The 121,896-nt window shown below is 42.7% G+C and overlaps 2 protein-coding genes across 21 annotated transcripts; one reads left to right on the top strand and one right to left on the bottom strand.

Annotated features, from left to right (window-relative positions):
- Positions 1-1,581: 1,581 nt before the first annotated feature.
- On the bottom strand, positions 1,582-71,095 carry LOC125645067 (uncharacterized). Of its 17 annotated transcripts, XR_012664404.1 has the most exons (7): positions 70,721-70,991; positions 35,225-36,422; positions 19,272-19,376; positions 17,843-17,917; positions 5,083-5,402; positions 4,605-4,821; positions 1,582-4,153 (listed from the first exon to the last, which is right to left on the bottom strand). XR_012664404.1 is itself a non-coding variant. In XM_048869998.2 (5 exons), the coding sequence occupies exon 5, from the start codon at positions 15,704-15,706 to the stop codon at positions 14,417-14,419; it is 1,290 nt and encodes a 429-aa protein (XP_048725955.2). In that variant the 5' UTR covers positions 15,707-15,737; positions 17,843-17,917; positions 19,272-19,376; positions 35,225-36,422; positions 70,721-70,991; the 3' UTR covers positions 13,955-14,416. The 17 variants fall into 17 exon arrangements, 6 of the variants coding, with proteins under 6 accessions (XP_048725955.2, XP_048725957.2, XP_048725956.2 ...); XR_012664403.1 differs by lacking the exon at positions 19,272-19,376; XR_012664405.1 differs by lacking the exons at positions 5,083-5,402; positions 19,272-19,376 and having other exon boundaries at positions 4,605-4,842.
- Positions 71,096-71,212: 117 nt separating this feature from the next.
- SLC40A1 (solute carrier family 40 member 1) lies at positions 71,213-91,598 on the top strand. Of its 4 annotated transcripts, XM_048869991.2 has the most exons (8): positions 71,214-71,522; positions 73,227-73,294; positions 79,085-79,244; positions 80,213-80,328; positions 80,757-80,883; positions 84,007-84,252; positions 86,124-86,780; positions 89,119-91,598. In XM_048869991.2, the coding sequence occupies exons 1-8, from the start codon at positions 71,477-71,479 to the stop codon at positions 89,436-89,438; spliced, it is 1,740 nt and encodes a 579-aa protein (XP_048725948.2). In that variant the 5' UTR covers positions 71,214-71,476; the 3' UTR covers positions 89,439-91,598. The 4 variants fall into 4 exon arrangements, with proteins under 4 accessions (XP_048725952.2, XP_048725948.2, XP_048725950.2 ...); XM_048869993.2 differs by lacking the exon at positions 73,227-73,294; XM_048869995.2 differs by lacking the exons at positions 73,227-73,294; positions 80,213-80,328 and having other exon boundaries at positions 71,213-71,522.
- The last annotated feature ends 30,298 nt before the right edge of the window (positions 91,599-121,896 follow it).

Raw genomic sequence — 121,896 nt, 5'->3', positions numbered from 1 at the left:
AATTACACTGGAATTTTTGTTAAGGCTCTGTATACTGTCTAGAGCCTCTAAAGCATGCACTCTGTTCAGTTTACATATGCTGTAAGCACCATTAAAAGTGTATGCTTACGACATAATATGAACCTCTCCCACAGTGCTTAGAATAGGAAATACCACGAACAGTACAGTAAATTCCAGTACTGTGTATAATAAATGTCCAGTTTTTAATCATGCACATGATATGGAATATTTTAAAATAATGAATGATCAGTAAATTTCTGTTGTCAGAATTCAGATTCTGAAGCATCACGGTTGTCATTTGTGTACTGAAAAATTGGAGTCCACTTAATTTCTAGTTGTGAATATGCTATGCAGCTTCATAAGTGGAAAGTGGCTTTCCCATAAACTATCTTCTTCAGATATTTATTGGGAGAAGCCTCTCAGAGCACTGGGGGATAGGCAGAATGCAAAACATGATTCTAGAGCCACCATTCCCTCCCCCACCCCAAGATAATCTCGTCTGAGTCCTCACTGGATGCTTCTGACATTACCACTCCATCAGATGATAAACTAGAGGATTCTACCTTCCCCACGAGACCAAGCACATTACTTGTGACAGACTGGCTCTTTACTATTTCAAGGAGTGTGTGGTCCAAACGTTGTAGGTTTAAACCAAACCCTCCATCAGGTTCATGGAACTGGATTTCAACATCAAGCCAACTGCTCCTCAAGTGATTGCCGCTAGAGAACAGCCATGGCCATGCAGGCTGAGCAGTGTTCCAGTGGTGGTCAAAGTCAGAATGAAGCCTGGGGGTTATAGCAGCTGGAGCTATCTGGGGAGACTGCAGAAGGGAAGGTTGGTAGGGGAAAGGACCGCAACAGTTAAATTAGGCATTTGCATTTATGTATTATTTAAAAAGAAAAGGAGGACTTGTGGCACCTTAGAGACTAACCAATTTATTTGAGCATAAGCTTTCGTGAGCTTATGCTCAAATAAATTGGTTAGTCTCTAAGGTGCCACAAGTACTCCTTTTCTTTTTGCGAATACAGACTAACACGGCTATTACTCTGAAACCTGTATTATTTAAAAAAATTAAATGGAACATTTTACTCTCCAACCCAGGGGTTATAATTTATTGGGGGTTCTTGTGAAATCAAAAGCCAGGAGAGTAAAGCTGGAAATAGAAATACAGCCCCTACATTCATCTACCTGTTTCTTCATTCCATATTTTAAACAATTTAATTATTCACACCAGCTCAGTAACAGCTGGGGGCCAGATCCTCAGCAGGAGTAAATCGGTTTGTCTCCATATACTTCCCTTTATTAATCTGACTGGATGATTGAGATTTCAAAGGAGCTATGTCAATTTACACCAGTTGACGCTCTGGCTCTGAATATCTAAGCTATGTAAACATAGGCTTCTATTTGTTTTCTTGGCTTCAAGGTTGATGAACAATTGCACACATACCAATTCCTCTACTTCATTCTCACACCTGATAATTAAATATAAAATCCACATTTATATGGGTTAATGAAAAAGATAAACATTTTTCAATCTCACTTCAAATGTAAAAGAAAAATGAAACAAAAAGACAGACAAATTTCACAAGCAGAGAACTGTAATTTTGACAAACAACAACAACAAAATGTTTTCTTTGTAAAACATTGACTTTTCTGCCAAGGTCAAATGTACACAACTCTTGATTTTTCCAACAGGGCAGAATTTCATCATTTTCTTGTGGAAGGCTGTTGAGCCACTGGTGAAAAATGGTTAAAATTTCACACAGGATCAAATCTGTGACTACTTCTGGCATCAGAAGTTTTATCTTCTTATTACTCCTTTTTATCAAGCAGCCCAGTTTCAGGTGTTTCCAAGACAGCCTTTCATTCTGCCAACATTCAGAAAAGAGCAGGTTTGTATTAAACAACTTTAGACGTAGTTAATACATCATTTCCTATGGGTATTTCTGCTGGAATTCAATCCAACACACCAACATTTAAAATGGCTTCCACACCTTCCCACTCCAAATGCACTTTAGCTAAAGGCACACTGGTTTTACAGCTTCCCAATGCCAGGAGCTCTACACTTTCTCCCTGCAGCCTGTCAGTCTTCCTGACCATGCCCTCGCTAACCAGAGAGATCTGGGCACCAATGTCTCTCCACTCTCGGCATTCTTTGCCATTCACTGTGACGACTTTAATAAACTCAGCAGCAACCTCCAAAGGGCCGGACCTTACAAAGTTTATCAGGAATGTTTCAGGCACCTCTGTGGGTCCTGTGTTTACAACAGCTGCATTAATCTGGGCTGTGGCTGGATGGTTGTAGGCTGAGATTCCCTTTGTTTAGGGCAATTGTCCCTCAGATGCTTGGTGGAATTACATGTGAAATACTTTCTGGGTCCGTCCTCCTATGACATAGGTCTGCAAATGTGATTTCCAGGAGGGCATTGGTTCTGTGGAGGTGAATGCCTGGGCTCAACCCTCCCACTTTCCTCCCTCTGCCCTTCACTTGGAGGCTTGTGCTCACTGGAATCTCTGTCTTGTGCATAGGAATCAGCCAGATCAGCAGCCTCTTGCACAGACATTAGCGATTTATCTCAAAGAGCAGCTCTGATTTCATCAGAGCATACATACACTTAGAAAATGCTCTTATGCAAAAAGTTCAAATAACTGGTCGTAATTCTCTGCCCCTTTTCCTTCTGCCCATTTCCTCATCAAATCATACATATATTCTCTACAACTCATATTAACATCCTTTTTGAGTTTCTGAATCTCACCCTGTACACTTCAAGGGTGATTTGAAACCTTTGCAATACAGCCTTTTCAAATTCATTGTATTTCAAACCTATTCAATTGGCATTTCATTAAATACAATCAATGCTTTATCCAAAAGTCTTTTCACCAGCGTGGGGAATTTCTTGTCTTCTGGGACCTTATGCAACACATAGAATCTTTCAAAAGTTGTAAGGTATTCCTCAATTCAATCTGATTTTTTGTATGCAGAGCATAGCTTGTCCCATCAGGCTATTCCTGAGGAAGAGAGAGTACTTGTGGGTTGTGTCCATATTTATCCATCATATCCAGGTTATACAGTCTCTCTCTCTCCCCCTTTCTTGGGCTTCTTTCTCTTTTTAGTTCCATGGTTCACTGGTGTGCTTCCTCCTGTTGTTGCTTTTCTGCCTCCCTCTCCTCGTCTCTCAGGTCAGCTTTATTGGCTCTCTGGTTGGCTTCTCTTACTTGGTTTTGTTTATCTTGCTGTTTGGCTTCCCATTTTTGGTGATCATGAGCTGCTTTTGCAGCTTCGCATTCTTTCTCTGTCTGATCGGCCTCCAATCTGTCTAGTTCTAACTTTGTGGTTATTTTGCTGCTGCTCATTTTAAAATGCCTTTTGTTCTAGTTCCTTGCCCAAAATAAACAAACAAAAAACAATTAATCTGTAAACTTTCTTTGACTCCACTCAGCCTTCTCACTTGAAAAATCGCTTAAAAATCTAGTAAATCAGTGGTTTGAGTCAGACATGCCAAACCCACGAAAAAAATTGCAGAAATTGGGCTTGTTTTTGGTTTAATTGGCTTGTGAGTTTCTTGTTGGCTAGTTTTTGGCTTGTTGCAGCTTGCTGCTTCTTTTTTTTGATCCGCTCCGAGCAAGCAGAGACAAGGGGCAAGCAGGGGCAAGAGGGGGAAGAGAGTCAGGGGTGCACAGCAGGCCCACTACAGTCCCAGACTGTGGGGGGGGGGGGATCTAGTCACATAGAGTGCTGGGGTTCTTAGGGATTGGCTTGCTTTGGCCTTGTTTTGAAATGGTATTAGCTTGATTTTTGGCTTATTGTGAAAGTTGGGGTGCTTATTTACCACATGAAAGTTGGCAACTGTGGTTTGAGTGTGAGCCAAATAGCAAGTAGTAAACAGTAAATCCTGTTGGACTATGCCAATGTGACACTTTGGGACTTCACCACTGCCTGCCCTGTAACCCAGAGTGCTTCTACGCTGTGCAGCTTTGGCTCAGAGCCCTGATGCAAGTAGCTTTCATCAGCATAATGGCCTCATCCTAGGTTCCCCCAGCCTGGTTACTCCTTGCAGGATGACACCAACAGCTCTTCCAGTCCTGAGTCTCCCCCAAACCATCTCCCTCTGCAGTTTCCAGTCCCTCTCACAGAAGTTATCAAGTTTTCTGCTGCCAAAGAGACAGAGCATACACCAGCCTGTTAGTTTAGCTGAACACTTCACCCTTCCATTTAATACACAGCACTACTTCTGGGGGAATTCTGGGCCAAAAAATTAAAAATTCTGCAAAATTCTGCATATTTTATTTGTCAGAATAACACTATAGATTCACGTCAGTTTTAATTAGTTTGGTAATTTATTTCAAAATAACTGTCAGCAACTATATCTGTAACAATGCAGACACACAAAAAATTCCCCCAGGTGTAGAGAGTTAAAGAAACCGCTACAACAACCCAGTTCCTGTTTCTCTGCCCTCTCCCCTCCAGAGCCCAGCTGTGGAGTCAGACACCCACACCCCCTCCCCCAGAGCCCAACTGCATGGCGCTCCCAAGCCCAGACACCCCTACCTCCCAGAGCCCAGCTGCTGGGTCCCCGGCAGCCCAAACACCCACACCCCCTACCTGCTAGAGCTCAGGGATTCAGAGGGACAAACAGCCTGATGCTTGGTCCTGGGCTTGTGTGGAGTTTCCTGCTTGCCACCTCCTTCCTTCAGGGCATGCCAGGAGTTGCAACTGCCCAGAATCCTCCAGCTCTGTCCCCCTTCTCTTCACAGTGTCTTCTATTTTGGAGCTCGGCTCTGCCAAATCTAGTGGCAGCCAGCAGCTCAGCAGCCCATTTCTGTGGGGGGAAAAGGAAATTCTGTACAGAACATTAATTTCTGTGCAAACTCTGCATTGCGCAGAATTCCCCCAAGAGTAACAGCAATGAGATGGTTTTGCAGTCAAACAAGAATAAGTTTATTAACAAAGAACAGAGTATAAGAGATAATAAGAAAGAAGACATAGATATGGCTACAGGTAAAACAAAAACAATTACACTTTCTAGTGACTAAAACTTAACTTCAGCAAGTTACAACCTTAATCTAAGCAATTTTCTCACCTACAGTCAGTTCCAGCTACTCTTGGTTTTCAGGCTAGGAGGATTCATTTTTCATGAACTCAAAGGGTGTTGCTCTCCCTTTATCCCCTAGTGATGCATACCAAATGGCTTTCTGCTTCTGCTTATATTTCCCAAAGTCTACTGTCTCTGTTTCAAAAGCCAGGAAGACTTCCTGGGAAGTGCAGACTCCATCCCCTGTCATGATAGTTAAATGGTCTTCCCTCCACGCTCAGCCCCGCTCATTTAGCTTGATGGATTTGTTTCCCTTGTATGTAGATGTACTTTTCATTGTTCAGAGGTGTTACCTGGCTCAATTTACACTAGAGACACAGAAAAACAGGTGAAACAACGTTCCTTTGTCTAAGACAAGTTGGGGTTGTGCATTGCTTGCAAAACACCTTTTGAGAACATAGTTCCAGCAACACATCTAAAACCGTTTATACATCATCTTTATATACAGCATACAATAATATTACTGACCAGTGTGTTACTGGCTAGCAGATGATACCTTACATAGCACATTTTGGATACAGATAATGGCAACAGTGTGTTGGGAAAATGAGTGTCAGGCCTGAAGTGAGTTACGGTATGATGTGCCCTCTGCCAGTTGGTATTGAGTGACTCCCTGGGTTGCAGATGAGTAAATAATATTATCTTCATTTTAAATAAGGGGAAACTGAGCCACAGAGTGGTTAAGTGACTTGGCTAAGATCCCACAGGCATTCATAGCTGAACTGAGAGTAGAACCCAAGTCTTCTGGCTCCCTGCCCATGCCCCATTCACTAGTCCACACTGACTTTAATGGATGAGACTTATTTTTGCTTTATTCATTTATGACCATCATCAGGAAACTACTGAGCCTGAATAAGTTCCCTTCACGGAACAGGAACAGCAAGATAAGCTGTTGCCCAACCAATGTTTTATCTAATTTTAGTTTTCACTCCCAATCTTTTTAAATGTCTAGTCAGCACTGAAGAGTCCGCCTGTTTTTCCCCTCATTCTTATCTCCTCCCTCACTTAGCTCATGGATCTTCTCCAAAATATTTTGATATGTAAGAAATATTAGTTCATTATTATGGCTATCAGTGCCTTGTAAATAATCAAGTCCTATGACCAGTGATGATGGTTCCAGCAGCAGTAAAGAAAATATTCAGAGTAAGCACTTGAGGGAGGACAGCAAGGGGTTCCACAGCAAGTAAGATGCTGAGTACAAGAGACCACACAGAGTGTGCACTGAGAGTTGGTCCGACACAGGATAAAAAATCTAGTATTTTTTGCCCTGTCACCAACCCAGCAAAATAGCAAAATTCATTATATTTTTCTCTATTCACTACTAGTATTATCTTCTTGTTTTAAACCTATTCAGAAAGCCTTCACTGATTTCCAGTGCTGCCCTTTTGTGACACATTGTCAGTATGACGAAGTTCTAATCATACTTGGCCAACTTTTACTACAACTTTTGGAGCCAACTACACTGATTTAGAGTGACAGCTAAGGAGGAACATACTAGTAGAAATAATGGAAGGCTAAAAGCATTGTATATGATTTGGGTAGTATCCCTTTAAATAATCTGGGAGCCCTCTAATGAGCCTCTGTGTGACCTCTTCTATGGCAGAAGCCACTAGAACCTAACACAGCAGCAGTGTATAGAAGTAGCTGTGTTTTCTATGTTTTATACAGATAGCAAACATGGTTATTTGGAATCTAATTGTGTCACATACTTTCCACATATTCTTAATGTTGTGTAAAGAGCAAAGACAACACACACCCAGAAGGAAGAGAAATGGTTTATTATATAATTCCTATCATGTAATTTAGTACAGAGTTATTTAGCAAAACAGCTACGATCTCTGAGACAGAAAGGATGAAATTAGGAAATAGAAAACTTAATCTGAATAGAAGGGAGACTGGAAAAGGGCAAATATAGTGCCCATCTATAAAAAGGGAAATAAGGACAACCTGGGGAATTACAGACCAGTTATCTTAACTTTTGTACCCGGAAAGATAATGGAGCAAATAATTAAGCAATCAATTTGCAAACATCTAGAAGATAATAAGGTCATAAGTAACAGTCAGCATGGATTTGTCAAGAACAAATCATGTCAAACCCAGTTGATAGCTTTCTTTGACAGGGTCACAAGCTTTGTGGATAGCAGGAAAGCGACAGATGTGGTATATCTTGACTTTAGTAAAGCTTTTGATACGGTCTCGCATGACCTTTTCATAAACAAACTAGGGAAATGCAACCTAGACGGAACTAGGTGGGTGCATAACTGGTTGGAAAACCATTCCTAGAGAGCATGGGTGGCAGATATCAAAGGCCAGGGCAAGCTAAGCCTCCCCTGACCCAGGCTGTGGCCTTGCCCATGTTCCACCCCCAGGCCCCTCCTCCCTTCCCTGAAGCCAGTGGAGGCTCAGCTCCAGCCGGTTGCCTGGGGAGCTCAGGGAGGCCCGGTGAGGTGCTGCAGCTGGCCTGGGGGTTGGGCCAGAGTCTTGGACAGGCCTGGTGCTGGGGCTGGCTGGAGTGGGCCAACTGGCAGCTTAGGGTGGCTAGGGTGGGTGGGCCGGGGCTCCTCCATCCGTAGGGGAAGGGGGGAACCTCAGGGCTCGGGCAGAAGGGGCAGGGTCGGCGGGTTACCCTCCCCAAAGGGGGAGTTCATCCACCACCCATGCCGGAGAGTAGTTAACAGTGGTTCACTGTCAAGCTGGAAGGGCATAACGAGTGGGATCCTGCAGGGATCAGTTCTGGGTCCGGTTCTGTTCAATATCTTCATCAGTGATTTAGATAATGGCATAGAGAGTACACTTATAAAGTTTGTGGACGATACTGAGCTGGGAGGCATTGCAAGTACTTTGGAGGATAGGATTATAATTCAAAACAATCTCAACAAACTGGAGAAATGGTCTGAAGTAAACAGGATGAAATTCAATAAGGACAAATGCAAAGTAGTCCACTTAGGAAGTAACAATCAGTGGCACACATACAAAATGGGAAATGACTGCCTAGAAAGGAGTACTGTGGAAAGGGATCTGGGAGTCACAGTAGACCACAAGCTAAATATGAGCCAACAGTGTAACACTGTTGCAAAAAAAGCGAACATCATTCTGGGATGTATTAGCAGGAGAATTGTAAGCAAGACATGAGACGTAATTCTTCCGCTCTACTCCATGCTGCTTAGGCCTCAGCTGGAGTATTGTGTCCAGTTCTGGGCATCACATTTCAGGAAAGATGTGGACAAATTGGAAAAAGTCCAGAGAAGAGCAACAAAAAATGATTAAAGGTCTAGAAAACATGACCTCTGAGGGAAGATTGAAAAAATTGGGTTTGTTTAGTCTGGAAAAGAGAAGACTGAGAAGGGACATGATAACATTTTTCAAATACATAAGAGGTTGTTACAAGGAGGAGGGAGAAAAATTGTCCTTCTTAACTGCTGAGGATAGGACTAGAAGCAATGGGCTTAAATTGCAGCAAGGGAGGTGTAGGTTGGACATTAGGAAAAACTTCCTAAGTGTCAGAGTAGTTAAGCACTGGAATAAATTGCCTAGGGAGGTTGTGGAATCTCCATCCTTGGAGATTTTTAACAGCAGGTTGGACAAACACCTGTCAGGGACATGGTCCTGCCTTGAGTACAGGGGACTGGACTAGATGACCTCTCGAGGTCCCTTCCAGTCCTATGATTCTATGATTCTGTGATTCTTGACAGTGAGGTCCTTCAGAAGATTATTCCATATGCTATGTGAGTGATAGAGGCCTCATCACTTTGCAACATTCAAAATTAGACGGAACAGCAAACCACTTGTACATATTACTTTCATGAGAGCCCCTGTGTGCTCAGCACCTTTGAAAGTCAGGCCACTTATTTAGGTGCCTAAATAACAAAGATGCCTAAAATTAGGCTCCTATATGCTTAAAATCTCACTTTGTACATATTATGAGCTTAATTAGGACAGTCAGGCCACACTTGTTGTTGTTTAAAGAGTACTAAGATATCCATATAACTTGGTTGATAGAGATATTTAGCAGCAGTGGCCTGATTCTCCCATTCACCAGTGGAAGTAACACCACCTAAGTTACACTGGCATAAAGCTGTTCTAAGTAGAAGAAGAATCAATCTGACTATGCCACATTCTGTTCACGGTGCTGTAAAAATGAAATAATGCCAATGATTTCAATGGTGTTACTCTCCCAATTTACACCAGTGTCAATGAAAGAAGAATTTATCCAAGTATTAACCCAGCATGTAGAACTAAGCTACAGACTGTGACCTGCTGGTAAAACATAGAACAACTATTGTAGGGAGTTGAGAAACATGTGATGGAATTTGCTCTTCGCTGTACCAGCCCAGAGAACAGACATGGGAAACAAACTGTGATGGTGAGCAGAAATCTCTAGCATTATTCCATTTCAAAGGGGCACCAAGATCTCTCAAAAGAAGGCTGTGTTTGTATTAAAAGTGCTTGCCATATATGGCAGCTGTGTTTCTGCACCTCTATATCAATATCTCTCAGCAAATTCTGTCATGAATTTCTCAACTCTCTACAACAGCTGTTCTGTGTTTTACCACCAGAAGGTCACAGTCCATAGCTTCGTCCTACATGCTTGGTCATTACTGGGTGAAATTTTGCTTTTATTTACACTGCTGTAAGTTTGGAGTAACATCACTGAAATTATTCCATTTTGACAATCACTGATGTAAATGGGAGTTACTTTCAACACTTATTTGGGAATCTGGGAGAGGTTTTTATTTGTCAAATGTGGCAGGATTTTCTAGTGTAGGTCACATTGTAGTAGTCCTAGAGCCTCCTTACACTTCCAACAAAAAGCAATCCATAATGGTGTTATCTCCATCACAAAACTATCTCAGTTAAATTTATAACTGAATTACCATACCATAAAATTCTGGTGACTCTAGTACACTTCACATGAAGAACAGAAATAAGTGTCCCTGTAATAGCAAACAAGAAGAATAAGCAAAATATTTTGTGTTTTTAAATGCTCAGGTATTTACCAAAATGTCTAAATATGACACGTGCTTTTTAACTTTGAAATCCCATTGGTTTCTTTAACAAGCTAGAGTGTTTTTTGTTTGTTTAGGTCATCATGTTGGCTACTGTTTTCCAGCTGCTGATAAAGAAGGAGGTGGGTGTGTACTTTTTTTCAGAGTGGAGAGTGCAAGTGTTGTTTGGAATCTGCCTTTGGAAGTTGTTTCATGATTGTTACAAGCAGACAAGATGCACAGGAGAGGTTTTTTCTCAGGCATAACTGTTGCTTTAGTTTTATCCAGGTACTCCTGAACAAGAAATGCTAGTGTTTAATTTTAACTTGGCCCTTCTTATTATCATTAATTTAGTATTGCTGCAATTCTGTAACCCCAAAACATGCCAGAAAGGAAGCCACACTTTCCACTCAATACTTCCCTCAAGAGTTCAGTTATGCAATGTAAAAAAGGTTCTTTTTGGAGGAAGTTCACCACTAATATTAATAATATGTATAGCACATTATATCTTCAGAGCATGGAATAAACTTTAACTAATTAACTCTCAGAACACCCCTGAGAGGCATGTAATTTAGTACTGTCCCCATTTTATAGATGCTTAAACACAGACACAGAGTGGTTAACTGATTTGCACAAGGGCATATTGTTAATGCCAGAGCCAGGATTGGATATTGGCAGTTTCTAACTCCAAATCTAATGATCAGTCCACAAGACAATGCTGCTTCCCCTTCAAGAATGCTATATTCCCTGCTCAAACTTTGGGTGCTGTGGGTTGCAATACAGGACAAATAACCCTTCTTGATAGTTGCCAGCCTGGTGGCAACCATACATTTCAAACAATCCCTGGAAGTGGTGTGAAGGCAAATGAAGGGTAAGGTGAAGTTGGCATATTGACCCTGAACTTCAGTGAACTTCAGGCTCACTATCTGAAATGTCCAGTGATGTTTCAAATATCAGCTTCAGCCTCTGAGGATTCTCTAGCTATTTGTCACAGACAAAAACAAACATACCCAAACTGCAAAAGAGCACAGTCACTGACTCAGGGGTTTATTGGTGAACAGAATTACAGTAAAAAATGTGTCATGCTCCTTCTTGAAGAAACTGAAGAGCATACAATAGGATTAATGGGAAAAATAACCACATCTGACAAACAAATACCTCATGATATGTCTTGTGTTTGAAACAAACAGAAAGGACAAAAAAAACCCACAGCTATTGTTAACACAGCTATTAGTGAACAATTACTGCAGAAACTGCATAGAAGAGTATGATTTTAGAAATAAATATCTTAAACAGAGGGCTTAATGATCCTTTCAAAGTTCAAGTGGTGATGATCATTAACAAGTGGACTTTTATTGCAACTCAATTCATTGATCTCCAAAGTATTTTAAGTATCACAATATTCCATAAGCATATATTTATATGTGGATCATCCACTACCGAAATGCATCCACTTCTGTGGTGGAGTGCAACAGCTATTTAACAATAGCCAGCAATATTAAAAATAGTTTAGGATAAGAAGTGAAGAAGAATACGATATCCAATTTGTGCTGTATGTAACCTGTGCCTATTGACTTGTCTTGTGTAGGATACCTTTAAATGGAGTGAAATCCCCTGCCTTGCTGCAGAGTCATTTAGTGTATGTAGATGTAGTCTGCTAGACAAGAAACTCACACACTGTGTATTCTCTCTTGGAGGTCTTACTTTTGTTCTTTTACTACAAAAGAAAAGGTAATATAAAAAGTGTATCTGTGTATGGTTGCTCTTTGTGTATGGAAAAAACATAACATACTCGGGAGAATTTAGGAAGGCAGAATGTAATCTCCTGAATTGGTATTTGGCCAGAATACCATGGTTAACACTCCTACACTTGCACAAAGAGTCATGGAAACTTTATTGACTACAACTGAAGAGGAGTTTGATTTTATGTCTTATCCACCCCCGAAATCCAATTACCACAATAACGTATTGTAAGTGGTATTAGAATGATTTCAGCACTTCTCTGAGAGGATGTTTTATCGTTAGGAACTTATCATTGTGATTTATAGAAAGAAGGGAAATATGGAGTGGCAGCTTTCACACAGGCAAGTGCTTATCCTGCATTCAAATATACAGAAACTTCAGAGGTGTCTAATCGTGATGTATAGGAGGTAAGGACTGCTAGGCAAATGAACATGAATTTGAGAGAAAGCCCTGGTCTACAGTAGGACTTTAGGTCGAATTTAGCAGCGTTAAATCGATTTAAACCTGCACCCGTCCACACAATGAAGCCCTTTATTTCGACTTAAAGGGCTCTTAAAATCGATTTCCTTACTCCACCCCTGACAAGTGGATTAGCGCTTAAATCGACGTTGCCAGCTCGAATTTGGGGTACTGTGGACACAATTCGATGGTATTGGCCTCCGGGAGCTATCCCAGAGTGCTCCATTCTGACCGCTCTGGACAGCACTCTCAACTCAGATGCACTGGCCAGGTAGACAGGAAAAGAACCGCGAACTTTTGAATCTCATTTCCTGTTTGGCCAGCGTGGCAAGCTGCAGGTGACCATGCAGAGCTCATCAGCACAGGTGACCATGATGGAGTCCCAGAATCGCAAAAGAGCTCCAGCATGGACCGAACCGGAGGTACGGGATCTGATCGCTGTTTGGGGAGAGGAATCCGTGCTATCAGAACTCCGTTCCAGTTTTCGAAATGCCAAAACCTTTCTGAAAATCTCCCAGGGCATGAAGGACAGAGGCCATAACAGGGACCCGAAGCAGTGCCGCGTGAAACTGAAGGAGCTGAGGCAAGCCTACCAGAAAACCAGAGAGGCGAACAGCCGCTCTGGGTCAGAACCCCAAACATGCCGCTTCTATGATGAGCTGCATGCCATTTTAGGGGGTTCAGCCACCACTACCCCAGCCGTGTTGTTTGACTCCTTCAATGGAGATGGAGGCAATACGGAAGTAGGTTTTGGGGATGAAGAAGATGATGATGAGGAGGAGGTTGTAGATAGCTCACAGCAAGCAAGCGGAGAAACCGGTTTTCCCGACAGCCAGGAACTGTTTCTCACCCTAGACCTGGAGCCAGTACCCCCCGAACCCACCCAAGGCTGCCTCCTGGACCCAGCAGGCGGAGAAGGGACCTCTGGTGAGTGTACCTTTTAAAATGCTATACGTGGTTTAAAAGCAAGCATGTGAAAGGATTACTTTGCCCTGGCATTTGCGGTTCTCCTAGATGTAGTCCTAAAGCCTTTGCAAAAGGTTTCTGGGGAGGGCAGCCTTATTGCGTCCTTCATGGTAGGACACTTTACCACTCCAGGCCAGTAACACGTACTCGGGAATCACTGTAGAACAAAGCATTGCAGTGTATGTTTGCTGGCATTCAACCAAAATCCGTTCACGCGATGGGAGGAGGCAAAATGCGACCTTGTAACGAAAGCACATGTGCTATGTATGTAATGTTAACAGCAAGGTTTACCCTGAAAGAGTGTAGCGACTGTTTTATAAAATGTGTCTTTTTAAATACCGCTGTCCCTTTTTTTTTCTCCACCAGCTGCATGTGTTTCAATGATCACAGGATCTTCTCCTTCCCAGAGGCTAGTGAAGCTTAGAAAGAAAAAAAAACGCACTCGCAATGAAATGTTCTCCGAGCTCATGCTGTCCTCCCACACTGACAGAGCACAGACGAATGCGTGGAGGCAAATAATGTCAGAGTGCAGGAAAGCACAAAATGACCGGGAGGAGAGGTGGAGGGCTGAAGAGAGTAAGTGGCGGGCTGAAGAGAGTAAGTGGCGGGCTGAAGACAGGGCTGAAGCTCAAATGTGGCGGCAGTATGATGAGAGGAGGCAGGATTCAATGCTGAGGCTGCTGCAGGACCAAACCAGTATGCTCCAGTGTATGGTTGAGCTGCAGCAAAGGCAGCTGGAGCACAGACTGCCACTGCTGCCCCTCTGTAACCAACCGCCCTCCTCCCCAAGTTCCATAGTCTCCACACCCAGACGCCCAAGAACGCGGTGGGGGGGCCTCCGGCCAACCAGCCACTCCACCACAGAGGATTGCCCCAAAAAAAGAAGGCTGTCATTCAATAAATTTTAAAGTTGTAAACTTTTAAAGTGCTGTGCTTAAAGTGCTGTGTGGCATTTTCCTTCCCTCCTCCACCACCCCTCCTGGGATACCTTGGTAGTCATCTCCCTATTTGTGTGATGAATGAATAACGAATGCATGACTGTGAAGCAGCAATGACTTTATTGCCTCTGCAAGCAATGATTAAAGGGAGGAGGGGAGGGTGGTTAGCTTACCGGGAAGTAGAGTGAACCAAGGGGCGGGGGGTTCATCAAGGAGAAACAAACAGAACTTTCACACCGTAGCCTGGCCAGTCATGAAACTGGTTTTCAAAGCTTCTCTGATGCGTACCGCGCCCTCCTGTGCTCTTCTAACCGCCCTGGTGTCTCGCTGCGCGTAACCAGCAGCTAGGCGATTTGCCTCAACCTCCCACCCCGCCATAAACGTCTCCCCTTTACTCTCACAGATATTGTGGAGCACACAGCAAGCAGTAATAACAGTGGGAATATTGGTTTCGCTGAGGTCTAAGCGAGTCAGTAAACTGCGCCAGCGCGCCTTTAAACGTCCAAATGCACATTCTACCACCATTCTGCACTTGCTCAGCCTGTAGTTGAACAGCTCCTGACTACTGTCCAGGCTGCCTGTGTACGGCTTTATGAGCCATGGCATTAAGGGGTAGGCTGGGTCCCCAAGGATACATATAGGCATTTCAACATCCCCAACAGTTATTTTCTGGTCTGGGAATAAAGTCCCTTCCTGCAGCTTTTGAAACAGACCAGAGTTCCTGAAGATGCGATCATCATGCACCTTTCCCGGCCATCCCACGTTGATGTTGGTGAAACGTCCCTTGTGATCCACCAGAGCTTGCAGCACTATTGAAAAGTACCCCTTGCGGTTTATGTACTCGCTGGCTTGGTGCTCCGGTGCCAAGATAGCGATATGGGTTCCATCTATGGCCCCAGCACAGTTAGGGAATCCCATTGCAGCAAAGCCATCCACTATGACCTGCACATTTCCCAGGGTCACTACCCTTGATATCAGCAGATCTTTGATTGCGTGGGCTACTTGCATCACAGCAACCCCCACAGTAGATTTGCCCACTCCAAATTGATTCCCAACTGACCGGTAGCTGTCTGGCGTTGCAAGCTTCCACAGGGCTATCGCCACTCGCTTCTCAACTGTGAGGGCTGCTCTCATCTTGGTATTCATGCGCTTCAGGGCAGGGGAAAGCAAGTCACAAAGTTCCATGAAAGTGCCCCTACGCATGCGAAAGTTTCGCAGCCACTGGGAATCGTCCCAGACCTGCAACACTATGCGGTCCCACCAGTCTGTGCTTGTTTCCCGAGCCCAGAATCGGCGTTCCACAGCATGAACCTGCCCCATTAGCACCATGATGCATGCATTGTCAGGGCCCATGCTTTCAGAGAAATCTGTGTCCATGTCCTGATCACTCACGGGACCGCGCTGACGTCGCCTCCTCGCCCGGTATCGCGTTGCCATGTTCTGGTGCTGCATATACTGCTGGATAATGCGTGTGGTGGTTAATGTGCTCCTAATTGCCAAAGTGAGCTGAGCGGGCTCCATGCTTGCCGTGGTATGGCGTCTGCACAGGTAACTCAGGAAAAAAGGCGCGAAATGATTGTCTGCCCTTGCTTTCACGGGGGGGGAGGGAGGGAACGGGGGGCTGACGATATGTACCCAGAACCACCCGCGACAATGTTTTAGCCCCATCAGGCATTGGGATCTCAACCCAGAATTCCAATGGGCAGCGGAGACTGCGGGAACTGTGGGATAGCTACCCACAGTGCAACGCTCCGGAAGTCGACGCTTGCCTCGGTACTGTGGAAGCGCTCCGCCGAGTTAATGCACTTAATGCACTTAGAGCATTTTCTGTGGGGACACACACACTCGAATATATAAAACCGATTTCTAAAAAACCGACTTCTATAAATTCGACCTAATTTCGTAGTGTAGACATACCCAAAAAAGACACTACATACATGTATGATAGCTTGACACTGGAGTAATGATAATCCATTTCTGAAACTGGAATTAAAAAGTAAGGCCTAGGTAGGGCATGCTTTTCAAAAGTGTCTAGTAATTTTGGGTGCCTCATTTTTGGGTGTCCGAGTTGATACCCCTTAAAGTGGCTTGATTCTCAGTGGGTGGATGCTCAGTTCTTTCTGAAAAAATCAGTCCCCTTTAAGGGGTCTCAAGTTGGACACCCAAAAATGAGGTACTCAAAATTAGTAGGCACTTTTGCAAGTCTTCACTATCTGTATTCAGAAAAAACCCTTGGAAATGAAATTGGTCTGGATTATTTAGCTTCAGAGAGCAATTGACATAAAGTACAATATATTATTATAAAGCAATTCAAATCTAAGAATTAATCTTTCAGACATCTTGAAACTTCAGTTTATGCCTAAGGAACCAGTATTCCATTTTCCTATGAGATTTTTCTTGGTGTTAACTATGGGCCAGATTTTGAGAACCCTTACTCATCTGAGTAGTCCCATTGACTTCAGCAGGTCTGTTGAATAAACAAGGACAGCAGCTGTCTTTGCTGTTTTGCCAGGCAGGGCAGAAAAAGGTTTTCACGCTCCCGCCCCCATGAGCAACTGGGAGTGGGGGAAGGCTGGCCAATCAGCAGAGCAAAAATGGCCACCTGATCAGAGCAGTGCAACAAACAAACTGAGAAGTGCAGCAATATGGCACCCCACAGAAGCGGGCACCCATGGCCACTGCCGTGCTCACCCATTCCTAAAATTGGCCCTGTGTAAGGGCTACTCACATGAATCAGAGTTTGCAGGATCATGCTCTAACTGAGAATCTAAATCACAGTTTGTGTTCATTAGTTCTTTGGAAGCTCTGAAGGGGAGTGGACAAAATTAGTTTCAATGGCTGATTTAGAACAGTAGAGAAACATCTGTCAGATTCATAAGAAACTTGCTGGCTGAGTTTGGAGTTGGCAGCAGACCCTCTGCAGTTTTGGTATATTAGTTCACAGTTAATAAAAGCTAAACACTTTAATGAACAACTGCACTTATTTTGCTCATACCAGAATTGTGAAAATTAAGACACTTCCCTGAATGTACTGAGAAATCAGTTTTATTTATCATTTGAAATCACATTTGGTATTTCTGAGCATAGTGGAAGCTGCTGCCTTCTTGTAAATTAAGGTCATTTGCAAGGCTAGCAATACAGTACAAGAGCTCAGTGAGACCCTGGAAATCAATGTCCCATTTGCTTTGCTAATGATTAATAATCATCAGGGTCCAAATTCTGCTATCCTTACTCATGCCAGTAATCCCATTGAAGTGTCTTTGGTGACTACTGCTTACAAGAGCAAAGTGATTAAGATTTAGCTCTGAATTAACTTTTTGGTTTTAATGTATGATTTCCATAAGGATCATAGAGAGCCCCATCCTGCAAGCCTCATGCAGGCAGAACTCCTGATAGTTTCAACAGAATATAAGGGCAACTGTGGATCCCTGTTTTAGAACATAGTGCTGTATTCTACAGTAATTGTCCCAGACCCTGCAGTAATACTATTTGAAGCTGTAGCATTTTGGATCTTTGTTGCAGAATACAGTGGAGTGGGGGTTTTGTTTGTTATAGATTCAGGTGAGGAATCCACAGTTAAACTCTAAAGAAACAAGATCCATTTCCAGGTTAATATCACTCATACTAGTAAAGAGAAACACAGAGGAAGATAAATACCAGATATGTAGACTGCAGTGTTTCTCAGTAGGTTGTTTTTCAATCTTTTTCACAAGGCATCAACTGTTGTTTAACCTTACAGGGAAGCAGAAAAACAGGAATGAATTAGGGCTGAGCTCTGGTTTAGATGTATTCATTTTCCTTAAATCACTTGGGTGTTCCACCCTATGAAATCATTAACGAACATCTAGCAGCAAGGACAACACAGAACACTGCACATTAAAGTGATGGAAGATAATGTGGGAGTTGTAAATTGTGCAATAAAATTATACATTAAGAAGAGCCCAGGAGAATCGTTAGGAACTAAAATATAGCTGATTATGTGATAGAGATACTGAGCTTGATTGTAGGGCAACATCTCTATTGTGACAAAGTTCCTCCTCTGCCTTGGTGGGTCCTGCACTTATTGGCGGATTTTCTCACCTCAGAGGTTCACAACAGCCCTCAGTTTGGCCACATTCGTGGCTCAAGTCTGCTGTTCACCCAGTTAGCCTCATCACTGGCCAGCATGGGGAAAGGAAGAAGAACAATCCCCACAGTCTCTGCTGATCCACCTAGTGGATTGGAGAACAGGCCAGAGACCTTCCCCTCTGGTGGAACCCACAGTCCAGTTCAACTCCTCCAGTATCAAGTAGGGAGTTGGGGGGATGGAGGGAACTCGGGCCCGCCCTGTACTCCGGGTTCCAGCCCAGGGGCCTGTGGATTGCAGCTGTCTACAGTGGCTCCTGTAACAGCTGCATGACAGCTACAACTCCCTGGATTACTTCCCCATGGCCTCCTCCCAACATCTTTATTCTCACAACAGGACCTTCCTCCTGATGTCTGATAATGCTTGTACTTCTCAGTCTTCCAGTAGCACGCCTTCTCAATCTCAGATTCTTGAGCCTCTTGCTCCCAGCTCCTCACACGCACACCACAAACTGAAGTGAGCTCCTTTTTAAACACAGGTGCCCTGATTAGCCTGCCTTAATTGATTCTAGCAGCTTCTTGATTGGCTGCAGGTGTTCTAATCAGCCTGTCTTCCTTAATTGTTTCCAGAAAATTCCTGATTGTTCTGGAACCTTCCCTGTTATCTTACCCAGGAAAAAGGGACCTACTTAACCTGGGGCTAATTTATCTGACTTCGATCACTCTCCTCTAGCCATCTGGCCTGACCCTGCCACACTATTTACGTAATATTTAGATTAAGGATGGACAAACCTGCTCAGATAAAAATCAGAACAGATTAGAATCTCTGTTTCAAACTCAACCCTATTCCAAACCTTTTGTGCTTTCAGTTAGGTCCTGATCCAGAGCAGTCAATAGAAATACACCTTCTGACTTGAATGGGCTGTGGTTCAAACCCTAACTAAATCTGTATTTGATATGAGGGTATTTTTACTTGAGTATGGAGATTCCTAACTATATTTAGCTACATTGTAAAACCTACCTTCCATATTGCCATGAGACCCACAAGTTTTCTGATGCACAGAAGAGCACTTTAAAAGAATCTTGTTTCATCACCTGGGACTGGTGGATTGAGAAGTTCTGACTCCTGGGTTTCAAGGAAATCTTTAAACAATGCTGTATTTTGTGCTAATAGCTTAATAAAGAGATTACTGCAAAAAGGTAGATGTTTTAAGCAATGTTATCAGCCCCAAAACATATGAGGAACCACCCCATGTGATAGCTTTGTTTCTCTTCCCATTCTCCCTGCAACACTGAAACAACATAAAGTAATGCAAGGCTGTGTACACTTTTGCATTAACAGTACAGTACATTGAAGTCATTGGGGTTCTGTCTATGTGATGCTCCTTGCAGTATCAGGTCCTAATGATAAGAAACCAAAGTTGTTAATAGTTGGTCTTCAGAGTGAAGAATCTAGAAGTTATTTATGAAATAAGCCTGAGGTTGGTATTTAGACCAATATTATATAAAATATTTAATAATGATTTAAAGGAGAAAAGTTGCAAAATCTGCAGATGATTCTATGGGTGCATCTACATCGCAGGGTTTTTTTTTTGGCAGCACATATCATGCATACACAAATTGCCCCCCAGGATGGGTATAAGTAGCAGAGAAGATGGTAAGGCATGGATTAAAAATATATAAGCTAATTAATTTTATAAGCATTATCAACATTTTTTCATACTGTAGAGTAAAATAAGGGTAAAAGAATCTAATGCTTCATGATACAGTATAAGTTGATCAGCTGTGGGGGTCAAGAAGGAATTTTTTAGTACCCTGGTCCTCCCTCTGCACAGATACATGCATGTAAAAATATTGAATTTCACAGTTGGCACTAACAGAAGCTTCCATCTGCTTCTGGAGCATCAGCTATTGATCAGTTCTGGAGCCTGGATGCCAGACTCTATGGACATGTGTTTTGATCCAGTATGACAAATCCTATGCTCCAGTAGCTAATGTTTCTTAAAAGGACAAAAAGTAAAGGAAACAGAAGGGGACAATCCTATATTGTGCCTTGTGGACTTGGGCTGGACCTACATACAGCTAATTCTTAAGTAAATACAATGACATTTTTTAATGACAGTTGTTTCTTTTCACATAAAAAGATTGGCACTTGTTGGCAACACTATTTTTAATTCATAGTTAATTCTGAGGTTGTCAGTGCACTGTACAGAGTGATTCAAAATAACTGGATTCAAATCAGTGTTCTTTTGCAATCCCATTTTGAGGTTAAAGAGTTTGCTTGTTTCTTTTCTTTTTTGTTACTGAAATATTTAATGTGCACTGTTTAGCAACAGAGATATTAAAAATGAAGCCTGGAGGAGTTTTAATCACTCACATTTCTAATAAATCCCTCACTTATTCATATTCAGAAATAAGATTCTATCATACTGTACACAATAGTTCAATTTTCAAATTAGCAATGGAGTGCAGTTTGCTACTTAATTTCTGGTGTTTGGAATAGCTATAAAGCTGGCTTGAAACGGCATTTACCTTATTTCATGCATGGAAAGGTGATCTGGAAAGAAAAGTGATTCACTGATATTTTATTCTATAATTTTTACATTTTTTCATCCAGACAGTCATTTTTTTGTTAATGAAATCATTGCTTACTCATCAGCCTGTATGGTAAATGAATGATTCCATGAGCCAGGTTCATCTTTAGTGTAACTCTATTGAAAATGGTTGAACTCAGTGGTTGAATTTAATTGGATGTTATAACAGGGTTGAATTTTGGTCTGTTGTATTAAAGTTATTTTATATTATATTGCATTTTTAAAAATATTTTTCATATATTAAGCAGGCTTCTTATTTTTTGATATTGGAGTTACTGCTCTACATTATTAAGTTGTGAAATAAAACCTCACCCCAGAGAATTAAATGGAAAATTTAATCTAGCACTGCATCTCTTATGTAGGAATCTTCATTTCCTGGCCTAAACTATTGTGTAGTATTGATGTGCACTGTTGAACAGCTGGTACATTCCATCCCAGAAAGGTTGCATTTTGCTCGTGGATGAAGTGATTCCTATATGCAGATAGATCTAAATTCTGTCCTGAGGTACACCGCCCTGGAGGAGAGGAAGGTGATCAGGAACAATCAACATGGATTCACCAAGGGCAAGTCATGCCTGACCAATCTGATTGCCTTCTATAAGGAGGGAGTGATGGTGGCCAAGAAAGATGTTCACATGCCTAAACACCCAGAGCTGGCAGACAAGAATGTGCTCAACCTCTATGTCATGAAAGCCAGGCAGTCACTGAAATCGCGTGGCTACGTGAAGGAGCAGTTTGCTTGGAGGGGCACTTTTACTGGTATCTGACCAATGAGGGTATCCAATATTTGCGTGATTATCTTCATCTACCCCCTGAGATTGTGCCTGCCACCCTACGCCGTAGCCGCCCTGAGTCTGGCAGACTGTGGCCCAAAGGTCTGGAAGGTGAATGCCCTGCTTGTCTTACTCGGGGAGAGGCTGACAGAGATATCTACAGACACAGTACCGCTCCACTTGGTGCTGACAAAAAGGCTGAGGCTGGTGCTGGAGCAGCTACTGAATTCCAGTTTAGAGTTTGATTCGGTTGTGGACGTGGTCAGCCTCTTCAGTAGAATTCTCTGGTCATGTTTTTGTGTATAATAAAATAGGTGAAAATCTCAAAAAAAAAAAAAGATGAGATAACTGGCTGTGTGGATATGGGGAAAGCGGTGGACGTGCTATAACTTGACTTTACTCAACGGGTAGTGATCAATGGCTCAATGTCTAGTTGGCAGCCGGTATCAAGCAGAGTGCCCCAAGGATCGGTCCTGGGGCTGGTTTTGTTTAACATCTACATTAATGATCTGGATGATGGGATGGATTGCACCCTCAGCAAGTTCAAAGATGACACTAAGCTGTGGGGGACAGGTAGATATGCTGGAGGGTAGGGATAGGATCCAGAGTGACCAGGATAAATTGGAGGATTGGGCTAAAAGAAATCTTATGGGGTTCAAAAAGGACAAGTGCAGAGTCCTGACTTAGGACGGAAGAATCCCATGCACTGCTACAAGCTGGCGACTGAATGGTTAAGCGGCAGTTCTGCAGAAAAGGACCTGGGGATTACAGTGGACAAGAAGCTGGATGTGAGTCAACAGTGTGCCCTTGTTGCCAAGAAGGCTAATGGCATATGGGGCTGCATTAGTAGGAGCATTGTCAGCAGATCGAGGGAAGTGATTATTCCCCTGTATTTGGGACTGGTGAGGCCACATCTGGAGTACTGCGTCCAGTTTTGGGTCCCCCACTAGAGAAAGGATGTGGACAAACTGGAGAAAGTCCAGTGGAGGGCAACGAAAATGATTAGGGGGCTGGGGCACATGACTTACGAGGAGAGGTTGAAGGAACCGGGGTTATTTAGTCTGCAGAAGAGAAGAGTTAGGGGGGATTTGACAGCAACCTTCAACTACCTGAAGGGGAGGTTCAAAAGAGGATGGAGCTCGGCTGTTCTCAGTGGTGGCAGATGACAGAACAAGGAGCAATATTCTCAAGTTGCAATGAGGGATGTCTAGGTTGGATATTAGGAAAAACTATTTCACTAGGAGAGTGGTGAAACACTGGAATGGGTTACCTAGGGAAGTGGTGGAATCTCCATCCTTAGAGGTTTTTAAGGCCCAGCTTGACAAAGCCCTGGCTGGGATGATTTAATTGGTACTGCTTTGAGCAGGAAGTTGGACTAGATGACCTCCTGAGGTCTCTTCTAACCCTAATCTTCTATGGGTATGTCTACACTACGAAATTAGATCGAATTTATAGATGTCGATTTTTTAGAAAGCGATTGTGTGTGTCCCCACTAAGCGCACTAAGTCGACAGAGTGCGTCCACAGTACCATGGCTAGCATCGACTTTCAGAGCATTGCACTGTGGGTAGCTATCCCACAGTCTCTGCCACCCATTGGAATTCTGGGTTAAACTCTCAAAGCCTGATGGGGCAAAAACATTGTTGCAGGTGGTTTTGGGTACATGTCGTCAGTCGCCCCTCCCTCCGTGAAAGCAACGGCAGACAATCATTTCACGCCTTTTTTCCATGTGGACGCCATACTGCTTTCAGCAGATGGTGCAGAAGGACTGCTAACCATTGTCATCGAACCACCGCTTCCGCTGCAACTTTGCTCTCCTGCTCTTGCCTTGATAGCGAATTTCTCCATGTTGGCTGTCATGGGCTCCCACTTCCGCTGCAACTCTGCTCTCATGAATCCACCTCGCAGGTCCTCTCGTTGTTCTCTATAAATATCTATTCTTGTGGTATCCATCATCAGCCACTGCTTCCGCTGCAACTCTGCTCTCCTGCAGATGCCATACCACAGCAAGCATGGAGCCCGTTCAGATCACCGCAGCAGTTATGAGCATTGTAAACACCTCGTGTATTATCCTGCAGTATGTTCAGAACCAGAACCTGCAAAATCAGGCGAGGAGGCGACGGCAGCGCGGTGACAAGAGTGATGAGGACATGGACACAGACTTCTCTCAAAGCACGGGCCCCGACAATTTGGACATCCTGGTAGCAATGGGGCAGGCTCACGCTGTGGAATGCTGATTCTGGGCCCGGAAAACAAGCACAGACTGGTGGGACCGCAGAGTGTTCCAGGTCTGGGATGAATCCCTGTGGCTGCGAAACCTTTGCATGCATAAGGGCACTTTCATGGAACTTTGTGACTTGCTTTCCCCTGCCCTGAAGCGCAGGAATACCAAGATGAGAGCAGCCCTCACAGTTCACAACCGACTGGCGATAGCCCTCTGGGAACTTGCAATGCCAGACAGCTACCGGTCAGTCGGAAATCAATTTGGAGTGGGCAAATCTACTGTGGGGGCTGCTGTGATCCAAGTAGCCAACACAATCACTGAGCTGCTGCTTTGAAGGGTAGTGACTCTGGGAAATGTGCACGTCATAGTGGATGGCTTTGCTGCAATGGGATTCCCTAACTGTGGTGGGGAGATAGACGGAATGCATATCCCTATCTTGGGACCGGACCACCAAGGCAGCAAGTACATAAACCGAAAGGGGCACTTTTCAATGGTGCTGCAAGCACTGGTGGATCACAAGGGACGTTTCACCAACATCAGTGTGGGATAGCTGGGAAAAGTACATGATGCTCGCATCTTCAGGAACTCTGGTCTGTTTGAACAGTTGCAGGAAAGGTACTTTCCAGACCAGAAAATAACCATTGGGGATGTTGAAATGCCTATAGTTATCTTTGGGGACCCAGCCTACCCCTTAATGCCATGGCTCATGAAGCCATAGACAGGCAGCCTGGACAGTAGTCAAGAGCTGTTCAACTACAGGCTGAGCAAGTGCAGAATGGTGGTAGAATGTGCATTTGGATATTTAAAAGGACGCTGGCGCAGTTTACTGACTTGGTTAGACCTCAGCGAAACCAATATTCCTATTGTTATTACTGCTTGCGGTGTGCTCCACAATATCTGTGAGAGTAAGGGAGAGACGTTTATAGCGGGGTGGGAGGTTGAAGCAAATCGCCTGGCCACTGATTACACACAGCCAGACACCAGGGCAGTTAGAAGAGCACAGCAGGGTGTGCTGTGCATCAGAGAAGCTTTGAAAACCAGTTTCATGACTGGCCAGGGTACCGTGTGACATTTCTGTTTGTTTCTCCTTGATGAAAACTTGGTTCACTCTACTTCCCTGTAAGCCATCCAACCTCCCCTCCCCTCTTCGATCACCACTTGCAGAGGCAATAAAGTCATTGTTGTTTCAAACTTATGCATTCTTTATTAATTCATCACACAAATAGGGAGATAACTGCCAAGGTGGCCCAGGAGGGGTGGGGGAGGAGGGAAGCACCAGGTGGGGTGGTGGAGGAGGGGAAGACAAAGCCACACTGTACTTCAAAACTAACTGAATGCCAGCCTTCTGTTGCTTGGGCAGTCCTCTGGGGTGGAGTGGTTGGGTGCCCGAAGCTGCCACCCCGCCCTCCGCTGCCACATTCTTAAACATCTGGGCGAGGAGGCTATAGAACTTGGGGAGGAGGGTGGTTGGTTACATAGGGGCTACAGTGGCGGTCTGTGCTCCTGCTGCCTTTCCTACAGCACAACCATACGCCGGAGCATATCACTTTGATCCTTCAGTAGCCTCCGCATTGCATCCTGCCTTCTCTCATCACGCTGCCGCCACCTATCATCTTGATCCCACCACCTCTCCTCTTGCTCTTGCCACCTCTCCTCTAGTGCCTCGTGTTCATTTTGTGCTTTCCTGGATTCTGACATTGCTTGCCTCCATGCATTCTGCTGAGCTCTTTCAGTGCAGGAGGACTGCATGAGCTCAGAGAACATTTCATCATGAGTGCATCTTTTTCACCTTCTTATCTGTGCTAGCCTCTGGAACAGAGATGATAGGGGAAGCGTTGAAACGTTTGCAGCTGTGGGAGGAAAAAAAGGGAGAGTAGTATTTAAAAAGACACATTTTAGAGAACAATGGGTAGACTCTTTCACAGTGAACCAAGCTGTTAACATTACATAGCACATGTACTTTCGGTACAAGTTTGCGCCCCCCCAATTCTCTGGGATGATCGCTTCACCCCTCCCCCCACTGTGTGGCTAACAGCGGGGATGATTTCTTTTCAGCCACAGGCAAACAGCCCAGCAGGAATGGCCACCTCTGAATGTCCCCTGAATAAAATTCCCCTATTTCAACCAGGTGACCATGAATGATATCACTCTCCTGAGGATAATACAGAGAGATAAAGAACGGATGTTGCTTGAATGCCAGCAAACACTTGGACCATTCGCTGCCATGCTTTGTTATGCAATGATTCCAGACTACGTGCTACTGGCCTGGCCTGGTGAAGTGTCCTACCATGGAGGATGGAATAAGGCTGCCCTCCCCAGAAACCTTTTGCAAAGGCTTTGGGAGTACCTCCAGGAGAGCTTAATTGAGATGTCCCTGGAGGATTTCCACTCCATCCCCAGGCACGTTAACAGACTTTTCCAATAGTTGTACTGGCTGCGAATGCATCCCAAGTCTTCAGGGCAAATTAATCATTAAACATGCTTGCTTTTAAAACATGTATTATATTTACAAAGGTACACTCACCAGAGGTGTCTTCTCCGCTTTCAAGGTCCGGGAGCCCACCTTGGGAGGGTTGGGAGGGTATTGGCTCCAGGGTGATAAACAGTTCCTGGCTGTCGGGGAGAACGGTTTCATCCTCCTCCTCATCATCTTCCTTGTCCCCCAAATCCTCATCCCTGTTGCGTGAGACTCCTCCCCACGTATAGGGGTGGGGTAGTGGTAGGGGCACCACCTAGAATTGCATGCAGCTCGTCATAGAAGCGGCATGTCTGGGGGTCTGACCCGGAGCGGCCGTTTGCCTCTTTTGATTTTTGGAAGGTTTGCCTGAGCTCCTTAAGTTTCACACGGCACTGCTGTGGGTCTCTGTTCTAGCCTCTGTCCTTCATGCCCTTGGAGATTTTTTCAAATATTTTGGCATTTCATCTTTTGGAACAGAGTTCTGATAGCACGGATTCATCTCCCCATACAGCGATCAGATCCAGTACCTCCCATTCGGTCCATGCTGGAGCTCTTTTGCGATTCTGGGACTGCATGGTCACCTGTGCCCATGAGCTCTGCATGGTGACCTCTGCTGATGACCTCGCCACGTTGGCCAAACAGGAAATTAAATTCAAAAGTTCCCAGTACTTTCCTGTGTACCTGGCTAGTGCATCTGAGTTGAAAGTGCTGTCCAGAGCGGTCACAATGGAGCACTCTGGGATAGCTCCTGGAGGCCAATACTGTCGAATTGCATCCACACTACTCCAAATTCGACCCGGCGATGTCGATTTCAGCACTAATCCCCTCGTCAGGGAGGAGTACAGAAATCGATTTTAAGAGCCCTTTAAGTTGACAAAAATGGCTTCGTTGTGTGGACAGGTGCAGGGTTAAATTGATCTAACACCGCTAAGTTTGACCTAAACTCATAGCCCTGGTCTACACTAGGACTTTAGGTCGAATTTAGCAGCGTTAAATCGATGTAAACCTGCACCCGTCCACACAATGAAGCCCTTTATTTCGACTTAAAGGGCTCTTAAAATCAATTTCCTTACTCCACCCCTGACAAGTGGAAAGCGCTTAAATGGGCCTTGCCGGGTCGAATTTGGGGTACTGTGGACACAATTCAACGATATTGGCCTCCGGGAGCTATCCCAGAGTGCTCCATTGTGACCGCTCTGGACAGCACTCTCAACTCAGATGCACTGACCAGGTAGACAGGAAAAGAACCGCGAACTGAATCTCATTTCCTGTTTGGCCAGCGTGGCAAACTGCAGGTGACCATGCAGAGCTCATCAGCAGAGGTGACCATGATGGAGGCCCAGAATCGCAAAAGAGCTCCAGCATGGACTGAACGGGAGGTACGGGATCTGATCGCTGTATGGGGAGAGGAATCTGTGCTATCAGAACTCCGTTCCAGTTTTCGAAATGCCAAAACCTTTGTCAAAATCTCCCAGGGCATGAAGGACAGAGGCCATAACAGGGATCCGAAGCAGTGCCGCGTGAAACTTAAGGAGCTGAGGCAAGCCTACCAGAAAACCAGAGAGGCGAACGGCCGCTCCGGGTCAGAGCCCCAAACATGCCGCTTCTATGATGAGCTGCATGCCATTTTAGGGGGTTCAGCCACCACTACCCCAGCCGTGTTGTTTGACTCCTTCAATGGAGATGGAGGCAACACGGAAGCAGGTTTTGGGGACGAAGAAGATGATGATGATGATGAGGTTGTAGATAGCTCACAGCAAGCAAGCGGAGAAACCAGTTTTCCCGACAGCCAGGAACTGTTTCTCACCCTGGACCTGGAGCCAGTACCCCCCGAACCCACCCAAGGCTGCCTCCTGGACCCGCCAGGTGGAGAAGGGACCTCCGGTGAGTGTACCTTTTAAAATACTATACATGGTTTAAAAGCAAGCATGTTAAAGGATTAATTTGCCCTGGCATTCGCGGCTCTCCTGGATGTACTCCCAAAGCCTTTGCAAAAGGTATCTGGGGAGGGCAGCCTTATTGCGTTCTTCATGGTAGGACACTTTACCACTCAGGCCAGTAACACGTACTCGGGAATCATTGTACAACAAAGCATTGCAGTGTATATTTGCTGGTGTTCAAACAACATCCGTTCTTTATCTCTCTGCGTTATCCTCAGGAGAGTGAGATATCATTCATGGTCACCTGATTGAAATAGGGTGCTTTTCTTCAGGGGACACTCAGAGGAGCCCGTTCCTGCTGGGCTGTTCGCCTGTGGCTGAACAGAAATGTTCCCTGCTGTTAGTCACGGGGAGGAGGGAGGGTTGAGGGGGTAGCCACGCGGTGGGGGGAGGCAAAATGCGACCTTGTAACGAAAGCACATGTGCTATGTATATAATGTTAACAGCAAGGTTTACCCTGAAAGAGTGTAGCCACTGTTTTATAAAATGTGTCTTTTTAAATACCGCTGTCCCTTTATTTTTCTCCACCAGCTGCATGTGTTTCAATGATCACAGGATCTTCTCCTTCCCAGAGGCTAGTGAAGATTAGAAAGAAAAAAAAACGCACTCGTGATGAAATGTTCTCTGAGCTCATGCTGTCCTCCCACACTGACAGAGCACAGACGAATGCATGGAGGCAAATAATGTCAGAGTGCAGAAAAGCACAAAATGACCAGGAGGAGAGGTGGCAGGTTGAAGAGAGTAAGTGGCAGCCTGAAGACAGGGCTGAAGCTCAAATGTGGCGGCAGCGTGATGAGAGGAGGCAGGATTCAATGCTGAGGCTGCTGGAGGATCAAACCAGTATGCTCCAGTGTATGGTTGAGCTGCAGCAAAGGCAGCTGGAGCACAGACTGCCACTACAGCCCCTCTGTAACCAACCGCCTTCCTCCCCAAGTTCCATAGCCTCCACACCCAGACGCCCAAGAACGCGGTGGGGGGGGGCACAGGCCAACCAGCCACTCCGCCACAGAGGACTGCCCAAAAAAAAGAAGGCTGGCATTTAATAAATTTTAAAGTTGTAAACTTTTAAAGTGCTGTGTGGCATTTTCCTTCCCTCCTCCACCACCCCTCCTGGGCTACTTGGTAATCATCCCCCTATTTGTGTGATGAATGAATAAAGAATGCATGAATGTGAAGCAACAATGACTTTATTGCCTCTGCAAGCGGTGATCGAAGGGAGGAGGGGAGGGTGGTTAGCTTACAGGGAAGTAGAGTGAACCAAGGGGCGGGGGGTTTCATCAAGGAGAAACAAAGAGAACTTTCACACCGTAGCCTGGCCAGTCATGAAACTGGTTTTCAAAGCTTCTCTGATGCGCACCGCGCCCTCCTGTGCTCTTCTAACCGCACTGGTGTCTGGCTGCGCGTAACCAGCAGCCAGGCGATTTGCCTCAACCTCCCACCCTGCCATAAATGTCTCCCGCTTACTCTCACAGATATTGTGGAGCACACAGCAAGCAGTAGTAACAGTGGGAATATTGGTTTCGCTGAGGTCTAAGCAAGTCAGTAAACTGAGCCAGCGCGCCTTTAAACGTCCAAATGCACATTCTACCACCATTCTGCACTTGCTCAGCCTGCAGTTGAACAGCTCCTGACTACTGTCCAGGCTGCCTGTGTACGGCTTCATGAGCCATGGCATTAAGGGGTAGGCTGGGTCCCCAAGGATACATATAGGCATTTCAACATCCCCAACAGTTATTTTCTGGTCTGGGAATAAAGTCCCTTCCTGCAGCTTTTGAAACAAACCAGAGTTCCTGAAGACGCAAGCATCATGTACCTCTTCCAGCCATCCGACGTTGATGTTGGTGAAACGTCCCTTGTGATCCACCAGAGCTTGCAGCACTATTGAAAAGTACCCCTTGCGGTTTATGTACTCGCGGGCTTGGTGCTCCGGTGCCAAGATAGGGATATGGGTTCCGTCTATGGCCCCACCACAGTTAGGGAATCCCATTGCAGCAAAGCCATCCACTATGACCTGCACATTTCCCAGGGTCACTACCCTTGATATCAGCAGATCTTTGATTGCGTGGGCTACTTGCATCACAGCAGCCCCCACAGTAGATTTGCCCACTCCAAATTGATTCCCAACTGACCGGTAGCTGTCTGGCGTTGCAAGCTTCCACAGGGCTATCGCCACTCGCTTCTCAACTGTGAGGGCTGCTCTCATCTTGGTATTCCTGCGCTTCAGGGCAGGGGAAAGCAAGTCACAAAGTTCCATGAAAGTGCCATTACGCATGCGAAAGTTTTGCAGCCACTGGGAATCGTCCCAGACCTGCCACACTATGCGGTCCCACCACTCTGTGCTTGTTTCCCTAGCCCAGCATCAGCGTTCCACAGCATGAACCTGCCCCATTAGCACCATGATGCATGCATTGTCAGGGCCCATGCTTTCAGAGAAATCTGTGTCCATGTCCTGATCACTCACGTGACGGCGCTGATGTCGCCTCTTCGCCCGGTATCGCTCTGCCAGGTTCTGGTGCTGCATATAGTGCTGGATAATGCGTGTGGTGTTTAATGTGCTCCTAATTGCCAAAGTGAGCTGAGCGGCCTCCATGCTTGCCTCGGTATGGCGTCTGCACAGAAAAAAGGCGCGGAACGATTGTCTGCCGTTGCTCTGATGGAGGGAGGGGTGGCTGACGACACTGCTTACAGGGTTGGCTTAAAGGGAATTAAAATCAACAAAGAGGGTGGCTTTACATCAAGGAGTATTTCAGGCAGGACTTCATGGAGGGTTCCAATAAGAAATGATGCACCTAAGTAATTGTTCTTATTGGAACAAGCAGGTTGGTCTAGCCTCTGATTGATACATGGCTAGATTTACCTCGCTGCACCTTCTCTGTGAGTGACTGCAGTGTGACCTAGAGGAATGAGTCCCCTAGACGGCGGAGAGGGGAAGCAAATGAGTACAAAACAAATCTGGTCTATTTCTTGTTTTGATACACGCCATCTATCTTTTACATCTTTGGCTGGCAGCAGAGGGTGCAGAAGGACTGCATGCCATCCGCATCTCATGGCTGCTCAGCAGAAGACGGTGCAGTAGGACTGCTAGCCATCCTCATCTCTTGCCTGCCTGGCAGAAGATGGTACAGTACGACTGCTAGCAATCCGTATCGCCTGCCTGCTCACCATAAGATGGTTCAATAGGACTGACTGCAGGACTAAAGAGAATGACCTGGTCAAGTCACTCCAAATTTAGTCTCTGCGCCCATGTCTGCCCAGGCGCTCCTGGCCGACGTGGCCAGGAGCAACTCGGACATGATGATGACGGCTACCAGTTGTATTGTACCGTCTGCTGCCACAAGGCAATGGGTTGCTGCTACTGTGTAGCAATGCAGTACCACGTCTGCCAGCACCCAGGAGACATACGGTGACGGTTACCTGAGCGGGCTCCATGCTTGCCATGGTATGGCGTCTGCACAGGTAACTCAGGAAAAAAGGTGCGAAATGATTGTCTGCCCTTGCTTTCACGGAGGGAGGGAGGGAACGGGGGCCTGACGATATGTACCCAGAACCACCCGCGACAATGTTTTAGCCCCATCAGAGTGCTCCATTGAGACTGCTCTGGACAGCATTCTCAACTCAGATGCACGATTGTTTGCCATTGCTCTGACGCAGGGAGGGGTGACTGACAGCGCGGCTTACAGGGTTGGCTTCAGGGAGCTAAGATCAACAAAGGGGGTGGCTTTACATCAAGGAGTATTTCAGGCAGGACTTCACAGAGGGTTCCAGTAAGAAATGGTGCACCTAAATTATTGTTCTTATTGGAACAAGGAGGTTAGTCTGGCCTCTGATTGATACATGGCTAGACTTACCTCGCTGCACCTTCTCTGTGAGTGACTGCAGTGTGACCTAGAGGAATGAGTCCCCTAGACGGGGTGGGGGGGGGGGAAAGCAAATGAGTACAAAACAAATCTGGTCTATTTCTTGTTTTGATACACGCCATCTATCTTTTACATCTTTGGCTGGCAGCAGAGGGTGCAGAAGGACTGCATGCCATCCACATCTCATGGCTGCTCGGCAGAAGATGGTGCAGTAGGACTGCTAGCCATCCTCATCTCTTGCCTGCCCGGCAGAAGATGATGCAATAGGACTGCTAGCAATCCATATCGCCTGCCTGCTCACCATAAGATGGTTCAATAGGACTGACTGCAGGACTAAAGAGAATGACTTGATCAAGTCACTTCAAATTTAGTCCCTGCACCCATGTCTGCCCAGGCGCTCCTGGCCGACGTGGCCAGGAGCACCTCGGACATGACGATGACGGCTACCAGTCCTATTGCACCGTCTGCTGCCACAAAGCAATGGGTTGCTGCTACTGTGTAGCAATGCCGTACTGTGTCTGCCAGCACCCAGGAGACACACGGTGACAGTGAGCTGAGCGGGCTCCATGCTTGCCGTGGTATGGCGTCTGCACAGGTAACTCAGGAAAAAAGGCGCAAAACGATTGTCTGCCCTTGCTTTCACGGAGGGAGGGAGGGAACGGGGGCCTGACGATATGTACCCAGAACCACCCGCGACAATGTTTTAGCCCCATCAGGCACTGGGATCTCAACCCAGAATTCCAATGGGCAGCGGAGACTGCGGGAACTGTGGGATAGCTACCCACAGTGCAATGCTCCGGAAGTCGACTCTAGCCTCGGTACTGTGGAAGCACTCCGCCGCGTTAATGCACTTAGAGCATTTTGTGTGGGGACACACACACTCGAATATATAAAACCGATTTCTAAAAAACCGACTTCTATAAATTCGACCTAATTTCGTAGTGTGGACATACCCATAGTGTAGACCAGGGCTAAGATTCTATACCCATCCAATCACATACCTCTACAAAAGGTGCCCAAACAAGCGTAACTCCAAACAGCTCAGATGATTCAGTTGAGGAAATATTCTGGTTCAAAAAGCTAGATTTAGATCATTTGCTAAAATCTAAAGAGCTGTTGCTGTACAAAACTGTTTCACACAATCAAGTGGCACTACTACCAATATGGGCCTGGTGAAGAGCCAGACCGCCTAATGCAAGAGAGTAGGCAAAGAAGAAAAGTCTATCATCAGTTGGCATAATATTGCACTTTTCTTGGCATTCTGGTTGAAAAGTATGATCTAATTTCCTGGGATTACTCTGGTCTGTTCCAACTGCATGGAGTTTGTTGGAGTATTTTTAATTCCATAGGCAAAACATGCTAGAAGATGCCTTCTCTTACAAGCTTATGCTCAAATAAATTGTTTAGTCTCTAAGGTGCCACAAGTACTCCTCGTTCTTTTTTCTCTTCCAAGTGTAAATTATGAAATTAAGCAACAATTAATTGATCTTGTGGTATAAGAGTAATCAAATTTCTGCTTAGTAAGATGATACTCCACCCTTATTCAAAGAAGTAGGATATGTTTATTTCAGGCTGTATCACTCACAGCATTATGCTCAATGAAGTGCAGGACTCCCCCCATGTGGTATCGCTACTCATATATGGGAGGACATAGCCATGGACGAGTTTGTCATTAGAAATTTTTTGTTATAAGATTTATGATCTTCTATCAATGGCTCTGTTATGAGTCAGTCTTTCTATGGTGATTCTGACAATTCAAAATATTTAGTCACATATTTTCTATTGATTTCCATAAAGCTGCAGTTTTCTTGAGCTAGTGCTTCTGTGTAACTTCAATATGCGTATGCCTTGAGTTAATAGAATAAGAGGATAGCAGAGGTAAGTCATTCCAAGAATGTTTGGCTTAATGAGGTTGGTCATATAGCTGGTTAAAATTTTTCAAAACAAAGTCTTTTTAATCTCCAAACCTGCATAAGGCAGTGGTCCTGTGGTCATATAATTAAAAAACTATCATAACGCATATGAAGAAAGGGACTGAATTATGGTTGCACAGGCAACCTGAATTCTGACTTTTCCTAACTTTTGAGTGCTTGATTTTGCAATCTTAATAATGTTTGTTTAGCGCAGTGGTTTTGGATATAATATATAATATTGTAGACAGGTGCATATGAAAAATAGGTGTATAGCATATAGTACATATTTATTAATTCTATTAGTTCTTTTACCTATGGTATTATGTTCTCTTTAGTATCCTAGTAGCTGTGAAATTATTGCCAAGAATAACTTAGATTGAAAGATCTTTCTTAGTAAACGTGGTCACATGGCAATCAGTATTAGCTGAAACACAATGTACTGTACATACTTTTAAGCCCTAAGTAATAAAAATTCTTGAAGGAGCCAACCAAAGTCCTTAAGATTGACTTCCATGCCCTGATATCAGCATCATTAAGTGTTGGTAAAACAGGACCATCCTTTTTCCTGACTCTTTTGATGGAGTTGGAATTAGAGCACGGTAATTTCTTAAAAATGAAAAACAAACAACATTTCTATCAAAGTGTGTGTTTTCAGAGTCTTCCTTTCAGTGGCCAGGCTTGCTACAGGAAAGGCTCCTTGTTTTCTGTTGTCCCCTCTGGTTGAACAAATGAGGGTACCTACTGAATTTAAACACGATTTGGTGGGTTTTTCCTGAGCACAACTTCCTTGTGGTGGCTTCCACCTCAAGATAGGTGTGAAGGCAAGAAAGAAGGATGTGGACTGTCTGCCTTCAATACTCTTTTCTATTCACTGAAGGAGAACATATCTTGATGGCTGTCTTTGCTGAGTCCATCTACCTTCATACTATTTAAACCATTGGCAGAAGAGGGGGACAGCATGAATCTGCCTTTTTTGAACAGGACATACTCTGAAACTGCATTGAGAGCTCCTCTAAAATCAGTCATCCTCAGATCTAGTAATGCGGTATAATACAATGGTATGATATGATTATCATTCTCTTGCAGCTAATCTTACATTCTAAAATGGTACCACAGCATTGCACCAAGATAGTATGTACCACTTCCAATATGTCCTGCCCGAGAGCTTGAAATCCTGGAAAAAGCAGTAAAAGTGAGTGTCACGGGGTCCACTCACCGCAGGTGGCACCTCCTCCTGGTCGGTCTGGGAATCAGCTCTCTTCAGTTCCAACGCCCCCTTCTGCTTCTTGCTGTATGCTTTATTGCCGCTCTCTCTCACAGCAACTCCATCTTCGTGCCTTGGCCCTCCAGCCAGGTCATTCTACATGCTTCCTCCATCTGGGGTATCAAAATCTTTCCTCACTATCAGTTTCTGGCCATCTTCCCATTTACTGCCCCCATGCCACTCCCTCAGTTGTTGGCAGGGGAACCCAGGCCCACCCTCTACTCCAGGTTTCAGCTCAGGGACCCTTTTGTCAGCAGCCAACATGTGTTCACTCCTTGACTTTACTACCTTTCCCTGAGCCCTTTCCTTACCTTCTAGCTCTCCCCCTACCTCTGGGTTTGCCAGCCTCACAACTCCCTCTTCCCAGGGAGTAATTGTAAGCTGGTGGTTCTCAACCAGTAGTATATGTAACCCTGGGAATATGCAGAGGTCTTCCAGGGGGGTACATCAGTTCATCTAGATATTAGCCTAGTTTTACAACAAGCTACATAAAAAGCATTAGCAAAGTCAGTACAAACTAAAATTTCATACAACGATTTGTTTATACTGCTCTATATACTATACACTGAAATGTAAGTACAATATTTATATTCCAATTGATTTATTTTATAATTATATGGTAAAATTGAGAAAAAAAGCAATTTTTCAGTAGTAGAGTGCTGTGACACTTTTGTATTTTTATGTCTGATTTTGTAAGCAAGTAGTTTTTAAGGGAGGTGAAACTTGGGGGTACGCAAGACAAATCAGACTCCTGAAAAGGTTGAGAGCCGCTGCCCTAAGCTATTTTTTCTGTAGCCCCAACCACACCTCCCTTCTCCCAGGGAGTGACTACAGCCTTTCTTCCAGCAGCTCTCAGCTACCAGGCTTTATATAGGCCCCCCCTTCTGAATCCTGTCCATCTGAGCCTCATTTAATTTATCCCTGCTCCCTGGCTCCTCCTCCATGTGCACCCTGAGGAGTTAATTGGCTCAGCTAGCCACCTTAACCCCTTCAGGGCTTGTGTTGGGTGGATACCCCAACACAGTGAGCAATGGTGGCTGTACTAAATGTTTCCCCAAAGGGAAGATGGGGAGATTTAGGAGGAATGTGTTAGTGTTAAGGTCACCACTAAGTAAGTTGCTCGGTCTTTGTGTTCACCCTGTTGCATTACCTGCAAACAAACAGACCCTCAGTTAGTTGAAAGGTCACAAATTTGAAATTGATAAAAATAAATATTTTAATGCAATGTGCAACTCACTGATACATAAGATTATGGAGGCTAATAACTCAAAAAGACTAGATGGTACTCAAGTCTGACCCATTATGGCACTCCTTTGTTTCCTGCACTGGGTCTTTTATATGTGTTGCTGTGAAGAGAACCAACACAGAGCACCATTTCTTTGCATTCAGGGGTGTAGAGTCCTCCATGAGGCTTTTCCATGGCCTGTCATCTTTTCCAACACAGCAGAACTGCTGTGTCTATACTGTGTAACCCTTCTGCCAGGCCGAGTTGATAGCGGCAAGGGCCGGGTTCAGTACACAGGGGTTCCCTCTCATCAAAGCAAATGCAAAACTGGCTCAAGCCCCCACCCAATGACCTGAGAAAATCTTACACACACCCCTGGGCACCTCGAAGAGGCAATACTTCCCCTCTCGCAAGCACAGAGTCTCGGTGTAGCAGAGAATCTTTAATTAAAGATGAGGTAAACAACATCAGCATTAAATTGGGAGAACACCACAACTAGGGTTCATCAACCAAACCATGAGCAAAGCCCCACCCCAGCAAATTGGGCCATGTCCTTTCCCTCGGGTTCTTGGGTCCCACAACCCAAACGCCTCTTGAGTCCAGCGATCCAAAAATCACCCGAAGTCCAAAAAGTCCAACATCCCAAAGTCCAGCCCCAGAGTTCAAAAGTTCATCTGCAGAGTGTTACTCCTCAGTCTGGGTGAAAATGTATGTGTGTGGGGAGGGGGTTGGGGGGGGAAGAGGTAAGGGGCACCTTATGTGATCTGAAGCTGACTGCCCCACAGCTCCATAGGGCTTCATTCTGCTCCGCTCCACCAGCCGTCCCATGAACTGCTCCGCATCCCACAAGCAGCTCCCGCTGTCCCATGAACTGCTCCACCAGCCAGTCCACAAACTGCTCCACTCCGCTCTAGATCTTCAGGCTCCCCACTACTTAACACAGTGCTCAGCTCTTAGTAATTTTAGCTCTTTAGTGATTTCAGCTTGTAGTAGTGGGAGCCTCAGTGCTGGCGCACCATAAGGCCAAAGGGAATTCAGCTCAGCATCTGTAGCTAGACTCCTAATAGACCCAAAATTAGCTCTGATGTTCCACAGCGGAGAGAGACAGAGGTGCAGTTGATGTTTCAGGCCCTCACAAAGGGGCCCACACCACCAGGTACTAATACCTGTCTCCAGCCTCTCTCCAGTCACAGAGTTTTGGAACCCATATAGCTTGCCTAGCAAGTGCTACTTAGTTGATGGTGAGTCCCTCCATCATAACAAAAGGCCAAGTACAGTTCCACTGTCCTTGATTCCCATAATCAGGGTAATAACAATTTATTCTTCCTGCCCCAATAACAGAGACACTGGGGATCCCACAGAAGCCAAAGTGACCATTTGGGCAGCTATGGCCTCATTCTAGGTGGGGTGGGTGTGCCTATGCAAATGAGATCGGCCCATGAAGTTCTTTTCCACAACTTGCCACACCTCACCACCAAATGTCAGGGTGGAGCTCATCCTGACTCTGTTTACAACTTTACCTAAACCTTGCACATCTGGGCAAGGATATTAGCTTGGCAGGATTTCCCTCTCACTATATAAGAACAGCATCTGCCATTACTAGTCTTTCTAGAAAACAAATGACAAAGTTTTTGATTCTACACAGTGCTGAGCATTCTGGCCACAATTGAGAAAATACTTGGGCAGTTTTTAACTTTAAGCATTTGAGTTATTTCATTAAAGGCTATGTAAATTATACTATGGGGAAAAGTTTGTCTACATTTAATTAAAATACACATGGTATAGTACCTTATAGTCCTTATATATTTTCCCAACTCTTTCCCCAGCTGCTGTTCCTGTTTTATTCAGTTTCTCCTGCTGCTCAGAAAGCAAAATGCATGACTGTAGGCGCGTTCGGCCAGGGGTCATCACTCTCCGGGGCGGCGGGGAACCAGACCACCTCACTACTTCTGTCAGGTATGTCGGGGAATTAGCCTGCCTGAGCAAAGAGTTCAATAGCAAGGCCCTGGCTCCTGGCTCCGAGCAGCCTGGGAGAGGGGGAGACTGCCACCCGCGAGATGGGTGGCAGAGGGGACGCAGGCCCACCCACTCCACTGCATCTCAGCCTGGGGCCCTAGCAGCGACAGAAGACCCACTGCTGTGTCAGTGGGGTTCCTGGCCTCAACACACTGACATTGGCTCTGGCAGTGTTGCAGCCTGACTAGGGCCAGCTGCCCCTGGGCTACTTCCTACCTCCCCCTCTAGAGGTACATGAGTCCGGCCAGCGTCCTCCAAGGGGTTACACACCATGGGCTCCTCAGGGTAACTGGTGCTTGGTTGGCTTGGTGGCTCCTTGGGGTAACTGGCGAACGACAAGCTTGGCAGCATCTCTAGGCTCAGGCTAGCATCAGGCATTGGCTGGTCTGGCCAGTCCTCGGGTCGGCCGCCGATTGCCACAGTCTCCCATCTGGGAGCTCTGCCACATGCATCTGGCCTCTCCAATAGCTGTGTTTCAACTGAGCCCTGGGGTCAGGCTTTTATACTTCTGGTCCTGTGCCTTGACCTCTGAGGGGCGGGTGCAGGGTTCGCTGGCTCCGCCCACTTTGGCATCCAGAGAGGCTCCTCACTCTCTGGGATGGCGGGGAATCAGACCGCCTCGCTACAATGACATAAAAACCTAAGAATGGCCATACTAGGTCAGACCAACGGTTCATCTAGCCCAGTATCCTGTCTTCCAACAGTGACCAGTGCCAGGTGCTTCAGAGTGAATAAACATAACAGATAATCAAGTGATCCACCCCCTGTTGCACAATCCCAACTTCTGGCAACAGAGGCTAAGGACACTTCAGAGCATGGTTTTGCATCCCTGCCATCCTGGCTAATAGCCAATGATGGACCTATCCTCCATGAACTTATCTAGTTCTTTTTGAACCCTGTTATAGTCTTGGCCTTCACAACATCCTCTGGCAAAGAGTTCCACAGGTTAACTGTGTGAAGAAATACTTCCTTTGGTTTATTTTAAACCTGCTGCCTATTAATTTCATTTGGTGACCCCTAGTTCTTGTGTTATGAGGAATAATAACACTTCCTATTTACTTTTGCCACACAAGTCATAATTTTATAGACCTCTGTCAATCCCCCCTTAGTCGTCTCTTTTCCAAGCTGAAAAGTCCCAGTCTTATTAAGCTCTCCTCATATGGAAGCTGCTCCATACCCCTAATCATTTTTGTTGCCCTTTTCTGTACCCTTTCCAATTCCAATATATCTTTTTTGAGATGGGGCGATCAGAATCTGCATGCAGTATTCAAGATGTGGGCATACCATGGATTTATAGAGAGGCAATATGATATTTGCTCTCATATTCCCTTTCTTAATGATCCCCAACATTCTGTTCACTTTTTTGACTGCCGCTGCCCACTGAGTGGATGTTTTCCGAGAGCTATCCACAATGACTCCAAGATCTCTTTCTTGAGTGGTAACAGTTAATTTAGACCCCACCATTTTATATATGTAGTTGAGATTATGTTTTCCAATGTGTGTTACTTTACATAACCTCTTATTCCAGAGTTCCTGTTAATGCTTATTATTCTGGCAGGAATGCCCTCACAACTGCTTCCCCTTCTTCCATCAAATGACCCTGGAGACCAAAGTACTGATTCTTTAAGGGGATCAGAATACTTTTGATTCCTACTAAGTGGAGTCAGGGGGAGCTGAGGGTGATGAGCTCAACCCCCACCCAGGTGACTGGTAGTCAAGAAACCTAAAGAGTCATGTACACCACAGAAATAGTTTAGCTTTGTGGGACAGCAGTATCATATGCTATTGCTTTACAATTTCAAGAACAAAGGTTTTTAAAAGTCACTTTAAAATGGTGCTGCTTCATACTTTCATTTTGTTCTTATTATGTGTCACATTGCTATATCCCATACCATCTATCACATGCAGAATTTGAACACTCAGCCAATCTCAGCCAATTATAGCCCACTGACAGGACAGAAAAGCAAGCACAGGCTACTAACATGACTGTGAGTGGGTGGAGGAGCAGACATTGCCACAGGCTTCCAAGTTAAAAAAATGATTACTCACCTTCTCATAACTGTTGTTCTTCGAGATGTGTTGTTCATATCCATTCCAATTAGGTGTGTGAGTGCCGCGTGCACAGTCATCAGAATGTTTTTCCCTTAGCAGCATCCATTAGGTCAGCTGTGGAGCCCCCTGGAGTGGCGCCTCCATGGCAGTGAATATAGGTACCTGCCAACCCGCTGCCTCCCCCAGTTCCTTCTTGCCGGCTACTCCAACAGAGGGGAAGGTGGGGATTTGGAATAGATATGAGTGACACATCTCGAAGAACAGCAGTTACGAGAAGGTGAGTAACCAGTTTTTCTTCTTTGAGTGTTTGCTCATATCGATTTCAGTTAGGTGACTCCCAAGCCCTACCCCAGAGGTGGGGTCGGAGTTATGGAATCGCTGACTGAAGCACCGCTCTGCCGAATGCTGCATCATCTCCAGCATGCTGAGTGATGGTGTAATGAGAGGTGAATGAATGAACCAAGGACCATGTCGCCGTCCTTCAGATCTCTTGAATAGGGACCTAGGCAAGGAATGCTGCCAATGAGGCCTGCACCCTTGTGGAATGCACCGTTAGTGCCAGGGCTGGAACCTGGGCTAACTCGTAACAAGTCTGGATCCAGGCCCTCCTGTCCTTCCAGCTCTCTGGTGTCATCCTGAGATCCTCTGTGATGAGGCCGGGAGTCCTTTCATCCAGTCTGCCACTGCTACGAACAGCTGGTTTGACTTCCAAAATGGTTTCGTGTGCTTGATGTAAAAAGCCAGCGCTCAATGAACATCCTGTGTGTGGAGCCTCTGTTCTAGGCTACTGTTGTGAGGCTTAGGATAGAATACTGGTAGAAAAATGTCCTGTGTGGTGTGGAATTGGGACACCACCTTTGGAAGAAAGGCCAGATGAGGTCTGAATTGCACCTTGTCCTTAAAGAAAACCATGTGGGGGGTGTCGGAGGTGAGAGCCTTTAGCTCAGACACCTTCCTTGCTGAGGTAATGGCAACCAGGAAATCTAACTTCCATGATAGGTAGAGGAGCAAACAAGTTGCCACAGGTTCAAATGGGGGCCCCATTAGTCTGGAGAGGAGCAGGTTAAGGTCCCATGCTGGAACCGGTTGTCTAACTTGCGGGTACAGACGTTCCAGACCCTTAAGGAGATGGCCGACCATGGGGTTGGCGAAGGAATGCCCAGCTGCTCCTGGGTGGAAGGCCAAAATGGCTGCCAGGTGCATGTTGATGGATGACGGTGCTAGACCCTGCTATTTCAGGTGCTCCAGTATGAGCAGTATGGGCATCTGTATTGGGGGTGTGCGGCCCTGAGTACACCAGAATGTAAACCTCTTCCACTTAGCCAGGTAGGTAGCCCTAGTGGAGGGTTTTCTGCTACAAAGTAAGACCTCCCTCACTGACTCCAAGCACATGAGCTCTATGGGGTTTAGCCATGAAGCTTCCAGGCTGTGAGATGGAAGAACTGGAGGTTGGGGTGGTGAAGGCGATCAAGTCCGGGAACAGTGGCAATGTGATCACGGCATCCACTGACAGGTCCAGGAGCATGGTGTACCAGTGTTGGCGAGGCCGCACTGGTACCACCAGTATAGCAGCTGCCTTGTCTCTGCAAATCTTGAGCAGGACCTTGTGTATGAGTGGGAATGGTGGGAATGCACACAGAAGACATCCCATCCAGGGGAGGAGGAACGTGTCCGCAAACGAGCAAGGGTTGTGCTTCTGAAAGGAGCAGAATTACAGGCACTTTCTGTTGCCTCGTATGGTGAATAGATCAGCCTAGGGAGTTCCCCACCTCTGGAAAACATTGTGTATGATGTCCAGGCAGATAGACAATTCATGGTTGTGGAAGAATCTGCTGAGATAGTCCACTAGCTCGTTCTGGGCACCTGGGAGGTAGGATACTTCCAGGTGAATGGAGTGGGCAATGCAGAACTCCCACAACAGGAGGGCTTCCCAGCATAGGGGAGAGGAATGGGCACCACCCTGCTTGTTGATGTAAAACACTGCAGTTGTAGTGTCTGTCATAACTGCCACACACTGGCCTTGAAGCTGGGCCTGGAAGGTTTGGCACACTAATCGGACCGCCCTCAACTCTTTGATGTTGATATGAAGCGAGGGACTGTCCTGAGACGAGAGGCCTATATCTGAATGTCTCCCAGGTGTGAGCCCTATCCCAGCACTGATGCGTCCATTACCAGGGACAAAGAGTGCTGGGGTCAGTTGAAGGGGACTCCCTGGTACACCTTTTGAGGGTCGAGCCACCATCGGAGGAACTCGAGGACTTGCACCGGAATGGTGACCACAGAGTCTAGGCTGTCGCACCTCGGATGGTAGACCAATGTAAGGCAAGCTTGGAGAGGTCTGAGCCTCAGTCTGGCATGCTGTACCGCGTACATGCATGCTGCCATGTGACTGAGAAGACTCAGGTACCCCCTTGTTGTAGTAGTAGGGTATTGTCTGAGGCCTTGTATGATGTCAGTCATTGCTGGAAGCGAGCTTCCAGCAGGAACGCCCCAGCCCAGATCAAGTCCAACACCGTACCGATAAACTTTATTCTTTGGGTCAGTAGCAGGGTTGACTTGTTCACATTGAGCAGGAGACCCAACCTGTTGAAGGTGGATCTGACGAAGGATAGCTAAGACTCCACCTCTTCCTTGGTATACCCCCTGAGCAGCCAGTCATACTTGCGCCTGCCATTCCTTCCCTGCTTTCTGTAGGAATCCTGGCTCAGATGAGGGGGACAGGAGCACTGTTGCAGCTGGGGCTTAAAATGTTTACGTTGGGTTGCCAGTGTGTGCATGCCCAATGACTTCATAGTAGCCCGGGAGTCTGTAAGGCTGTGCAGTCTGGAGTCCATTTGCTCCATGAAAAGGCCTGTACTGTCAAACAGCAGGTCCCGTAGTGTCTGCTGCACTGCCGGGGGAAGCCCAGATGCCTGAAGCCATGAGCTTCTTCTCATAGTGATGCCTGAGGACAGGGTTTGCGCGGACTCAGTGAGGCCTATAAAGAGGTACATGCCACTGCCTTGCCTTCTTCCACTATTGCCACAAACTCTGCTCTCGAGTCCAGTGATACCAATTCTTTAAACTTCAACATGGAGGTCCATGAATTGAAGTTGTACCTGCTGAGGATAGTTTGCTGGTTAGCTATCCTCAACTGCAGCCTCCCAATCGAATGGACCTTTTGGCCAAAAAGGTCCATCTTTTTCGACTCCTTAGACTTTGGAGTCAGTCTATGTTTCCCTGGTCTCTCCTTCTCGTTCACCACAGACACAACCAATGAGCAGGCCTGGTGCGAGAAGAGGTACTCGTACCCCTTTGAGGGTACAAAGTATTTCCTCCCCACCCCCTTGACTGTCGGGGGAATGGATGCAGAGGTTTACCACAGAGTTTTAATGTTATTTTTGATTGTATTTATGATGGGCAGAGCAGCCCTGGATGGCCCTTCTGGTGTCAAAATGTTGACCATGGGGTCCTCAGACTCAACCACCTCCCCTGCCTCCAACCCCATGTTGCGGGCAATCCTGCATAGCAGGTCCTGATGGGCCCTGCTATCAATGTGGGGTGGTCCCAAGGATGAAGCCCTTGCCAGGGCTTCATCTGGCGACGAAGCCGACGAAGCCAGAGGTGGCGCCGGGCCCTCCTGTCATTCCAGCTCTCTGGTGTCATCCTCTTTGGCACTGTGGCTCTCGGTGCCAATCCTCTTAGCAGGTGCTGGGGATGAGTGCTGTTCGGCCGGTGCTGGGGACCGGTGCCGCTCAGCCGGAGCCGGTGCCACTCTATCTGTGCTGGGAACCAGTGTCTCGGTGCCAGTGATGGGGAGCAATGCCTAAATAGAACTGAGGAACCCCATCTGGAAACTGATGCCGGAGAACAGTGCCACGATGGTGGTGTCAAACAGCAGTGCCATGGGGGGGTGGTGCTGTGTTGGTGAAGGTCACTGCCTCATCATGGCAGGTTTTCTTCTAGACGGTGCTGCTCACTGTGGCACCGGAGGCCTGTCTCTGCCAGCCAGAGACTGAGGAGCCGTCATGGCAATCAGATCCCTCATGGCCTCAAAAATATCTGGGGTGGAGAGGAGCTCCAATTCCTCCACCTGGCACTCCCAGTCAGGAGAGTCTATGGGCACCGGACTCCTTTGAGGGACCAAAGTCCACAGTGCCATCTCCTGTAACTCTGGCACTGGGTGCTCCTGCATTGGACGCACTCCGGTCACACCAGCTGGCACTGCTGTCTTTGGCACAGGGGAGCGGCCCCTGTCCGTCTTCCTGTGCCGCTTGTGCAGCACTGGGGAGTGGAAGCGGTGCTAAGTTGCCTCCATGGACTTTGGTGCTGGGGAGCATCGGTGTCGAGGGTCTCTTTGGCTATAGGCCTTCCTTGGCACTGTGTTACACATGGAGGCTGGAGCATTCCGCATGGATGTGCTCAGGGCCGGAGGCTGTCGGCCTGGGGCTGTCTGAGGATGAAGAGCTGCCTCCATCAGGTTCTGCTTGAGCCTGAAGTCTTGCTCTTTCTTCATCGTTGGGTGGAACACCCTGCAAACTTTGCACCTCTCTGTCTGGTGCGCCTCTTCCAGACACTTAAGGCAAGAGTTGTGGGGGTCACCTGTTGGCATGGGCTTGTGGCAGATTCCGCGGGACTTAAACCCGTGGGACTGAGGCATGCCCCAGAGCCCAGGGGAAGGGCATGGGGTGGGGGGTACACAACACTCCAACTATTCCTATCACTAACTAACTTAACTAACTAGTTAACAACTATAAACTAAGAACTATGAGCTATAACAAGTAACAAGCTAAGGGAAGCACTTGTAAAGCAAGCAACCACAGTTCCAACGACCGCCACTGGCGGTAAGAAGGAACTGAGGAGGTGGCAGGTCAGCAGGGACCTATATTCACCACCATGGAGGCGCCACTCCAGGGGGCTCCACAGCTGACCCGATGGGTGCTGCTAAGGGAAAACTTTCCGACAACTGTGCACGAGGCACGCACACACCTAATTGGTATGGATATGAGCAAACACTTGAGGAAGAACACGCACTTATTTGCAGGTGAGACAGATGAAGAAACAGCATGGCTAATACTGCTCAGCGCTGCTCTTGACTGTGACCTTTCTGGAAGTTTAGTGTAGGGAAACTCACACACATCAAATATTAACACAACTGAGACCATTATACTTTTGTTTTGGTTGGCAGATGGAGATGATGGGGGTTGTTAGATGGGTCAGCTCTCAGTTTTTTTCTAGCACATTGGAAGGCTTGATTCTGCAAGGTTAAATGGGATTTGAGTGTACCCTGCACCTCACAGGAGATGCTCAGAACCTGCTAGGATCTGGCCCAGAACTTCACCTGGCTGATTCACCTGAAACATAACTCTATGGAGTCCCTGGATTACCCCCTGCCTCCTGCAGGACTGCTCAATCCCCACAATGCCCTGTGGAATCTCTGCCCTACCTCCCACTCTGATCTGAATACTGTATGAATCACACTCCACCCACAGGATATGTCTTTATGTTTTCCAAATTTACCCAAGGATCTGTACAAAGTTAAATGTAGGGGTTTTTTTATGTGTTTCCATTACGTTTTACTCTTAGTGTTCTTGTGTGTTGCCCATTATTGAATCTAGCCTCCTATCACATCATTCCTTCCCACTCCAGTCTGATAATTATGCCATGAAACCTCGTTTGTCCGCTTCTCCCACAGTCATGGCCGTGCTTTTGTCCATGCTTTCCCCTCTGGATTGCTCTCTCTAAGTTGGTCTGCCTGGACCTTTTAAATTCAAACCTTTCCTTATTGCTCACACTTGTCTGTTAGAAATGAGTCAGTGATGACATTTCAATCTTTATTCATGCTAATCCTCCCCTCCTCCACACACACACTTTTTGTTTCCTGGTGATCCGCACTAATCTTTGCTGAGTAACCATGTAATCTTATTGTTTTCACTCTGTCCTTCCTCTTGCAACTCTTCCCTTCAGTTTTGTAATTCCCTATCTTGTGTCATGTCTGAAATTAGATTGCAGCAAGCTCCTTGGAGAACACACCATGACTCGTTTATACTGTGAGCTCTCTGGTGCTGAAAAATAATAAATAGCCATTAGAAATGTTGGTACTTAAATACCCAATATTAATAAATATTTCTGAATAGCTTAGGCTAAATATAGAGGGCCAGATATTCCACACCCAACCTAGATACTTTGTGCATAGGATAGCTCCCTGTTCTATGGGCAGTGTGTAAACAGCAATGTTAGTAGCTCTGCTCTATAAGGGACAAAGCATGAGAGTGTGCACCGGTTTAGATGGGGACTTTAAAAAGAGCTCAGCCTTTGCCTGACTCTGCTCCTATTGAAATCAACAGTAAAACTCCTTTTGACATAAATGGGGACAAAGTTAAGCCAACATTGAACACAAGAACGGCCATACTGGGTCAGACCAAAGGTCCATCTAGCCCAGTAGCCTGTCTTCCGATAGTGGCCAATGCAAGGTGCCCGAGAGGGAATGAACAGAACAGGTAATCATCAAGTGATCCATCCCATTGCCCATTCCCAGCTACTGGCAAACAGAAGCTAGGGACACCATCCCTGTCCAACATTGAGCACTTCAAAATTCTCAGGCTTAGCACACTCCATTTTTAAGCAGAACTGCCCATTGACCTGGATGGGGAATTCTCAAACAAACACAGGCAAACAAAGAGACAACAACCTTAACAACCTAATGGCACAATCTGCCTTTTAATTAGGAAAGGGTACCAAGTGACTGTATCTCTCGGAGCTTATGCTGAAAGTAAACATTTGAACTAGCCCAGAATCTAACCTCATTTTAACATCCCTGGTTTATAGACACCGTTTACACAGTATTCTATGATGCAGAGTTTCAACTGTTGATCTATTTGGTTATTACACTTGTGCCTGGTTATGATGCTGTTGTTCTAACATCTCTCATGGATACAATAACATCATTATTTTCCTTTTTCCTTCTGTTTTGTGGCCACCCTTTACAAATGAGCTTTATGTGACAGGCATGTGATAAAATTAATCATAAATCATTCTCTGCATATTTATAGTGCCTGCCTTCCCAGGGTCTCAAAGCACTTTACAGACATTAATTAATCTAACCTCTGAAAAGCCCTGTAGTTACTCACAAGTAATTATTATTCCCATTTTACAGATGAGAACACTGAAATAAATATATGTAAGCAGAGTCAGGATGAGCTCTACCCTGACATCTGGTGGCGAGTCATGGTGGGTTGTAGAAAAGAACTTCAGGGGCTGATCTCATTTGCATAGGCACACCCACCCTGCCTAGATGGTCACTTTGGCTGCTGTAGAAGCCCGAGTTTCTCTGTTATTGGGGCAGGAATAAACTGTTATTATTCTGATTATGTGAATCAAGGACAGTGGAACTGTATTTGGACTTTTGTTATGATGGAGGGACTCACCATCAACTAAGCAGCACTCGCTAGGCAAGGGTCATGGGTTCCAAAACCCAGTGAAGGGAGAGAGGCTGGGGATAGGTATTAATACATGGTGTTATGGCCTTACATGCTAATTACACTTCCTCCTCTCTCCACTATGGAATATCAGAGCTAATTTTGATTCTATTAGGAATCTAGTTACAGACTGCTAAGCTGAATTCACTTTGGACCAATGGTGCATTAGCACTGAGGCTCCTCTACTACAAGCTGAAATCACAAAAGAGCTAAATTTACTAAGAGCTGACATCACTGAGTGTTGTGTTAAGTAGTGGGGGAGCCTGAAGATAGTTTGCAGGATAGCTGGCAGAGCGGCTGGTGGAGCGGAGCAGTTTGTGAGATGCCTGGAGCAGCTCGTGGGGGCAGCTGGCAGAGCGGAGTGATTCGTGGGACGGCTGGTGGAGCGGAGCGGAGCAGAGCAGAGCCCCATGAAGAGGTGGGGCAATTGGCTTTGGACCATGTAAGGTGCCCCTTAGGCCCCCCATCTCCACCCAGGTTGGGAGGTAAAACTCTGCAGATAAACTTTTGAACTCTGGGGCTGCACTGACCAGGGACAGAGACTTTTGGGGTGTTTGACTTTTGGGACTTTGGGTGATTTTGGGGTTGCTGGACTCAAGAACCAAAGGGAAAGGACACACCCCAATTTGCTTGGAGTGGGTTTTTTGCTCATGGATTGTGTTAGGAATCCTGTTGGTGGTGTTTCCCCAACATAATGCCACATTGTTTCTCTCTGTTATTAAAAGGCTTTGCCTCACGCAGACTCTGTGCTTGCGAGAGGGGAAGTATTGCCTCTTGGAGGTGCCCAGCAGGGGTGGTATATATTTGTCCCAGGTCACTGGGTGGGGGCTCGAGCCGGTTTTGCATTGTGTTATTGGAATGGAACCCTTAGATACTGAGCCTGGCACTTGTTGCTGCCAACTCTGACGGGCAGAAGGGTTACATATAAATAATACTAATGACTATAAAACGACAATAATACTGTGAACACACTTTACATGACACTTCTCACTTGCAGATTTTAAAAGGCATAAAAAGTCAATATCTGCCTGTTACAGAGAGAGAAACTGAGGCACACAGGTTCAGTGACTTGCTCAAGATCACACAAAAATGTGCAGCAGAGCCAAAAATAGATTTCAGGTATCCAGATTTCCAGTCCAGCATGATCCAGTGAATCAAAGGTGCTTATGAAACACAGAAGGTAAAGTAACATAGGAGTGTCAGTGGCAGAACCAGGGGCAAAGCCCAGGACTCTTAAGTACCAAACTACTAAACTCTAAATCACCCTCCCTTTTGGCATCCATGAGGCAGAAAGAAAGAGGGAATTATCAGCAGCCACAATTCAAAATTCAAACCATGAAAACCAGCAAAATGTTATTTTATTTTGTCAAATATATAAAAATAAAACAGCAGTGCATAAACAGAAAAGGGTTTTTGTTTAAGAAAACAAGTTCTGAAAATTAAAATAATTTGCAATATGCCATCCTTTTGTAAGAACTGTGTACATTCTGTGCGAAGAAAAAATCACTCAGTTGTTTACTTCCTGGCTTGGAAATGGGCTCAATAAATCCAGGTATGCTTTCCGATTGGTCAGCCTCTTGGCCATATTTAATAATGCTCACCACAGGCCTCTCGGCTTGTAGAGACGGGCAAGCTGTTTTCTTTCAGAACAAAACAAATCTTGGTTCTTTGCATTCGCTAATATTTTTGGTCTTTAATTATGGCCATTCTAGATGCTATGATTCATAAGGTAGTGTTGTTTGTTTTCCCTTGAAATGAAAATTAATTAGATGGAGAGGCTAAAAGAAGCAGAAATTAGGCTAATTCTTTGAAGACTACTGTAGCATGTTGGATTATTAATAAATTCATAGGTGATATAGCTCACCAAATCAATTCCCTGCCATTTCAAAGGCTATGCGGGCACTGGTGCACCTCATTTGCTTCTGTTCTCTGCTTGTGGCACACAATTGTTTAGTCTCCTGAGGGCTGTAATATTTTCATCTAATCTGGGTTACTGGGCTCAGTACAAGGATAACTGTGTGGAGTGGAGTGTCCTGTAATGTGCAGGAGGTGATCTTGTTGTCCCATCTGGACTTAAACTCTAAGATTCTGTGATTTTATGTATACAAGCATATTTTATTGACTATCAGAGCTTGTGAAATTATTAACCCTTTTTTCTCTTCGTCTACAAACAGTTCATAGCTTTTACAAACTTGTTTGCTATTCAGAGTTTTTTGCCAAGGGGATTGTGAACAAATTTTAGCCTACAGACAACTGTGAACTGCTTGCAGTGAGTACTGTATTTATTCAGCTATTCAGAATTATGGACTCGCTATCAAGTTGTATGATTGCTCAGTTATATGGGTAAATCCTGACATATCGAGATGAGAATATGCTCTTACAATTAGTGGTCTTGTTAAACTGGGTGTAACCCAAGGCTGACGTCCTCTAGCTATCTACAGGACACAGATGGTGTAGCTAACTACACTATTTTGCCTTCCTGAATTACCTCCGCCTAGAATAGAAGCATCAGAAGGGAAGATAATTCCATACTAGTTCAACTCTGGCCTAATTCTAAGCAAGTAAACAACACTGCCATACTGTGCCACAATGCACGAGGCTTCTGATATGATCTAAAATAATAAATGCGTAAGTACAAAAACATTATAAATAAAATAGTAATAATAACAATAATACTGCAGTACCACATAAAAGTCCCAGTCATTAAGCAGGACCTCACTTTACCGTGCAAACACAGAAGAAAAAGATGGTCCATGTCCCAAAGAGTTTACAACAAAATACATTTATATAGCACTTTCTTACTCATTCATTCACTCAATCACTCACTCATTATTATTCGTATTAGAGTAATGTGTAGAAGCTCCAACCAAGAGGAGGCTCCATTTTTTAAAGCTCTGTACAGACATACAGTAAACAATTATATCTTCTCCATAGAGTTTACCATCTTAGGTCTGATCATACAGACAGTTATGCATGTGATTAACTTTAAGCATATAAATAATCTTATATACATAAGTATGAGCAGGATTGGGGCTTAGTTAAAGACAAGACATGAAGGTGAAACAAGGCAGTGGAGAAAAGGGATAATAGTAATAGGACCATGTTTTGACATAGATTAGTTGTGTGTACATTTTATAAGTATATAGTATTTATTGTTTGATGGACAGAAATAAGCAAATCTACTTGGCACCTGCCTAGACATTATCATGAAATTAGTCCATCTTCAAAGCACTTAGCAAATATTAATTAATATTTACAACACCCTATGAGATTGAGAAACTGAGGGAGAGAGATTAAATGATTTGCTCAAGGCTACACAGTGAGTCAGTGACAGATCTAGCCTTAGAATTCAAGACTGCCTGACTCCCAGCTCTCTGCTAAGTCACTAAACCACACCTCTTTCTCAGAAGTGTTGTGGTGATTAGATGTTGCTTGTAATTATTAGAATTGGGAACACTGGCTGTTGGGTGTCTGAAAGGACAGGAAACAGGAAGGACGGGGGAAGAGTTGAAGAGGCTGAGGGAGAGCTACTGAGGGTATAGCAGCAGCTTGGAAAAGAGGTTTCCACTTTAAAAAATAAAGTCCTGTTGAAGTTTGTTAGTACCTTGCCTGGCTACTACAACAAGTGTCTTAACTTTCTCTTCTCCAACTCCCTCCTCATTTCCTTCCAATTCGATTTCTGCCTACTCCACTCTACTGAAATCGCCCTGGCAAAAACTTCTAATTGTATCTTCCTTCCCAGATATAAAGGTCTTGTCTCCGTGTTCATTCTCTGTTTTTCTACTGCCTTTGCGACCATAAACATTATCACTTCTCATTGAGACTGTATGTTCCTTGAGGGTTCTGTGACTCTAACTTTGCTGATCACTCCTTAAACATTTTCTTCCTTCTCCTCTTCCAGGTTTCTGCTCCCCATGGTTCTGTCCTTGGCCAGTGTATTTCAGTATTAGTAATAAATCAACTGTAATGCGTAATGTATTGTTTATGTTGCTATATCAGAGTATAATTAAATGATTTACTAATTAAACTGAAGTTCTTGACCAAACACACAGAAGACTGAATTCAACAACATGAATTAGTGAGTGAAACACTCAAAACACTTTCCTTTTTGAGATTCAGAGTGTTACACCAAGCAAACCAATTGTGAAACAACTGAATCCCTTTCAACCCAGACTTAGAATGTCTTGCACAGCCTCATGTGCTCTTGGGCAAGTCACTTAATTCCTCTGAACCTCAATTTCCCCACCTGCAGCATAGGTATAATGCCTAGCTCAAAAGTGTGTTGTGAAGCTTAGAATACTAATGTTTGCAAAGTGCTCTGAGGTTCTTGGGTAATGGTGCTATAGAAACACAACCCTACATATTAAATATGTAGTGACATATAACAACTTTATCTGTAAAATATAAGAGATATTTCTTTAACAGACTCTGTATGATTTGCAGCCACTAAGCAACATACTGAAAACATCATTTTGAAATCAGTGATAGGTAGTGGAGTAAACTAAATATTTCTTTCAAGACAGCAGGTACAGAATCCATCACTGATGGTAATAAACCTGATGGAACTGGAAGAGAAAGTGGGAATTGATGAATAATAAAGTTTCATTCCTCACAGTGGGTTTTAGTAGTCTTTAAATAGGAATTAAATTTAAGAGAATCAGTTGTGTAAATATTTTCCTTTATAATTATATGTTGCTTTGAACCTTTAGTTTGCTTGAGGTTAAATACCTCTCAACAATGCCTGTGACCTGTCTGACATATCTGGTTGCAATTTTATCTGATAAACATTCTGTACTTGTTTATCCTATATAATGTCACATTTTTTGGCTTTCCCACATCTATTTAGCATAGGCATAGACTCTGAGCCTGCAAACACTTGGGCACACACACATAATTTCAACACAAGACTATTCCCAATGTAAAATTATACATGTGCAAAAGTGTTTGCAGGATTAGAACCATAATTACTAAACAGCCCATAGACGTAGAGTAGTCTTTATTTTAAAAACTCATTCAAAAAAGCAACAGAAATAAATTACACTTACAGCAAAGCAAGGTCCTGCTTCAGCCCCAATTAAAGTCAGTAGCAAAGCAACCATTGATTTTAATAAGAGCAGGACTGGGTCTCAATGTAAAGTCCATTGACCTGATTCTGATCTTACACCAGGGTAGAACCAGGGATGCATTCTGTAAGAATGTTACTAATACACATCTACTCATTCCAACTTGTGTGTGACACAGAACCCTTAGAATTTTAGATCATATGATTTTCCTCCTATATCATACTAGGCAAGACGTTACAAGTAAAAATGTTGCTGATATTTCCTCACACTGACAACATAGGATTCTCCAGAAATAAACAAACAAATGTAACTTGTCATCTGTATCTGGACTTTTGCCCAGATTTTTAAAGGTATTTATTGTGTTGCTTTGCTCAGCATTGCAACATTTATGTAATCTAGATGGCTAAATCCCGTTTTCAAAAGGTCTTCAGAATGGCCTAAATCTCATTGATTTATCCATCTCATTAAATGCTAAGTCTCTCAGAACACATTGTCATACTAGCTTGGGAAGTTTCACGAAAATCCAGGACCAAAGAAAAGAATTCAGGTATTCTGATTGACAAAACTAGCTATTTTAATCCCTGGGCCATGTGCCAATTCAAAAATCCAGCTCACTGAGGAGTGAAAGTGGCCAGGCCATTTTTAAAGGATGGTCCAGGAAATATTCCAACCCTGATACTCTATGATGATCTATGGTATGTCTACACTACAAAATTAGGTCAAATTTATAGAAGTCGTTTTTTTAGAAATTGTTTTTATATAGTTGATTGTGTGTGTCCCCACACAAAATGCTCTAAGTGCATTAACTCGGCGGAGTGCTTCCACAGTATCAAGGCTAGAATCAACTTCCAGAGTGTTGCACTGTGGGTAGCTATTCCACAGTTCTTGCAGTCTCCGCTGCCCATTGGAATTCTGGGTTGAGATCCCAATGCCTGATGGGGCAAAAAACATTGTCACGGGTGGTTCTGGGTACATGTCATCAGGCCCTCCTTCCCTCCCTCTCTCTGTGAAAGCAATGGCAGACAATCGTTTCGCGCCTTTTTTCCTCAGTTACCTGTGCAGACGCCATACCACGGCAAGCATGGAGCTCGCTCAGCTCACTGTCACCGTATGTCTCCTGGGTGCTGGCAGACGTGGTACTGCATTGCTACACAGCAGCAGCAACCTATTGTCTTGTGGCAGCAGATGGTATAATAGGACTGGTAGCCATCATCGTCATGTCCGAGGTGCTCCTGGCCGCGTCGGTCAGGAGTGCCTGGGCAGACATGGGTGCAGGGACTAAATTAGGAGTGACTTGACCAGGTCATTCTCTTTAGTCCTTCAGGCAGTCCTATTGTACCATCTTATGGTGAGTAGGCAGGAAATATGGATGGCTAGCAGTCCTATTGTACCATCTTCTGCCGCGCAGCCAAGAGATGTGGATGGCTTGCAGTCCTTCTGCACTATCTGCTGGCAGCCAAAGATGTAAAAGATAGATGGAGTGGATCAAAACAAGAAATAGACCAGATTTGTTTTGTATTCATTTGCTCCCCCCTCCCTCCATGAAGTCCTGCCTGAAATGAGAGGGAGGTATAGCTTAGTGGGTTGAGCATTGGCCTGCTAAACCCAGGGTTTTTAGTTCAATCCTTGAGGGGGCCATTCTGTGTGACAGTTGTTTTTGTTTCTCCTTGATGTAAAGCCACCCCCTTTGTTGATTTTAATTCCCTTTAAGCCAGCCATGTCGTCAGTCGCCGCCCCTCCATCAGAGCAACAGCAGACAATCGTTCTGCGCCTTTTTTCTGTGTAGACGCCACACCACAGCAAGCATGGAGCCCGCTCAGATCACTTTGGCAATTAGGAGCACATTAAACACCACATGCATTATCCAGCACCACAACCTGGCAAAGCGAAACCAGGTGAGTAGGCGACGTCAGCGTGGTGACGAGAGTGATGAGGACATGGACACAGACTTCTCTCAAAGCATGGGTCCTGGCAATGCAGGCATCACGGTGCTAATGGGGCAGGTTCAAGCCATGGAACGCCGATTCTGGGCCCGGGAAGCAAGCACAGAGTGGTGGGACCACATAGTGTAGTGGGTCTGGGACGATTCCCAGTGGCTGCAAAACTTTCGCATGCATAAGGGCACTTTCATGGAACTTTGACTTGCTTGCCCCTGCCCTGAAGCGCAGGAATACCAAGATGAGAGCAGCCCTCACAGTTGAGAAGCGAGTGGCAATAGCCCCGTGGAAGCTTGCAATGCCAGACAGCTACCGGTCAGTCAGGAATCAATTTGGAGTGGGGAAATCTACTGTGTGGGCTGCTGTGATCCAAGTAGCCAACGCAATCAAAGATCTGCTGCTATCAAGGGTAGTGACCTTGGGAAATGTGCAGGTCATAGTGGATGGCTTTGCTGCAATGGGATTCCCTAACTGTGGTGGGGCCATAGACGGAACCCATATCCCTATCTTGGCACTGGAGCACCAAGCCAGCGAGTACATAAACAGCAAGGGCTACTTTTCAATAGTGCTGCAAGCACTGGTGGATCACAAGGGACGTTTCACCAACATCAACGTGGGATGGCCGGGAAAGGTACATGACGCTCGCATCTTCAGGAACTCTGGTCTGTTTCAAAAGCTGCAGGAAGGGACTTTATTCCCTGACAAGAAATTAACTGTTGGGGATGTTGAAATGCCTATAGTTATCTTTGGGGACCCAGCCTACCCCTTAATGCCATGGCTCATGAAGCCATACACAGGCAGCCTGGACAGTAGTCAGGATCTGTTCAAATATAGGCTGAGCAAGTGCAGAATGGTGGTAGAATGTGCATTTGGACATTTAAAAGCACGCTGGCGCAGTTTACTGACTCGGTTAGACCACAGCAACACCAATATTCCCACTGTTACTACTGCTTGCTGTGCGCTCCACAATATCTGTGAGAGTAAGGGGGAGACATTTATGGCTGGGTGGGAGGTTGAGGGAAATCGCCTCACCACTGGTTACGCGCAGCCAGACACCAGGACGGTTAGAAGAGCACAGGAGGGCGTGGTGCGCATCAGAGAAGCTTTGAAGACCAGTTTCATGACTGGCCAGGCTACGGTGTGAAAGTTCTGTTTGTTTCTCCTTTATGAAACCCCCCGCTCCTTGGTTCACTCTACTTCCCTGTAAGCTAAGCATCCTCCCTTCGATCACCACTTGCAGAGGCAATAAAGTCATTGTTGTTTCAAATTAATGCATTCTTTATTAATTCATCACACAAACAGGGAGATAACTGCCAAGGTAGCCTGGGAGGGGTGGTGGAGGAGAGAAGCACTGGGAGGGGTGATGGAGGAGGGAAGGACAAGGACACGGACACACAGCACTTTAAAAGTTTAAAACTTATTGAATGCCAGCTTTTTGTTGCTTGGGCAATCCTCTGGGGTGGAGTGGCTGAGTGGCCGGAGGACCCCCAATGCGTTCTTGGGCGTCTGGGTGAGGAGGCTATGGAAGTTGGGGAGGAGGGCAGTTGGTTACACAGGGGTTGTAGCGGCGGTCTGTGCTCCTGCTGCCTTTCCTGCAGCTCAACCATACACTGGAGTGCATAAGTTTGATCTTCCAGCAGCCTCAGCATTGAATCCTGCCTCCTTTCATCACGCTGCCGCCACCTTTCAGCTTCAGCCCTTTCTTCAGCCCGCCACTTACTCTCCTCAGCCCACCACCTCTCCTCCTGGTCATTTTGTGCTTTCCTGCACTCTGACATCGTCTGCCTCTATGCATTCGTCTGTGCTCTGTCAGTGTGAGAGGACAGCATGAGCTCAAAGAACATTTGATCACGAGTGTGTTTTTTTCGCCTTCTAATCTTCACTAGTCTCTGGGAAGGAGAAGATCCTATGATCCTTGAAACACATGCAGCTGGTGGAGGAAAAAAAAAGGAACAGTGGTATTTAAAAAGACACATTTTATAGAACGTGTACACTCTTTCACGGTAAACCTTGCTGTTAACATTACATACACAGCATATGTGCTTTCGTTCCAAGGTCACATTTTGCCTCCCCCCACCACATAGCTAGCCCCTCACCCCTCTGTGTGGCTAACAGCGGGGAACATTTCTGTTCAGCCACAGGCAAACAGCCCAGCAGGAATGGGCACCTCTGAATGTCCCCTTAAGAAAAGCACCCTATTTCATGACCATGAATGATATCACTCTCCTGAGGATAACACAGAGAGATAAAGAACAGATGTTGTTTGAATGCCAGCAAACATACACTGCAATGCTTTGTTCTACAATGATTCCTGAGTACGTGCTACTGGCCTGGTGTGGTAAAGTGTCCTACCATGGGGGATGGAATAAGGCTGCCCTCCCCAGAAACCTTTTGCAAAGGCTTTGAGAGTACATCCAGGAGAGCCGCAAATTCCAGGGCAAATTAATCATTAAACATGCTTGCTTTTAAACCATGTATAGCATTTTAAAAGGTACACTCACCAGAGGTCCCTTCTCCGCCTGGTGGGTCCAGGAGGCAGCCTTGGGTGGGTTCGGGGGGTACTGGCTCCAGGTCCAGGGTGAGAAACAGTTCCTGGCTGTCAGGAAAACCGGTTTCTCCGCTTGCTTGCTGTGAGCTCTCTACAACTTCTTCTTCATCATCATCATCATCTTCCTCGTCCCCAAAACCTGCTTCTGTGTTACCTCCATCTCCATTGAAGGAGTCAAACAACACGGCTGGGGTAGTGGTGGCTGAACCCCCTAAAATGGCTCATCATAGAAGCGGCATGTTTGGGACTCTGACCTGGAGCAGCTGTTTGCCTCTCTGGTTTTCTGGTAGGCTTGCCTCAGCTCCTTAAGTTTCACGTGGCACTGCTTCGGTCCCTGTTATGGCCTCTGTCCTTCATGCCCTGAGAGGTTTTGACAAATGTTTTGGCATTTCGAAAACTGGAACGGAGTTCTGATAGCACGGATTCCTCTGCCCATACAGTGAGCAGATCCCATACCTCCCGTTCGGTCCATGCTGGAGCTCTTTTGCGATTCTGGGACTCCATCATGGTCACCTCTGCTGATGAGCTCTGGCCAGCATGGCAAGCTGCAGGTGACCATGCAAACAGGAAATTGAAATTCAAAAGTTTGCGGGCCTTTTCCTGTCTACCTGGTCAGTGCATCTGAGTTGAGAGTGCTGTCCAGAGCGGTCATAATAGAACACTCTGGGATAGCTCCCGGAGGCCAATACCGTCTAATTGCGTCCACAGTACCCCAAATTCGACCCAGCAAGGCCGATTTCAGGGATAATCCCTTTGTTGGGGTTGGAGTAAGGAAATCGATTTTAAGAGCCCTTTAAGTGGAAAAAAGGGGCTTCATCGTGTGGACGGGTGCAGGGTTAAATCGATTTAACGCTGCTAAATTCAACCTCAACTCCTAGTGTAGACCAGGGCTAAGATATTAAATCAGCCTTGTCCATCTTCCAAGTCTCTACATCAGGACTAGATAATTTGCTAGATTTTCTTTTGCAAGACTATCTAGCCTATAACCATAAAACACTGCAAACAGGTGCTTTTTCATTGTATGGCCCTCTCCATGAAAGAATGATAATTATCATAGACCATTTCCTCTTCAAACACCCCTATTCTTTACTGAGTGGCTCTCAAAACCATTTTGCAGCTCACCAGGAAGGGCTGGTCCCTAGACCACAGATTAAGAAAGATCCAGTGCTATAAATTACAAAGCTCTCACTGTCACCTCTTCTTTTGGAATCCTTGGTGGGTACTTGTGATTAAATGAAGTCTTTCTAAATGAATGATTAAACAGCATCACATACATTAATTATTCCATCAAAAGTTTTCTTGTTTAGCTATTCAGGTTAGGATCACAGCTCAGGCCTCCTATTTGCCTTTACCCTAATGACAGGGTGGATAAGTATTATGGCAAGGAAGCAGAAAGCCATTAGTCATATTTGTAGTTTCTTGGACTATAGCTAGTGAGTAGGTTTGTACATAATACATTGAATCACTGAAAACTATAAGCCAGATTCTCTATTTTGCAGAGCTGCGCTTGGCACAGTGCTGAAGGGGAAAGCAAATGTGGCGTTAGGCCACCTTTGCGACTCCCTGATTTTTAGCCAGCAAGGCTGATCTCCTGGTACAGAACGGAGCGGCTCAGAGGCGGGTCTAAATTATGGCAGCTGCCAAAAGACTCTAGAGGCCATTCTGGCAGCTGGAGATCACCAGCACACAGGGACACTCCAGCCAACTCCCCAGGATGCCTCTGCTATGCACTGCCTTTTAATATGGACTGTCTTCATGGCACTATCTAGGCCACAGATGTCACTAACTGACAAGTAATTAGAATGGGAAAGGAATGGCCATAGCTTCCCTCTTTACAGTAATTTTATTATTCTTTTTTTAGATTAATTGCAATAGTAACACAAAAGTATTAACTTGCATTCTTTTGTAGAAGAAGCTTATAAACAAAAGCTCCTTCCTAAATATACAACCTATTAGTTATCTTCCTAAATCTAATGAAAACAGCCTAAAGACAGACAACATATTTGATAGCAGCAGTATTGATCATTTCCATGGTATTTTTTATTTTTAAGAGTGAGAAATTCAAAGTCAGAGAGGTAAAGACTAAAACAACAAATAGTCATTTATCATCTGCTAGCTTTAATGAAGTCAGCCACATTCAGAGCGGGAAGAGTGGCAGGCAGATACAGATGTGCAAAACTGTAAAGTGCTCTTTGAAGACTCAGGCAGCTAAGTATGAGAACTGAGAACTCAGTAATATAGGGAAAGAGCTAATGAGTAGATTGACTATATTTGTGGAACCATCCCTGTCTTTAAAGGATAACAAATAATGATGCCCCAAGCGAAGGAAGGAGTGGAGTGTGGGGAGGGGGTTTGTTAATTCTTGAGATGACATGACTGACTAGACCCTAGAAAAAAGCAAGCAGAGATAACATGACTGAGCAGACCTGAAGCAAGACTGACAGCCACAGCCCAGTCCAGAGGAAGATGAGAAGCTGTACAGTACAGATGATCACCAGGCACCATCGAATACAGAACATGGTCTGGTCTCCTACAAAGTCAGAGACTAGAAAGAGACTATTTCTGACACACTCACACACATAAACTAACATAACATCAAGCAGCTCCAGAACCTGCCTTGCTGAAGTTGTATACTGTGAAGACCTGAAGCCTTGATCTTGCAAGCTGCACTTCTGGGGAGCCCCATCACCTTCAGTGGGGCTCTGCATGAACACAAGGGTTCATCCACACTGAGCAGCTTGCAAAATCAGTGAAAATGGTACTAGCACTGAAGCTGCTGTTGTCTGATTCCTGTGAGAGAATCCTCCCAGCAAAATGAGGTTAACATTGTTACCTTCACAGGCACAGAAAGTGATTTCTTAGTTTAAATTAAGATGAATATTTGCTGACATATCATTGTTTCCTTTAGTAATTCTATACAAGCTTATTTACTTCTCTGCTGCTTTATGCTGTGCTTGAATCATTGGTGAAATGTTTTACTGCTCCTGATTAAACCTGTAAAAAGGGATGTGACTGGTTACCATGGAATGCAGGGTATGGAGCTGCTATTCAACCACAAACATTAATGATGGGTTATGTGTTATCTCTCACTATTTAGCTAGTACTAAGAAAAAGGAAAATGGTTTACAAACGGCACTTGTGAAATCAAGTTCTTTTTCATAAAAGTGCACGAGTACAAATTGGCTTTAAACAGTAGCAGATTTAGAGTTAGTAGGGCCCTATGTTCAGCTTCATTTCGGGGGCCCCTCCTTGGGACCCAGCCAAGAAAAAGAAGAACATTCTCTCTTATTTCCCCCCAGCCCCGTTTTTCATTCTTTTTTTTTCTTCATCCTCCTCCTATAAGTAATAGGAAGTAAATAAATAAAGTGAGGTACCTTGATTGTTTTTGTAGTCTAACTTATTTTTTCACCGACCACTTGAAAATCGCTGAGGGTTTCGGCAGACCACTTAATGATCTTTCCAAATATTGTTAGTACCGTTACTTAACTATTGTAAGGCGCTTTGGATAAGAGAGCTTTATTAAAAAAAACGTAAAAACACTTTGGAGTGCAGGGTCTGGCCAGGACTTAGGGTGTCGGAGGGGGCTCAGGGTTGGGGCAGGAGGTTGGGGTGTGGAGCGCTTACCTGGGACAGCTCCCATCTAGTGTGAGGGGTGCAGGTGGAGATGTGGGGGGGATGCAGGAGCTCCTATTTGGTGCTTAGGATGGGGATGAGGATGTGTGGGGGTGCAGGAGCCAGGGAGGGCTGGGTGTGTGTGTGTGTGGGGGGGGGTGCAGGAGTCAGGGCAGGGGACTGGGGGTGTGGGCTGGGGTCATGAGGGTGCTCCCAGCCCCACCCCGGCCCCCTGCCCTGAGTAGCTCACAGTAGGGGGTTGGGGGGGTATGTGTAGGGGGAGTGCGGGGGTCCCGCCCTTGCTCCGCCCTTCCCCGATTCCACCCCCTTCCCCAAGGCCACACCCCTGCCTTTTCTCCGCCTCCTCCCCCGATTGCGTTGTGGCCTTGCTCCTCCCCCTCCCTCCTTCCTGGAGCAACCTGAGCACCGGCAAACAGCTGTTTGGAGGTGGGGGGAAGCGCTGGGAGGGAGGGGCAAGGGAGGGGGGAGCTTGGCTGCCAGTGGCTGTGGAGCTTGCAGCAGGAGCCCCAGGAGCTGGCAGGACCAAGCTTCTGCCCCCGCAGCTGCCTGGCCCTGGGGCCCCCTGTCATTGGGGGGGCCCCATGCCAGGGGAGCCTGTGTTTTACTGTAAATCTGCCTCTGGCTTTAAATGTAGCGAGACAGTCTTCTGAGAAATTCCTTTAAAATTTTATTTAATTTAAATTTATTGGACTTTCAGTCCCTAAATCAACCTTCTAGATAAAAAGCATGCCTTGAATTAGACCCAGAAACAAACTGATAGCCAGTGCGGTCTAAAGACTACAGCTGAATTATGCCCCAAACAGGAGCCACCTCTAAAGGCTAGATTTTACTCCATTGTTCCTGTTGAGTAATCCCTTACAGTACAAGAAGTTCCACTCAAACCAATGGGGCTAAGTACAGAGGCCCCAAATCAGCAGTCTCTCTCTATTCAGAAAAACCCTTTAGCACGTGCTTAACTTCAGGCATGTGCCTAAGCCGCAATGAAGTCAGTGGGATTTATCATGAGCCTAAAGTTAAGAACATCCTTTAGTGTTTTCCTGAATCAAGGTAAGAATAAATTGGTTAGTCTCTAAGGTGCCACAAGTACTCCTTTTCTTTTTGGTAAGAATAAGGTAATACTGGAGGTTAAATGGGAACATCAGAATCTAGCTGAGTAAGCAGGGAGCCATGATCTGCACCAGTTTAAACTTCTGAGTGATCTTCAAGCATGTAGAATGCATTATTTGCAAGAAAGGCATTTTCCAAAAGCGATAAAAACCTTGTCTGGTTTGTACTTGTACTTGATGTTATCATTTGCAGTAAAAAAAAAAAAAAAAGGCAGGGGGAGGGGAGGGGAAAATTGTGGGGAGAAAATGAGTGATAAATCCCAATCTTTTCTTTTTGCAGATCAAAATATAGCCAGCCAATAAAATCCTGATCATTAAACATTTTGCATTGCTTAGTCATAGAGAACAGTGATGCCCTGGAGGGGACAAATTGCTGTAAGCTGTAATGAGGAAAACTTTAAAAAATGAGCTTGAATTACAGCTAGTCTGTCATCAAATGCTCAAGAGAGATTTTAGTTGCTTCTTCCAGACATAGTGTTCCAATTCAAACAATCACTTCCAGACTCTGGAGAGTAAATGTTTACAGTGTGATGTGGAGCTGTTTACAGACATATCGTCGTTGTTTGAATGTATGGCACGTCCACTCATTATTGTTAACAAAATGTGACATTTTACTTTCTTTGTAATCGCTCGTTTACACTTGGTACAAGAGTCTTAAATTGCAGCTGTTTAATGCACAGTGTCTTCTTTTTTTATGACTGAATATATGGTCAGTAGTCAAATTGCAACCAAATACTTTTTCCTGCAATAATTTTATCCTCAGAGAAGCATCTCCATTGTCACACGCTGTCATGGACACAGATTTATGTCACTGATGCCACCATTTGTATATACCATTTTTTAATTTTGTGAAATTTCAAAGAAAAACCTTGTTCATTACATTATACTGTTCACACTAGTGTGTTCTTTTTATTCACAATGTGTATTTTAAAATTAATAAGCAGTATCTTATATGCTTTATATCATTCCAGAATATTCTGTACCTTCTATTTTTTTGTACCATCTGCTACTTCCGTCCCTTCTGTTATTTATTTCTTTTCATGGTTTCTAGAGCCTGTTGCCAGCACAACTAGTCACTTATTTACAACATTTTCAAACACATTAACTAAAGCTACTCATGGTGGTAGCATTCACATAAACCACTGCTTCAACAGTCAGAATAGTAGCAACCATATTTTAATGGAAAGGAAAATCAACCCAAAGCTATACCAGATAAATGCAACTTGCCTGATATTCAGAAGACTGCTAGTACTGTGCTCTGGCAGACTACCAAAGGGAGTGAATTCCAAGTCGAAGATTTTTAACTGAGAAAGCCCTGCTGGAGAAGCTGGAAGGTACAGTATCCAGAGCTGACAGCAAGAGCCTTCCAGCTGATACGAACAGCCACAAAGAGTATAGGGCTTAGAGACAGTCTCAGGTAATCAAATTTCACACTAATCTGAGTATTAAACACTTTTCACCCACCAACACCTTGAACTGCACACAGAAGCAAACAGGGAGCCAGTGCAGACACATGAGTACAGGTGCTTGGAGAGGTCTACTCAATTCAGGCAAACCATTGTATTTTGCACTGGTTGGAGCTTCTGAATGGTCTTCCTATTGAGTGTATCACAGTAATCTATCTTGGTGGTGATAAACTTGAATATGCCCATTATAAGGTCTGTTTTAGACAGGAATAATTGCAGCCTACGATCTAACTACAAATGAAAGGTCCTATGGGTCATCACTGCCATCTGAGAATCCAGGAGGAGCAACAGATCCAGTAAGAACACACAGTTTTGACTAATTGTAGAAAAAGGTGGGAATATACCATGGGTGGCCAAACTTATTGACCCTCTGAGCCGCATATGATAATCTTCAGAAGTTCGAGGGCCGGGGCACAGCTGCCAGGGCTCGGGGCTTCTGACCCACAGGAGGCACTTGCTGGGGCTCGGGGCTTCTTCAGTCCCACTCCTAATGAAGCCCCAAGCTGTGGCAGAAACGCCTGGTGGGGATGAAGCCCTGAGAGCCCCTGTCCCTGCTGGGCAGAAGCCCCTGCCCCCGCCTGCTGCAAGGGAACGGGGCCGGATGTGGGGGGCTCAGCAAGCCACACTTTAACTGTAAAATAACCGCATATGGCTCACAAGCCACAGTTTGGCCACCCCTGGAATATATGCTCAGCTGATGGTACAAGCATTACCTCTACTAATCTTATTGCTGGATTCTAATTTAATTCTGCAACTGAATCCATGTGAGTCTGTACCTGCACAGAGCCCCATTGATTTCAGTGGAGATTTGCACAGGTTTAGGGGTCTACCCATGCCGTCAGCTGCAGGGTCAGAGTCTTGATGACACATAAGCAAAGTCTGGGGGGAAATGGATGCAAGAGAGTGAGTGAGCTGTGAATTTATCATGCATCTTGCTAGTTCCATGATTTCAGAGTTTTGTTTCTTTGTTTTTCACTCAACCCCTGTTACCTCTATTGTTAACACTTCTTTGAGGAGGGTCCTAAGGTGTTTGGCAGAAGTGTGTTTCAAGGAGGAAAAGATAGAGACATAGTGACCTCAGTCAGAGATGGGGCTCCAGGGATAAGGGCTGAATGGAATAAAACCCATTGGTAAGATGGGGAGAAGGATATGAAGAAGGTAGATGGAGGGACGTGAGACATGAAAAGAGGTAAGAACAGAGAGGTGTGCAGATTATGTTCTAGAGAGCAACAGTTTATAAGAAGAATGTGCCTGGCCTCTCAATAAGCACATTGGGCAGGAGGCTTAGTGAGCATGAGGAACTTTTCCACCCTTTGTTCCCCTGTACAGGGGCTAGACATATTCTTGGTCCTCATGCTCCAGGTGTCAGTGGACTAGGAGACTTAGTGCTGATAGCTAATATCCATAAAGTTTGACAAGGACAGAGCCATAGCACTACTGCCTCCGCACACGGGTCAGCACAGTAAGGAGTTTGATTGCTCCCCAGCACTACTAAGCTCTGTCTACAGTCGCGTATTTCACAGAAAAACTCACATTAGAATGGGAGCCCTAATACAGAAAGGGTTCCAGCAGCCTCTGGTGCTTTTTACCATCATGTTAATTAAACTTACTAAAATCTTTAAGTAATCTGGATAGAGTATCTTATTCTACGTGAAGTCTCATGCTGACACCAGCACTTCTGAATCAGTGGTAGAACTGGTGGGAATTATTTTGTAAAATTTCCTAGCATAGATAGGGCTCTGGTTGCAGCATCTCTGCTACAGCCTCAGTGCCTCTAGATACTGCCACTGATGTGGGCAATGGCTTAAAGGCACATACTATCCCCAAATACTTTTTATGTCAGTATTTTTTCTGGAAATATATTTCAATATCCCTTTAATCCAGTTTATGTCACAATTACACACATACTAATAATTAAAACACTTCCTGCTGTTGCACCTTTGCAATGTTATTGTTACAACTGTCTCTGTTAGTCAGAGACAGTTTGGATATGCCACATTTTTCCTGTTTTATATCATCTGCTCTTTCTGGTCTGTCTCATTAAAGAAGTCCTTTCTATCTTGTGTGAACTGCAAATCGTTTTAGTTATTAATCTGTTATTTAAAAATCCAAAACCACTTCAACAGTTGTATTTCTTCACCTAGGCTATAATTGAAAACTACTTTAACTAAAGAAAACAACTTTATCTGTTTGTTAAATAAAGCCTGAGAGCTTTTAGAACTGTTGATCCAATAAACAATTTGTCTAGGAAGATTATAATGTATCTACAGTGTATTTGTATTTATTCCTGTGCCTGTTCAGAGATAGCTTTGTAGAATTAAGAGAGCTTGAAAAACAAAGGACAGCATTTTAATTTTTCCCCTGCATAGTCTACATGTGGATATTAAGCAGAGACTCCAAAGGATTTTTTTTTTATGTGAAGAAATATCTACATGATGATATCGGTTTTGGTTTAATTAAAAAGAAAGGCCTTGATCAACCCTTCCTATGTGAAAACACACATGATGGAGTAAAGGGGAGGAAGTATCTGGATTATTATCTTGGAGGGTGGAGTTTGTCCATAAATATACATATCCCAGGTGATCTGTGGGAGGCCACGGCCATCTGCAAGGATGCCCCATATCTCTGCACTGGCTCTGGGCCCCAGGTAAACACATACACATGATCCAGGGCTCCTGCAGCCACTGTTTGCCTTCACTATGGAGGGTGTCCACAAATTCTATTGAAGTCTCTTTAATAGCTTTGAAAATCCCAGCTACTATTATTTAGGAGTCTAAATACAGGTTTAGAAGCCTAACTTTAAGCACCCAGACACAGTCAAAAGATGGGTCCTTGGATCCAAGAGGGCCTTCAAAATCTCCCTCTTTCTCAATGAAGGTGCAGGTTTTAGGGTCCCAGGCTCAGATTCAAAGCTATACCTTTAAGCTGCCTCTACTGCTGTAGCATCCCCAAAATTGTGTAAGTTATTACTGCAAGATTGCACAGCCTGGTCTAAGTCAAGTCGAACAGGGATCTCCTCTCATACAACTTCCAGCCATTAAGCTCTTCCAAAGATCCAGTTAAAACTTGTAAATATTGTGATGTAAAGATTCCAATGAACTAATGTCCCAGAATGAGACTCCATCCTTAGAAACATTCATGATGTCTTAGCAGCGCAATTCAGTTTAAAATTATTCATTGGCTGTATTGGATACCTTAATATTAATTATTTGAACTTATATAGTACCTTTTATACAAAGATCTTAAAGCACTTAAACTAATTTATTAGGACTCACAACAATCCTCTAAAGAAAATATTGTTATCCCATTTTAAAGACGAGGAAACTGAGACACAGAGTGGTTAATAAGTGTCTTGGCAAAGACCCTAAAATCAGTGGCAAAACCAGGAACAGAAACTAGTCTTTCGGAATCCAAATTTCATACTCTAACCACCACAAAATTGGGCAGAGGGGTCATTTGTGTAGTAAAGGTGCAGAAGAAACAATGAGGACATTGTTTTCAATCTTACAATATAATGTACCATTTGTAATGTGTATGGAGTCATTCCAGTTGTTATTTGTATTCTTTATATTGTATTTTGTATTTTTATTGTATTTGTGTTTTTGTATTTTAACACATCCAGCTTTCATCATGGGAAGCTCAGAAAAGAAAAAGCATGACCAAAACTCTGGTTTAGTAGTGTTTTCCTGACATGGTTCGTTGGCATCAAATGTATTTGAAGGATCATAGCAATTTAATAGAAAACTATTTCCGGCCCAGTTCTGCCTCTCAAACACAGAAACATTGAAATTGACATACTGGATCAGAACCACTCTCCTTTGAGGCCAGTATCCTCTCTCGGACAGTGGTCAGAACTAGAAGCTGCAGAGGAGGGAATGTTAGAAACCAGATGTGGGATAACCTGCCTTTCACACAGGTCTTACCTGGCGTCTTATAGCTAGAGATTGGTTTAAACACTGAAGCATAAGGTTTAAAATCCTTTGAGTAATGTCATACTCCACAGGTACTCCCCATGAAATCAATGGGACTACTCAAAGAGTAAAGTACTATTCTTTGTGAGTAAATGAAGCAGAATCAAGCCTTTAGTAAATAGGTCTAATAATCAACTAAATATTCGTTAATTTTTATATAAAATATGATATTTATTTAATGTCATAATAGTAACTGTTTGCTACTAGGAAAAAGGTCAAGTGCTATACACAGAAATTTTACCTGCTGATGAGGTACAGTACAATGAAGGCACTTAGGCTTTGTAATATGGCCATTCCCAAAACTTCCTCTCCCTTTGATCCCAACCTGAGAGAAAGAACTGGTGCATTTTCTAGTTAATATACACTATGGAAAAACCACTAAACTAATTTCAGGATATACGATCTCCCCATAAAAATAGTAATTGTAGTCCTCCTTTTTTATGTACAGGTGTATTACTTTTTCCAAGGGTAGGGTTCTTTTTATACAAAGAATAAACTGTGATTCATTGATAAAAAACATAGCCACCTCTTTAATAGAGAAATACTTTGAAAAGGATCACAGGAGTGACCATACCAGAATGGATTACTGGACCATAGAGGTTGGTATCCTGCCTCCAGCAATGACCTATATACGTACTATTTCTGGGGAAGAAAATCCTCTCCCATAAATTCACCAGGCCAATTTTGCAATGCACAGGGGTTCTCAAACTTCATTGCACCACCACCCCATTCTGATGACAAAAATTACTACACATCCCCAGGATGGCGGACCAAAGCCTGAACCTGCCCGAACCCGCTGAGCCCTGCAGCTCAGGTGGGGGGGGGGGGGGAGACAAAGCCAAAGCCTGAGCCCCTCCGCCAGCCCTGCTGCCCTGGGCAGGGGAAAGCCGAAGCCAAAGAGCGTCAGCGCCACGAGGGGCCTGAGCCCCGCCACCTAGGGCTCAAGCCCAAGCCTGAGCTCTGCTACCCAGGGCTAAAGACAAAGCTTGAGCCCACAGCCTAGTGGTGCTTGGGCTTCGGCCCTGGGCCCCAGCAAGTCTAACACAGCTCTGGCAACCCCAATAAAATGGGGTCGTGACCCACTTTGGGGTCCCAAACCATAGTTTGAGAACTGCTGCTCTACAATGGGAAGATAAGTCTCCCACATGGCGCCATCAGGAGCAATCATTGTGAACTGTGAAGCACAAGATTTGATATTCCTTAAAACATCTGCATGACATCCTAGCTAGAAAATCTGTATATTGGAAATGTTCATTTAAATATCTACCATTTAAAAATTCTACAGAATTATTTGTTTCTGTAATTTCTGCTCACAGTGAATGCTGCAGGTTACCCATATGGTGTGGAAAGAAGTATAGTGAAACCTGTAGTAGAGACCACCTTTACTGGGCTAGCTCAGATCTTAAAAGATCACCCTAAACCAGCATTTTTCAAAGTTGGGGTTGGGTTGTGGAATGTAAGACACTGGGTTGCTCTGGTCAGCACGGCTGACTGGGACGTTAAAAGTCCTGTCAGTGGTGCTGCTCAGCGAAGGCAGGCTACTGCCTATCTGCTCCAACACTGAGCTGCACCCCAGAAGTAGCCAGCAGCGGATCCGGCTTCTAGGCAGGGGGGCCAAAGGACTCTGCACTCCCATTGGCCAGTTCCCGGCCAATGGGAGCTGGGGAGGGGGGCGGTGCCTGCGGGCGAGAGCCGTGCAGAGCTGCTTGCGCACCTCCACCTAGGAGCTGTACCTGCTGCTGGCCGCTTCAGGCGCAGCACGGGCCGCAGTGCCAGGACAAGTGGGAAGCCTGCCTCTGCACCCCAGCTGTGCCGCTGACCAGGAGCCACCAGAGGTAAATCCGCACCCCAATTCCCTGCTGCAGCCCTGAGCCCCCGCAAACCCGGAGCCCCTCCTGCACTCCAAACCCCACATCCCTTGGCCCCACCCCAAAGCCTGCACCCCCATCCCAGAGCCCTGACCCCCTCCTGCACCCCAATCCCCTGCCACAGCCAAAAGCCCCCTCCCACACCCTGAAACCTTAATTCCCAGCACCACCCCATAGCTGTCACCCCTGTACCCCAATCCTCTGCCCCAGCTCCAAGTCCCTCCCACACCCCAAACCCCTCATCCTCAGCTCCGTTGGGTCACGGGCATCAACAACTTTCTTCAACTGGGTCCCCAGAAAAACAGTTTGAAAACCACTGCCCTGTGAATGTACTATTTATTAGGCAATTATGGCAACTTTGTTAAGCAACCAATTTTTTGTTGGTCCCTTGCTTCATACTCCAAAGGAGCTTTGACTATATATGCACTTTGAAAGCTATGACTCACACTACTGCCAACCCTTGTGATTTTAGCATGGCTCTTACATTTGGTGTTTTCTCTGAAGACTCAATTTCTTGAGTCATTTGATTAGGCAAGAATCTCAGCTTGATTTTTAAAGTAAATTTCTAGACCTCATGGTTCAGAAAAGCTTGAGAACCCTAAAGGCTTAAAACCCAAAAGGAAAATAGGAAGAACCCAACATTTATTTTTTTTAATCAATGATTTTTGTAAACCAATCTCATGATTGGGGTTGGCAATACTGGACTCATGAGATCTGACTTAATATGTTTCTATTTTCTTCTTGTCCTAGTGGATCATAAGATGACATATCTATCTATAGATATAGATGAAATACACACACACACCAGTGTACTAGCAGAACGTTTTCCTTGTTCTCTTCCTTTCCCTTATTACTTAATATTAGAGTCCCCTCTTAATAAACGTGAGTTACAGCGAAGGCTTCCTAACCTCAAACGCCAGTGGGTTTTCCAGCGGGGGAATCCAGCAATCAATACATGAAACAGGTTGTTAAAAGTACTGCCTGCTTACACCCTTCAGGAGTCGAGGCGAGGGACAGGGACAAAGCGTTCAGCCTGACCTGTGCTGAGACCCTGGTGCCACCTACTTCATTAACACGCTTCATGCTCAGGATGGGGTTTGACTTACTCTGCCACGGCGAAGCAGGGTTACAACGTTTTAAGGCGTGAAGGTTTGCCCCTCGGGCGGGGACACAGGTCCAGGAGCCTACGGGGCGCGCCACCCGCTCTCCACACCTGGCCTGCTCCTCCTCTTCCATCCTGCGCGCGCCCCGCTGCCGCCGGCTCAACTCCCGTCCCCGCCGCGTCGCTCCTTTATCCCTCCGCGACCCCCACGCCATAGGCAGGGCGGGGCTTGGTGAGGCTTTCTTTCGCCCCTTGCTCAGACCCTGGCCTGCCCCCTCCGCCAATCTAACCCCTCTAAAAAAGTACCAGCAGAATCTTCCGCTCGTACGGGCAGGGTGAAGGGCAGTGGCTTCGGCAGCTGTTCCTGAGCATGCTGAGCTCGTGGGCGTGTGCTAAATATAGCATATTCCCAGAGGGAATGCCTCCGGGAAATATGCAGATCAGCTGGACGCTGATAGGCCGCTCCTTCGGCCCAGCCAGGCTATAAAGGGCGGCGAGCCCCTTGCGCTGCCGTAGGAGCGGCCGCGGGAGCTGGGCGCCTGGCTGGGACCCGTCGGCGGTGGAGCGCAGGCCCTCCAGCCGCTGCGCATAAGGCTATCGCTCCCCGACTTCAGCTACAGTGCTAGCTAAGTTGGGGAAGACCAACATTCGGAGAAGCCGTGCCCCCTCCTCTCCCCGCGCGTCTCCCCCGCTGTGCCCGCGGCTGGGGTACGGGACTGGCAGCGCAGAAGAGCGAGCGGGAGTCGGGGCGCAAGCTGACATGGCTCGGGCAGCGGAGCAGACAGGCGGCGGCGGAGGCTGCTGTGGTCAGTATCCTGCGGGGAGGACCAGGCTGCGCGGTGGGGCTGCTGGCCGAAGGCGGCTGCTAGAGAAGGGACGCAGCACGTTTGTGGGGTGCGCTGCTTGGGAAGGAGTGCGAGTGGGTGCGGGGGTGGCACTTCACCCCATGCCGCTCACATGCGGGGGTTACAGGGGAAGGGGGCATGGCATTGTGCGGCTCAGCTGCGGTGGGCAATACAGAGATATTGAGGCCAGAAAGGTTCCTATTGATCATGTAGTGCAGCGGTTCTCAAGCTGTGGGTTGGGACCCCAAAGTGAGTTTGGACCCCATTTTAACGGGGTTGCCAGGGCTGGCTTAGACTTGTTGGCCCCTGTGACCAGAGCCCAGTGGCTTCAGACCTGGGCATCGGGACTTAGGTGACAGGCCCCCTGCCTGAGGCTGAAGCCCTTGGGCTTTGGCCACCTACCCACTGGGGGCTTGGGCAGGCTCAGGTTTCAGTCCTTCCCCCTTCTCCCCCCTGGGGTTGCATAGTAATTTTTATTGCCCAAAGGGGGTTGCGGTGCAACGAAGTTTGAGATCCCCTGGTGTAGTGTGAGCTCCTGCCCTACTTTTCTGTGATTCTGTAACACAGGCCATAGAATTACATTCTGTAATTCTTACATCAAGTCTAGTGACTTGAGGTTGAACTACAGCCTAACATGTATGCGTGCTGTGTATAGAGTGCAGTGTGGAAAGGGTGCACACATAAGTGGTGTAGTGCAGTGTTTCTCAACCTTTTTGATACCAGGGACCAGCTTGCTGCCTTCCTAAACTCTGTGCCTTGCATAATGATGGGTTTCAGAGTAGCAACCGTGTTAGTCTGTATCCACAAAAAGAACAGGAGTACTTGTGGCACCTTAGAGACTAACAAATTTACTTGAGCATAAGCTTTTGTGGGCTACAGCTCACTTCATCGGATGCATGGAGTGGAAAATACAGTAGGACGATTTTATATACACAGGGAACATGAAACAATGGGTGTTACCATACGTTGCAAATAGTTCTTCCAGAATTAGTTCCATAGGTTACAGTCCAATATCAGAGTGATCCAGTCTGGAGCTGAAGACCTCAGTCTTGAGATTCAAATTTCCCCTGATGAAACTTAAACTTGAACTATTTGCAACGTATGGTAATACCCATTGTTTCATGTTCTCTATGTATATAAAATCATCATACTGTATTTTCCACTCCATGCATCCAATGAAGTGGGCTGTAGCCCACAAAAGCTTATGCTCAAGTAAATTTGTTAGTCTCTAAGTTGCCACAAGTACTCCTGTTCTTTTTCCTAAACTCTGTCAGAGAGATCTCAGGGATTGGTGCTGGTCTGCAACACTGGTCATTGAGAAACACTGGTATTGCATGTTGGATGGGGTGCAATCAGGTGGCACAATGTAAATACACTCCAAACTTTGTGTATATTTAGCTAGTAAGACCTGTTGAAATATTCAGTGTTTCTTCATTTAGTATAATGGCTTTTTCTCTTGCACAATTGCTATGCTGTAGCTATTCCAGTGTGTGGAATTAAAACATGTATAGCAAACATCTTAGCTTATTTTTTCAATAAAAGACTTTTGCAGTGTAGAGATTGCTGACTTTAAAATGAATAAAACTTAGTAGCAACCAAGGAAGATGCCAAATAGGCAAATGCATCTGAATCCTCTTTAGCATTTATCTCTCACTTTATTTTTAGGATCCTGTGTCAGTTATTTTACATCTGCAAAGTTTCTTCTTTATCTTGGACATTCACTGTCCACTTGGGTAAGTGGAAAAAAATATTTAGTTACATCGCGCAGTGGAACCGCCTTAATCTGCTTTTGACTGATCTGCACTGCATGCTATAATTCATGTAGCAAAGGTGGTCTTTGGCAAAGACTTAATTGCAAAAGTGCTGTGGTGAGCTCTCACTAAGTCTTCATAATCTTCACATGATATGGTACAGTATATTTGCTAATATTCTAATAAATAAAAGTGCAGTGCTCACAATTGTGTAAGGGCCTGATTCACTACCCTTACGCACACAGAGTAATACCTTACTCCTTGAGGAACGTCATTGAAACCAGTAAGGCTTGTTAAACAGTAAATACTACTCAAAGTGGGTGGAGGATAACAAAATTGAGCCCTATCAAAGTATATTTTGTACTGCTTTGTCCTTGACTTTTATAATTTGAAGGGTTTGTATACCTGTCCAGCAATGTAAATTACTGAATGTTGTACGATGGATTTCCTTGTCGTCTGTGCTTATTAACAAACCTCTGTTTTTCTGAAACAGTAACATCCTTACCGGTAGCAAAGTGCCTATTTACTGAAACACTTTCTCCTGTATCTAAACCAACTTCATTAGCAATTTACAGTGCTTCAAAGTGAACGAAGTAGATCTAGAAATTGATTTGGATGAAATGATCTCCCAGTTCATTAAAATACTATGGAGTGGCAAAATCTAGCCTGAGAAATGCTACATTGTTTAATATCATCTTAATCCAGTATCTTGCAAGTGAATGACAAGTATTAATTAAGATGAGTAAAAGCACTTTTTTTTTAAAGTAACTCATTCTTGTCTTTCTATGTCTGTTCTAATTTGTAAAATCTCTGAGGCAGGGACTGGCTTGGTATGTACTTTGTACAGCACTGAACACTCTGTTCTAGGACTACAAGGTTGTATGCCTCACTTTCATTAATGTAAACAATCGCAGTTGTGTTCCCCCTAAGAAGGCCTGGAGAGAGAATAAACTTTAGGTTTAAACAGGTGCTATATAGCAATGAATTATTTTAGTCCAACGACTTCGTTGGTGCTGCTGCTATGAGAAGTAGTGTGCGTTTTGTTGACTGAACATATCTTAACTAGCAGCACATTGAGCCTGATTCTGCTATTGCTACTAACATTGAGTGGCACCTTATGTGAATGGTCCCACTGAAATCCATCAATGGGGATACTGCAGATTAAGGTAAGGCATCATTCAACATGAATAAGGGTGACTGAATCAGAATTTAGGATAATAATCTGGACTACTGCAAACGGTTGAGTGAAAAAGATGTTTGTTTAACAAAAATGTCAGTTTTTAGAAATATTAAACACTAATACACCTTTATTGATTTCAAAAACCCAATTGAGGGTCTGAATCCGCTGTCCCAAATCAGGAAAACTCCTATTTCAGCAACAGAAGTTTAGTCTAACTTTTAAGGCTCAGTCCTGCACTTGTCTAGACAGTTCTTTAACCCACAATAATTCCTCTTTGGAGCCTAAAATAAGACCTTCAATAATAGAGAGAGGGGGGAGGAGGAAAGAAGGGGAAAGTTATTTTTGGTTTTCGTTTGGTTTTTCTCTGCCCCTCAAGATGGAAACACCTCAACCCAGACCTTTGAAATGGCTTTTGTATAGTTTTCATTCTGAAATATCAGTGATCTGTATTCAAAATACATAATTTTATATAGATAAACCTCTCTTACTCTAGTTGGGGAAAATCTATATCAACTTAAGCACCTGTTCTTAAATACAGGAAGAAACTGTAACTGATTAAACATACTTGCCTCTTATCTCTACGATCGGTCAGAGACCTGAAGGAGGCCCTGAATAAGGCTATTAAGTCCCAGTTAAGCACGCATTTAAGTGCTTTGCTAAAGTATGGCAGAAGCCAAGGACAAGCTACGTGCTTTACTGAGCTGGTGCCTTAGGCCCAGTTCCACAGATACCTTCAAATCAGTGGAAGTTAGGAGCCTAAATACCTCTGGGGATCTGGGCCTTAAACCTTATTTTATCAACTATATACAGTACTAGTATAATACAGTGCTAAAATCATCGAACTGCTGTTAAGAGGAATGGTTAGGATAATAGTTTTCATTCATACAGAAATACGGTTTAATATCCATGTTATGAATGATAAGAAAGATCTCAAGTATAGCAGGATTAAGCATGTTATGTAGTTCTGCCTTTTCATTAAGGCATAGGTCCTGGAACTAGAGGTGTGGGGTGTGCTGCAGCACTCCCGGACGTGCAGTGGTTTGCATTATAAATGCATAACTGGGTAGTTACTTTCTGTTTGTGCTGCTTACTTTTTAATTCACTGTTGTTCTGTGCCATTAATTGATGATCTCTGACTTTTTTTTTTAAAGTTTATTTTAAAAATCAAAAACCAGTGTGCTTCCCCTGTTAAAAAAAGCTAGCTTTGGAGAAGTTGAGGCGATGTGGAATAGTATGAAAGTACTGTGGGTGAACACAATGGATGAAATTGTTCAGTTGATGAACTCCTCAACTGATTCTGTAGCAGTAGCTTTGAGCACTATCAGTCTAAATAAGACAAAACTGCTTTTTAAAATTTTTTGCATTAATAAAAGCTAGAGTACTGTCCATGTTCATACAATGTAGTACAGGCATAGGGAACCAAGAGAAGGCTACACTTAATATGTATTTGGGTTCTTAGTCTCCAGTAGCAAGATCTTGGCCTGCAGATACTGAGGGAGAAATCTTGAGTGCATTTAAATCAATTGGAGTTTGCCATTGACTTCAGTGAGACCAGGATTTTACCTTGAGAGTAACAGCTGTCACAGTGCATCATTTTCCAATATTTAAAAAGGTGTATGCGGGCAGGGGTTCCATAAAGCTCCTTTTTTATTTAATCAATTTCAACAACTAAAACTTTGATGCAGGAATAGAAGTATATCAGGCCTGCATCATTATGAAAGTAGTGCTTTCTCCTGAATTAACTTTCTACCTGAATGAACAATCAAATAGGTTAGGCAGAATTTAGGGTTCCGTGACCACCTACATATATTTGTAAGTGAAAGTTGAATAAGTAGCTTGAATCATACTGAATTCTCTTGATTCAGAAAGACACTTAAGTTCCATTTATGAAAATTAAATTATGCATACTTTTACACCCTTCTCACAAATAAGGAATGTAAGCATAGCATGTTAGAGGGAAATTTTTTTTGTCCTTACACATGGAGAAGTCAAGTCAATTGTTGGGGGTCTGCCTGTCTGCATGGTCCCAAGCCTGTGGAATTTGAGTGAACGGTGTTGTGACCTGGAGCATATAGTCACAACACTACTTATGTTTGTCCCAGCTGCGTCCCCATTACGGTGGGGGTGGCCAGACCAAATTTGAGTGGTGGTGTGATTCTGTGCAAAAGGTTGCAATGCCAGGAGTGAGTGGGCCCAGGTCCCCAGAACAACATGTACCGCTACAATGTGAATGTGGGGTAGACTTGCTCTCCAACCCTCCCTCCACAGGGGCCTCAGTTTCAGATTTTGTCTTGAGCCCCAGTAATTCATGTGGCCCTGCTTCTGACAGCTATCACAGGCACTTGCATAAATGATAGCTTTTAAATTTGTGAGCGTTTGGAGCAACTCATCTCCAGAAGAGCCTCAGTGCGTGTATTCTAAAGAATCCCAAAAGCCGAATTCATCACTGGGGTATACCACTGCTACTCCCCTGGACTTTCAGCAACAATGAATTTGGTCCCAAATGAAGTGACACTTTGGAGGCCTTTTCCTTTATTGTCATCTTGTTCAACTTGTTACAGATTACTCTGTTTCTGGTCTTGCAACAAAAAAAATTTTTTTTAACAAACTTGGAACACTACATTTCAAAGTCCTTTGTACCGCACGGAAAATGATTACTGAGCCTTTGAAGAGGCAGATAACTGAAGAATGTATATTCTATAATAGATTAACATTAGGGACTCTCCTTAACCAAACTGTCTGCCATAGTACACAACTTCTGCAATGCATTTGTTGCAATATATTTCTAAAGTAAATTGGGCTAATGACCTAAATTATGTGGCCTAAATAAATAAAGTAAACATAAAATATTCAATGACCAGCTGTGGATATGTGTATTGCACAGCATTGTTAGTGAATCATAATAATGGAAACTTTTTTAAAATTTAAGAATGGCTGCCTTTACATAGATCCTTGAATATCTTTAACACTTAGTTGTTTTTAAACTATTGCAATTGCTATCATAAGTTCTGCATCATCTTGTTGGTACTACAATACAGGAAGGATACATTATTTCTAAATACCACTCTTCTGTTGGAAACTTAAGGATGCTTAATTTGAAATCTAGTCAATTTCAAAAACTGAATTAAAATCTGGTTTCATATTCAACACCTGCCCCCTGTCTCCCTACTAATTTGTGGTTTTCCAGTCATGTTTTCCTAAGTAGAAGCTCTGTACAAATGCCAAAGGAATCTGACTCTTCACAGTGGAAACAATACAAAAGAAATGGTAAAACTGACTACCTAGGAAATCAGTTTCTCTGCTCTTTCAGTTAGCAGTTACAACAGGGGCAGGCAAACTTTTCAGCCTGAGGGCCACATCGGGCTCCGGAAATAGTATGGAGGGCCGGTTAGGGGAGGCTGTGCCTCCCCAAACAGCCAGGCATGGTCCAGCCCCTGCACCAGATCTCTCTTCTCTTCCCCCCCCTCCCCCCCCTTGCTTCTTGCCTCCTGAGGCCATGCCCCTGGAACCCCGCCCCCTGACTGTCCCCCGTTCCCCCCACCACATCCAACCATCCCTTCTCCCTGTCCCCTGACTGCCTCCTGCCACCCCATCCAACCCCTCTTTTTTCCTTCCTGATTTCCCCCTTTGCCCCCTGACAGCCCCCGTGGGACCTGTTCCCCACCCTCTGACCACCCCGACCTCTGTCCATGCCTGCCCCCCCAAACTCCCCTGCCTTCTATCCAACTCCCTGCCCCCTTACTGTGCTGCCTGGAACACTGGTGGCTGGAGCCAGCTACGCACAGCGCAGCTCAGAGCACCTGATCAGGCCAGGCTCTGCAACTGTGCTGCCCCAGGAGCTCGCCACCCTGAGCATTGCACCAGCAGCGCAGCAAGGTGAGGCTGTGGGGGCGGGGGAACAGCAGGAGAGGGGCTGGGGGACAGCCTCCTGGGCTAGGAGCTCAGGGGCTGGGCAGGAGGGTCCTGTGGGCCAGATGTAGCCCGCAGGCAGTAGTTTGCCCACCTCTGTCTTAGAAGGTATTTTGTAGGTGAAATGTATTCAGACAGAAGTGCTGATTAAAGTTGGCAGTGTCCTTTTAAACTTTTACAGCTAGAATAGATGACAGAGTTGCTTAGTTCCACCCTTTGAAACTTTAGTTTCACATGGACAAAGTTACATTTTCTAAAAGAGCACTGATGATAGTAAGCTTAAACAAATACGTTTGTAGCTGTTGGAGACATCTGAGATGAAGAATCTTCATAAAAATTCGTCTTTCTCTGGCTTCTTGGTTGTAACTAAGGTCAGAATTTTGGCTCGTAATACTACCATAGAAAGCCTTTGGTACTATGATGTATTGGGGATAACCAACATTAATTGGGGCCAATAATAGTATTGATTTGGACCTCGGCTCCCGCTGACGTTGAAGGGTGCACCATGCACAGAATGGCAGATAGGGCTTATATTGGGAGCAGGAGGGATGGACAGGGAGGTAGTAACAAAGTTCTTAAATGCAATGTTCACATAGGTATTCTTTGTGGAGCTATTAAAACATGGAAATCAGCTACCATCTAGCAAAATGCAAATACTGATACAATTTTTTTTCTTATTTAAGGGAGATCGGATGTGGCACTTTGCAGTATCTGTCTTTCTGGTTGAACTTTATGGAAACAGCCTACTCTTGACTGCTGTCTATGGACTGGTTGTGGCAGGATCAGTTCTCCTTTTGGGAGCCATTATCGGAGATTGGGTGGACAAGAACTCAAGGCTTAAAGGTTAGCAACCTTAGTGGAAGCTGTTACTTATTGTGGGGTGACTCAAGCTATTGTGGGGTGACTCAAGCTATTGTGGGGTGACTCAAGCTATTGTGGGGTGACTCAAGCTATTGTGGGGTGACTCAAATTAGAGTTGGAAGAGGAAGCCATCTAAAGCAGCTGTCCACATAATGGCATGCTAAAAAGATCCGCTGGTTAAATATGAAAACCAGGCTTAATTTACTAACCATCTAGAAATATGAAACTATTCAGAATAATAATGGACTAAATAATTCTGTATGGATAACCTCAAAGATAAGAGAACACCAATTTTAGGCTCTGATCTATTCCTTATTCATGCAAAACTCTTAATTGTAGCTAGAGAGAGAGGGTGAAATCCATGTGAATTTTGCCTAAAGGATTGCAGAATCGGTTTCCTGGACTCCAGTAGTCTGACAACATAATTTAACACTTCCTTGCTGACTTCCTTCTGTCTGGAAATATTCCACACTGTATATTAGAACTGCCTTTGTAATCTGTTGCTCTTGTATGTTCTCTTCAGTCACCTCTTATGTAGTTACATTAATTGAAAACCCTGTTCTGTAAAATGAAAATTAATTTTAAAGCATTTACACAATAGCACTCACTTTTTTTAAAAACAGTGTTTGGAAGTCTTGCTGAATGGAGGAAAATGCCTATTTTTTCTCATTGTATTATACTACTAGGTCAGTGGAACTACACTAAGAATGAATTTGATTCTGTGTATAGACTGTAAAACGGTGGTTGATTCAAAGTTAAAATGAGATCCCTTCACACTATAAAAACAGCTTACCTTTATAAATAAACTTTAATTTTTAAAAGAGAAAATGGGGTGGGGGGAGGACTTGAAGAATATAGCTTGTATAGAAAAAAAATTATTAAATAATTCCAAACATGAAGATGGGGAATATCCACAGATTCTATGTATATATTTTTTTAACCTGAAACAGTGGCTCAGACTTCCTTGGTTGTACAGAATGCATCTGTCATCCTGTGTGGTATCATCCTGATGATTGTCTTCTTGTTTAAGACCCAACTTTTGACCTTATACTCTGGATGGCTTCTTGTAAGTACTCAAATTTAAGACTTCTTATGTGTCACTAGTAAAGGAAAGTAACTTGTTAGTTTGACACCAATTGAGCTCTTACAACTGAGGATCTGCCCCACTGAGTCTCTTCCTGTACTCATGGACATCAATGGAGGCTTTGTCATTGGCTTCAATGATGCAGGATCAGGCCATTAAATCCTACTTACTGTTTTTAGCTTTGTTGCAAAAGGGCACAGGGGAACATACCTCTTTGTTAATAAATAAAATAATTGTTTTTAAATCTTCATATTATCATTGTACCGTCTGAAAAGTAACATTTATATGAAATGGTTTAAAATACAGAACTATAATTTTCGTTGTCCAAGAAAGTCTGTGTATTTTTAGTCATTAACTTTGTCCATCATTTTACTCATGTTTAACACTTCTTTCCTTTCCTGTTCCTCCAGACCATGTGCTATATCCTGGTTATCACAATAGCAAATATTGCAAATTTGGCCAGCACTGCCACAGCAATCACAATTCAGAGAGACTGGATTGTTGTGGTTGCAGGTGAAGACAGAAGCAAATTGGCAGGTGAAATACATTATTTCCACTATCTAAAAGTGTCTTAACATGTGGGCTTGATTTTTAACAGACTGCAGTTTTACCCTGAAGTCAGCACATTCTTCTCTCACAGCTCCTGGAACATAGAACAACAGTTTAAAAGGGCAGCTTTCCCCCTACCATATTCCTCACTATATCTACAAAGATTAGTAATGACTGTTGTAAAACTCTGATCACAGCATAGTTACCTAGCCATAAAACTATCTACTTCTTGTTTTAATCCAACTCTAACACTATCAAGGGAGATCAGTTTTATTTCTGCAAACCAAATATAGAATTTCATCAAATCACCTGTGTTTAATTCTCAATAGTAAATACATTGACTAACAGGATTTGATTAAGATTTATCAACATCTATTACCATCAAGGGAATCCCATATTCTGAACATTAGAGAGATTAACCCTCTTATTAGGTAAAGTGCACAACTTGTAACCTTTTCTGATTTTTTTAAAATTTTTATTTATCAAATTACAAACTCCCTCTTTGTCCCCTATTTTGACCTTGCAGTAGTTTCTTAGCAATTACCTTCTGTAGACCAGTAGTGTCTTAATTTTCTTCAAACACACACCAGTTGTTGATGGAAGTTCCCTTGCAGAGCCTTAATGTTAATGGTTCTCATTAATCTTTCTTGTTTGTATTTAGCAAATCACATCCCATCTCTGCTTCAAACAAGAGGTGCAAGTCACCCCGGGGGAGAGCTATCATGTAATAGGTCTAATGTAATAGACAGTATTGCCTTTTTTTGTCCTTCCTCAATTCTGACAGATTAATGCAGCATCATATGACCATTTCTGTTCTGTATGATTGAGGTATCTATTTCCCAGGCACAGAGAAAACCTGTTCCATTTCATAGACTTCTCCCAAGGAGGTTTTTGTGTCTGGTGTGGTGGTGGTGTGGGTTTTTTATTAGTTATAACAGTATCTAAAACAAAATGAGGATTATATTGTGAGGAATATCTGTAAAATATTTACCTTGATTGTGAAATATGCAGAATGACTAAAGGCCAAAAGAACCGATTTCTCTTCATACTCTTTTCACAAAGAAGGCACACTGCTATGTAATTTAGCAGAACAGGCAGATAAAAGCTACTGTGTTCTCTCCTCACTTATCCCGGATGGTTCTCTCCATCTACCTTGATTCCCATATGGCTTCCCTTCTAACTCATGGTGGGGGAGTAATGCTATTCTCCCAATCTCCTAGAATCATAGAATATCAGGGTTGGAAGGGACCTCAAGAGGTCATCTAGTCCAACCCCCTGCTCAAAGTAGGACCAATCCCCCACTAAATCATCCCCGCGAGGGCTTTGTCAAGCCTGACCTTAAAAACCTCAAAGGTTCTCTCTCAGTAGATCATGCAGGTCTTCATAACTCTGTCTTGTGTGCTTTGATCAGTAGTGAATTGGCTATTAATACTGACACTTAATTTATCTTTAGATTTCAGAGTTAATTCCTTGAAAGGAATTAGCAATTTCAGGCTCTCTGCAGACTCCGGGAAAATACCAGTATATTGGTTTACCCTTGGTTCATCTTTTTACAGAAACCTTAGCCCAAGATTTTTCCAGAATAGGACTCATAAAATTAGACTCCTATATCTATATTTAAGCACCTACATGTGTGGCCTGTTGGGGGGCGGGGGGGGGGAAGAGCTGAGCATACAGTGGCTTCTGTCGGCCACAACAGTCAGAAATGTAGGGCCGAAAGGGACCTCGAGAGGTCAAGTCTAGCCCCCTTCACTGAGGCAGGACCAAGTTCAATCTAGACCATCCCTGACAAGTTTGTCCAACCTGTTCTTAAAAGCCTCCAGTTATGGGGATTCCACTGCCTCCCTTTTTAGTTAAAGATGGAAGCCTCTTCCAGAGCTTTTAGTTATAAAGTTATTCCTAATGGCACCAGTTCATTGCAAATAAAGGTTAGTCACTGCTATATGCACAGCAACTTGCTGGGAAAAGTAAGGCAAAAGTTTATAGGGTCGGGGGAAGGAAAAGGGAGGACTCTTTCCATTATTGGAATGGAACTATGAGCTATATATTAATGTCAAAACCCAAGGGGACCGCACCTAACTGTGCGTGACTGGAACAGAAGGGGGAGAGAGAACTTTGCTCTCTGAAACTGCAGAATGATTGATGACCACTGTGTGCCCCAGTAAGGCAATTTAGTTATATCAAAGGTCTGCTCTCCTAGATATTGAGGTCAAAAGGGACAATTATGATCTAGTTTGACCTGCATAATGCAGGCCACAGAATCTCACCCACCCACTCCTGCAATAAACCTCTCACCTATGTCTGAGCTATTGAAGTCCTCAAATTGTGGTTTAAAGACTTCAAGGTGCAGAGAATCCTCCAGCAAGTGACCCATGCCCTATGCCGCAGACGAAGGTGAAAAACCCCAAGGGCCTCTTCCAATCTGCCATATTTGGAGTCGGGAAGGAATTTTCCTCCAGGGCAATCAGCTGAACCCTGAGCATGTGGGCAAGAGTCACCAGCCAGATACCCAGGAAAGAATTCTCTGTAGTAACTCAGATCCCACCCCCTCTAACATCCCATCATATGGTCATTTGTAATTAGAGGTGAACTGAGGAAGCCAATAAATAAATGTTTCAGTATTGTACAGATAGTTTAAGAAATGTCTGTCATCCATTACAGAAATATTTTTTTCATAGGTCATGATCCATTCTGTATTTGGCGTTCCCACTAACTTCAAGAGAGTTGCTTCAGAATCAGGCCAGGAATGCATAGTGATCTTTGATGAAAGGGGAATCATTTGAGTATTATTCTGAAGACATTTGATAATTTGTCATCCCTCTTACTTTAATCCAAGTATGCTCAATCATGAACATCTCACTCAGACAAAACTCTGTGACCACAATGGGAGCTGAGTTTGATTAGCTCAATACAATTAAACTAATTTTCATCAGACACAGAAGTATTATACATAAGGGCTAAATCCTGGTCCCAATGAAGTCAAGAGAAGGTTTGCTATTGGTTTTTGTAGGGACTGGGATTTGGCTCATGTATATGTAATATAATAGAAGATTAAAATGAATACATCTTCTGTAAGTTTTCATTAATATTTTCCTTATCAAATTATAATAGATATGAATGCTACAGTACGAAGAATTGATCAGCTGACCAATATCTTGGCCCCAATGGCAGTTGGCCAAATAATGACCTTTGGCTCACCAGTGATTGGCTGTGGCTTCATTTCTGGCTGGAACCTGTTGTCTATGTGTCTGGAATATCTGCTGCTCTGGAAAGTCTACCAGAAAACCCCTGCTCTGGCTCTCAAAGCTACTTCAAAAATTGAGGAGTCAGAGCTGAAACAACTGAATGTACAGAAAGGTATCAATGATATCTTAAAAATTTATTATATACACTACATCAATCATACCAAAACTGGAAACCATTCATTTTTCCATTTTATTCTCCTATAGACCATTTTGGTTCTTTTGCTTAACAATACTTTTCAGGATTTTACTCTTTACTGTTAGAGCAACTTGTTTTAGTGTTGGGTGGTGTTACCAATGAACTTAGTTTTGAGTAACAATATTTGAGGTTGCAGATGGCTGGAATACCCCATAAACAGCAGCCAAAGAATGGACATTTTTGGTACACTCTCTCTCCTTGAATTGGTCTCTTAACCTCACAAGTTAGAATCCTTCCAGAAACTAGCCAGTTTCACTTATAGAATGTATCCAAAATGTGGCACATGTTGGAATATGAAGTCTAAAGAATATTTTTCCCTTTGAAAAAGGGAGATGTCTAGCAGGGAAATACCACTCAACGCACCTAGGAAACAGAGCTTCCAAACATCCTTACCAACGATATTGAATTTGTTGCGGTTGCTGGAAAAAGATACTCTAAACATGAGGTACCACTAAATGAGGACTGCCCTTTTGAATACTTAGGGTTTGATTAGGGCTCTTCAGGAGGGACCAGAGTAGTTCCTGGGGGATGTATGGGGGGGCCATTGTAAGACTAAATACATTCTTTGTAAATTCTAGGATGACTTATAATAGCCTCTTAGAGTAAAAAGATGTGAAGGATGAGGCTATCTTAGTAGTCTACTGCTAGTACTATTAATTACAGTTTAGGAGGTCCTAGTTAGTAACATTCGCTGAGTGCTTTTCTTCCTGAGAACACATTTAGCCTCTATGGGGGAGAGTGCCCTGCAGTTAACCCTAGGATTAATGCTGGAGCAGTGGTGATGTGCTCCAGAAAGAGCCATTGTCATCAATCTCTCAGCATAGGAGAGGTGATGGGGTGAAGTGAAGAGGCTAAAAGGTGAGTACAGCTCCTTGGAGGTCTGAATGGGGCTTCTTCAAGCTCCTTAAGACTAAAGACAAGTAGCAACTGGCAATGTTTAGAAAACCTGTCTCATTACCACTATTAATTTGACTTTGGTTTAAAGCTAGACTTGTTAGGGCTGTAAATATGCCTCACACAGGCCTTCAAGTTTGCAGGGATTTGTGCAAAGCTTCATGTTCAAATAAACTCCAGAATACACACTGAATTTCAGTGATGGCTTCCACTCTAGCTGAAAGGCCTTTTTCAGTCTTTGCCAACTCTCTCCTGACTCTAGGTTTGCAAAAAAATGAGAACCTGGCATGGTGTGTGTGTTGGGGGGGGGGGGGGGCGGGTGTCTAGGATTGGAAATCAAGAATGACTGTATTAGAATCCCAGCTCTCACACAGACTCCCTAAGTGGCCTTCAGCAAGTCACTTTATTTCTCTATGTTGATTTACCCACCAATAAGATGGGGAATATTTGCTTACTACCCCTTGGGGTGTTGAGAACGTTTTTAATGTTTGTACAGTGCTTTGAACACTAAAAGCTCTATATAAGTGCCTAGTGGTGTCATTAAGCAAATTATTTTGCACAAGCCATTGCTTAGTGTTCACATCTCACAAGAAACCTAGTGTGAGAAGAACTGTCTCTTCACCAATGTAACACAACAAGCTGCTTTTTAAATCAATGAAAATTAGTTTTATTTTTGGTTCCCCTATTCCTTTCTGGATTTAAGGGCATGGGTAGAATGTGAAATATAATAATTTTAACAAAGCTGTTTTTGTAACCTAATTAACCAGAATATAGTTAAAATGACAAACCTCCCTAAAAAGGAAGCACCTTTATTAAATACATACAGCATAATGAGTTATACTCCACAGTTCTTTTGCAGGAAAGCACTTAATAGTTATGTTTCTGTTTTACAGATAGCGAATTGAAGCCCACTGAAGGAGTCCAGTTAATTGAGAAAGATGTAACAGTGTCTGAGCCCCAGCAGGAGAAGGAAATCAGCTGTAGTGCCTGGATTGCTGAACCTTTCATCACATTTCGTGATGGATGGGTTGCATACTACAAGCAACCTGTGTTTCTTGCAGGTCTGGGTCTTGCATTCCTCTATATGACTGTTCTGGGCTTTGATTGCATTACTACAGGTTATGCATACACTCAGGGTTTGAGTGGTTCTGTGCTAAGCCTTCTGATGGGGGCCTCGGCCATAACTGGAATCATGGGAACAGTAGCCTTTACCTGGCTCCGTCGCAAATGTGGCCTAGTTCGCACAGGCTTCATCTCTGGAATAGCCCAGTTTGCCTGCTTGGTCTCATGTGTGATTTCTGTGTTCATGCCTGGAAGTCCTTTGGATTTGACTGTTTCCCCATTTGCTGACATCCGTACCAGGTTATTGGAAGGACAACCATTGCCTACTGCACGTCCAACTGATATGTCTGAAATATCCTTTACAACTGGAACGCACAACTGGTTAAATAGATCTAGCTCTGTTAACAGTGACCTAGAGATGAGTTCTGACTCTGTGCCTTTAATCTCTGTTAGTCTTCTGTTTGCAGGAGTTATTACTGCTAGAGTTGGTAAGTAATGCCTGTCTATTAAAATCTCTATTAAAATCTCTAATCTATGATTATTTTTAATTCTGTTAGTTGTAGATCCTTTTTGTTAAACTCAGATTTTAATAAAGAACCCACAATTGACTGCATTACTCTTACTCATTACTCTTACTCTTACGGGTAGTGATCAATGGCTCCCTGTCTAGTTGGCAGCTGGTGTCAAGTGGATTGCCCCAGGGGTCGGTCCTGGGGCCAGTTTTGTTCAGTATCTTCATAAATGATCTGGAGGGTGGTGTGGATTGCACTCTCAGCAAATTTGCGGATGATACTAAACTGAGAGGAGTGGTAGATACGCTGGAGGGCAGGGATAGGATACAGAGGGACCTAGACAAATTGGAGGATTGGGCCAAAAGAAATCTGATGAGGTTGAATAAGGATAAGTGCAGGGTCCTGCACTTAGGACGGAAGAACCCAATGCACAGCTACAGACTAGGGACCAAATGGCTAGGCAGCAATTCTGCGGAAAAGGACCTAGGGGTGACAGTGGACGAGAAGCTGGATATGAGTCAGCAGTGTGCCCTTGTTGCCAAGAAGGCCAATGGCATTTTGGGATGTATAAGTAGGGGCATAGCGAGCAGATCGAGGGACGTGATCATCCCCTTCTATTAGACATTGGTGAGGCCTCATCTGGAGTACTGTGTCCAGTTTTGGGCCCCACACTACAAGAAGAATGTGGATAAATTGGAAAGAGTCCAGCGAAGGGCAACAAAAATGATTAGGGGTCTGGAACACATGACTTGTGAGGAGAGGCTGAGGGAACTGGGATTGTTTAGCCTGCAGAAGAGAAGAATGAGGGGGGATTTGATAGCTGCTTTCAACTACCTGAGAGGTGGTTCCAGAGAGGAAGGTTCTAGACTATTCTCAGTGGTAGAAGAGGACAGGACAAGGAGTAATGGTCTCAAGTTGCAGTGGGGGAGGTTTAGGTTGGATATTAGGAAAAACTTTTTCGCTAGGAGGGTGGTGAAACACTGGAATGCGTTGCCTAGCGAGGTGGTGGAATCTCCTTCCTTAGAAGTTTTTAAGGTCAGGCTTGACAAAGCCCTGGCTGGGATGATTTAATTGGGGATTGGTCCTGCTTTTGAGCAGGGGGTTGGACTAGATGACCTCCTGAGGTCCCTTCCAACCCTGATATTCTATGATTCATAACAAGCCTAAAACTTGTGGTATTTGATCTTGCAGTAGTCTGGTCTATGTAGTTACTGTAGCCCTAGTTTCTTGTGTATTATATTGCACAATGCCTTCTTTAATTCATAATTTTCTTTACTCAGTACCATATGTAAAAATATGTAGTATATTCTCTTATGAGAAGGAGTTAAGTATTTGCAGATGTTTAATTAAAATTGCTATATATTTGACAATATTTAATTAAAGCTTTGTGGATTTGCTAGATAGCCTAGTATTAACATCTCAACAGAATCAAAGAGCATAACAATTTAATTGCATGAATGAAACAATGTATAACTATCATTTTGTAGTTCTGCTCTTACTCTTATGGCTTCTCTATAATTTTGTTTTGGGAGGAGGAAGTACTTGGCTTGCATGCATTTAGGGTTACTTGCAAAGAAAATTTTAAATCCTAACTAAACAGATTAATCGGGCACAGGAGCTACTACAATGAGTTTCTCCTTGAAATCAAACTTTCCTGCAGTGTTTACAGTTGAAAACATGCACTCCCCCACCCCCCCAACACAGTAATCTCTCCACAGGACAGAACTATTATTTATTAGTCACAAACCTTAAATGGAGATGACAACTGGAATGAAATTCTTTAAACAATAAGTAGACTTTAGTTATAGTCTACATGATGTGCTCTAAATTTCTTTAATTTTACATTGGAAAAAAATTAATTTTACTGTATCTGTACATTTTCTCTTTTGCACATGGAGAATTTAAACTAGTTAAAGAAATTTAATGTTTATTACAATATTTACCTTACTTAGTTTTAGTATGAGTGTCAGATAATCCAGATTTTTTCACAATCCTAGAGTATTTCCATTCTCTCATCAATAAGGATTGTTGTATAAAGCATTGTTTGACAGGCATACTTGGTTCAGTGTTGCACCAGTTCTCTCTCCATAAGAAATAGCAGCAAAGGGCCAAATTCTGCCCTTAGTTACACTGGTGGGAAATCTGCTCAAGTCAGATGAGAGCACAGCTTGACCCAGATGTTTGACTTCAAATCAATGCTCCTCATAATGAAGATTGGGTTGGTAAAGAAATAACTGTAGAATGAGATTCCTTTGGAAATCTAACCTTTCCATATAGATAATTAAGGTTTTTCCTCTTTGGTTTTTCCCAATAGGCCTCTGGTCCTTTGATTTGACTGTCACACAGTTGCTCCAAGAAAATGTGATAGAGTCTGAAAGAGGCATTATAAATGGTGTCCAGAACTCCATGAATTACCTTCTTGATCTGCTGCATTTCATCATGGTCATCCTGGCCCCCAACCCTGAAGCTTTCGGCTTACTGGTGCTTATTTCTGTGTCCTTTGTTGCAATGGGCCACATAATGTACTTCCGATTTGCTCAAAAAACCTTGGGGAATCAGCTCTTTGCTTGCTGTGGTCTTAAATCCAAAGCAGTCTCTAATGATTCGCCACCTTGTAATTCATCCACTGTTTAGGGGGTCTCAAACTATTGCCACCTCCTCTTTAATTATAAGACAAGTATGCAGTTAGATGCTTCAAAGTAGCCATAAAGGGCAAAGTAAGGTGTTTCTCTACAGTTTAACACAGTCACTTCATACTCACTTCAAGTAACACACTCATTTCAAGGGAGCCCTCCAAACCAGCTAAGAAACTTGGCCAAATTATCCATATGTTTCAAGTTTGGGTTAAAAGGAAATTACTCAGATGCTAAATTTAGGGTTTAAACTGATCACCAAAATATGTATTATAGGAATGCAACAATATTTTATCATTTTAATTTTGAATATCTTCCCTTTTAACCATGATGAAGACTATGGCCTCACTGGCATAAATACATACTCTTTAGCTGATATACATGTGTAGTCTTCACCTGAACTCAGAGCAGTTATTTGCCCATTGAGTAATATAGTTCATGTTTATTAGCTTGAGTAAAACTTGTCTTATGTTTATATTTTATTGGGTTTTTCCCCTCTACATAAATGTTGTGGTTTCTGCCTGTATGCTGCTCCAGTTAAGAGAACTGGATTCTTTTTCTAAACTGTCTGAAATGTTATGCTGTTAACATGTGAAATGTTAAACAAGTTGTATGTACTGTGTCTTTTTTAAGTTCTGATGTTTGTCTAAAATCTGACGTTTGTCCAAAATATATCTGTGCCTTTGTCTGTGTTTTTGATGAACTTTAGAGAAACACCTTTGCAGTTTTATCTTATACTATTCTAGTTCATGAATAAATAAGTACAAAATATTGTATTACATGTATGTAGCACTTCATAAAATTAAGTACAGTATAACCAAGTAAGCCGAAGCTATAAATGTAATGTAGCATTGTAAAGCAAAGCTTTTCTATTAAAGCACACCAAATGTGCTAAAGAAGGTTTGACAGAGCAGATTGTGTAAAGGATAATGAGTTTGGATATACAGAGATAGGCTAAGGGCTAAATCTGCTGGTCACCTTTCTGAAAATTATCAGAATATGAGCAGCTTCAGTTTCATTTTAATCTAATGCCATTGCTTTAAGAAACCCCAACATCAGCCTGGTGTATTAGAAAATTATTACAAATCCAGGCTAAACTAAATGTAAAGGAAAACTTAAAATATTTTATAAACATTGATGCATCTTTTTTTAATTCTTTTGTAAAACATTGTACACTTTTTAAATTACTAGAAACATGTATTTTTAAACATCTGTAAAACAAGCCTGTGACCGTTTGACCCTTTTTAAAGCAATTTTGGGAAGAACAGTGGACAGTGACCTTTTTTTTTTTTAAAGGAGAAGGTCATTTTTCAATGTGCAGGTATGGGCAGAGCTCTTTACATTAACCATTTATGCACTTTTGTGGAAACTGCAGTAATGTTGCTTTAGTATTCTGAGTTTCCTATGGTAGGACTTTTAAACAATGTTAGGAAGTCTTTGTAAAATGTTGCAAAAAATATTATTTTTTTCACTTTGACTTTTTTGTACTATCTTTCAAACAGCCTTGTGTTAGCCAACTTCAACCTTGGTGCAAGCAGGCACAGCTCCATTGAAACTATTGGTGTTTACACCATGGCTGAATCTGGGTCACTTTCCTCAACTGTGATAACTTCTATTTCTATTTAAAATAGAATGTAAAAAAATTTAGTATTTGTTTGACCAAGATTTTGTGAAAAAATCTGAAGTGAATGCATGAGGATCCCATATCAAATCTAAACTTTAAATGAAGTAGTAGCCCTCAAAATTCAGTAAGTGCTTGTAACAGTCCCTTTTTTTCCTCTAAAGGATCAACGTTAATCACTGATTCTTTACCAAATGGCACTCAGGAACTTTCCTTAGATTTATAATTGTTTCTACTTTCCAACGAAGAATCTGGTTTTGCACTGTAATAATGTCACATGTATAAACACATTTTTTAAACAAAATTAGTGGTTCAATCCTGGGGCATAACTCCTGAAGGAAATTTGAGTTTTGCCATCAACAGAACTTTAAGTCAGGAAAGACATTAAATCAGGTTTTGTTTGTGTGGACTGTTTAATCATGTTTTATAGAATGGTTACCTATAATGTTAGACATTGAAGACTATGGAGTTATACTAAAGACTAATGTCCACTTGGGGCAGTGGACTAAACAATAAAATCTAGATCTCTGAATTGCTAAATGTGTTACTTTATTTCTGATTATCTGTAATCTCAGTTGAGACCACATTCTAATATTGAATGTGAATAAAGATTACTCACTCTACTAGTGGGCTCATTAAAGTCAATGGGACTATTTGTGGCATAAAATGCTACTCCTACATAAGAACTTAACTTTACTTTGTATCATTAGGGAGCCTGATATTTCATATTTTGCACACACCAAATGCCCACTGATTTGAATGAGAGTTTAGGGTATACAAGCAATGGGTGCAACTGGGTACCAAGAGAGAATCCTAAAGAATAACCCTTCTTACTCCCATTTATTTCATAAGACTAGAATGCTTTGGACCTAGCCTAAACATATCAGGAAACACACGTACTGTTTAAGTACATGTGTATGTGTGCCATTTGCGCTTTGAAGCACTGTGGGCCCTGAAGTAGTCTGTCTTTATGGGAGTTTTGCTGAGTAAGCACTTTAGGAAGAAGCCTGTTATCTTTTCTTTTAATTAAACATGCCCAAATTAGATGGGAGAGGGGAACCTCTTAATGTGCATAGTAAAACAAATATTACTATTCCTATGTTACACTTTTATGTAGGTTATAGTAGTTTCTCATAAATAAAACTTGTGAATAAATCTGGATGAGCAGCTTTAGTTCTGTTTGGTTTTATTCTGTGTATATAGGTGGGTATATTTGATGGATCAGAATCTGCCACATTTTAGACTGTTTTATAATCGGAATACTTTGGCCTGTTCCTCAATTTAAAGCTTGATAGATACTATCAGGAAGTGCAAACAAATGGGGTAAAACAGGTAACAAAAGGTACCAAGGTCTGTCTGGTGGAGTAACATCATGGTCCCATTGAAGTCATTGGCAAAACTCTCTACCTCAATGGGGCCAAAAATTCATCCCTGCATGGAGACCAAAAACATCTCCAGACTTCAGATATTTTTGTTTAGTGTGTGTGGTATTGCTTTGGAGCACTTATTCTTAAAACTACACAAATTTAATACAGAGCATGAATGTTTTATGCAAGGCCTCTTCTCTTTTATTAAATGTTCTATTCATTTTAAAAAAATAGAAGGCCAGAAAGGACTACTGTGCTCAAGTCTGACTGCTGATATAACACAGGTTATAGGGCTTTTCTGAATTAATTCTTATTTGAGCTAGAGCCTATATTTTAGAAAAATAGCCAATGGCTGGTCTTCCTAAGTTATGTCATGCTATGGTCTATAAGTCAATTATGCCACATGAGAATTGGAATACTATAAATTTAAAGTAGAGTTGTTGCACAATTAAAATATGAATAGAAGAAATCAACATCTATACCATAAAGAACAATCTAACAGACTCTTATTTAGGAATTAAATTTATATTACAAAGTCAAATTACATTTAGTTACTTCAATTCTGTGGTGGTGGTGGTGAAGATAATCTCACCTCTTAGAAAATACTGGAATACTAAATATGCTGTGCTTCACCTGTGCAGAGTACACATAATGTATACAATGTAAAATTATTTATATGTGGATTTTTTTCTTCACCTAAGTGATGATCATGAGGCCTAAGCTTGAGAGTTGTTGAGTTCCCTAAAATCCCTTGGAATTCAATACATATTGCTGTAGATCCTCTTAAGTGGCATCAAAATATATACTGATCCTGATAAAGCTAAGCAGCCCCTAAGCAATAAACTCTCCTGCAAGAATACCACCATATTCCATAGTTGATCATTTTGAGCATGGGAACTGTTTGATACATTTTCTTTTCAAAACTTAAAAATGAGTGTTTTCTACATGGGATCATTCTAATGTGGGTTTTAAAACTGAACTGTGGTAAAAAGCAAAGGACATAGCAAACTTGTTCCCTTCCTCTCCAGCTACTCTTTGCCTATGGTTCAAGGAAAATGTCTATTACTATTCAGAAATTTAAGAGTAAATAAAGCTGCTGGGTACAAGCTCACTTAACATCCTGTAACTGCAGCATTTTGTTCTATAGAATGTACAGTGTAATTCCCTGGTTTCTAAAAAGCACTTGTTTCAGTATTATTTTGGCCACATTCCCATCAGTACCTTCTGCATTCTCCCCCCTCTAAGCCCTAATCATCCCCAGTCACAGTATTCACCATTACATTCCCACCATGTGGAAGACTGGAGAGAACTCCTTTGAGACCAACACTTAGCCATTGTTGGACCAGCGTGAAGCCCTTCCACCCCACTGGGGGCAGAGTGTGCTCCAGGTACTAAGGAGCATTCACAGACCCTGCTGCTGTCTTCATCTTCAGCTATCTGTCACACCAAGCAAGTTACCTAAAGGCAAACAGAGTAATGGAAATAGGCAACTTGAGTGTTGCTTTTTCCTCTCGGGTGGTTCAAACAATTAGTGAATTTCAATGCTTTTAAAACTGAAAGATTGATGGACATCATTGACTGGTAGCTGCCAGGAAGACTAGATCCTGCACAGCCCTGAAACAGTGCTTCACAGCTGCAAGCAAGTGAGGTTTATTTTATCCTATGCTTACTTGAGGCTAAGTTTCTGGTAGAGAAAAGTCAAACTAGCACAACCAACTTCTCTGTAATCTGTCCCCTGACTTCACTATGGGTGGATCATTCTGGATCTGTTCCTGTTCCCTTTAAATCAATGGGAGTTTTGACATTGACTTCAAATGGTAGTGTGATTGGACCCTCCGTTTCTACCTTAAATTAGGTAGACTTAGTGTTTAAAGTGTGGAGGACAGAAAACTGAACAAGTATGTTTACTTAAAGACATGCAAACTGTGAGGACAAAGTGCATGCAGTTCTGTAATGCTTTATACAAATACTTCAACCTGCCCTACATTTCATTGTAGTTAAACTTTTCCTTTATTGCATTTTGGCAGAAGAAAAGTACACAACAAAGTGCAGAGAGCAATCCTATTCCAAATACATGTAATAAAGTGGATATCCACAGTAAAGTGGATGTTACACATGCAAGCATAGAGTTCTAACTCTGTTACAAGGCAAGTATCTTTCTCTATGTTTATACTTAAAGGGCCTATTTCTGATCCCACAGCAGCTGAGGGGATGAGTGTGAAATTGTAACAAACATTGCTATTTGAGGTTTATTGATCACTATGCTGCACCAAACATCCCTTAGTCTATCTGCAACATAAAAGAAAAAAGACATACTCAATAGAATTAACAAATAGCCAATTATGAGAGTTCTATGGAACCATAAATGAAATGTTTCAGTATATGCAGCTAGTAATACAGGTACAGCCAGTGTCTATTATTTCTAAGAGGGAAAGATGGATTATAGAATATTGCTACCATCTAGCCAACATATACTGTCACAGAGTCTGAAGAAAATTTGGTATATATAATAGATCTATAAAAAGCCTATAGTCTATTGCTAAAACTGCAAAGTGTAGCATAGTTTCATAGTCTGTTTAACCCAATTTTATCCTCCACAACCACTGTACAGCCTGTGACCCAATTCAGGTATTGACTTTTGATGCTTGGTAACCACCAGTCAATTATTTTCCAGGGTTCTGTCTAATAGATGGCTTGCCCTATTCATAGCTCCAATAAATGTAGCTTTTGTTTCCATTTAAGATCCTGAATTTAGCTGGCAGTCTATAGTCAGCCTGTGAAACTTGCTATTACAGGCTGTTCTGCATGGACATTAAAGATTTCAGGAAACACTTTATAAGAGTTGAGGTTTGCCTTGATATCCTTAGTCAAAGCCACCTCCCCATTGCAGTGTGCCTTGGTCAAATTTCCCACAGCAGGGATGCAGCAGACCCTTGTTCTAAAACACCAGGTAATAGCCACTGCCTCACTGTGCACGTGAGCTGAGGTTAGAAAATAATGCATGATATAAAGGTCCTCATATGTAGGACCTTTAATGTAGGTCAAGCCACTTCAGAGATTTTATCTTGAGCCCAAGGAATCAGAATGATGCCTTCTGACTAATGTCCTTATGTATCCTTTTCATGGGAAACCTGCAAACATTCTCTAAATAAATGGGATCTGTCTCATTATTGCTTAGCATAAGGGCATACCTTTGTTAGCAGAGACACAAACATCATTGTCCTACATCTATTGACTGACCTTCAGAAAGTATTTCACAATATGCTTTGCTTTTAAGTGCCATAAATATCATTGCAGAGGACCTTAGACTATGTATGTTATATGTCTACATACACAATATTTTAAGGTATCCTCTAGAGATGCTTCAGGCAAGGTACATCTTTGGTCTTAAGGAGATTATAAGTGTCCCTTTAACATACAAAAATAATACTTAGATTTTCGCCCTCTTATTACTGGCAGTTCATTTCCTGAAGCTGACCATGCTAGACATAAGCAGTGACTGAAAAAGGCAGGCAGAAGCAGGAAGGGGGCAATTTGCCAATGTTAGAAATATTTGTTCAGCTGTTCCTGGAGTGAGGCCAGTCAAAGTTACTGATTATAGTACAAAATGCCCTGCACTCCAGTTTTCCACAGAGGGGTAAAGTGGGGAAAAAACAAAACACTAAAATACAGAAATCATTGTTATGGTATAACTTTGACTAAAGATTCAAAGGGAGAAAACTGAGCAAATCCATACTGAAAAAATTGTTTTTAATTCACTGTGTATGCATGTTTTGTTTTATATATTAATATAAAATATATATATATATATATATATATAGTGTGACCAAAAAAAAATAGGAGTCAAGTCAGCAGTAACTCTGCATTACCAGATGCAAACCTCCACTGCTAGAGCGTTGGAGGAGCTAGCAACATGGTCCACATGGCACCTAATTTCAGGTTGATTTGGGGAGGGAGCTAAATTACGGAGTTTGGCAGAAGCCCTGTGGAAATCTTAGGATGCACCACAAATATGGGCATCAGCGGGTTGAGAGGATGGAACCTAATGCTAGTTCTGTGAGGAGTGGGAAACATCCCATCTTCATTATTAGGACAACCAGGAGGATCTCTGAGTGGAAACCCATAAAAAAAAAATCATGCTTGGAGTAGCATATGCCTAGGACTCGAACTTAGACACACATAAGAAAATAAAAATGGCCCTACTGTGTCAGAGATCCATCTAGCCCAGTATCCTGTCTTCTGATAGTGGCCAGTGCCAGGTACCCCAGAGGGAATGAACAGAACAGGTAATCATCAAGTAATCCATCCCCTGTCGCCCGTTCCCATCTTCTGGCAAACAGAGGCTAGGGACACCATTCCTTCCCATCCTGCCTAATAGCTATTGATGGACCTATCTTCCACGAATCTATCTAGTTCTTTTTTGAACCCTGTTACGGTCTTGGCCTTCACAACATCCTCCAGCAACGAGTTCCACCAGGTTGACTGTGCGTTGTGTGAAGAAATACTTCCTTTTATTTGTTTTAAACCTGCTGCCTATTAATTTCATTTGGTGACCTCTAGTTCTTGTGTTATGAAAAGTAGTAAACAACACTTCCTTATCTACTTTCTCTACTCCAGTCATGATTTTATAGACCTCAATCATATCTCCCTTTAGCCATCTCTTTTCCAAGCTGAAAAGTCCCAGTCTTATTAATCTCTCCCCATAAAGAAGCTGTTCCATACCCCTAATCATTTTTGTTTCCATTTTCTGAACCTTTTCCAATTCCAATATATCTTTTTTGAGATGGGGCGACCACATCTGCACACACTATTCACGATGTGGGCGTACCAAGAATTTATATAGAGGCAACATGATATTTTCTGTCCTATTATCTATCCCTTTCTTAATTATTCCCAGCGTTCTGTTCGCTTTTTTGACTGCCGCTGCACATTGAGTGGATGTTTTCAGAGAACTATCCACAATGTCTCCAAAATCTCTTTCTTGAGTGGTAACAGCTAATTTAGACCCCATCATTTTATATGTATAGTTGGGATTATGCTTTCCAATGTGCATTACTTTGCATTTATCAACATTAATTTTCCTCTGCCATTTTGTTGCCCAGTCACCAAGTTTTGAGAGATCCTTTTGTAGCTCTTCACAGTCTGCCTGGGTCTTAACTATCTTTAGTAATTTTGTAACATCTGAAAATTTTGCCACCTCACTGTTTACCCCTTTTTCCAGATCATTTATGAATATGTTGAACAGGACTGGTCCCAGAACAGACCCCTGGGGGACACCACTATTTACCTCTCTGCATTCTGAAAACTGATCATTTATACCTACCTTTTGTTTCCTATCTTTTAACCAGTTACCAGTCCATGAGAGCACCTTCCCTCTTATCCTGTGGAAGCTTACTTTGCGTAAGAGCCTTTGGTGAGGGACCTTGTGAAAGGCTTTCTGAAAATCTAAGTACACTAAATCCACTGGATCCCTTGGTCCATATGCTTGTTGACCCCCTCAAAGAATTCTAGTATATTGGTGAGGCATGATTTCCCTTTACTAAAACCATGTTGACTCTTTCTCAACAAATTATGTTCATCTACATGTCTGACAATATTGTTCTTTATTATAGTTTCAACCAGTTTGCCCAGTACTGAAGTCAGTACTCCTCTAATGATACCTCAATCTGGGACAGTTCCTCAGATCTGTCACCTAAAAAGAATGGCTCAGGTTTGGGAATCCTCCTCACATCCTCAGCCGTGAAGACCGATGCAAAGAATTCATTTAGTTTCTCTGCAATGGCCTTATCGTCCTTGAATGCTCCTTTAGCACCTGGATCATCTAGTGGCCCCATTGGTTGTTTAGCAGGCTTCCTGCTTTAGAGGTACTTAAAAAAACGCTATTACTTTTGACTCTTTGGCTAACTGTTCCTCAAATTCTTTTTTGTCCTTCCAAATTGTATTTTTACACTTCATTTGCCAGTGTTTATGCTCCTTACTTTTTTCCTCACTAGGATTTAACTTCCACTTTTTAAAGGATGCCTTTTTGCCTCTTACTGCTTCTTTTACTTTGTTGTTTAGCCACGGTGGCTCCTTTTTGGTTCTCTTACTATGTTTTATAATTTGGGGTATACATTTAAGTTGAGCCTCTATCATGGTGTCTTAAAAAGTTTCCACACAGTTTGCAGGGATTTCACTTTTGGCACTGTACCCTTTAATTTCTGTTTAACTAACCTCCTCATTTTGTGTAGTTCCCCTTTTTGAAATTAAATGCTACAATGTTGGGCTGCTGTGGTGTTTTTCCTGCCACAGGGATATGAAATTTAATTATATTATGGTCACTATTACCAAGCGGTCCAGCTATATTCACCTCTTGGACCAGATCCTGTGCTCCATTTAGGACTAAATCAAGAATTGCCTCATTTCTGGTGGGTTTCAGGACCAACTGCTCCAAGCAGCAGTCATTTAAGGTGTCTAGAAACTTTATCTCTGCATCCCGTCCTGAGGTAACATGTACCCAGTAATGCCTAAGGGCTCCTTTCAGGGGAAGAGATATGTAGTTCTTTTGTACACAGAACCTCTAGAAGTTTTGCAACAAGCTTCCTTGCCCATTTGAAATATCTAACAAATGCATCTGTGTCATGAAGCTATTTTTTTAAACCATAACTTTTCTCTTCACTCCGTACAAGGCATTAATATGATAATTTATAAGCTATAAATGACCTTGTGCAAAAACAGCAGTTATTTTGTACATACAGAGTTTATGGAACTCTGTGCTGGACTAGTTATAGCATTTTTATTATTAATTATTTCCAGTAATACCTGGAAGCCCCAACTGAAATGAGAACCATATTGTGTTAAGTGCTATTTATACACATAATAAGAGACAGCCGCTACCCCAAAGAACGTAAAGTATCCCCTTAACCACATGCACAAAACCCAGGATGAGCTGCTGTGACAGTCTGTATCCTTAAGCTCACCCTTTTTGAAAAACTATAATGGATTTTTTATACAAGTATGCCTTGTGAGGGATCCTTTGAAAACTCATAATTTGCTGATAATTATTGTCCTGGTAAAACATGTGTGGCAACATTGTATGCAAAGTTATAAAATTTTACTGTATAACATTACTGAGACATGTTCAAAGTTTAAAAAAAAAGCAGGCACAAACCAGTTCCTTAGACAAAAGGCAAACTCATGAGACAAAAGGCAAACTCATGCCTCAGCCAAGTATCAACAAAATCAAATGGACTATCATCTGGTCAAGCAGCCATTCTTTGATAGGAAAAAGGATGTGAGCGAGAAATTTGGCAACTTCTTGGCAAACTTCTTGGCAAAAATCAGCTGGAGGTTCCCGTCTCCCAAGACTTTCTGTCTCCTGAACCCCAGCTGGAAAGGATTCTCAAAGAATAGGAAAAGGATCAAAATGAGGAACAGAGGCCCCAAATCATCTTTCCCTTCATGTCTACTCACGGCACCAACAACAGTTGAAGGACAAAAAAAGCATCATTGGACTGGTAAGAGATGCTGGCTGAAAGGATTACAGAGCGTGTGGTGAGAGAAACTTTTGCTTGAAATCACTTAGCTTGTTCAGTTAGGTTTAGTTTGTGGTTAACCTTTTATTTCTTTGTAACCAATTCTGATTTTTATGCCTCATTACTTGTAATCACTTAAAATCTATCTTTCTCTTAATAAACCTGTTTTATTGTTTTATCTAAACCAGTGTGTGTTTGGATTGAAGTGTTTGGAAAACTCCATTTGAGATAAGATTTGTGCATATCATTTTCTATTAATGAAATGACAGACTTCATATAAGATCTTGTTGTCCAGGAGGGCGCTGGGCAGTACAAGACAGACATTTCTGGGGGGAAAGTCTGGGAGTGGGAGTCTGCTAGTATTACCCTGCAATGTAATTCATAAGTGGCTGGCTAGAGCACTCATGCATATAGCTGGGAGTGATTTACATGCTGGAGGCTGTGTGTAAGCAGGCCGAGGAGTGGTTACTCTCACAGTGAAGCAGTGTAAAAGGCACCCCAGGTGAGAACTGAGGGGACACAGCTGACCCTAAGATTGTACCCTGGGGAATGCCACAGTTGTCATTTACCCCCCTCTTGCCCTTTGTTGAAAAAAATGCTTACACATGACTGTGCTTAAGTATTAGAGGTAAAGTGTCTGTTCACAAGAAGAACTGGCCATTTTATTAAGGCATAGCTGACAAATATGAAATATGAATTTAGCTTTACAGTTTATATATTACTGTAAGTACAAGTGCAAGTCCCATGTTTTTCCAAGAAATTCCTTTTGTTAAGGCAAAGACAAAGTGATGCTGTATTGGTCTTATATCTGATCGTAGCTACAGTACTGACACTTGAAAGCAGAACAAAGGCAGACTTGAAATTCACATGTCCATGGGGCTTGCGGTAGGAGCCTGACAATAAAATCATATGTCTATTTATGCAGTGGTAAAGGTTTTTCCTTTTTCTTTTCCAAAACCTCAAATGTTTGTATTAGTGGGAGTACACTGGTGAATAGCACCAACCTCACAGCACTGGACCCTGAAGTCCTCTATATTTCTACAGAATAGCTCCAGATAAAACATTTGGTAACCTTTGGTTCTGTCCTTCGACTCAGTGTTACCAGGCTCAGGTCCAGCCAAAAGAAAAGAAAGGGATATTGTTCTTGTGCTGGATTTCTTTCCTTGAATGTGATGTTTTGTGAGCTTGTGGGGCTACAGTCATCCTGGATATAAGTATTGTGAAATCAGTGGAAGAATTTGGCCAGTGATGTCTGCCCTTTGGATTTACAAGAAAGAGCAGCCAGCCCAAACAAGAAGATGGAGTTTAATTGTAGAAACAAATGGAAGGGTCCCTAATTGTCCAGGCTGTGTCTGTCAGGCAGTGGCCACTCCAGCGAGGACAAATAGAACAAGAAGGAGTAGGCAGAAGAGACAAAGGCCAACATCTGGGTGGTCAACAAAAACATATGTATTCTGTACTTTACACTGATTCTGCATCCCTTTCTCTCATGGTGTCTAATGTCCAGTTGATGTTTCCCCATTCAACCACAGAGGTTGTGTTTCAGAGCCACAAAGGGGGGAAGCAGTAGAAGATTATGCTAATTGTAAATCCCCTAGGTCTGAGGGAAGATATTGCAATAGATACCAGCTTTCTCCCAGCCAGAATCCTCCAGGCCAACAGAGCCCCAAACTCATGGAGGTAGCTTCTATGTAGTCAGGATGGATGATGCCATTAAGGATTAGCCACTCCAACCTCTGACAAAAATTGCTCCTTATTTGTAAGTTTTCTAAACATCTCCTATCCTGTGTGAGATTTTTATGCATTGTCCATTTTAATCCTTTGTCAGCTTTATTTTATGGTGATTCCCATTGTGTTCTCCAAAATGTGGGAAAGGGGGGCAGCTGCTTGTGTCTAGAAAGAGCATTGTTGCCATGGCGCCAGGGAGTTGGGAGGAGGCATTGCTCCCCCATGGAAATTCACTAGCCCTTTATGGATGACATCAGTGGGTTTGGTGGACTAATCCTTAGGGTGCAAACGTGAACTATTTCCTCCACCCACCCACCCCAACAAAATGATCCCATGTCAACTGCATGAGCTGAAACTTTCAGTTTCCTGGAGTTGTGTGTATGTGGCTTTACTGTGGAGGTGATTATTGACCCTGTGTGCATCCCTTTCATTATAAAAATTCTAATACAATGAACTCTGAAAAGCATGAAAAGCAACTATTTTTAGAAATCATTGATGTAGATGCTATATACACTAAAGAAACAGATTTCTTGGTGACCTTTTTGGTCTTTTGTCTTCAGTGTGAGACATAAATTCATTAAACAGCTTTTACATTTCTAATCCTCTTGGTAAAACAGTTTAAAAAAGGACAATCCTATGTTATCCTGGCTGCTATAATAATGGCTGAGTATATATTTAATTTTTTTAAATGTTTCCAAGAATGCACAAGAATACAAAGAAAAGTTTGCATGTCATGTACTTTTAAAAAATAAAACAGATGTGAACAATTCATTTGGCTACACTGTATTATAGAATTTGCTTTGGTTTCCACAATACACTTGCACATGACCAGCTTTGCTTAAGTGTTTGAAGGACATTGTTAAAAGAGGAAAAAGTTGTTATGCAAGTCAGGAAGTGATACAATATGTATTATTGGCTGTAGCTAGAAGTGACTCAGCAATTCTCATTTTACAGGATCCAGCTAACTGATTATTACAACAAGCTTGGTTATCAGGGCTGGCTCTAGGCACCAGCTGAGGAAGCTGGTGCCTGGGGTGTCAAATCAGAAGGGGCAGCACTGTGGCCATTCTGGGGCGGCACTCCTCCCTTGGCGGCCCTTCGGCAGCACCACTTTGGTTTATTTTTTCTTCTTTGGCTTTTTTTTTTTTTTTTGCTTCACTGCTTGGGGTGGCCAAAAAGGTAGAGCCGGCCCTGTTGTTTATCACCACAAAAATGGTATGAGGAAGATGAACACAGTTGGCAAGCCTGTCATTTATAAAAAAATGTGCATTTTTAAAAAGCTGATGCTAAGATTATGAAGCTGAAAAGCAAACTGCCTGGTAGCTACAGTCACAGTAAATACTCCCTAAATGAAAGTTTATATTCAGGCTACAGCACATATATATTCTGTTCAGGTTCTTATCCTGCACTCATCACTGTAAATCAGCTAAATAAATAACCTGACAACTAAAAAGCTACATCCATGGTAACTGTTTGGATAGCTTCCTTTAACTTCTCAATCTATGAAGTCTGTGCTTGTGTCTTGGCAAGAATTTTAAAGGAATATCTATTCAAGTAAACAGAACGCCAGGTTGTGTCTTATCTGTAGTGAACACCACTGTATCCTGATGTGTCCTCTGTCACTGGACAAGTATGAAGAAATGACATAGGAGGACACATCTGGGCTCACAGTAGAATGAGGAAAGCATAGAAACTTGTGTAATGATGCAGTGCCAAGCTGAACTATGGTAGTGTACAAGTGGCATTCCTTAGGGGTGAATTAAAAGCCAGAATCATGTGATCTGGGCTCCGTGGTCTGAGGACACCTAATACAGCAGTGAGGCACTGAAAAACCAAGAGTCTGTCTGGGGTTGGACAGCAAGATCAGGGAATCCAGGAATCAGTAATGGGAGAAGTTGGGGGAATAACCTGAAAGAAGAGGGCTAAGAGGAAAAATCCACTAAGGAGTTTTGGGACAAAGAGCTAAATACGGAGCCTGGGGAGTATATAAAAGCCAGGTTGTGGGAAGAAGTGCTAAAGTGTTCACCTGAATGGGGTCAAGGAGCTGGGGGTAAACCCAAGTGCAGAACTCTAGTAAGTGCAATTCCACAATGGAAAAAGGATGGAGATGGGGATTTAGAGTGGTACAAAGCAGCTGCAACTTCCTCTACCTTGAAGGCCTACAGGAGGCAAGTGCTACCCAAACAGTGGACAACAGTGGCTGGGTAAGAGGCCAATACTGCTGGGGAATATGCTGATTCAGCACATCGCTTAAGCAAATTCCACATCAGACTCTAATTATAATTTCAAGCTGCCCTTCACTGGTGAAAAAGTTTACCAGTATTACTCTCTGCTCTCTCACAGAATGAACCCCCATCCTCTGGGGCAGAAGGAGCCAGGCTGGCCACACTTTTCAACTTGTGCTTTGATGAATCTAACTTTCAAAAATAGATTTTATCTGGAAGAAAAGTGACACTGATTGTATGTGAAACTATGTGTAAAATTCATACAACAGTGATGCCGGACACCTACAAATGGTTCTCATTGCAGCTACCCTTCCTACCCCCAAGTAATGTAAAGTGCTTAAGAAAGTTGTAAAGGTGTGGGTCATCTCTGCCCACCCATTTGTGGCCAGGTGTGGTATTTCAGGTGAGCCCCACCTTATTTTTCCCTGACTGGGCACAATAATATCACTTTAACAGATCCAGCCAAGGAGAAGTCAATACAAACTGACCAAATAGCATGTCCCCTTTAATAAGATTTCAGGAAAAGTGCAATTACAACAAACAGTTGGTGAGGTCCTCACTTCAGGACCGTGGTTCTGGATCCAGAAAGACATCACCATCTCTTGTCATCTAGATGGCTTGTTGTCCCCTCTACTAGGTCTCTCTGGCTTTACAGGTTTTCTCAGGCCTGTTAGGGTTCACTGACCTTTTCAAAGGCCTCTGGAGCTTTACAGGCTTCCCCAGGGAACTCCTTTCCATCATACCTACTCCCCTCTAAGCTTCTTAATCCCTAAAGACAGCATGACCATATCCCCTCAGTAGTGTTTGACCAGTGCTGAGGGGGTAGGGAGGTAGTTGAGTCCAAAGTAATATTCCCTCCTTGGTCAAGCAGGGGGCCCAGCATCAGCCATTCTCACCCCCCCCCCCAGGTTTTCCTCCCTGTGTTTTTCTGTCTCTTTTTAGGACACAACACTAGCAGTAACGGTGCTGCAATGTGCAGGATCAAGGCAATGGTGTATATCCCCAGAGAAAAAGTTTTTAATGTACATTTCAGCCCTTCTGTGCAATGGGAGGAAGTCAATGAGAGCTCTGCAGGCAGAGGGACTGCAGAATCAGTTTAGAAAATAAGACGAGCATGTAGCAGAGAGGGTGTACAGAATGGAACACGTTGTACCTGAACATGTTGTACCATGTCTACTTTTTATGGACTTTGCCAAGCTTTCATCTGCTCTACTGATAAATACAGAACTTCAGTCTCCATCTTCAGTAGAACACAAAGGTGTGGAGGGTAGAAGAAGAATACAGGAGGAGGTAATTAGGTGCCAAGAGTAACTCAAGAATCTCAGGTAACAGTTCTGGTCTCTCTTCTCCAGCCTTTTGGATCTCAGAATAGTTGGGAATGTTCCCAAATTGAAAACTGTTTAATTCTAGCTGTGAATGTGTTAGCTCAACTTTTTAAAATCTTACCCCCTTCTGCATGGCATCAGGCAGACCTATTGTCAAGACCTAAGGAGACTGCTTTCCCATCCGTCTCACTCAAATAATACCCATATTTTTCAGGACTTAAAAATATTACAGTGTGCATCGAGAACAATGACATTATACCAGGGATGAGTTTGGGCCAAAGTTACCACAGACATGGAGCCATGTACAGCAGTCATTGGGTCTGCACATATGAAAAGGCAAGCAGGATTTGCCATTAAATCAAGTACTGAAAATATTCTGAGTATTTTCTTACTTTTACCATTAAAAATCAACAAGATCACATAAAAGGGAATAAATCTAACCCTGCCAGCTCTCCATATTGTCCACTTTCCATCTTGAAAGTAGTAAAGTTCGGGGGAGGAGGGAAGGAGGGAGAAGGAAATCCTTTTTAATCAGCAACAGTTCAGCAGTCTTTAAATAGCATTCAGTTTCCAGCTATTAGTAATTAGAGTGAATAGCTTTTTTGCACTTGCCAGGTCAAACACGGTTTTCATTAAGAGCCTAAGTACATGACTCAGCAGTTTTCTTATCCAAACTTATCCTTGCCTCTGAGCATATGGTAAATTCATCAATTAGTGTGTCATTCATTAATAAACAACAGTAGGAGTATTAGATTATACAATACTGTCCTAATAACATTGCCTGCTAAATAAATAATTTATTGACGAGTCACCATTCCTGAATCTGTGCAGTGTACAACAGTGAGATGATGATATCCGTGTTGTGTCAGATAGAGGTGGTAAGATTGAGGTGAGCAGAGAAGCCACATCCAAAGAATTTCATACAATTTAACTACTTAAATCAGCAGGGTCATTCTTTGGCACAAGTAATCTAACCAGAAAGGGCCTCTGAATTTTTTGGTGCTCCTAAGCTGACTCAGCAACTCACAGGCTGTTGGTCCCTCCATTAGGCAACAGGACTGGAGGGTGAGGCATCTCACATCCTAAATTTCCCCTCCGCTGCTTCTGGCAATAGGGGGCTGATTCTGCTAGTCAGCATGCAGAAAAAAAGTGTTTAAAAAGAGAAGGGATTTTGAAAAAAGCTGTACTAAGACCAGTTTCATGTTCCAGGAAAAAACCCGTCTGCAGCAATATTAACCTGTATCTTAAAAGTAAAGCTTTTCTCTAGGCTCCCTGAGATTTTACATTTTCAGTAAGTATGGCCTGAATGAAAGCATTACAGATATTGAGACTCCTGAGCTACAGTGTAAAGCAAAGTTCAGCTCCATGTTTCTCTCTCTTCCACACACTCTTGATAGGTACCATGAGGTTTTCATCCCACCACAAATGGAATTTTGCCAAGTAGTCTATTTCAAATACTAAAAATACTGAAATTAGTCAAAGTACCAAACAACACATGAAACTGAGGTCTCTAATAAGAGATGAGCGCTTCAGTATATTGTGCAATTCTTTAAACAGAAATCAGTGACAATCCAGAGCATTGTCAAGGAAATGAGAGACAATTAAAAGAGTATAACAATATCTTGCTCTTACTCTTATTACCTTTTAGCTGAAGTACTCTGTTGACTTGGGGCTGATTTATACCAGCTGAAGATCTGGCCCAGTATCATTGAGCACTGAGGATTTGACCCTTTATATAGATTGGGATCACATATTCTCTACTGAAATGCATCCACCTCTGGATGCCTATGTAAATGTTATGATTTTATTACTGAGTACTTCACTAGAAATTTCTAGGAGTTTGCTGTCTATGCCCTCTTTTCCCCCTCCCCAAGTTCACATACAGTCTATTATGGACACACACTGTGCTTTCTCGTGGAGAGTTCACTTTCATTCTCCTTAATATAAAATAAAATATTCATCAGCAAGTGTGTGCAGTCTGCTCTTCGTATCTGGCAAAACATAAAACATCTTGCAAAATCAGGCCATGAAATCAGTTAACCTGAATAACATTGTTTAAGTTGAAACATTCACTGAGAGCAATCTGCATGTGATCTTTCCATAAGTTCAAAAGATGAAACAATTTTTCCTTCACCTAATGTTTTCTTTCTCAAGCTATGAAAATGGCTGTTAATAAAAGGAGAGTGACATAAACATAGTATAAAGGCTGGATCGTGCAACACTTATGAGACTAGCCTTATCTGTTCTGGGCCCAAACCTTCAAAGTTCTGAGCATACCCGGGATTTAGTTATTCTCCATTAACTTGATGTCAATTTCCATTTCAAACTTTTAAAATTAGCTGCAAACATTTCAGATAATTCAGAAACGGATTTAGCACTGTCTTATTAATGAAAAAAACCAGCAAATAAATCAGTTACTTTATGAGTAAGAGTTTTCATAATCACAAATACAATTCATTGTAGAAATACTGCAATTTTAACTTTCTACTTTTAAAGGCCATATGCTTCTTGATCCTTACTGCTGCCAATGGGAGTTCTGTTCTCAGGTCAAGGGATGTATTTAGTCCATTGTTAGTGCAGGTTCATGACTACATATTAGTTTTTAAAATCACATTCAACCACAAACCTTAGTTTTTATTGCAAATTTCCCAAAGTTGCTACATAAAACAATCACATAACCTTATGTAATATCTGAGGATTTTCCACTTTCAGCTCAAACAATACTAAACCAAAGTCTAGACTTTTTAAACTATTTTTACAAGTGGATGCTAATGTACATAATTTCTCAAATATAGAGCAGATATAAACAGCTTTTCAGTTCTCCAGGTTGCTTAATTAGTTTCCCTGGACTATTGATCAACCCCAACTAGTTTATTATGAAGCCACTCATATAATGTAACTATCCACAAAAGTGTTGAGGGGTGATGTTTCACATATCCTAGTTGTGGGACATGTTGCCACATCTTGAAACCTATTGCTAACAAGCACCATCACCAGCCCTTATTATTAATAAATATCAGTCTAAGTAAAAGGTTTTAACATGTATGAATCAGTGAAATAATTCACAGCTTCACATGCTTAATTACGCTCAAACACACTGAGTTATTTCACCCTTTGATTATTACATTAGATTATTAGGTTTTTCCCCCCAACTCCTTGATTATTTAAATAGAATCTGAAAGAACTGTTTAGTTGCCTCGATTAAACTTTAAAAGGTGAGAAATTTGTAAATGTGTATAGAGCAAGGCATTTTTGAAAATTTAAGTGAGCTATGCCCAGATCCTCAAAAATGCTTAACTCCCATTAACTTTACTGAGAGTTGGGCCCCTACATTTGAAGATCTGGACCTTAGGACCCTCTGTCCCATAGACTGTCAATGACACTTAGGAGCAGGCACTGCAAGGTTAATAGTAATGTAAGCTTCCCCATACCATCCCACCTATCTGAAATCATCAACCCATCTCACATAGGCATAGGCGCTGGAAACAGGGATCCCGGGGGTGCTGCTGCACCCCTTGGCTTGAAGTGGTTTTCATCATATACTGGGTTTACAGTTTGGTTCAACGGCTCTCTGCACTCCCACTATACAAATTGTCCGAGCACCACTGCACATAGGCCACAACTGCCATCAGATGATTATGACTTTTGTTTAATACTGACATGTCATAATAGACCAGCTAGTGTTCTATAGGGATGGAATTTCAGATCTGCTGAGCTCTCTGTGTGATCATGCCATTCTTGAGTCACTGATACACACTGAATATAAGTTCTAATAATATTCTTGCTTTGCACACGTTTTAAGGCCTTAAAGGTCTTGAGTTCTAAGCATACAGCCACAATGTGCAGTGTAGCTGACAACAGAAGTCTATATAACCAAGGAATCATTAAATTAGAAGAGACTCAAACAATGACCTAGAGGTAAATTGCTCTGTATCAATTTATTAATCCAACAAGTCATCCAGTCCACCTCAAAAGAACATTTTAGAGTTGAATATTGCTCCAATGATAGTCAATGGCAAAACTTCCACTGGCTTCATTAGGAACAGCAGTGAGCTCTTAGTATAACAGAACACTGATAGTCATCAACTGAGTGAACATATTAATTTGGTTTGCAGCATGGCTACAGTGCATAGCATTTCTTCTATACGTATGTCAAGCTGGGTGAAGTGGCAGATTATTATGTTAAACCAGGCAAAGATATATCACAATAAAACACAATATTTTCTGTATTCATTAGCCACTCCTCTTGTCTCTTCTACTTACATATGTGAAATGAGTTTGTTGTAATCAACATTTCTCTTGTAGAAAAATACTCTATTATTTTATTAAGGAAATGTATTAAATATATGAAGCACAAAAGAAAATTGTGAAGGTTCTAGACATTCCACCAAGATTAATCTGAAATTTTCCAACAACATATACATTGGGACAAGACTGTGGAATATAAAGTGGGGCCCATCTTAAAAGGGGTGTAAAGATTCAGTGACCAAGGCAAAATACCACTGGGGTTGCTGGCTAAAACATTTCTTGTTGCATTCTTTTAAAAGGTGCAGCATGGACTCTCCTCCTTGCTGTCCCAGCTCAGCTGGACAATGTAGTGGGAGACACAGCCAAGGCCTGCCCTCACAGACCCTTCTTTAAACTGACTACCACTACTGTCAGTGCTAGCCAAACTGAGACCCTAATCCAATGAAGCACTAAAACTTGTGCGTAAGAACATGAATAGTCTTCTTGTTGAATCCGAAGTCAGAGTCAATGGGAGAACTTATGTACATAAAGTTATGCTTGTGCTTAAGTACTTTGCTGGATTCGTCGCCACAAGGTCTGATACAAAACCAGCTGAAGTCAATGTGAGTTTTTCATTGACTTCCGGGGGGAGTGGATCAGGTTCATAATCCTTTCATTTGGGAAGTTGAAGTTATAACTAGGCCTTGCTCCAGAGCACAAAGATGTTGGTGTGGAGTTTTTTTTAACCCTCTACCCACTTCTCATGTAGAAGCTATTTACATTCTAGCTTGTAATTACCTGAAGTGTCTCTTTGAGAATTTCAGTTTTTAAATAAAAACTCACGTTTCTTGGAACAGATATAATAACTATAATCACATGACAGGTTTCAGAGTAACAGCCGTGTTAGTCTGTATTCGCAAAAAGAAAAGGAGTACTTGTGGCACCTTAGAGACTAACCAATTTATTTGAGCATGAGCTTTTGTGAGCTACAGCTCACTTCATCGGAGCTGGCTACAGCTCACTTCATCCGATGAAATGAGCTGTAGCTCACGAAAGCTCATGCTCAAATAAATTGGTTAGTCTCTAAGGTGCCACAAGTACTCCTTTTCTTTTTATAATCACATGGATACTTGCAAACATGTAGTTTCATTTCCTTGAAGTTATTCCTTGTTTCTTCTATGCTTGAAAAAGCAGAAATGCAACTGAGAAGTTGAACATCAGAGGCTGGCTTCCATAAGTTATTTATGAACAGTGGGCACGTTCTTCACATGATCTTTATTTTTTCCTTGAAAACATGTTGTTCACTTCCTTTGTCTTTTCTATGGCCTGGATTTAACTTTGGTAGGTTAAAGCTCAGAGAGAGATAAGTAACTTTTGGCAAATACAAATCTAAGAATCAATAATGAAACAAAATGAAACTTGAAACTGAAGTTGGATGTGTTTTGTGTTATTTTGCTGTGTGTAATTCTTCTGATCAATGTTTTAATTGGTCCTAACCTCGTGATCTACCCCATTGGATCCTGGAGCTGCTGGGGGAAACAGTGAAAAATCCCATCACACCCTGGTCAATCTGGCAGAAAGGGAAAAATTCCCTTCTAGTTCCAAATGGATGATTAGTGCATTTGCCCACAACAGATCACAAAACCCCAGCCTACTCTGATGCCATGGGTGAGAGCTGCTGATCTGGGAGTGAGAGTGCAGACAGTCAATGGCTTACCTGAGCCCTTTCGCCAGGTTCTAAATCAACTGATGCCTCCCTCCTCTTTGTCCCGCATCATTTTTCCCTTGAAGGAGGGGGAAATCCTTTCTTTGTATTTGACCAAAAAGCTCAGGTCTTTGAGGTTGCAGGGGTTGCAGTAGCTGAGAAATCTGGCCTTTTTTTGAAGACAGGGAAATGTAAGACATCCAAAGGTGATCAGACACCTTGGTAATGGGCACAGAATGAAAAATGCAAGTAGAATGGGATAGAACCATTAGAGTATTGATAGAAGAACATAAGAATGGTCATACTGGAGTAAACCAATGGTCCATCTAGCCCAGTATTCTGTCTTCTAACAGTGGCCAGTACTGGATGCTTCAGAGGGAATGTACAGAGCAGAGCAATTTCGAGTGATCCATCCCATGTTGTCCAGTCCCAGTGTCTGGCAGTTTGAGGTTAAAGGACACTCAGAGCATGGGGTTGCATCTCTGACCATATTGGCTAATAGATAAGTTTCATGGAGGATAGATCCATGAATTGCTAATTCTTTTTTGAACCCAGTTATACTTGTGGTCTTTGCAACACCCATGGCAATAAGTTCCACTGGTTGAATGTACACGGTGTGAAGAAGTATTTCCTTTTGTTTGTTTTAAATCTGCTCCCTTTTGCTTTCATTGGCTGACCCCTAATTCTTGTGCTATATGAAGGGGTAAATAACACTTCACTATTCACTTTCTCCAAATATTTCATGATTTTATAGATCTCTATCATATCCCCCCTTAGCCATCTTTTTTCTAAAATCAACAGTCCCAGTTTTTATAATCTCTCTTTGTATAGAAGCTATTGCATAACCCTAATCATTTTGGTGTCCTTCTCTGTACGTTTTCCAATTCTAATACATCTTTTTTGAAATGGGGTGACCAGAACTGCATAGAGTATTCAAAGTATGGTGTACCATGTATTTATATAGTGGCATTATGATAATGCCTTTCCTAATGGTTCCTAACTTTTTTGACTGCTGCTGCATATTGAGGAGATGTTTTCAGAGAACTAACCACAATGACACCAAACGTCTCTTTCTTGAGTGGTAACAGCTAATTTAGACCCCATCATATTGTATGTATAGTTGGGATTTTTTCCCCCAATGTGCATTAGTTCGCACTTATCAACATTGAATTTCATCTGCTATTTTGTTGACCAGTCAGCCAGCTTAGTGAGATCCCTTTGTAACTCATTGCAATCAGATTTGGATTTAACTATTTTGAATAATTTTATATCATCTTCAAATTTTGCCACCTGACTGTTCACCAGATCATTTATGAATATGTTGAACAGAACAGACCCCAGTACAGATCCTTGGGGGACCCTGCTATTTACCTCTCTCCATTGGGAAAACTGACCATTTATTCTTACCCTTTATTTCTTATCTTTTAACCAATTACTGGTTCATGAGAGGACCTTCCCTATTGTCCCATGACAGCTTAGTTTGCTTAAGAGCCTTTGCTGAGGGACCTTGACAAAGGCTTTCTGAAAGTCCAACTACACTAAATCCATTGAATCATTCTTGTCCACATGCTTGTTGTCTCCCTCAAAGAATTCTAATAGATTGGTGAGACATTATTTCCCTTTACAAAAACTGTGTTGATTCTTTCTCAACAAATTGTGTTCTTCTGTGTGTCAGATAATTCTATTCTTTACTATCGTTACAACCAGTTCTCCTGGTAATGAAGTTAGACTTATCAGCCTGCAATTGCCAGGCTTGCCTCTGGAGCCTTTTTAAAAATTGGTATTACATTAGGTACCCTCCAATCATCTGTTACGAAGGCTGATTTAAGCAATATTTTATATATATGGAAGGAATGGGTTAGCCTGTTTTTCTGCAAAGCTGTGATTAAGTGCATCTTTTTTTACCATCACCTGGAGAGCTTTGCACAGATCTTGTCCCCTCTTATTGGTGGATCATTTTTACTATTTATTATGGTTATTCAGTACATTGGAAGTGCAAATTCCTTACATTTTTGAAAATACTTTGGCTTCTACAAATGAAAAGGGTTGAGCCATCAAGCAGCTTTTTTACTTGTTTTCCACAGGTAAACTGTATAATCTGTTATTCTCTTGAATGTTTATTCAGTGGCAATTCATACCATTTGATCAGAAAACTGATCACCTGATTTTTGGCCTCCCATGATTCTGTCTCACCCTTTTAAATTAATACGATTTTGTTGACTAATACTGTTCTTGGCTTGATCCTGCCTTCATATAAGCAGAACTTGTGTTAGGTACATCAGTTTTTTTAGTACATTATAATACTGTACCATATGCATGATAAGATGGAGACTTTAGAGGGAAAATTTCTTTAAAGGATTAGCTCTGGTTATTGTATTTCAAAAGATCATTTCTGACTTTAGGGATTTGCTTCTGGAATAATAGCTACACACTGTGGTTTGTCACTGAAGGCAATAATTATCATTGTACACCAACATGCACAAATGCAGGAAATAATACCTACGATTACAGTTTGAAAGGCTGTAAACCTTTGTTTAATAGATATAGGAGTAGATTTCTATGCAGCTATATGGGTGCTGGGGATTCAGAAATTTGTGACTTCACTCCCTCTACAGACAAGGCAGTTCCATCTTTAAAGCATCAAAACAGCTTGTGCTTCAGACAAGACTACTGTCTACTTCATATGACAGGTTTCAGAGTAACAGCCGTGTTAGTCTGTATTCGCAAAAAGAAAAGGAGTACTTGTGGCACCTTAGAGACTAACCAATTTATTTGAGCATGAGCTTTCGTGAGCTACAGCTCACTTCATCGGATAAAGTCACATGTGCTTTTAAATACAACCTAGGGTTCAAGGAGTATAAAAAGGCTGAAATATAGTTTAAAAATAATGCAGGTCAGTGTGATACATGTTTGCTAATATAAAATAATACATTTCCAGAGTGCCTTCCATTTGAGGATCTCAATACGCTTTACAAACATCAATTATTTTAATCTTTTGACAATAAAAAACAAAATTATTTTGCAATCTTTCGATGCAACACAGCTATCAATTAAATCTTTCATGGATTCAGAGATTTTACATGGAAAAGACCTATCCACATTCAGCCTGTGTCGGGTTTTTCCCTATAGTATATTCCTTACTAGTTCAGTTTTAAACAGCTGAGTAACATTTTCCATTGTCATTTACTTCTAAATTACACTCATCTTCTTTACATTTATACTTTAATCATCAGTAGCCATGCCTTTATTATTTCTTATACACAACAGTGAAAACACAGGCTTGCTATCTTTTGCACTTGTACTAAATTGCCAGCTGTAAAAGTATGTTTAAATTCATTTTTTCCACAGAACATACTTCATGTGTAATTCTTGATTTAAATAGCTGAGTTTAAAAAGACATATACTGGAATATTAAGAACACCAGTATGAATTTATGTGTGTGTTTAATATTCCTAGTATATTGTCAAATTTAGAATAAAATATTTAAGTTACAAAAATTGAGCAATTCCTTTTATCTCAACATAAAGGAATAATTAAGTAACAATTAATAAAATATTACACAATCTTATTTTACTTCTGCTGTACTGATTGGATAACAAAGCATTAAAGGCCCTGATTCCTTCAATGAAAAATTCTGGTTCTGTCAATCATGTGGAATTTCAGATTGTGAATATTTTCCTTTAAAAATTCACACTGTGTTGGATACGTGCATAAATCATGTGTATTGTTTCCGTTTCCTTAAAAGAAAGAGATGGTAACATTCACCAAATAATGTATTTATAATGAACTATCCACTAAAAAAAAGGTTATTAACCTTTCATAACTGTGGTTCTTCAAGGCGTGTTGCACACGTCCGTTCCACTCTTGGTGTGGTATTGTCAGGGCAGCTCAAGCACCCTCTGCTGCCGTGTGCCATTGGTGTCAGTTCTTTCTTTCCGGAAACTCTGGTGCAGAAGGATAGGAGAGCAGGTCATGGAATAGATATGTGCAACCATCATGGGTGGTGAGAAGGAACTGAAGGGACTCGGGGTCAGCTGGGCCCCTTATACCAATGCCAAAAGCATGCGGCAACGGAGGGTGCACAAGCCACCCCGATAGGTAACACAGAGAAAAAAATTCCAGAGACTGTGCATAGGACGCGTGCACACCAAGAGTGGAATGCACATGTGCAATCACTCAAAGAAGAATTATACTTATTACTCTTATAGTTGTCTTAAGAAAACTTATAGCTACCTATTTCAATACTGATGTACTTATTGCAAGTTATTTCAGGTTACTCCAGTTACTCTCCAGCCCTTCATTACAAGATCTTCAGATTGTCTAAACATTTGGGTTTAGAGAGGGGGAGAAGAGGAAACTCCTGAACAGGTGCAATAGCAAAAGTAACTAAATACCATTTAAGACAAAATCTATCTTTTCTCACACTTTCCATGTGCCTAGTAATAAGAACATTGGAGTCAGGGGATGCTCCAAGTAGCTCTGGTAACAATAAGGAAAATAGCCCAGCTATATTGAAAATCAATGGAATTATCTTCAGGACTGAACGTTAACTTTTAAGAATAGTAAATTACTGATTCAAAAGGTCTCCATCCATTGGTCTCCATTGATTCGAAAGGACTCCTAGGAAGGATGTAACAGATTAACAATCTATCTTATTTGTCTATAGCTACTTGTTACATAGAGTCATTAAAGATTAATGGATATTGGTTCTAATATTTATGTCACATACAAGTGTAAACGTTTATGTTCTTTCAGCTTTACATATCATTGGTTGATTGCTTCAGCAAAGTTTTTTTTGACAGACTCTGGGCCAATTTCAAAGTTGAGTCAGGGAAATCCAAGAAAGTCTAGAGGGAGTCAAACTGGTGTAAATGATACTTTCTTCAAGTCTCCTCAATCACACTAACTTAGATTCCCTCTAAACTTTACATTTTTTATTTGTTTAGATTCCCCTGAAGTTGAAGAGCCAAATGCAGGGTGAATATGTCAGTTACACTCCCTTGCATTAATATACTCTCTGCAAATCAGACTGCCTTGCACCTCAGAGTCCTATGCAGCTGTGTACACCCACTGTACCAATATATGAAGGATTCTAAATTGGTATAATTTATACCCTGAGGAACCAGGAAGAGATGTAAGTAAAAGTAGCCTCCATCCTAAAGGAGCATAAGAGAATCTAATTGAGAACAAGGGATCATGAGAAGTTAAACTCGCATATTATATCCCTGGATTTGACCTTCTGTCTCCCAAAACACAAATGACTTTTCTGTCAAGATGGCTATGTAATTTATTGGGTTGCAGGAGTCGTGCTTTCCTTCCCACTTGTATAAATGCATTTTTAAATGGAAGGAAGTCTTTCTGCTAAATCAGCCAACCTGGGGGTGGGAAGGAAATCCTATTCCTGTGTATGCTAGTGCTGGAGATTCCTGCACTAATGTTAAGATTATACTAACCCTCTCTCTGCTCTCCAATATCCAGAAAACAGTTGTCTGTGTCGCTAGTCACTGAATGCCCTTTTATAAATGGAATCCAAAACACATTTCAAATTTCCACAGATCCACTTTTAAAGGAATCTGGTCACATCTTTCCCGTCAAGTCCTTCTAAGTTGACAAATCTAATATTGTTTTAGCTAACATTTGTCAATGAGTGTGGGACAGGGAATTAAGGAAATTCAAGACAGAAGATCTTACAGAATGCGACACACGTTCCTTACTTTTTTGGTCCAGGAGATTTATATTTCTTTATCCTTTCCTTGTTTTCCTTTCTCTAAAGTAAAAGCCATCTAGACTGAAAGCGCACTTTGAGATAGCCAAGAAATGCTACTGCTAAACGTGATCAAGTTTTGGTGGCAGGACATGGTGTTTCAGTTGCTGGAGCTGCTTTATGTAATTTTTTTCTCTATTTGGTTTTCCCACTCTGAGATCTTTCTGCAGCAGCAAAAGTCTTTTGGGGAGTATATTCCAGTCAACATTGCAAAGACTGGAGCAACAATTATTCTCCCCCACATTTTATCTACTGGATGATTCACTCCTTTCCAGGATATTTTTTTTCATAAAAAGATAGCACAAAAGGATAGTAGAAAAGTTGAAAAACATTTTTTAAAATTGGAAATGATCACATTACTACAATAAAGGCAGTTTGTTACTCAATGCCTGTTCTATTTTTGTGGTTAGTAAGAATGTGTGTTCACTGGGAAGACTGAGGATTGCTAAGCATGCCAGATCCCATTACATAACTGATTCAAGCTGCAGTATATTTGGTCTGTCAGCTCTTTCTTCTGTGTATGCTCTATTAGCAACTTAGAGGGGAAAAACACTGGAACTTGTGACTAGTTGAATGATCGGACATGTTGATTCGGAGATAACATTTAAGGAGAAAAAAATGGCACGTCAGTCATATGATTTTGGTTTTGAGCACATGCTCATAGGATAAGAACAGAAGTTCACTAGGTTTTTCAGGTGCAGTTTTTACAAAATAGTTTACATGGCAAAATATAACATGAAACCAAAATCATGTTCAAGGAACCAAAAAATGCAAAGTAATTCTTTTAATTAGGTCTTCTGCTTCCAGGCTTTGTGCATTCATTAATGTTATGGTGCCTGTGAAGTCAGCAATTTAAGTAGCTGTCAGTAATTGTGGATCCTGCTGTGAATCTTCATTCATGGGATTTATCTGTCCCTAAAATAGACCAATTTTTAAATGATTAAATATAAATGAGTATACACGTAGAATTTTAGAAAGTACAATCAACAAAAATCAGACATTCTCCACATATCATTATTTATCTTGCATACTAAGTGTTTAGCACTCAGGACATTTATTTTGTTTCCTAAATGGGAGCTGAGCTAAGATCTTTTGAAAATATGGCCCCTTAGCAGTGACCAGCTGGCGGAGCTGAGTTCCAGAAATACAGCATTGATAACAAACTATGTGTAAACTAACATCTAATCCCGTTTACTAGTTACTGTAGGTTGGTTTCCTTAGATTTTTGCACATTCAAATCTGCATTCCACTTACTGATTCCGTTTCTTTCATGTAGCTATGAATCTGGATTGTTCAAATTATAGCCAAGAAAATAGTTAAGGGAAATAAATTCTTTGCTATGAAGTGGTGACCTTCATCATATTTAAGAAGTTTTTTAAAGATCTCAGTCCAATGTATGAACTGCAATCTCAGTAGAAGTAACTCACAAATAATGGCTAATTTACTTTAAGTGTTTTGGCTGTAATGAGAATGTGTGTATGAAAGTTAAGGTAAATAAAGAATCTCCCAGTAATTCTACTGTAGTAAGATGTTTTTAAAATGGCTGACTTAAAACCTTGAATAGCCCACCCAGAACATGTTTTCTATTTTAAATGAGTGATCCTACTCAGTGTGGCAGTATGTACTGTTGACACAGCTTGACAAACTGGAAGTTCAGCAAAATCTGCTTATTCAGTGATATTAGACCTTCCCAGACTGACCAGTGTAACACCAGTAAATGAACCATCAGGGAAGGATATGGTAAGAAGTACTTGCTTTGTACTACAGAATATACCATTTGATTTTTAAAATTGTCTTAATGGTTTTAATTATTTAACAAATGTGTCAAATATGAAAAAAAGTATTTTTTTCTTTTAAAATTTTGCTACTGAACAAATCTATGGCCTGTGGGTATTTCTATTCCTTTTTAAATAATATCATTTTGTGTCATTATACATAATCCTGGGGTACCATTATCAATAATAGGTGCTGTATTTTCTCCCCAACTACTCTACTACCTCCACATTGTGCCTACATACCTATTACATATGTTATTGTTTTGGACTTGTCATGTACCTCCAAAGTGCATATACAATAACATTGTTAATAAAAATATACTCACACCTTCATTGTACATATCACTAGATTCATGGAAGTTAGAGATGAAAATGACCTATTTATATCATCTTATCCATTTCCCTCCCTGTGATGGCCTTGTTCCCCACAGTACATCTTCTCATGTTTTGTCCAGTCTAATTTTAAAAGTTCTAAGGGAGGGGGCATCCAATTTTCCACAGCCTAATACATCTTGCTATCAAGAAAGTTTTTCCTAATAGTCAAGCTAAATTTTCCCTTTCTTACTTTAATTCCATTACTCCTAGCTGTATAAGTGTACTGCACTAAATTCTTTTTTTCCTTCCTAGGCACTCAAATACTATTGTAGTAAAAGATTACATGGACCAGAAGAAGTGAGCTGTAGCTCACGAAAGTTTATGCTCAAATAAATTTGTTAGTCTCGAAGGTGCCACAAGTATTCCTTTTCTTTTTGCAAATACGGACTAACACGGCTGCTACTCTGAAAAATGGACCAGATGGTTTGACATAGATCAAACAGACAAATATTACCAGCTTAGAAATATTTGACAGGTGTTATATTCCTCTTAAGCTGTTGCTTAGGCAACTTGTTGCTTTGTGACTTCAGGGAGCCAGGAAACCTGCTTAATTTAGCCCCAGAAACAGACAAACCTTGTTAAGTCATCTTGTCTATACCCCTGCCAGTGGAGGTTTGTTCTCTACAATTTATCTGAGAGTATGTTGTGCAGTCTATGTTTAAAAGACTCATGTACTCAAGTTTCCATTAAATACCTTTTTAAATAGAGGTGGTAAATAACATGGATAAAAACCATCATGTCTTCACAGCCTATAACTGCAAATCAAAAATATTTTTTTCTATGTGAACACTGTCGACCTTCTTGCTTTGTTACCTGCTTCTGGCTTGTAATTTGTTTACTTTTGAAGCCATAAATACTAGTAGAGCCAAACTGCATTCCATTTACTAGGTCTGTTGTTTAAAAGCCCCAGTTTCTGCCCCATCAGCCTCCTATGGATGTAGAAGACAATATATTCATTGGAACTTCTGCTGCAGCAGGATGAGGTAATAGCAGGCCTCAAAGAACTCCAGAGAAGTGGATGTGTCTCATTCCCACTCCCTGTCCAAGCACCCCCACCTAAAACTGTGGAGCCATAAACACACAAATTTCATGACGAAGAGCTCTGATGTGGTAAAATGAAAATACTTTGTTGGCTCAACCCAATCTTTCCATCTGACAGAATTTTGGCCAATAATGTTTGCCATCCCTTTCAAATTAATCTGAGCCAAAAAATAGAGGGAATAATATGGCCCAAAGTCTTATGTTTCTGTGTAATATATCAATGGGAATACATATTTCTTTTCATGCAATGTTCTCCTGATAACACGTCCACGCCTTTTTAAAATTCCTAGCTTATTTTTGAGTTTCCTCACTGTTTTGCAATATCCTAATTTTTCTTTTTTTAAGATATTTGCTTTAATGCTGTGTTAAATTTTATGGTGCATATTTATAACATGCATTGGATTTCTAATTCCTTTGATAGTTTATATGAACAGCTAGGCAATTCAGGTTTAACCAAGCTCTTACAAAAACAGTGGCAGACTGGGTTGATTTACAGAGTAACTACTTTCTGTTCAGTGTGATATTACTAATTAACATGTTCGTAGTCAAATTCAGTTTTGAAATAGATTTAGGACAAATTAAATGCATCTTTCTACTTCTATTTTTTAAAATAATTATTTAAATCCTACTGAATTTAACAAAAATGCTACCTTTTTACACAGCTTTATGACATCCTATAGAATTTAATAGAAAATTATGTCTTGCTATAAAATTCTATATTATTTTTCAAAAACAAACAACCCCCCCCAAATTTATGAAAAGATTAATTTCTAAAGGTTTTTTAGAATAATTTCTATAGAATTCCGTTGGTTTCACCCCAGCTAAATTCTGTAGGTCTTCTAGATGGCTTTTCAGCTTACAAATTTTACCAAGTTAAAAGAAAATGTCAATTAAAATGATTCTTTTAATGAAGTGTTAAGAAAATTCATCTGTGTATACCAGTTACCCTGTTGTTCCCTTCCCGCCAAAATTCCCCAAGGTAGGGGGTAGCTGGTGCCATTTTATTTCCCTAACAACAAGCCTACATAAATAGGAAATGCACAAACACACTTAAAAAACAACAACAAAACCTTACCATTCCTAACACGATTTGGGCTGGGGGGGGGGTGTTTACCATGAGTATTAATCAATACAGACATATCATATTACTTCTAAGTTCTGGCCATAGAACAATTATGTGAGGAAAATTTAAATAATACTTCTCAGATATTGCCTATATTTGACTCCAGAGTCATTTTACTTCTCTCAAAAACTTTTTCATTTCCTTAGGATTATTACATATGTCATTTCTAGGATTATCAGTTAAAGAATTTTAGGCCTGGTATTTGTTTCCAGAAAATTTACTTAAGAATTATAGATCTCTTCCTGTTAAGTGCTGTTTTCTGGCTACAGTGAAAGGACAGGAAACACTGGATATGATTTAATGAGGCCACAACTTTATTATTACATGTCTGGGACTACCCAGCAGATAAAAGCGTACAGTGCTGGTAACTTCATGATCATTTCAATATCTACCCAGGGGCTTCTGCCACCCCCACCCTCTCTTTTCCATTCTGGTGCCCAGCCAACGCATTCCTGGGACCTTACCAACCTCCCCCTCAAACGAGGGTTAAGGAGGGCTATAAGAAAGAGGGGGGTTGGCTCCCTGCCGTGCCAGTCATAGAAGTACAAGCTGTCCCCCTGCCCCGCATTCCGCTTCTCTAAGAAACACCTCCTTGAAGTCTTTTACCAAGCCATTTATCTGGTCACTGTGTCCCTTCCCTATGGAGTATTTGCACTGGACATCTGCCCC

This window comes from Caretta caretta, chromosome 11, assembly GCF_965140235.1.
Source record: "Caretta caretta isolate rCarCar2 chromosome 11, rCarCar1.hap1, whole genome shotgun sequence".
Classification (NCBI taxonomy): Eukaryota; Metazoa; Chordata; order Testudines; family Cheloniidae; genus Caretta; species Caretta caretta.
This window is presented reverse-complemented; position numbering and strand designations above follow the sequence as displayed.

What these genes read in the sequence shown, in the direction of transcription:
- LOC125645067 (XM_048869999.2), bottom strand. Translation starts at nt 15,706, where the DNA reads ATGGAGCCCGCTCAGCTCACTTTGGCAATTAGGAGCACATTAACCACC.
- SLC40A1 (XM_048869991.2), top strand. Translation starts at nt 71,477, where the DNA reads ATGGCTCGGGCAGCGGAGCAGACAGGCGGCGGCGGAGGCTGCTGTG. An exon ending in CGGCGGCGGAGGCTGCTGTG is followed by an intron (nt 71,523 to 73,226) that starts GTCAGTATCCTG and finishes CTTTATTTTTAG; the next exon opens with GATCCTGTGTCAGTTATTTT. An exon ending in TATACTCTGGATGGCTTCTT is followed by an intron (nt 80,329 to 80,756) that starts GTAAGTACTCAA and finishes CTGTTCCTCCAG; the next exon opens with ACCATGTGCTATATCCTGGT.